The 144,179-nt window shown below is 38.1% G+C and overlaps 4 protein-coding genes across 5 annotated transcripts in view; all 4 read right to left on the reverse strand.

The window, feature by feature from the left end:
- Positions 1–20,713: 20,713 nt before the first annotated feature.
- Positions 20,714–28,235, reverse strand: Ttc32 (tetratricopeptide repeat domain 32). Its single transcript, XM_076833336.2, has 3 exons — positions 27,968–28,235; positions 24,272–24,438; positions 20,714–23,468 (listed from the first exon to the last, which is right to left on the reverse strand). Exons 1-3 carry the CDS (start codon positions 28,117–28,119, stop codon positions 23,329–23,331), a joined length of 459 nt encoding a protein of 152 aa, XP_076689451.1. The 5' UTR covers positions 28,120–28,235; the 3' UTR covers positions 20,714–23,328.
- A 3,361-nt stretch (positions 28,236–31,596) lies between these two features.
- Positions 31,597–91,941, reverse strand: Wdr35 (WD repeat domain 35). Of its 2 annotated transcripts, XM_076832638.2 has the most exons (27): positions 91,807–91,941; positions 91,015–91,132; positions 88,869–88,940; positions 87,541–87,633; positions 85,866–85,994; positions 84,319–84,452; positions 82,843–83,008; positions 82,566–82,711; positions 76,980–77,105; positions 74,381–74,566; positions 69,250–69,310; positions 62,758–62,902; positions 60,140–60,209; positions 57,017–57,070; positions 55,498–55,607; positions 54,704–54,914; positions 51,325–51,405; positions 46,882–47,018; positions 46,371–46,574; positions 45,507–45,653; positions 44,704–44,836; positions 42,142–42,252; positions 40,854–41,018; positions 39,844–39,984; positions 37,967–38,123; positions 33,476–33,716; positions 31,597–33,202 (listed from the first exon to the last, which is right to left on the reverse strand). In XM_076832638.2, exons 1-27 carry the CDS (start codon positions 91,828–91,830, stop codon positions 33,052–33,054), a joined length of 3,513 nt encoding a protein of 1,170 aa, XP_076688753.2. In that variant the 5' UTR covers positions 91,831–91,941; the 3' UTR covers positions 31,597–33,051. The 2 variants fall into 2 exon arrangements, with proteins under 2 accessions (XP_076688753.2, XP_076688754.2); XM_076832639.2 differs by lacking the exon at positions 76,980–77,105.
- A 3,381-nt stretch (positions 91,942–95,322) lies between these two features.
- Positions 95,323–114,243, reverse strand: Matn3 (matrilin 3). Its single transcript, XM_076833969.2, has 8 exons — positions 114,030–114,243; positions 109,133–109,699; positions 106,426–106,551; positions 105,645–105,770; positions 103,900–104,025; positions 101,509–101,634; positions 96,459–96,569; positions 95,323–95,378 (listed from the first exon to the last, which is right to left on the reverse strand). The coding sequence occupies exons 1-8, from the start codon at positions 114,241–114,243 to the stop codon at positions 95,323–95,325; spliced, it is 1,452 nt and encodes a 483-aa protein (XP_076690084.2).
- Positions 114,244–130,548: 16,305 nt separating this feature from the next.
- The window catches only part of Laptm4a (lysosomal protein transmembrane 4 alpha), a 15,865-nt gene continuing 2,234 nt past the window's right edge, over positions 130,549–144,179 (reverse strand). Inside the window, exons 2-7 of the mRNA XM_076833118.2 lie at positions 137,284–137,404; positions 134,693–134,769; positions 134,469–134,591; positions 132,409–132,504; positions 131,774–131,872; positions 130,549–130,783 (exon numbers count right to left, since the gene is read on the reverse strand). Coding sequence (XP_076689233.1) covers positions 130,709–130,783; positions 131,774–131,872; positions 132,409–132,504; positions 134,469–134,591; positions 134,693–134,769; positions 137,284–137,404 — 591 coding nt within the window. The 3' untranslated portion in view covers positions 130,549–130,708. The remainder of the gene's footprint in view (positions 130,784–131,773; positions 131,873–132,408; positions 132,505–134,468; positions 134,592–134,692; positions 134,770–137,283; positions 137,405–144,179) is intronic.

Here is a 144,179-nt window from a genome sequence, read left to right on the forward strand (position 1 = left end):
TCATGAGCAACCTGAGTGACCTCACCCCTCAGAAATGACAAGAACAGATCCACACAAGATGGATTGGTTCACCCTGCCCCTGCCCAGTTCCTGGCAGGAAGGGCAAATACCTTGAGACATTGGGACAGATTGCCACAGCCTCAGCAGAGACGCTGCTTCTCAGAGGGCCAGGAGGGAACTAATCTTGGGCCGTGCCTGTCCCTGGACTCCTGCAGGCCAGAGGTGTGGATCCCCATCACCCAGCACATTGGAGGCCCAGCCAATGTCTGCAGAGCAATGAGTGAGGATGGGGTCTTAATGGCTACAGTGGCCAAGGGAGGCCAAGAAGGAAGGTCTCCGTGTGGAAGGAAGATTGAGAGAAATGGAAGGTGTGACAGGCAAAGGGGGTTTGGGTCTGAATGCGTTGGTAGGATTTCACTAGCATCAAGCAGGTGGAAGGCACCAGGTGGGCCAGCAAAGCCCGGGGGTGGCGGGGCCTGGAGAACACAAGGAAAAGCAGAAAGCTCAGTTCCATGGGAGCTTTGGAGATGAGAGGGGGACACACAGTTGGGATAAATAGATGGCAGGTATGATATTATGATGTTTCCCTTGGCTGGAAGGTTCTAGAAGGGCCCTGGGATGGAGGGATGCTGGCCACCACACTCCCGACTCTTACTCCTCCCTAGAAGACTCTGCAGTCATCCTCGCCAGGATTGCCTCTCTGTTCCTTGCTGCCCCGCAAACCCATCCCGCCCTGCTCAAACCCTACCTCCACCAGGAAGCTCTCCTGGGATTCCTCCATAGGCATCAACCTTCTTCCTCTCCTGCCCCAATTTCTCTAGCACATAGTCTCTTTTGTCCCACCATAGCCATCAGCTCAGGCCACCACAAGGAGTGGACAGGCATTTCACAGGTCAGCAGCTTTTCTCGAAGTAGACTGCATGGAGGGCCACTAGAAATAGGCCCCGCCCTTCCTCTGTGAGCTCCCCCACAGCAAGCTTCCCCCCAGGCCTGGTGCACCAGGACTTGGAGAATGACCCTCCAATCCTGAAGGAGACCAGCCTGGGAGAGGCTGTCATGCCCAGCAGGCCCCAGGCCTAGCCCATCTCTGTCAAGCAGGACTCTGAGCCTCCCCAGCTCTTGGTTTGGGAACCACAGCTTCTAGCCCTTCCTTCAAGGCTCCTGGAGACAGGCACCAGCGACTCTGCTCAGAAAGTGACCTGCCTTCTGCGCCACCTCCCAGAGCCCCTCACCAGCCCTCCACAGCTCAAGGCCACAGGTCATGGCTCATTAAATCCAGACATGTGCCCTGCCCAGTGCCAACTCTTTCGTCACTTCCAGCCAGTCCCACTCCCAGGAGGCACACTGAGCCTGGCTGCCGGCACCATCCATCCCCGAGGCCAACCTGTCTGGTCAGGGAGGCTGAAAACAGCCTGACCCCAGCAAGCAGTCTCGCTCTGGCAAGGCCAGCACGTGGGCATGGGGGAAAGAGGCGGGAGAGCTGGGAGGTCCCCATCTCCGTCCTTCCTGACTGGGAGGCCTGGCCATACCTTCACTGGCTGGGACTCAGGATGGGCCTACACAGAGGCTTCCACCTGGAAAGAAGCCACCTCCAGTCTTGGGCCTCCAGGTCAGCAGCCTAGACACAAGCCTTCAGGAATCTGACCCTTGTCATAAGAAAAAACACGCTGACATGACCAACAAATCACTTAGTGGGACAAACACATTACAAAAGTATTGTTCATTGAACAAAGGGTCCTCTTGGAGAGTTAACAAACTCCTCTTTGAATGTGGGAGTGTCCCTGGGACAGCCAAGGGGGACATTCCCCAGAATCATACTACCTAGGTGTTAGTCATTCACCCCTTAGCATGAATCACTTTAATCAAATTGCTTTCCTGTTGTCTGCTGGTAGAATTCAATGGCCCAAAGAAAGGGATTCTGGTGGAGACTGATACAGGGTGGGTCAGGAGCACCACAAGAGACTTAGAAGAAGTGGGGAAAGAAAGTGCTGTTCAGCCAGAGGCCAAATAAGGAGACAAAGAAGAGCTGACTGATCACATCAAAGCCTGGGAGCGGGGCTGTGGCTCAGTGGTAGAGCACTTGCCTGGCATGTGTGAGGCACTGGGTTTGATTCTCAGCACTGCATATAAATAAATGATAAAATAAATAAATATCCATCAACAATGAATGCAATTTTTAAAAAGAAGAAGAAAAAAAGTCTGGGAGGGAGAGGGGGAGGGAAAGGCCTCTCAGACTCCAGCACGGAACTAGCTTGCCAGGACTGTTGTAACAGAGGTGGGGATCTGTTACAGGCCTGTCCTCTGGCCTCTGGTGGTCTGGAGCCATCTTTAGGAACACTGGCACGGAAGAAGATCCCCAGCCTCATCCTTGGTCTTCACATGGCCGTCTCCCTGGCTGCCTGTCTGTGTCCACACGTCCTCTTTTCACAAGGACACTCGCCATATTGGATTAGGAGACTGCCCTACTTCTGTACGAACTCATCTTAACCAATTACATCTTCAATGCTATTATTTCCAAAGGAGGTCATATTCTGGAGGTTAGAACTTCACCATGGGGATTTGGGGGGGACACAATTCAGCCTATAACAGAATCTTTTCTAGGAGGTAACTCAGAAGAAAAGAGACCAGCCCCGACTAGCTCGGAGACTCTGAAAATTCACTCACTGACTGACTTCAGAGACTCAGCTGCAGAGGAGTGTGGGTGAGAGGTGGATGATGGTCCCTTTCCACCTGCCTCCCGCACATTGGGAAGACCAGGGGCCACACCTGAGTCTTCGATGTATGGCATCCCAGCAGCTGACTTTTCCCAAGGTCTCAGCCACGCCTCCCTTGTCTAGACTAAGAGACTCTTCCAACCCTACTCAAATAAGGACATGAGGCCTAGTTACCAGCAATCCCACTCCCTGAGACTGGGAGCTAGGGCACTGCAGAGTGCAAAGGTATCACCTCAACCAGGAGCCCTAGAAATTTCTCAAGTGGGACAGTTTCAAAGATCAGCTGGTTGAGACCTCCACAGAGAAGCAGCCTATAGAACAGTCACTTGCAAATGGCTGTGCGTACAGGAAGCAGCCCCACCGCTGCTGGCTGAGGCAGTCACTCGCTTCAGAACAAAGCCTGGACAAGGGAACACATACCTGTCATAAACCAGCACACAGTAGGTCCCAAAGGAGCCTCAGGCCATGGCCAGGAAGCCCTCTCGTGGAGCTAGGGCGACACCCAGTGGCCACCTGGAAATGGCTCATGCAACCCTGTGGGCTGAGCTGTGAAAGGGAAGCAGTGAAATTGGCCAGCCTCAGTTTCATGCAAATGATTCTGTGCAAGTCATATCCTCTGGACTCCAAGTTAAGACTCCAGTCCCTAGGAGGGACAACAAGAGCTTCTCCCTTGTACAGGACCATCTAGCCACGTGCACAGCTAATTAAACAACAAAGGTCGCATAAGAGTGGGGTCACTGAGCCCTCGCCTGCAAACCCTTTAATTGGGCTTTCTGTCCCAGGGAACACGTGCCACTGCAGAACTCCAGGCTTCTCCAGCAGGTTCAGAACTGACATCAGGGAGTGGAGAGAACTCGGTGCTCTCTGGAGCCCTGGACCTTGCTCTGTCCCCGGACTGACTCTACAAGCCCCACCCCTGTCTGGACCCACTCTCCCCAACCCAGGTTCTGTTAAACCACTTCTGAGGGCATCTGCAATTCTGGGTCTTTGTGAGCAGCTTGTCTTCTGATTCTTGATAACAGAAAGAAAAAAAAAAATAGGTCAAATTCCGGCTCTGCCCACAACAGCTCTGTGACCTCAACCACTGCTCCCCAACTTCTCCCTTTCCCCTTCTTGAGTTACCTGAAGGTTCAATGACACACTGTACGCAAGTACCTCCACACAATGCTATTCTGTAACAGGTGTTCATGACATTAGAGCTGAAGAAAACAGTTGCCACAGATGTAAGGCAGCTGTGGATAATCAAGGAAGATCCAAATCACCTACCTCCTCTGTCCTTCCCCAGGTCCTCCATCACAGGCCTCACATAGCCCTGGTCATGCACACACACACACACACACACACACACACCCCTCAGCTGCCTAGGACCCTCACTGGCCTCCTCAAGGTCAAGGCCACATTGCCCCCCCTCCTTCCTTGAAGCTCCCACTCACAACCCCCACAGCTCCCTGGAGAAGTCTGGAGAGACCCGAAGATGGACAGAGCAGGTCCCCTCTGCTCCTTCCCCACCCAGGCTGGCCCAAAGTGAAGCTCTGGAGCTCAGATACAAGGTGGGTCCCAGCACTCAGCCAGAAGGAAGGGTTCCAGAAACTAAAGAGATGTGGTTGTCACCCCTTTAGACAGACCGTCAGGCCAAGAGCAAGGTCTACTTCTTAGGTATCTTGTGGCAAGCAAACACTAGTTCTGAGCCCTGAGAAGCCTCTGCTGAGCTTCCTACTAGTGGAGGACTTCCTGTTGGGTGGGGAAGGATTCCAGCCCCGACAGCCCCCCACACTATGTGACTTGAGACCTCCCTCCCACCAAGGTGTCCTCTTCAGACAGGCACAGGCTGCCATGAGCCCAGAGGGTCTTTCTACTCAGTGACTTTAGATAAAGGAAAGCAGAGACACAGAGGGCTTGGGGGAATTCCCTGAAACCACAGAGCCAGTAAGTGGCAGGAGCCAATGAATTTAAGTTCAATATGATTTTATTTGATCCAGTGTATCCAAAATATTATCATTTCAACACATAATCGATATAAAAATGTTAGAAATATTTTACATTCTTCTATTTGTATGAAGTCTTCAAAATCTGGTATCTATTTAACACTTACAGCACATCTCAATTGGGACAATAAATTTTCTTCCAAAATCCTTGACTTGCAGTTGCAGATTCACATGTTTTAAATGTTAATATGTTATTCCAAACATGCTTTAACATTTTCCAGTAACTGAATTAAATATTTTTTATTTTAAATTAATTCTAATAAAATTAGAAATACAGTCCCTCAGTGGCAGAAATGACAGTTCCAATGTTTAAGAGCCACATTTGCTGATGTCTGCCAAAGTGGACAGTTGTAGCTCTAGATCTTTTGCATAACTCTTAAGTAAGACCAGATCCAGATATCAAACACTTGGAACCCATGTCTATTCTTCCTGCCTTGTCCAAGAATCCTATTGGGCTGTCTGTCCCAAATCCCTCCAGCTGATTCATAGGTATGGGTAATGGAGCATCAAGAGGAATATCCACCCAAGAGAAATGGAAATAGGATCCAACTTCTGAGCAAATAGCCACTGTCTCCAAAGACCCAAAGGATCCATGGGGCAAAGCCAGTATGTGCATCTCAAAGAGTCAAGAGTATAAAAGGAGCTGTGGCAACAATGTATACAGCCTATAAGGGGAAACTAGTTTGTCTGAGACCAAAATTTAATCAGCAGCAAAGCCACAACCAGAGCCAAGTGCTCTCACTTAGCCTGAGTTTCACCAACTCCATCTACAACTGTAGGGTACTCAAGGAAAGCCAGGACATGCTTCCAGGTGCCTGGAGCAGAGGACAGCCCAGGGTTTAGAGCTCTACTCTGAACTAACAGATGGCCCCCTGGCAAGCCCTATACCAGACTCCCTTTTTGCTATAAAAAAAAAAAGGGCGGGGTATGTTTGTTTCCTAGGGATACTGTAACTTAGTATGGCAAACTTGACAGATTAAAACAAATATTGATTCTCTCCCAGTTCTAAAGGTCAGAAATTAGTTTCAGGTGTCACCTGGGCCACACTCCCACCAAAGGATCTAGAGGAAGATCTTTCCTGCCTCTTCCAGTATCTGGTGGCCCACAGCGGCGTCACTTCAATCTCTGCCTTCCTCTTCACGTGGCTGTCCACTCTCCTCTGTCTCAAATCTCCCCTGCCTTTCTCTCAAAAAGACACTCGCATTGGATTTAGTCCACCCAGATAATCCAGGTTAATCTCCTTATCTCAAGACCCTTATCTTAATTATATTTGCAAAGACTCTTTTTCCAAATACTGTCATTAGCGCAGGTTCTAGAGGTTAGGTCAAGGACATATGTGGGAGGAGGGGCACAGTCATTCAATCCACTACAAGGGGTTTGACCAAATGAAGCCCAGATCTCACTCAGCTTTACAAACCTCTGACAAGGCAAAAGACGATTATTCCTACTACAGAAAGAACGACATCCCAAGGGCACAGAGACAGCTCATACATACAATTAGAAGATCCTAGATTTGCTTAGACTAAGAAAACTAAAACCCAATGCTAGCCAGGATGGGGTGAAATTAGAATTTATGCCTGATGAAACTGATGTTTATTCCTGGGGACTGGCTCAGAGTGGGCATTTATTGAATCAAATTGCTGATGGGTGTGTAAATTGGCAAAAACTCCTTGGGAGAGGGGACACGTGTCAACATATTCCAAAAATCTTGAAAATAAAGGTGTCTCCTGGCTGCAAATGCCACTAAGGAAACCAAAGTATGTCTCAGCATCATTCAGAGCAGCTAAGTATTGCAAATGACCTATGCGTTCAAGAGAATGAGAACAATTTAGCACAGACATTCTGTAGCCACAAAAGTGACATTAAAACCAGGAAAGCAGATAAGGTCACATGAGTAAATCAGAACCACTGCAGGGAAGGAAGAGGAAGTTTTCTGGAACACTAGAAAAGCTTTGTTGGGAACAATATGACTGCTTCATAATAATTACCATAAACTGTGCATTTCTTGTACTTTTTTAATAATTAAATCATATTTTAAACAAATAAATACATAGACCATAGATCTTATTTTGCTTTTTAAGCAGCAGATCCAAGCATAAAGTCCTTCCAGCACAGAGCCTTGGAGGGCTCCAAACCAATGGTAAGATGAGTTTCAAGGTAGCGATTTTTGCCCTGGTTCTTCCTCGAGGTCCACAGGGGTAGACCTAACTAGTGAGGGCGAACAGCAGGAAATCCTAGATCTGGTTCCTAGAGGTGCAAAGGGTTTGCTTTCTGCTCTTCCCCAACCCCTGCCTCTGGCTCCCAGACATGCCTCCTCCCCTGCAAACAGACTGGAGAATCTTGGGCCCCCTGGGCCTGGGAACAGCCTCACAGTCCCAGCAGGTTCCATGGCACCTCCTCAGAGAGAGCCAGCAAGAGCTGTGGGGACACTCCTGGCTCTCTGGTCTGACCTCAGCTTCCGCACCTGGTGGGGCAATGCAACAGATCAACAAGATTAAAGCCCGGGGCAGCTGCTCTGCACCCTGCCCAGTACCAGGACCCAGGTTACTGCAGGCACCAAGATGGGGGTCTGTGGCCCCAGCCCCCTCCCATAGCCCTGCTCCTTCATCCTTCCTGCCCACACATTTCTCTACCCCGGGTTCTGGTTGCTACTCCTGCTCGTTATCTTATCTTGCCCTGGCCTCTGCTGCCCATGGTCTCTGCTTGCTCCAGATGAAGGATCCGAAGGAAGTGCCCTCGGAAACCTCTGTTTGTCCACATGGGTTCCCCCAGGAGTAGCAGGAAGGTACCTGCCTTTCCTAACAGACCCCCTAACCAATGGGGACTTCCCAGGTTGGGTGGAGACCAGCTGTGCCACCAGGAACTTCCAGAAGAGACAGTGGCAAGCTTTCAGCAAAACAAAACCTTCTGGCTGGAGTTAGTTGGTGAGGGGAAGACTCGTGGAATTTTGTGGCCCAGTGTTCCCAGGGCAGTTTCTCCCAACCAACCCAGCAAGACTGTCTGACCCGGGGAAGAGAAAAGGAGACAGAGAGAATTAAGGGGCTCCCCAGCTCAGGCTACTTCAGAGCCTCTGTTCCCCGCTCCATCTGCCCTGCAGCAGAAGGCCCTGGGCCTGCTGCCCTGAGCATTAGCATAGGTGCTGTTGGTGACAGGACTCTGAGAGCTGCCATGCTTTCTTACGCTGAAAAGTGACATTACTCCCACCATTTCAGATCTTCTTTGGGGTCTGCCAATTCCCTGGTAGCCTCTCTGGCCTTCCACTGTGTGAAAATACCTGGGGACCCTATTTAGGGACTCTGTTCTGGACTGTCATGACTGACCAGGTGAGCAAGCTTCTGAGATGCCCTGGTTGAACTGCCCTAAGAAACAAGAGTCTAAAACCCCAACAGCCAAGACAAATACCATGTAACAGCCAGAAAGAACACACACACACACACCCACACACACACACACACACACACTGCCTCCTAGGGCTGAGAACATTGGGAATCCAGCCTTTCTTCCCGGAGGTGTGCTGCCTCACCTTGGCACAAGCTTTCTTCATAGCCACAGAGACCACCACTCCATCTTTGCCTTCAGGGTTGATGAGCAAAGCCTTAGCAAGCGGAGCAGCTTTGTAGGGTGGACAAAGAAAGACACGTACCACTTGCACGTGGCTGTGACTTACTCAGCTTGGGGGAGACCAGAACTGGAGCAGCTGCTTCATTTCCTACTTGGTCCTTCCCCAGCCCCAGATGGCTGGCAGGAGGCTAAACATTGTAGAAGGTTAAGCGGAGCAGCCCACAGAAGCCTTGGGCTCAGGTGAGGCTCAGAGGAGACATGTTCCAGGGAAGGAGCCTCAGGGAGGATGGCAAGGCTTTCCCATATAATTTGTGGCTGGGCTTATCTCAGAAGGAGGTTCAAAACCACATCAGTCTTCAAATTTCCCTGTGGTCTATCAACAGCCTAGAGACAAGAGCCCTACCCATCTCCCCTGCCCACCTAGAAAGGTCCCCTGCCTTTTCCAGTCTTGCCTCCCACTGGGAGTCTCCCTCTTTGGCCTGAAGACAAAGTACAAAGAGTTCCCTTCTGCAGGCCTGTTTGGCTGGGCCTCTCCTCTCACCTCTGCTCATGCTGGGCTGGGAGCTGTAACGCAGTGCAGCCAAGCTGGGCTATGGCTTCACCAGCACTGGGGCCTGCGTTCCAGCACTCACCCTACTCCAGCAGCAAGGCTAAAGCCACCTGAGTACATTCTTCTACCTGGGTGTAATACTTGCCAGGTGAGGGGACAGATCAAGAAATGCTCTATAATTGGCCTTTGTGAACTCTGAGCACAAGGCACTGAGAAACCAACCCTGCCTGCAGGAGGATGCAGAGAATAGACATCAAGTGGTTATATTGTTCAGTGTCAAGGTGAGACTCCACTTGCACACCATGTGGGCCCTGCTGTATGGTAGGAAAGTTCTGGTCTCAGAAAGCAGAATGAGAGCCAGTGTTTTAGGTATCTGGGCATGGAGGGCAGAAAAAAAGTTCTTCATGAGAACACCAAGCACTTCCCCTCTTGAAATGAGTCATTCACCAAGTTCCACAATGGGAAAATGACCACTAGTGAATCAGCCATCAGGGCTGGCATCCTTTGAGGTAAATCTAATGAGCTCAGGTGCCTCTGCAGAATGACACCTAGATGAGTGTTGGATCAGCAGACTTTGATGGTAGCCTCCATGAAACATCATCAATAGGCAAGTACCCCAAGCTGAGAAGACAGGACCAGAACCCATCCTAACAGTAACAGCCCAAGAGTCTGCAAGTGCCTCATACTCTATCTCCAAATTCATATCTGCCATGCAAGATCCCCAAGTGAAGACCCATCTCCCAGGAAATCTTGTTGTTATCTGAGCCCATCAAGAGTTTCCCATCCCTCCTATTCATTTTCTCACCCAGGATCTTCCCCTGAATTCTTCCAGACTCAGTCCTGGTCACAGCCATGGCATTTACCCAAGCCTGTGAGATGCCTCCTCATGCTTGAGGAGCCAGCTGCTTCTCACCATTTCCTTCTATCAGGATGGACTGGAGACAGGTATAAATGGACACACGCTTTCTCCAGAGTTCCTCACATCCTGTTTCCAAATTCTTCTTGGCAACTGCAGAAAAGAAAATAATCTGCTAAAGATAGACTTTGACCTAACTCCAAAGTGAGAGAGTTTTGTACCCATGGTTGGTCAAGAGACTGATGGTGATACCAGTGGCATCCAAATCCCCAAAATAGTGAGTTATCAGAAACCAGAAAGAGCCATATGGAAATCTAGACTCCCTATTATACATTTTGGGGACACTGAGAAAAGTCCCTGGAGGTCCAGGTCCTAGAGCATTTCCCAGGCTCTCCGGAAGACATCTTCCTGGCCCACTCAGCTTGATGACTTAGCACCAATGTCCAGAGTCACATCTGACAAATGATTGCTGGTAACTGACAACAGACCAAGCAGAAAGAGGCAACCTGGCCTGAGTGGGACTTCTAGCCAGTCCTCTGCTTAGCCAGTCACTAGTTGTGTGATCTGGACAGTCTTTTTTTTTTGAACCTCACTTTATGAAAAATGGGGCATTAACTTCATTAAAGTCACCAGAGACTTTAGAAATGCTGATAAAGCATCTGCATGTAGACTTCTTCAGAAGGAAGGGAACTGTCTATTCCTGACACCCCCAAATGAACTCATTTCCTGCCTCGATGAAGTCTTCCTTCCCGTCCCTTCTCAGACTTTAGCTCCTCTCTCCTCTCCTCCCCCTCTCCTCTCCCTTCCCTTCCCTCTCCTACTTATCCCTTCCCTTCCCTCCTGTCCCCTCCCTCGTCTCTCCTAAGAAGAAGCTTTCCTTCTCACCAAAGCCAGTAGTGAGAAGGTGCTCCGAAGGCTTACGTCTTAGGACAAGTGGGGCTGGGAAGGAGGGGTATTGGATCACTCTTGACTTGCTGAGACTCCCACAAGGGAACCTCCACTCCTGCTAGAACAGAGGCGCCTCTGTCCATGGGAGCTTAGATGCTGGAGAGGGTCCCAAAACATTGGCCCCTCAAGGTCTCTTCTGCCAACATTCAGTCTCTGTCATGCACTCACTTCTGTTCTCAGCTCCATCTACATCGCTTGACCCAAGTCTGCCTAACTTGCATCTCCCGAAGAGAGAGGCGGAGGAAACAGCCCCTCACCACGCTGGACAGCAGTAACACTGAGCAGCCCTGCCCCACCAGCCCTGCCCAAGAACCTCTCTACCCATCTCTCTTCCACAGCTCCAACCTGAGTGCTGACCAAAGGGTACCTTGCCCTTCCTGCAGAGTGTCCTCAACGACATCTTAGCTGGGACCAGGAACTCTTGCTGGAGGAGGCCTTGCCTACAAAGCCGGGTGAGTTCAGAAATCTCCTTGGCCAAAAAAGCCTGGCTCTTACCCTGTCTGCTGTTTGGCTATGCTCATATCCAGGCATTTTATAAGTTTAACAAGTCTGGTTATCTTTCTAGAAGAAGGAAATCCATGTGAGTCCAGAAATATTGCTCTTCCTGCCTCAGTGACTCCCCTAACCCCTGTGCATCTTGAATTCAGTCCTGGGAAATGTGCTTGTTCATCTGACCTGGTTTTCAGTAGCTATGGGGGTTACACACCCACTACCTAGAAGATTGGGATCTTGGTGGAATTCTGAAGGAAGCATGTTGCTTCCCTCCACACACACTGTTATCCTGAAACCCTGTCATCTTCCTCCCTACAGAGCGGTACCCAAAGGTCCTATCTGTGGCCTTGGCTGATGATCTGCTTCCTGGTCACAGTGGTGGTTGCTATGATGGTTCTGTCCAAGATGACCTGTAAGTCATCCATGAATGACACCAGATTCCAGGTATAATAGGTCAAGGGTCAAAAACTTATTTAGAGTTGCTTCAAGGCAAAAGGGACTATAATTGAAGGACACAATTCTCACAGCAGCAAAGTCAGGTTTCATGAGCAGCTTGGAGAGTGGAGAGTGGAAACAGCCTCTCACCTGCTGGTCCTGTCCAGCTCAGCCTTGCTGGGGTTCTGAAGGACCAGTAGCAACAAGAGGTTTAACTAATTGCTAATGTGGACAGGCAGATCTGGAGGCAGACCCAAGCACACAGCACCCTGCTGTCCTTCCAGTAGTGCTCCACTTCAGAGATCTTGCCCTTTGCCAAATCAGGGAGAACTCTTAGCATTCCACAGAAGCCCTCGAGACCTTGACTTGGAATTTGTTTAGTAAAGTGAGATGATCAACTTCAGCAAAGTTGTCCAGCTCCTCAGGTACCAACAGACCTATGAGCAAGGAGGAAACAGGAACAAGAATAGTTATCACCCCTAGAGTCATTCAGTGGAAGCAAAACTGCCCTGGAGCCCCCTCAGGCCTGAGAACCAGAACTCCAGGGGCATTCAGTGTTCCTGCCTGTAACCTGGCTCCTCTTTCTTAGGAATTGGCCTGACTTCTCAGGAATACAGTTATGTCCTGCGTCATAGGACTGGTTAAACCCGCTTGTCCCTCTTCTCCACATGAGTGTTTTCCAGTGATGTCTGTAAGACCATCTTCACTTCCCAGGGTCAATGTTTAGCTCAATTCTGAGTTCACAAATCAGGATCTGAATTAGAGCTCATGGTTTAAATACAGGCCTCTTATTTGGGGCCCTTCCTGGCCAGGTCTTGAAGCAGTCTTGGAGGAGGGTGGTAAGAATGTTTCCCTTGAGCCCAGTTACTGAGCTGGCCTCCTTTCCAGATCATGCCGTAATGGATGGAGGCCTCAGCTCAGCCCACACTCTTTTCTGGTCCATGCAGCTGTCTCAAAAGGGCCATGTTTCTTACTGTAAAAATGGGTGGTCCATCTGTTAACCTAGCTAAGCATCAGGTGTGGGTTAGCTATAAGGGGGTGGGGCCTACTGGCCTTGGGGGGAAGAGCCCTGACTTCCTAAGCCCCTGATGGACTCTAAAGGCTTCAATGTGGTGAATTCTCCTCATTGAAGACCAGTTCATTATCAGGATTTTTAAAACACTAACAGCAAAACACAAAAGCAGAACATTTTAAGCACAAAATGTTGGCTCACATATAAGGGATGCTTCAATCCATCCCAACAGTCACCCCAGTATGCGGTGAGAAGGGGATAGATCCGCAGGGCTGTAGTGAGACTACAAGGCTGAGACTGGGATTTGCATGTTGTCATTTGTCATTGTCTAAAAGTTGAACTGCTCTAAAAAGTGAAAGTAGCAAATGCCTGGGAAGGAGGAGCACCCTGTGAAGTCCAAGAGCCAACAGTGGAACACCTGCCATCACCTGCGGTCTAGCTGAGCCCAGGCACTGCCACAGTGGGCTGTAATCCAGGGCTCGGACTACAGGTACCTCCTCACCTACTTTTCTCTCCACCCCTACCCACCATGGGCCAGTTACTTCTCCACTAGTGGGGATCAAGAACCAAGCTGCAGAGCTCAGCCTTTCCCCTTTTGTATTGTTCTGCCGCCAGCTAGGATCATGTCCTAATTCTGAAACTATTGCCAAGGAAGTGTCCCCTTCTCTCCTACCCAGTCCTTCTCCCAGAGAAGCCCAGCATGGCCTCCAGATCTGCCTGTCCACATTAGCAATTAGTTAAACCTCATGTTGCTACTGGTCCTTCAGAACCCCAGCAAGGCTGAGCTGGACAGGACCAGCAGGTGAGAGGCTGTTTCCACTCTCCACTCTCCAAGCTGCTCATGAAACCTGATCTTGTTGCTGTGAGAATTGTGTCCTTCAAATATAGTCCCTTTTGCTTTGAGGCAACTCTGAATAAGTTTTTGACCCTTGCAATTATATTTTTCCCCAGGCAGAAGAACTGGTCCCAGGGGCTGAGTCATTTGTCTTCCTGCTTGTCTCCCTCATGTCCCACTTCTTGTAGGTGTGACTTAAAGTAGAAAAAGACAGCCACAATCCTACCCATGACCAACCCTCCACAGGAACGTGCAGTGGGATGGCCTGGCGGCCGGCAGAGCCACAACCAGCCCCAGGGCTGTGGGCTCCATCCCACCTCCACCACTGGACTGCAGAGCCAGAAGCCTGCCCTGGTGCCAGGCGCCAGTCAGCTAAGCAGAGCAGGCCTAACTCAGTACCTTTGAGGCCAGGGTGGCTTTTGGCAAGAACTCCTGTCCTCTGTGGGACAAAAAGACAGAGGAGCAAGGCTTGCCCTGGGCTGAGGGAGTTCCTGGGATGCTGAATTTCCAATTTCAAAACAGAGAAAGTCCTGAGCAAGCCAGGACAAGTTAGTCATCCTGGAAGAAACTCGGGTGTAAAGAATAGAATCGGGGGCTGTCTCCTAATTTTGGCTACAGCCTCACTGATGGTCTCTTTTGGTAAAACAGATCTGCCTGTCTTGAAGGGATATTATGCAGCTTCCATGTTGACACATGGAAAATAGCGGACACTTGCCTTATTGGAAGGTGCTCTAATGGATCTCTCACCCTCCTTTTTCCCACCCCTACTTCCAATAGGTTGTCTTCCCCTGGACCTGGGGTTTAATCCTGTTTACTTTGGGGACTTGATTTGGGTGCCCATAACATTCTTCTCTGAGTTAGACTGCTGAACCTGTGCATAATTCCACACAGGACTGGGTCAAGGGCTCCAATCCTAGAGATGGTCCTGGGCAAAGAACTGAATACTGGTGTGGGTCTAAGGTTTGGTGTCAGAATTAATGAATATATGTGTAACTGAGGGGCTCCCCTAACTGGAAGTCACCACTACTCTTCCAAATTGAGAGAAGAACTGGCTTTGGTCATAATTCTATTGTTAACCAATCACATAAACTTTAATCCAGAAGTTCCTCTTCTGTTGGTCTACCTGTAAAATAAAGGAGCAGATGACTCCTCTGGTTCCTTCCAGCTCAAAAGTTCTATGACTGATGAAAATTGTATGCCCATGAAGCAAGTCCAAAGGAATTATGTCTGGCGATTTGAAAGTTAGCAGCCAGCCCAAGGAGGAAGAGCACAGGGGGCAAGGACGATCTGCTCTCCAGCCCAGAACTCTTGCTGCGGCGTTAATGGACGATGATGGAACACAGCAGCGATTTATGAGAGTTCATGAGCAGGAAGCCTGAGGAGGCTGTACATTAGTCATGTCTGAGATTCCTTCTCACTGATACTGCAAGCCTAAGGAGCCAGCACGGCCACTGCCCAGATGAAGGACTTATTGATCCAGAAAAAGGAAGACAGCCAGCCTGCTTTATTTTAATAGCAAATAAAAATGACTTTTTCCAGGGAGGAAACCCACATAAAACTATTGGAGACAGAATTCTGGATCAAGTCAGGCTGTGATGAGATAACAAAATTACATGGTATTGCCGGTCTCCAATTTGAAAGAGGAAGCATAACACCTCTCAAAAACGCAGTCCTTCGAGGCTATTACAAAGGGAGGTCTGCCTCCAGCTGCCCTGTACTGCTCCCAGCCCTCTCTGATTGTTCAGAGACGGCAGGGGGAACAAAAACTGTTCAATGACCCTTGGACATGTATGACCTGGGCTTAGAATAGGGCTAAGTGCCAAAAATATACACAACCAACGTGGCTCCTGCACCCAAATCCCCATTTTGAAGAAGGAGATGAATACCCATGAAATGAAAGAACATACTTAGAAGCTAGGCTAAATGTTATGGATGGGTGGTTCTCAAACCTGAGTGTGCATCAGAATCTCCAGAGGACTCATTAAATCAGAGATGGTTGGGCCTCCCTCCATGGAGTAAGACTCAGTTACTTTTCAGCAGGGCCCAAATCTTCATTTAGAGCAAGTTCCTGGTTCCTTCTGGTGCTGCTGGTCCAAAGACCACACTGAGAATGAATGCAACAGGCCAGTGCTTCCCATGCCTTAGTATACATGGGAACCACCTCAGGATCAGTTAGGTTGTAAAGTCTGATTCAGTAGGTCAGGCACAGGCCCAAGAGGCAGCATTTCCTTCTTGTTTCTGGCTTGCTGGGCATTGAACCCAGGGTTTCACACATGATAAGCATACACTCTACCACTGAGCTACACCTTTTTTGCATTTCTCACAAAGCCAGGTGATGCCAAGGCTGCCAGTCTGTGGACCACATTCAGCAGCCAGGGTGCTCTGTCTAGACCATCAGTGTCATAGAGATTGGAGAATGGGGGTGAGTGGGTTGATATTGGTGTAGAAGGTTTAATGGGAGTTGTTGGAACTTAGACTAGTCCTTGAAAAATGAGACGATTTAAATAAATGAGAAAAAGAAGGTGCTCCTGGAGAGAATACTTAGAAAGGCAGCAAAGGTAGAAAAGTGGACACCAGCCATTGTCACACACTGGTGGAAGTGACAGATCGAGGCTTGGGGCTCCACGTGCAGGCGCCTCACTCCATTTGTGTCCACCTCACCCTTCCCATTCAAGAAGCTGGTCCAATTCCAATAAGTCTACTGGCAGCTGGTCTTCATGATGGAAATAATTACTGTTCTGTGAGCTCCAGACTGACAGCTCCCATTCCTGTCTGCTCAGCCAACTTGGATATTTTTTCACCTGGCTTGCTAGTAATGGTTTGTTGTTTGGCAGCCTGAGTGACTCCCACTTTTCTCTTCCAATCTCAAGTCAGAGGAGCCTCAGTTCTCCAAAAGTTGAGTGCCTCGAAGCCACACAGGGTGGTAATGAATTTCTCAGCAGGCAGCCAGAGCAAACCAGCCTGTTTTGTATGGTGCTTAGTCATGGGTTCCTTTCCTGATTCAGTCAGGGTCATGACCAAATAAAGAAACACAGCCCTCTCTCTACCCTCCCTTGCCTTGGAAATCTTTAGCTTATAGGCTAAACCAACAAAAGACCCACCCTTTTCTCAATAGAGCTTCATTTGTGGGTGCAAAAACACAAAAATACACAAAAGGCTTGTCGCCTGAAAATTGGATTATTTATTGGGTACTGTTCTTGTTTCCAAGCCCTGCCCTAACAAAATATCACAAACTGGGTGGTTTATAACAACAGAGATTTGTTCTCTCACAGTTCTGGAATGCAGAAATCCAAAATGGAGACGTAGGTAGAACCATGCTCCTTCCAATGACAGGGAAAGAATCTCCTCAGCTCTTCCAGTTTCTGGCAGCCCTGGGTGTTCCTTGACTTGTGGCAGCATCACTCCAACTTCTCCTGCCATCTTCATAAGGCCTTCATGATGGAAGGCCCGTGACTGTGTTCAAATGTCCTTTTCCTTATAAGAACACCATTCACATAAGGACACTAGAAATGGTGGATGAAGGATCTGGCTTCCATCTACATCATCTTGACTAATCAGATCTGCAGTAATCTCATTCCTGAATAACATCTCATCAGAGGTATCTGTGGCTTTCACATATCTTTATTTTTAAATCAATTCAATTAAAGCCATCACAGGTACCTGTTACAATGCTATATTTTTGTTAAAGTCCCTGCTGAATTTGACCTCTTAAGAGACTTTCTTCCTCTAAGTTAAACCAGAAGTGTAAGCTGTTGTAAGAAAAATTAAAACTTAACTACAAATTGGGTCCTTTCTCAGGGTCTTGTCCACCTCATACCTATTAGCCAGTGAAGAATCCGCAAACTCTAGACAGCAAGTGCACAAGCAGATTCCAATTGAGTTGTTCCTTGAACCACTCCACACAGTTGAGGCTCTTCTGCCTGCCACACATAGTCGTAGGGGCTGAGGGTATAGGAGTGTACAAAGCAGACACAGACCCCTGCCCTACCTGCCAGTGGGAAGAAAACAGGCAGACAAAATACACAAAACGTGGTATGGGTAGATGGAAAAAAAAAAATACAAGGACATGAGTATGATCAGGATTTGCAATTTTAAGCAGAGTGGTCAGAAGAGGGCCAGAATAAGGCCAAGGGGCAAGCAATGCATGGCAGGAACAGCAAGAGCAAAGTTTCTGGGCACTAGCCTGAGATCTACCCCTCATTCTGGTGACTGTGTTGAAATATACTTTGCAGATGAGAGCAAAGCAGGAGACTTGTAAGGCACAGAGTCATATCCTGGGATGAGGATATGGAAGTTGCTGGAATCTAGGTCTGCTACTGGTACACTGAAATTGAAGTCAAGCCTGAAGATCTGGTGCAGTAGAGATGCCATCAGCTACAGGCACAAGACTGAAAGCTCAGTTTGGGATAAGGTGAGTTTTTGCCACATCAACTCTATAATCTTTTAAAGAGCTCTATAATTAAGTGGAAATAGGTTCAAAACAATAGATTGCCAAAAGAATATATTCAGAGGTATTCTTGGTAGTCAAAATTGCCTAGAAAAAACAGTCACTAAGGTGGCGAACAGAACTACAAGTAATTTTTAAAGAAGTAACTGGCAGGAATCGGAAAAGGAGCTTTTAACCCATGGCTTCCCACTGTGTTGGTTAAAAGTGATTACTTCTGGAGGGGAATGTGGGGCAGGGCCTTAATTCTCCATTTACACCTCCTTGACTGTTTTAATTGTCATTTCCATATCCATAAATATACTTTTTGACAAAAAATTGGCAATCATTTTTAAAGTGGTTTTTAAAATTATAGGCCTAAGAAAAATGAAGTAGATTTCTATGTTTTCATGGGGAATAATGGCCAAGATAAATTATTTAAGTTACGGAATAATGGTACATACAACATAATTCTTTGCATGTGTGTGCATACATGTGCGCATGTATATGTACAAAGAAAAAGGCCTGGAAGGGCAGATATGAACCATGGTGACCTAAGGGAGTCAGAAAGGGAGTAATGGGGGAACTTTCACTTTTTACATTATATTCCGCAGCTTTTGCTACTTCTTAAAGTAGTACTTTCACATGTGTTTTAATTTAAGATAAAGGTCTTCCCTATATTTTGCTTTACCCAGAACTCAATTAAATCTCCATACAATCCAAACAGGGCTGAATATTTTAAAGAAACAGGCAACACGAAAATAGAAACTTTCAGTTTTATACCTGATAAAAATAATGCGTACATAATAATAAGCTCTCCTTACGGTGTTTATGTCTTTCAATAGCAGTGCTAAAACTTTGAAAAGTTAGGCATGGCTCCTAAAAGAACACGGAATGAAAATATGATAAACGTTTAACTCATTAATGAAAGAACCACCCAGGTGATAAGACAGCATTTGAAAAGCTAAGTATTTATGGGGAATGAAGAACTGGGAATAAATTTGCCAGGTTAGATGCAAAACTGGTTAGCATTCTTTAGGGCAACAAAACCACAGCTTTTAGGGTTATCTTTTCTACCAGACAGCTCATTTGCATCTCCTCTGAACAAAAATTGACAAGTTACATGTAACCTCAGAGTCTGGCCCCCAATCAAGAGTAGAATTAAACAGTCCTCGGGTGGGTCTGTTAGACAGCTCGGTATGATCTTGAAAGAACATGCAATTCCTCCTTTTGCCTTTTTTCTAAGTGTTGGATGCTGTTTCTTAACATAAGATACAAATTTACATACTGGCAGCCACAGTTTTAAAGTTTCCAAATGGAGTTTGCTCATAATATTAATCTGCTTTTCACCATCCTTTGTGTCTGTTTTCAATCAGAAAGAAAAAAGACCAACAAGCAATTCTAGCATTGCAATAATGTTGCATTATAAAAATGAAATATATTTTAACATCATTTGGATACTTACCTTGATGAGTATTAAAACATTTTATGAGCAATTTAAATTTTTTATCAGGACCCAAAAAGTCTATATATCTGCTTTGAGTTGATGCCTGCCCAGCAACAACAACAAAAACATCAAATTGGTACAAACTGCAGTTTCAGATATTTGTAAGGATTTGGGGCAGACTCTGAGCAAGTTACTGAATTTCTTAGTTGCAGCTTCCTCCCCTGTGAAATAAGACCTTCTTCACTGCCCTGCTACACGCATGACTGTATGCTGATCCACAGTGCTATACCATGGTTATGTACATATTCACAGCCCATAATTTCTGCTTTTTTACTTCCTTACAGGGTTTTTAAATTGTCTTTTACTACATGGATCATTGTTTTTACCTATGAACTGTTTTTTAACCTAACAGTTTTTCCAAAAACTGTATTTATTATCTTCCTTTCCTTTTCAGAAAGAGTAAAATGGGGTCTTTCGAAGTCTCCTAACATTATATATGAAATGCAACAAGTCTCTCAGTCTCCCTTCAACCCCCGACCAAGTGCCATTTGGCCATTTGTGATTGGAATCCCCTTCCCCTAATTTACTGTCACATTTTTCGAGAAATATAGGAAATGTTAAAATCTGAATTTATGTAGAAGCAGTTAAAATTACACATTTAGCTCACATAGCAACAGCACAGTCTGCTTTTTACTAGGCACTTGAAAAGTTAGAACACATGTATGTCAACAATCAGTTTTTTTAAAAATAACAGTCTATTAGCCCAAACACCCTAAATAAATTCAACACCACAGCTGCAGGCAGAGACATACCTACTAATTTCCTTAACACAGCTTCTAGCCAAAGACTATCACATGAAACAAATTAGGATCATGCTGCATATTTGGACAAAACCAGAAGTGGCATCTTTGATCTGCTTTGAGCATGTGCTATTATGTTTCTGAAGCACATCCATGCTTGGTCTTTAATTTGCCTAAAGGTGCTTTTCTGTGTTATAACACTATTAAGTATAGTTTGCATGCAGGAAGAGCATGAAACCCAAAAAGCTTGAAAAAAAATGGTGCAGAAACTGAACATACTTTAAAACCATCTAACTGTATATTTCAAATAGATGAATTCTATCTCAATAAGGCTTTTTTAATGCATTAAAAAAAGTAAACATTCATGTTATAACAGTTTGTGTGAAAATTGCTCACTTTCCAATGGTTACACTTGTTTTCATTGTTGCAACAATTTGTTTTCCTGTGAAAAGTGAGTATTATGGAATAAAATGGAATTTTTCCAATTAAAAGTAATACAAATATTTTTGATTTAATGGCTTTTCAGTTAGAAAAAGCATTTTCAGGGACAAATGGAAGTTGTTAAGCAAGAGATAGGTTTAATTATTTGAAATCTCTTAAATTTAAATTTAAATTATCTGAAACCTCTTAAATTTTTAAGGGAACTAGACTCAGCAGAGATGGGCTGTTGAGGCCAGAATATATACTGAACTGATTTGCCCTGAGTGGTGAGGATAATTACATTATGCCCACTGAGAAAGACTTATGACCTACAAAATGGCAGAGGGCCAAGCTTATGTTTAGGATAGAGAAGTTAGTAAAAGACAGAAACCCAGCATAGATTCAGAAAAGAATAATCTGATGATGACTAAAAGCTGACTTGGAAATTTAAGCTTGCTTTCACCAGCTGTACCATAGTTTGCTATCGTAAAGTCAGACCAGGGTTTTGTTCAGTTCCAGACTTCCGAAAAAGACAAATAGCTTCATGCTTCTCAATTAGTGTTAAGAATAACTTTGTAATCTCAGAAGTAACATAAATCCATTTATTCTATTTTACTGTACTTTGAGAAAGACAATTCTTATAACAAACTATAATTCTCTTCTACTTTGTTTTTATAGAGGGAAAAAATGGAACAATTCAATTTAGGTACTTTTCTAGTAGGAAAATGAAAAGAACTGAACAAATTCTGAAGTATGGGAACAATAATGAACATAAGAATATCTTTAAGGTAAATATCAAAGGTATTATTTAGGCAACCAGATACTTAGAACCCAAATGTATAATGCCTCATTTTGAAGACCATAAATGAGGTAAATGTATTATTCCCTTGTTATTTCCAGTAACAAGAAAAAAAATAAGTCCATCCATTCCCAATAAGGAAGTGCTGATTCTGAACGTCACTGATATTTTTCCTTTAAAAGGATGAAGAAACTTTGAATAATAAAATCCAGACAACCAAATGAAATTTTTTAAACAATTTTTCTTTTTCATATTATATCTGATCCGAGGCGAGAGTAAAGTAAAGAGAATAGAAGCCAAGAAAAAAATACAGTTATATAAGTAGCATTTAAGTATTTGATTCTCTTGAACGGGGAATAGCTTTAAACTCTCCCAAGGTCTAGAGACTTTGCTTTAAAAAAAAAAAAAGTTTTCTTAAAAGGGATTTTTCTGTCTTCATGCAACTTTATAAGTTCTTTTAAAGACATTTCCAACAAACGAAAAGATAAATCTTATTGGAAAATGTGACTAATTCCAGAATATAGACTTTATTTCTGGCCATCTAACTTAATTTCCTCTTCATAGTCATTCACCTGCAGCCCAAATTCTCCATGTGTCTTGCCAGATATTATTTATGAACTACAAAAAAGGCAATTAGTTTGTCTGCTTCATGAGATCTCTTTTACTTAAAAATTAAGAAAATTATTAAGGCTGATGATGGTTATTGCATCTCAAATGGCCACCGAAGCTTGGCTGCGCCTTCCTCTGGAGACAACAGGCAAACACACTTTCCTTTCTCCCCAGGAGGGTAATTTCCATTCCAGAACAGCTTTCCTGCAGCAGCAATCAACTAGTTTGGTAGATCTCAAGATGAGGGTCTGTATCTTTGAAAGCCAAACCACAACAATAAAAATATTCCACTATAGATGGGACGTGCTGGCTTTGGCTTGTTTTCCCTTCAAGCTTGTCCCAGTTCTAGAGAGTCTCATCAGAACGCAATCGCTTGTTGGCAGCACATAACAAAATGGAACTTTCAAAGCTTTACATTTACCATGTGTTTCTGTCAAATCCTTACCTCTCTATCCACCCCACCCCACCAGCAAAATCATTAATTTGAACAGTGCTGCTTATATAGTAAGTATTCAGTAAAAGTTGATGACAATAATTATGGTCATTATCCAGAGACAGAAAGGTATGTACAATATTTAAAATTAATGTCTTATCAATGATTTCTAGAGAAAACTAAGTATAAGTTGAGTTCTTTCAAACTGCTCTCCTGCAGGATATATCTTTATTTTTAAGCCCAAAATGTCTGTGTATCCTGATCACATAAAAACAGCTTTACTCTCAAAGCAAGTGGAATGGGGAAAAAATGAGCAGGGGATGAATGATTCTAGATTAAAAGAAATCAGAGATACAACACAATGGAATGAAACCTGATTGGTTATAGACTCCGAAATAAAAATCTACACATTTTGGAAATAATTTGGTAAATCTAATTTGGACTGGATATGGAGGGCTTTGTGAAAACTTAATTCATATTAGGTATTATAATAATATTGTGTTATAACAAGGATGCTTTTTATTCGTGGAAGGAACAGGCTGAAACACTTAGGGGTGAAGTATTGTGATGTTTATCTTATTATAAAGTGGTTCAGCAAAATGTATTAATTTTAGACATAGAGGAGAAACAAATGTGGCACAATGTTAACAACTAATGAATCCAAGTGAAGAGCTTATAGGTGTTGACTATATTATACTTACAACTGTTCTATAGATGAAAATTTTTTAATTATAAGTTGGGAATTAAAAAATTTAAATGTTCCACTGAAGAAAATACCATACATTTCTTTAAATATTTTACTATAATTATATGCAATTATACATTAATATTACTTATTTACATTCAACAGTTTCTCGACCTGAAATTAACAACTTTAAAGACATGAACTCTCAGTACCAATGCATGAATCTTTTTATCTTAAATATAAATCAAAGTAGCTATTCTAAATTAGAGCCCCTAGATGCAGATGTAAAGATCATGAATTAACATTTCAACTGAGTTAAAAATTTCAATAATTTTTTTCAGTATTTCTTCTTTGTTTTTCTTCTTTGTCTAAAATAGTCTGTTTTAAGCTCAAAATAGCATCTTGAAATCCAGGATTTAAGTCTAGTACTTTCTTGAAATCTTTCAAAGCATCATCGAAATATCCTGTACCAGAACCCAAAAAATAAAAGAGAAAAAAAGCTTAGTATTTGTGAATGTTATTCATAGCAAAATCTGGATATAAACTTTTATGTTTATGAGCTTTTGACCACTTGTAGTATACCAAGTTTTTACTCTTAATATAGGGGTGTGTAAATTAATTTTGTGTGTTCTTATGGAATAATTACACCTAAAATTAACTGTGAAGGGCTGGGGGTAGAGTGCAAGGCCCTGGGTTTGATCCCCCTTCAGCAGGAAAAAAAAAAAAATGAAGTTGGCTATGTTTTATTTATAAGATTTAATAGGTTAAGGTTAAGTAGCGTAAGTCCTAAAATTTTAACAAAACTATACAATTGCAGTAAAATTGAGAAATAGGAAATTAGTTTTATTTTTAACTTTAAATGAGAAACAGTATCCACAGTCCCTTTAATAAAGGGATCTGAAACTTCTTCACTTTCTATTGTCTCAAGGGTCTTCAGAGATCTTAACTCAGAAAAGTGTCACAAGTGACCATCTCCATCACCCTCATTATGCAGTTGGGAATGCAGAGGCACAAAGTAATGGGGTGCCCCCAACTCCTGCACCCAGGTCCAATTCCCACCCCAGTGCTCTGCTGTGATCTACAATGGCCATCAAAAGCCTAAAATAAACTCAGGTACTCTTCTTCCTTCCATGCTCCAAACCTAAAGTTCCTGTTACCTTTAAAACTTGATGACTGCTACATTTGTTTCACATTTAATAGCTCTGAAATAACAATACAATCAATGAAGGAAAGCAAAAATAAAGAGATAAATTTAAAAATCTCTTACCCAGCCTATACAGTATCAACCCTCTGTTGTAATATGGAACTTCAAAACTGGGTTGAACTTCTATGGCAGATGTGTAGTCATCCATGGCTTCAAAAAAATCAACCCTCAAGTACTTGATTTGCCCTCTGTTGTTATACGCAGTAGCCAAATCCTCAGGGATGCATTTGCTTTAAACAAAAAGTTCACATTAAAAACACAGTGTTACCAAATTCCTCTCATTTCCATTTTCATACTCTTTTGGGCATTGTCAAACTTCATAACCTATGACATTCATTGTCTATCTACACTGAAAAATCATGCAAGTAAATAAGGAACTGAAATGAATTTTTGTCTAATCCCGTTAGTTTTGTAGGGCTACAGAACTAAGATGTCAAACTGAAAAGCACATGAATTTTATAGGGTGCTCAACACTTCTATTCACTGCCAACATGTTTTGCTGAATATAACATTAAAATGACTTCATTTTCTAAGCACACACCAGCAGGGCAAAGAAGACAGATCAAATCATGTTGAGCAAGAAGAGAAAGGCAGCCCAAAGTTCAAGTTTGCTACGGATGGATCACAAAGTGAACCACCAAATTTACTTTCAAAATTTGAAGTGACCTGAAAATAATGAGACTTGAAATCATTTTCCACCAAAGAAATAAATACAAGTTAACCCTAGATGAAAATTCAATACATTGATTCCAGAGAGTGATCTCCAGGATGGAGGTGCCCTCTCTTCAGCCTTAGCTGAAGAACACCAGGCTGGCTCCTGAAGGGAGGGTAGATTCCGGTTAAGTTGGGAGTTCTGTGTGCAGAATCAGTTCCGCCGGTGATAGGCTCCAGAGACTGCCCAAGAGCTTGAAGTGAACAGACTTTCCTATGGGGACTGGACATCCTGCAGTTCCAAGAAGCCACCGGTTCGACAGGTCTCAGTCCCCTCCCCATTACTTGAAACTCTCTCTGTACTGGACAACTATCTGCACAGAGAATATTAGGGATTCTTCTCCGAGTCAGAGATGATTCTGTTTCCTTTCTTTTTTTCAAAAGTGACTCTCAAATTCAAACCAAACAGAAGCTGCAGATTAAACTTATCTGTCATTTCTTCATTACACCCCATAGTGCAAAGTGTAGTCCTTAGAAAATATCTGTGACATTGGTCAGCTAGTAAACATATCAACTCTTTATCTTACATAACACTGTAACCACTGCTGTCAGCTGAGGTACTCAGTCTAAGTTTGCTAAAAATGGAGAGGAACTGCCACGATTTTAGAAAATCTCTGTTTTGTAAGCCCTTACAGATTGATACAAGATTACTTCTAGATGCCACTAACATCACTGTTAAAAGTTGGAGAACCAGAGGGTACCAGGCCCTACATATGTCTGTCAGAACACTAGTCAAACTGCTATCCAGTAGTTTGAAGAAAAAAAAGAAGTGTCAGGACTTCAGTAAAGTTTCAGTTATAAATTTGAAGGTTCAGAGTTTTGTTATAAATTCTTATATTCAAAGGATCACACAGAATGTTCAATTTAGTTAGATCTCACTACAACAAATTCTAAAAGCCTACTTTTTCATGCAGAAGTTTTGCTTCCAATTTTAAAGAAATGGGATAACAGTTGACACTAAAATTTTTTTTTTAACGTTAGGATTTTTGTGAAGATAGTAAAATTTCTTGTCATGAAATTTAGCCAAGTTACCTAACCCAAATGTGGATTTTTAGCATTTGCTAGCTTTGGCAAAGACAAAGTACTTGAAAATTAGATTACAGCTATGATTGCACCTTTGGATATTAAAAAGAAAATGTGATAAACCATTCAGAGTAAAAGGCATTTAAAGATTGCAAATGGGGGCTGTGGTTGTGGCTCAGCGTTAGAGAGCTCACCTACCATGTGCAAGGTCCTGGGTTTGATCCTCAGCACCACATAAAAATAAAATAAATATATTTTTTTTAAAAAGATTGCAAACAGTGTTTCAAAACAACTCAGAGCCCCAATATTTTAAAAACAAGTTTAAACTCTGAAGGACATAGTTAGAGGGGAGAGTTAACAGAATTTAATTTCAATTCATGACTTCCTAGAGGAATTTTAGAGCTGTTAGGAAAGTGGAGGCTTATTTTACAGATGAGAAACTGAGGCTGAGAAAAGTGCAGTCCTGCAGCAAAGCCAAGATGAGAATACACACATGATAAAGTCCCTTCAAATAAGCCACAGCAATTTTTTTTTTTTCCTGTGTTGGTAAAAGACCAAAATTACATTTGCTATGGACAATTGGGTTCTGGGCTGAGACATGCAATGGAGGAAGTCTAGATGGCATCCACATAATCTACTGCTGAATATATTTTCAAACCTACTAGACAGGTCTATTCTCAGAGATCAAAACAAGGATAGAAAACTAAGTTTCCTATGTTTACCTTTTTTTTTTTTCAAGTGGGGCAGTGTAAGGCAGAGATGGTGGCATCATCTCACTGTCCATTCAGAAACTTTATTAACTATCATTCTAATGTATTCTTGAGAGAACAATTTTATCTTGCTAGTTTAATTCTATATGAGTTTAACACGGTAAGAATCAAGTCTTCGGTTTTTTTATTAAACTTCAAGACTACGGGCATCTGAACAAGAAAAATCAAATCCTCCAGGGAAGAGGAGGAGGATGGTGCAGATCTCTCTCAATTGTCAAGGAAATCCAACCAGCCCCTTTCTGTTCTTTCCTCACCTTGGTCCACTCTACACCATCAACAAGTACGACAAAGGCAAAACTTGAAGCAACAACAAATGCTACATATCTAGGCATAAACCCCAAAGATGCTCTGGACAAGTGGATGTGGGCAGGTAAGGCCGCTAAAATCACAAAAAAAGAAAACAACCAGACTTTACATACTTCCTAGCAGAACCACACACATCTGCTTATAAAATGTTCTTGCCATAATGTTCAATTAAACCTCAAGATTTTACCACCAATTCACAGATGACCACATTAAATGACATCAGAGGGATGCATTCAACAGATCCAAAATATGGAAACTCTCAGGACACAAGATTCAGTTTTCTCAACAAATAAACTGCTGGGGGCGGGGGGGAGGAGAAAAAAAAAAAAAAAACACGGAGGAGGGCATTAAAGATTTGGAGTCCAGATATGCAACCTAACTAGAATCGATGGCTAATAACACACCAGGCAGTAACAGTAAAGTACTTTAATGGCCAATCAGGAAAGTCTCAATACTGACCGGTTATTTGGTATCAAGAATATCATGGTTACTTTTTAGAAATCCTTAATGTGAGGAAATGCCTTCCTAAACACCCAGGAACCGCGTGTCTGTGTTCACTGACAACGTTTAAGCGAGGCTGCGGCTGCGGCTGCGGCAAGGTGTTCCGACGAGCCACCTCCCCCCCCCACCCCCCCCCGGGTCTCGGATCTCCGCTAACTGCAGACGACAGTCCGCTACGCTCCCCACCTCGGGTTCGGGGAGAGACCGGGCGGCCGGACCAGGGGTGGGGGGCGGAGGAGGAGGCAGAGGCTGCGCTCGCGCGCGCTCCCGAAGCTTCTCGAGGCGGGCTCCTGCCTCGGGTTCTCCCGGCCAAGTCCTAAGCCTCGGCTCCGTCTTTCCGAAACACAAGCGGCCCCGGAACTCTGGTGAAGTAACGTGGGGACTAGACGATGCCACCCACACACCCTTAAGCCCGAGAAGCTGTCGCCCCACCTCTCGCGATAGTTACCTCCCCGGATGTGCGCCTTCGGGGGCTGCACAAGCGCCCTGGCGAATATAAGCGGAGTACAGCGCCTCGGCCTCCGCGTACTCGCCCTTGTCAAAATGAGCCTGGGCGAGTGCGAGGGTAGCATGGCTTCCTTGCCCTTGCTGTCCTTCCATAGCGGTCGAAGGCCTGGCTCTCGGAGGGGAATAGGGATTTACTTCTGAGGGATTAGAGGCGGCGCCACAGAGCTCCTATTGCACCCCGGAATTTAGTTTATCAACAGAACCTCGGCGTTACGGGGAGGAAGTTTGAGTCTTGTGAGGACCCTTCTTCTCGCGAGATAATTGGTCCGCTAACGAAACGCGCGGGAATTCAAGGGAAGCTTGAACAGGTCTTAATGAAGTATTTGCCTTGTTATCGTTGGTTCCACTTGTCTCCCTTCCTGGAAAAGTCGACAAGTCGTCCCAAAGGATTTCTAAATCCACGTCTGACGTCGCGAGGCACGTGCCCTCAGTCACTGTGCACTACAGTCCATTGTGCTAGAAGCGGAAACGGGAAGCCTGCGGTGGTTCTACGAGTGGCTCTTTGTTTTGCAGCTTGCTTCCGGTGCAGCGCACCGCTTCGCAGAACGCGGGGTTTGGGGTGTTAAGTAGACAGTGGTTACCCCGAGACATTTGGGTTGGAATCCTCTAGGCTTCGTGTCCCACGGCTCCCAGCCCGAATTCAAACCACACCCAAGGTTAGATCCAACAACGGAGGGCGAACTTTTCCACCTTAACCTCAGGACTTGTGTAGGGAAGGCTTAATTAGATCTCATACTGTGTCGAGAGTTTGCAGTCTCCGATATTTTGTTGTTTGTTTTAATGGCTTTTAACATATGCAAAAAGATAATATCATTTAAATGTATGCTATTGGGAGAATGAGTTAACCATTTGAGGAAAAATACTTTTAAGCATTTAAGTTACCAGTTCACAATAGTCTTATTCCAGGTGAGTTAGAAACTTAAAATATTTTTTAAAGTCTCCAAAAATAAAAAGTAGGATGAAAGATAATTATCTCAAATATAAACTGGTCTTTATACATTAAAAAAAAAAAAAAAGGAATGCTAGGTTTTATTGTGTCCACCAAAGTTTGTGTGTTGGAAGTTGAATCTCCAATGCAACAGTGTCTGGAGGTAGATCTAATAGCAGTTATCAAAAGGGTTCCACCCTCATGAATAGATTAATGCCAGTTATTTAAAGGGCTTGAAATTGAAGCAATTTCTCTTGTTCTCTTGCCATGCTATGCCTTCTACAATATTATGATGAAGCAAGAAGGCCTTAACCAGTTAAAAATCTTATGACATTGGACCAGGCTCCAGAGCTGTAAACCAAATAAACTCCTTTTCTTTACAAAATTACCTGGAGTGTGGTATCATTACCCCAACACAAAACTGATGAAGACAAGAAAGAAAAAACTACAAAGAATCTGGTACAATTAACTATAAAAATTAGGCAGAGAGGAAAGAAATTTTCATCTTACAAAATAATTATCATCTTTAACATATACAGAACTTAATGCTCAAAAATCACTTCTTGGGCATCTACTATGTGGGAGATTAAAAACTGGGAATAATGAACAAGATGAAGTCCCCTGCCCCTACTGAGCTTACAGCCTAGCAAAAAAGACACAATTTTAAAATCAGTGATTTAGTGACTTGGAAGAAAAATAGTATAGGGGATAGGGAAGAGATGATTTCTGTTTTATAAAAGTTGGGTGAAGACTTCATAGGAAAGGTGACTGAGTACAGACCTAAAGCAAGTGAAGGAGCAAGCCAAACTGAAATGGGTGAGGAAACCAAATAAAAAAGCCATGAAGTAGAAGATTTGCTCAAGGAGTAGCAAGAATATTCATGTGTCTCAACATCCAGTGATCTGAGAGGAAGAATAGCAAGATGTATACAAGATTAGAACAGAAATAAGCTAGTAGGAAACCAAATATTGGTTCTTTGAAAAGATCAACAAAAATTAATAAGCCTTTAGCTAGTTTAACTAAGTAGAAAAATTACATCAGAAGTGAAAGTGAAGACATTACTTTTAATTCTACAGAAATAAAAAGGATTATAAGAGCACTATGAAGAACTATATGCCAAAAAAAAAATTGATAACTAGATGGAATTGGAAGACTCCTACAAACAGAATACCAACCAAGATTGAATCCTGAAGAAATAGACATAACTAGTAAAATTGGATAATTTAAAAAAAAAAAAACAAAACTCATGCTTATACTGATGAATTCTACCAGTTGCGGCAATTCTTCTTAAATTCTTTCTAAAAATAAAACAGGAGGGAATACTTGTTAACTTTATAAAGCTATCTGTTCTCATATTAAAGCCAGACTAATATCACTTATAACACTGATGGGAAAAAAACAACAACAAAAGACTAGCAAATAAAATTCAACAGCACAATAAAAAGAATTATATACCATGACCAAGTAGGAATTATTCCTGGAATGCAAGGCTGATTCAATACATGAAAATCAATCACCATAAATACACCACAATAACAGAATAAGGAGAAACATTACATGATCGTCTCAGTTCATACAGAAGAGGCATTAGGCAAAATTAAAAACTCTTTCATGATAAAAACAAGATGGAAATAGAAGGAATCTACCTCAACATAGGAAAAGCCTATATGAAAAACCTGCAGTAAACATTAGATCATCAGGTTCAATAGTGACTGAAAGATTTTTCTCTAAAACCAGGAACAAGGCAACGATGCTCACTTCCATCACTTCTACTCAATGTAGCAATGAAGATCTAGCCAAAGCAATTTAAAAAGTAAAGTGAAAAGAAAGAAGAGTATCTCTGTTCACACACACATGTGCATACACATACATGCATAAGAATACATACATGTTTGTGTCCCTAAAGATACCACCAAAAGAAAACACTTAAAAACTAGCAAATGAATTCAAGGAGGTGAAAGACTTGTCCAATGAAAACTATAAAACACTGTTAAAGATACAGTTTCTTAAGTTTTGCCTGTTTATTCTCTTAAATCACACTAAAATATAAATTAATGCTTTTATTTTTCAAAAAGTTTTTTACTTTCTCATCTATATTCTTGTATATTTCTGAAATTTTCAACCATGAACATGTTACTTTTATATTTAAAGCAAATAAATATTAGTATCTAAAAGAAAAAATAATGAATTGAGAAAGTAATCATAAAAATAAACAGTAGGGGGCAACATAATATTACTATTTTCACTTTGGAAACCCAGAAGCAAGAGCTTGGAGCTGTGTCAGCAAATTTAGTACTCTTGATTTTTTTTCTCAAAAGTTTGGTAATGTGATGTTTCCCCTTATTTCTAAATGAGAATATGTGATCTTTAAGGAGTAATTCTCTGCAATGTCAATCATTGACATTTGCCCTGTACCTGTATAAGGGTTGGGTTTTTTTCCCCTTTGACAGCAAAAATGGTGCAATACATCTACTGTACCTGCCCTCTCCTTGCCTTCTCCATTGTGCAGCACAACTCCCTACTCAACAACCCCCACCAACATAGATAAATGAAGACACATAAAGAAAACCTAGGATAAACACAAGTCCTTTTTTCTTCAGTATTTATTATTTTCACATAATAATAAAAACCAAAAGTCTCAGCAATTTCAAAATATAAGCAAAGCAACTTAAAATGAAGTTAGCATTTTTTGAGTGTGGTAAGTCAACAATGCTACAGTGCTTATTAGGCACATTGCTTATAAGTACAGCTGCATCAGTTGGTTCTGTCACTTGAATACTTATGCCTACCATACCATTTTAAAACGTAACGTAATTCAGAATAAAGAATGACTCAGCATTGCTCAAAGTAAGTCCATGTTTATGATGGCCAAAAAAAAAAGAATAGCAATTTCATTATCCTGTCTCCAGTACACTACCTCTGTCCATCCAACTTCTCTTCAGGTATTTGTTTTATATAGCCACTTTTGCTTCTCTCTGTCCTTTTCATCAAGGGAGAGTTGAATAAAAACAATCAGATCAATTCATACTATAGGTTCTAGTACCATTTTTAAGTTGTACAAAAGTCCCAAGACATAGTGGCAGATCATTTAAAAACTTCCGCAGATTTAGATCCCCAAGAATCACACATTTTTACTATAGTAGAACAGATATATCTCGTGTGCACATACATAGTTATATATGTTTGGATGAATATACAGATACATATACATATATGAAAATTAGATCCACAAGGTATCAGAGTTTATCTGAATCAAAACTGAACATGAAGTTCAGCTTGGCAGCAACTCGGGATATATCTAAAATAATTAGTTGGAGGAAAAACCCAGGGCTTAGGCAGATGGAGCTAGATGGCTTCAAGAGAAAGTTCCTGAAAGGTTTATTAGGAGAGGCTTAGGAGTTAATGAGTTCTCAGTAGATTCCTGGGTAAGAACGGGATAGGGAAAGGAGACACCTAGGCATCAGACCATGGACCAAGACTCACAACTAAACAGAGTCTTGCAGGAGCTTCTCACAATGATGGAACTAGTGACAGGCACACTATCCCTACAACTCTGAAAATTTCTTTCATTGATAAAGCAGAGAATAGTCTCATCCCTAAAAAACAAAGTCCTGTGGAAAGATATAATTAAGTTCAACAGGAGATAAATTCTCTTGGGCAGATATCCTGTAATGCACAGATTATGTCAATCTCTAAATTCAGCTTTGCCCATTTCCATGCTTCCCCCATTGCCCATCTACCTCCCCAAGGTTGTATAATGAATTAGTAACCTTGGCATGGGGAGAAATAATATTTCTTATTTGGAATGTTGCCATAGGATCATGTAACCAACCATGAGATAAATAAATGATAGCAATAGAGATAGGAAAAAAATAAGACTGACTTGCATAAGTTTTATATGAAAGTTAACCTTATTATTTCACAGTTGTACCTCTGCATAAAAGCTATTTTATTACATAAATTTGGTACAAAAACCCAACTATAAAAAATGAAGCTTATTTTCATATAAAACTTATAGAAAAGAAACCTTATTATATACACAGTTAAAGCTTTATATGTTACATGTATTTTTAAAATTATATACATTTGTCTTTCTATTATCCCACTGAACTATGGCATAAGGGACAGAAGTTGTAGTTGCTGATTTCCTGAGCAAGAACACAGTGCTTGCACACAGCACACATCCAGAACTGATACTCAGTGATTGGGCTTCCTGTGGCAACGCATGTTGGCAATTTCCCTTCTCCCCTGGAGAAACAAGAGGAAAACAGTTAATTATACTGTAAAATTTCCAATGACTCTAATAATGCATTTAATAGCCTAAAAATTGAAGAATGAAAAACATTTCAAAATAATTCTTACAATGAGAAAAAGCATTAATATGCATATAGATTAAGTAAAAGAGTTTATTGTTAAGGTACAAATTGAGTGCTTTAATTATTGTATTACACACATCATACACCATAGAAATTCAAGCATCAAACAAGCGAGAATGGTAGCTATAAACAACAATTAGCCTACCCTTCAAGAAGGCTGTCCAATTCTGATTTTCTGTTATCTTTTGGATTATGTTTGGTGAAGATTTCTAGAGCGAGGTCTTCATATTGCTGTTTCTGTTCCGAACTGAGTGTCTCTAATGATTCAAGTTTAATGAAAGCTTTGGAACAAGTACCAAAAGCTCTACTGGCACACGCACAGAGTGCTAACAGAGAGTATATCTCAACTGCAGGGATGATGTCTTCATAGTCTCTCAGGTGAAGAGCTAGGAAAGAGAGAACAGTGTGAGTATTTAAAACTAATCATGATATCATGAACACGCATGGGAAAGAATGTAAATAAAGGTGCTGTCGTTTAATGCACATGAACTTGAATGGACTTAAAATAATGTTGAGAGAGAGGAGTACTAATAGAAAAAGTAGGGTCCATGATTCCTAGGTTCTGAGAAACCAACTGACAGCTCAGTCCAGTGAAGATTATAACCACCAAATGATGCACATGGCTGACCCACCCAGAAAGATACACAAGAGAAAAAAAAATGCCTTGATGTTGAAAGACACATCTTTTCTTCCATTTAAATTATAAATTTCTGGGGCATTCCATAGAAAATAGATTAATATTACACTATTAATATTAATCATAACTGTTAATCATAACTCTTAAAATATCATGTTTATTTTTGCAAAAATAAAGGCAAAGAAGTATGAAATCACATGTTCTCTCTTATTGTTTTTAAAAATAGATCGACCCATAAGGTCTCAAGTTTTCAATTCTGCAAATGTAAGTATTCAAATAGTATTTCAGAGTTACCATAGTGGTATATATGTTGCTCAATTTCAGTGTTCAGATGTTCCACATCTGGGATGAAAGGACAAAACTGGTTAATACTTTTTGTTTGTCTCATTGAAACAAGACTCAGAAAAAGGAATTGAAAATGAACCTCTAAATTGTCCATTTAGACCATTTATTTTAATAGCTATTACACCTTAATTTGCAATTCTTCTATGCTAAAGACATTGTAATCTTTCTTTAAAATGTACCATAGTACTAATATTAGATTTGTACCTAATTTGTATCTCTTTCTTCTCTAGATCTTGCAGTCTTAAAATATCCCTTTTATCATAATATACTGGAAATGTCACAAAACAAGTGTAAAATAATATACATGAGTATATATAATTAGATTCCTCAGACTGGTTCTGAGGTCAAGTGTTGACAACAAAATTTAGTGAAATGTATAAAAAAAGGTATAAAAATACATTCATTTAGTTACAATAAATAATACCTTCTAATATCATATCTGGCACATAATAGGTTCACAGGCAATTTACAGGACATATGTTGTTTCAAATCATTTTATAACTGAAAAAAAAAATTGGAAGTATATGGAAATCTCCACCCAATAGGTAAAAAAAATCTCAAGTTAAAGGTCTAATTTTTCTTTTGTCTACAAATGGTACAAAAATTATAAAAATATGACTTTACACAGTGCTTAATTTATATCAAACATTAATTAGAATTTAGATTAGTTATAAAATAAAGTATTAAAACTTATTTTATATTACTAATAACCAGTTAGACTTTTTCATAGACCCATTGCTAATGAAAACAAAAGTAGAAATAAACTACAAATATTTAGAGCATAAGGAAGAAAACTAAGAATCTTTGGAAAGATTGCCAGTAAATAGATGGAACCGGAGACTAACATGCTAAGTGAAAGAAGCTGATCCCAAAAAACCAAAGGTGGAATGTTCTCTCTGATATGTGAATACTGACACACAATGAGGGATGGGGTAGGAAAGAACTGAAGTACCTTGTATTAGACAAAGGGAAGTGAGAACTGATAGGAGTAGAGAAGACAGTAGAATGAATCAGATCAGACATGACTTTCCTCGTGTATGTGAACACACAACCAGTGAAACTCCATGTCATGTACAACCACAAAAATTGAATCTAATAAGAATAAATTATATTCCATGTATGTATAATATGTCAAAATACACTCTACTGTTATGTATACCTAAAAAGAACAAATTTAAATTTTTTTTAAATAAGGCCACAAAATAAAAGACATGCAGGACAACTGCAACCTTAAAAAAAAAAAAGAATCTTTGTAAAGAAAAACAGATACAGTGGAATGCAATAGGCATCATTACCTTAAGTACAAGTATGAAGACACTAATGGTGTGACTCTACTTTGTGTACAACCAGAGACTTGAAAAATTAGGCTCTATATGTGTGCTATGAATTGAAATGCATTCTGCTGTCATGTACAACAAATTAGAATAAATAAATAAATTTTTAAAAATACAGATACACCAATGGTTTTTAAAAACTGATTCTTCTGGATGAAAAAAGTCACAAATAAATTATCGATACCAATATTAATATATTAACTTAAAGCAATGCTAATACAAAGTCCAACAGGACTTCACCAAAACAACTCCTACCCTCAAAAAGATTATGAAGTTGATCTGGATGAACTAACATAAGAAAATACCCTTTAAAAAGAAGGGCATTAGCTTAAATCCCAGATATTGAAATTTAAAAATAAATACAAGCACAGTACCAGCATAGAAATATATAAATAGAAAATAATAGTCCAGGAAGGGATTAGATACATAAATTTAATTTCATAAAGGGAGAATTTCAAATCTGTGAGGGAAGAATACATGTTTAATAAGTGATTTTCGGTTAACTAAGAAGTTACAATAAAATATAATATGTAATAACTTTAGAGTGAAGGACTTATTAAGCATGACTCCTAAGTGAAAAATATGAAATCAGACTGACAGACATGACTGTATCAAAACTCACTATTAATATCATCATTATGCTGTCACTACTCATGAAGTCTAGGCACCATAACAAGTGATTTTTCTTTTCAGGAACTTCTCTCTTCATCATTAAAACAATGAGAGGAAGATACTATTACTTCCACTTTACATAAAAAAGAAACTACCGCCCAGTGGTGGCTCACACCTATAATCCCAGCAGCTCATAAGGCTGAGACAGAAGGATCATGAGTTCAAAGCCAGGCTCAGCAAAAAAGCGAGGCACTAAGCAACTTAGTGAGACCCCATCTCTAAATAAAATTCAAAATTAGGGCTGGGGATGTGGCTCAGTGGTTGAGTGCCCTTTAGTTCAAACCTGGGTACCAAAAGAAAAAAAAAAGAGAGAAGAGAGAAACTCTACAGCTGGAAAAGGCTAAATAATGAAGTTATAACCGCTGGGGAAATCAACATATATGATAGAGGCTTGTTATATATAATCTCTTAAGAGTTCTTACACAAATAGTGAAAACATGAAAATAGTGAAAACATGACTGCTGTCATGTCAAGCTAAAACAGCAATAATGTCACAGTAATATCACTATAGAATTATAGAAATATTCAAATAAGAGAATTTCTCTAAGATTTTTTAAAAATAATTCCACCAGAATGCAGACTAATGATTACTCAGGATTAGCAAGTGATATGTGCTTGGTGATAATATGAGCAGCAGATGAGTGATATCACAGTGGCCCACCCAATGCAGGGGGGAGGGCCCACGGGAGAAGTGTATTGAAGAACAATGTTTGCACTGCTGTCATGTCAAGCTAAAACAGCAGTAATGTCACAGTAATGTTTTAACCATTCATATGCTTTGGTTTATAACATAGATCTCATAATTAGTTCTTATGATTTAATATATTTAAACTCCAGCATACTGTTAAACCAAAATAAATTCTAGATTCAGATACTACATGTAAATAATTTTCTATAAATTATAATCCATAAGTAGCATGGAATATTAGATGACTATTAAAAGTGATACAGATCTCTGTTTACCAATGAGAAAAGATAATTACAACATACTGATTGCGGGGAAGTAAGCTCTGGTATGATAAAACATCTGAAAGGAAGTTTACCCAAAGGTCAGTGATGATCATCTCTGACTTACAACAATAATTTTATAAATTATTATTATTTACATTTATTATATTAATATATTAATATATGATATTATTTATTATTATGGTTTTTTGGTTGAAATTATTAAGAATCATTTTATAAAAGCAAGATAAATACCATAGAAATGTATACAACATGAAAATGTCTTATATCATTATTTTTTTAAAGTAAACAAAATTATGCCCTCTTTTATTCACAATATTATAAAAAGAATGTTTTTAAAAGTTTTATATAGATACAGATATCTCCAAAAGGATAGAGACTAGTCTATCAAGTGTCTGGCTTTGAATGGACAGTATATAAATACTACACACATTCTTTTGCTTATCTCAAACTTCTGATATTTCTATGCACTGTATGTGCTACCTTCGACATATTAAAAATATTTTTAAACTTCAAAAAGGGGAATGAACAAAATAATATATACAATAATCCAAACATATAAAAATAAATCCATAGCAAAAATGTTATCAAAACTAAAACAAAGACAAGCTGAAGGAATTGGCCCTTCACTCAATTTAAAATTTTTCAGACAAACTATATACACAGTTGAAATGCCCACCTGTCTTCAGTGCAGTGTCAACATAGCCCTCGTAGAGCTGCCTCTGCGCAAGGATAAAGAAGTGGTAAGCCTCAGCCCCTCTCCAGGCATTGTCTGTGAAGCGACTAGTTGTAGACAGAACTTCCTCTTCCAGCAAACCAGCCAAAGCAGAAGTGGCCTTCGAGAAAAGCAGATAGCAATCTGGGTCAGCTCAAACACACACAATGCCAGCTACCACACAACCTCGTCATTACAATGAAGGTAACCTCTGAAACTGGCAGGAGCATATCTAAAGGACCAGATTTATGATTATAAAACTTTTTTATGGATTTTTTCCATTATAATTCATATTTTGTTAACTGGTATGATCAAGTAGGATTGATTAAATTTAAGTTGATATGAGATCCATTTACACATTAAAATAATATACATATTCGAAAAAAGATTTCTGCATTTGTTGTTTTTGTCTCTGGTGCTAGGAATTGAACCCAGGGCCTTGCACATGCAAAGCAAGCACTCACAACTGAGCTACATCCCTAGCCCCTAAGAAAGTTTTTTAAATTCTCTGATTAGAAAGGAAGATTTACTAGGTAAGTAAAAAACTTAACACCAAAAAAAAAACAAATAATTCAATCAATAAATGGACTAAAGAACTGAACAGACACTTCACAGAAGAAGAAATACAATTGATCAACAAATATATGAAAGTGTTCAACATCTCTAGCAATTAGAGAAATGCAAATCAAGACTACCCTAAGATTTCATCTCATTCCTGTCAGAATGCAATCATCAAGAATACAGGCAACAATAAATGTTGGCAAGGATGTGGTGAAAAAGCTACATTCATACATTGCTGGTGGAACTGCAAATTGGTACATCCACTATGGAAAACAGTATGGAGATTCCTCAGAAAATTGGGAATGGAACCACCATTTGACCCAGCTATCCCACTCCTTGGTTTATACTCAAAGGACTATAGTGACGCAGCCACATCAATGTTTATAGCAGCTCAATTCACAATAGCTAGACTATGGAACCGACCTAGGTATCCCTCAATAGATGAATGGATAAAGAAAATGTGATATATATATTCAATGGAATATTACTCAGCTTTAAAGAAGAGTAAAATTATGGAATTTGCCAGTAAATGGTTGAGATGGAGTAAATCATGCTAAGCGAAATAAGCCAATCCCACAAAACCAAAGGCCAAATGTTTTCTCTAATATGTGGATGCTAATTCACAATAAGGGAGGGGCACTAGGGAAGAACAGCATTACCTTAGATTAGGTAGAGGGAAGTGATGGGAGGGAAGGGGAGGGAATACAGGGATAGGAAAGATAGTAGAATGAAATAGACATTATGAATCATGACTACATGATTCTGCAACATGTACACTCAGAAAAATGAGAAATTATATCCCATCTATGTATGATATATTGAAGTGCATAAATGCATTCTAATGTCATGTATAACTAATTTAAACAAATTTAAAATTTTTAAATAAAGCAAAGACTACATATTTTTCATGTTGAAAATAATTTTCAATATTTCTAAGTAGAAATTTCTAAATTTGAATACCAATTTTAAATCAGTCATACTGTACTTTGTGTCATTTAAAAGAAATAAATGCAGGGGGCTGGGACTGTGGCTCAGCAGTAGCTTGCTTGCCTAGCATGGGCGAGGCACTGGGTTTGATCCTCAGTACCACATTAAAAAAAATAAATTAAATAAAGGTATTGTGTCCAACTACAACTAAAAAATAAATATTTTAAAAACAAAAAGAAAGAAATTCAGTTGTACAAATTAAAGGACTTGTCTATAAAGAAAGGTTCGCTCTTTTTCCCTAAGCCCTTGAGAGGATCTGATGTCATTTCAGGTTACACAGTGCTCCACCTTACCTCTGAATTCTTCCCTTTCACTTTTCCTCGCTGGGCACTCTTCATCTGCTCATGGTACTGCTCTATAAGTAAGGCTGACAGTACATAGAGCTTCTTCACACGTAAAGGTTTACTTCCTTTCTTTGCCTCTTCATCAGCAATCTTTAAACAGAATTTGGGAAAGATACTTCTTAATCTGTATTTGTACAAATACAATCATTTTCAAAATTAACTGAAATTTGATTATCTAAAAAAGGAAAAAGATCAGTAGGATGGAATATAAATACCAAGTATCTGTGTTTGATATTTTAAAAGCCATTTTCCTTTCCTTATTACTAACATAAATACTCAGTTCTTTCCTTAGTATTCAGCCCATGGAGTTAAACCTATTAACAATCTTGAAATATCTGCTGTAAAATAGCTAAGTCAGACCAAAGAAAGTCATGATAGGATGGGTATCTTCCACAACACAGAGGTTTTATAAATAACATTCCAAATACACAGAGATACAATGGCATTAACATGGTACATCCTTCAGAAGTTTATTTAAATAATTTTGAGGGAAATTTTTCCTTTTTCATTAAATCAAACAGGAAAAAAATAGAATGTAAATTTTTCAGAGATTTATACTGTTCTAGTTAGTTATATTTCTTCCAAATGGATATTATCAGAAGTGTAACATTTGCAAGGACTCAAAAACTCTATTATCAATAGAATTCAATTCCCAATGCGTGGAATGTGTGCTTGGTTGTTCCAGCAAATTCTTTAAGTCTCTGTTAACCTGAGTAATAAATATATAATTGTTTAGGAATCAATAAGTTGCTAATAGTAATAAACACCCTTGTTAATAAAAGGTAATAATACCAAAACTACACAATTACCTTAAAATTATTACCTTTTACTTAGTCATAAAACCAGGAGTTTGCTATAACAAACATTTGTTTCCAAAGAAAATGGAAAATCTGTTCAAAACTATACAAAAACAATTATAACCTGGACAAACCAAATACTCACCAAAATTATTACATTACCTTAAACATCAGTTTAGCAGCATCAAAAAAGTAACTGGCTTTCCGATAGAGTTCTATAGCATCAAGAGTTTTATTCTTTTCCAGTAAGTGAGATGCATACCTAGCTAACAGAGATCCAATTTCTTTCATATTATGACTTTTAGCTAATTCAACAGCTTTGTTCCACTAGGAAAAAAATTATATCATTCGGTCACCCAAGTATTTATTTCACATGTCATGAAATTCACACAATAAGAATTTAAGTTTGTAATAACTGAAGATACTTCTTCAAAATAGAAAAAAATGGCATATGGTTTTAAAAATCACTTAAAATCAGAGAAACTATAAGTTCTACAAGCTAAATGTGTCAAAAGGATTAAATGATTTAAGACTAATTTAAGAAGTGCACCTGAAAGAATTTATGATCACATTAATCTTATAATTCTATTTTTGAACATAATGTGAACCAGAAAAAGATTCATTTTTTATTCTTTATAGTAAAATAAAATATCTAATTTCAGTTAAGAAAATATCATTTCAGATTTAACATTTAAAACTTATTTTTATACAGTAAATGCAGCTTTATAAAATAAGAAAAATACTAAAAGAACATACTAATAGTCAACAGTTTCTATAATAATTCTGTACTTTCATTTTAATTAAATTTCAGTTCTTAAAAATGTCAAATACATGTTTTATATAAAGGGAAAGCAAGGGCTGGGGCTGTAGCTCAATAGGAGAACGCTTGCCCTGCATATATGAAGCCCTGGATTCAATCCTGAGCACCACATAAAAATAAATAAATAAATAAATGTAAAGATATTGTATCCATCTACAACTAAGAAAAATTTTTTAAAGAAATAAATAAAGGGAAAGGAAAACTGATTTGCCAAAATAAATATTGATAAAGTAACCAGATTCCTTCCTCAGGCAATGATCAACCATTAATCGGTCCTTCTTTGGAAAGAAAACCTAACCCTAAAAAAATGCAGAAAATGGTGAAATTACTTCCAGATAAAAATTTGCCAGACTACAAGCACTGGTTTGTTCATGTTCCCTTATTGAGTTAGAGGGTCAATAATGAGTGGTTACCCTTCAAGGTAGCCCTTCAACAAACTCCAACTCTTTCTCCGGCTTCAAGTCTAAGGGAAACATATCTGGCCGCCTCCTTTCACAAAATTCCCTTCAAACCCTCCAACCCTTGCACTCGCCATAATCTCTACAGGATCATGACAGTGACTTTAATTTTACTTTAACTTAAAAATTCCTAAGACAACCAGCTGCACAGACATAAGTCTCAGCTCCTTACTTGGTTCAGATGTATGCAGGTATCTACAGCTGCCTTTGGTTGATTACATTTCAAAAACGCAGTCACTGCTTGTTCACACATTCCAACTCTCTGAAACATTTGTGCTATTTCCTGTAAGGACAAAACAGTACTATCAGATTTCACAGATAAAGGAAATAACTTATATTTTAATTTAGCAAAACTGTGCAGGGACATATGAAAATTAAATTGGTAGTTAAAGGAATTTTTCTTTTAAACAAACAGGGGCAGAGGCTACAAATCAGAACAGATGTTAAAGCACCTCCAACAAAACCAGTACTTTACTGGTTTAGGAAGGAGATCTTAATCAGTCTCTGAAAACACTGCACTCCTTTCCTCTCTCAGCTCAGTAACTAGTATATAGAAACGTCAAGCTCCAAAACATATCCCACATTAGCAGGTAAAAAGAAGACCTATAAGAGAACTGGTAGTATGTTTGATGGTAATCATTAATTAAAAGCATAAGAAAAACTCTCCCATTCACAAAGCTCTCAAATACCTCTCTAAAGAAATACCCTATGCCAGGCATGCTGGTATACATTTTGGTACATCTATGCATAAAGTCAAGGCTCTGAGGATCACTTGAGCCTAGGAGGCTAGAAGTTCAAGACCAGTTTGGAACTGGAATATTCCCCAAAGACTCATGTGTTGAAGACTTGGTCTCCAGAGCAGCAGTGTTCAGAGATGGGGTTTTAGGAGGCTACTGTACCCTGAGAGTGCTAATGTCATCAAAGACTGAATGGACTATGAGCAGGTGAGAGAAAGTGTAAGAGGTGGAACCTAGCTGAAGGAGGTGGGTCACTAGGAGAGTGCCCTGGATGGGTATATCTTGTCCCTGGACCCTTCCTGGCTGTCTCTGATTCCCAGCTGCCATGAAGTAAGCAGCTTTCTTCTGCCAGCCTGATGTTCTGCGTCACCTCAACCCCGAGCAAAGGAACTGAGACCTCTGAAAGTGGGAGTAAAAATCAATCTTTCCTTTGTTAAATTGTTCATGTCAGGTATTTTGGTCACAGCGATGAAAAGCTAACACAACAAGCCTGGTAACAAAGGGAGACCCCCCCCCCCATCTCAAAACAAAATGGGAAATGCCCTAGAGAAACATGTCATTCATCAGTTCATCAAGAAGCTAGACCCGAACCGCTCTTTTGGGAAGCTGTGACAGGCAAGGAGAACCACCACATCAAATCTGACCTGTTTGGCTATATTCCCCACTTTCAGAAAATCAATTTTTTGTTTGTTTCAGCATTTCTATTTAGCCAAATTGTTTCTCTCTCCACCGCGCCACCCCACTTCCAAAATACTTTTGGAAATATAAAAGTATGGGGTTTTTATCCAACTATCTCTTTAAAATAATGCTTCAATTTTTCTGATTAAAAATAATATATTTTAGGCTGGACACAGTGGTGAATGCCTATAATACCAGCAGCTCGGGAGGCGGAGGCAAGAGGATCACAAGTTCAAAGCCAGTCTCAGCAATTTAGCAAGGCACTAAGCAACTCAGTGAGAACCTGTCTCTAAATAAAATACAAAATAGGGCTGGGGATGTGGCTCAGTGGTTGAGTTCCCCTGAGTTCAATCCCCAGTACCTGCCCCCGCCCCCGCAAAAATAATAATAAAATAAAATAAAATACTTAAGATTGAGAATAAAGGTAAATGACAATGCCAATAAGAAAACTGAATTATCACAACTCTATACTTACCTATTAGTTAACAAACAAAAATTTTGAGGTGGAACTCACAACTGATACATGTCCAGACCCCACAATTTAGAGCTACAACTTCATAGGTATCATACAGCTCAGTGATTTACAAATAAAATACAAACATCTTAACAATATTCAATAATTAATTAAAAGAGGCTTAAAAGGAATATTCAAAATAAAGAGAACTCTACTTTCAGTTTCTCTCTTTTTTTTTTTGGTATGGGGGATTCAACTCAGGGGCACTCAACCACTGAACCACATCCCCTTCCCTATTTTCTATTTGATTTAGAGACAGGGTCTCACTGAGTTTCTTAGCACCTCATTTTTGCTGAGGTTGGCTTTGAACTCTTGATCCTCCTGCCTCAGCCTCCCAAGCTGCTGGGATTATAGGCGTGCGCCACCATGCCAAGCTCAGTTTCTCTAATTTGACATTAAATACTTTATTATTAATGTAACCTAATAAATGCTGAACTATCTTTTTAAACTTAAGTTGCAGCAAATTTCAAATTATTTTCAACCAAATACCTGACAACAGACATTTCATCTGTTAACAGTTCATGTATTCAGCTAACTTTTTAAAGCAATTTTATAAAACTGAGGAAACTATACAAGACTATGTTAAAGTATTAAGAATATAATTGATTTTCTCCTCTATTTTCAAACATTCTATAATACTGATATATTATTTCCTAATTAAAATAAAAGCACTACTCCATGTCTAAGAAACTATAAAATTATAGATTTTTAATTTTCTTTATTACAGAGGATATTTCCTGACTATAACATAAAAATTTAATAAAATAACCTAACAACTTCAACAACTAAAATTTGCAATACCTACTGGAAGCAACTTGTGGTTTTCCGGAAGTGAATTGACAAGATTCTCCAATCCCTCATAATCTTCTAACATAAAATAACATTCAGCTAAGCGTTCCTGGTTCCGGCCTTGTACATAATATTGTACAGCATTCAACCTACAAAAAGAAAGAAAGACAACTTTTTAAACTAATGTGAATCTTAATAAATAAGTCCTTCCACCAAAAATGTTCATTAGATTTACCAGTAGTGGTACTATCTAATTCATCATCTTCAGTCACACAATTGCTTTAAAGCATATAAATCAGAGAGGAAAATCTAGAGACTATGTAGCATATTCTAGTTGTAACAGTCTTTGAATACTCTTATGAAATGTTATTTTAATCTAATATACCACTACAGTATCTCCACTGACATTAAAAAGCACACTGATCAAGATAAAAACTTAAGAATAAAAGCAATGATTCCTGAAAACAATCTATAATAACAAAACAAGCAAATATAAAATACATTTTAACTTTGTTCAAAAATAAATCACATAATATCTTAGAATTACATACCATGATCTCAAACAGTGGAAAAATTCCTGGAGGTAAGTGTAAGTTTTTTGTTTGCTAACTCCAAAGTTTTACAATGCTCATCTCACAACTTCAAGGATCTCTTGCTCTCTAATGTCAATTGAGAGATATCTGAATTTTAAGACTCAGGAGAATGGTCCTCATTTCCCTAGCATTATTTCCAATTCTAGTGAAAATAATGGAAGTCTTCTTACAGTTCCAAAGCTAAGTGTTGTGTGAATGCATAAGGTGCTCCAGATAGGTTACGTACCACTTTTGTCGATCAGCAAAGTAGTCTCCAATGGCACTGTGGGCTTGTTCAAGGAGACTGTCATCTGCATCACCAGATCCAGTTTTCAAGAGCTGGAGTACTCTAAACCAATCTCCTAATTTCAGTCGGAGGCCAATAGCGAGATCTCTGCAACCAACGGCATTCAGTCACTCATCCATTCCACAAATATTGATCAAGTATCTACCTTTTGTTAGGTATACTTTTGGGAACAGAGAATAGGAACAGATAAGGTAACTCTCCGAACACTTTAGAAACAGCCTGACCAGGTAAGAGGCAATGAATGTGTGTCCCCTCCAAAATTCATGTGGAAATATAATCCCCTTTGTGGTGTCAATAAGAGATGGAGTCTTGTCTTTTCAGGGCTTAAGTTGTATTAAGGATCTTCTAGGAAGATAAATAACATTAAGAAAATATAGACATAATATTTACACCTGAAATTAAGTTTGTACATTATTTTATATGAATAAGAATGAAAATATAATAAAACTCAGTCCATAACACCTTTGATTTTTATTTTATGTTTCCTGACAATGGAAAATTAAATAATGGCCTAAACCAAAAAAAGAGGACCAAAATTATGAGCCATATGATAAGTGATAAAATCCCCTATTCTATAGTTCTATCAGTATTTTCCTGCCAAATGAAAAAGTCTCTATAGTGAATTATTAATAGTAAAAACATAGAAGCAAGCAACCCCCAAATTATAAAAGATAAATTAATGTGTAGAATATCTAGGTTGTATTCTAAACTAAAAATTATTTTTAAAAGAAATGATATGATACATTCACTTTTAAGCTATTATGAACAAAAGTACTTGGTGACACCTGATCCTTTGTCACCTACCTTCTGTCCATATCAAGATACATTCTTTCAGCCTCTTCAAACCTACCAAAGTAGGCCACCACTTCCGCCTGCTTCATTGATTCACTCTGCAGATTTCCCAGGCGCTTCACAAACTTAATGCCTTGGTAATCTTTGCAGCGCACAAATGCTTGCTCTGCAGTGGGCAAATCCAGTTTCTGAAGAGCTGCTTCAGCCAGTAATCGCCTTTATTAAAAAGAAGAAACAGAAAGGCTATTGAAAATTTCTGATAAACAAGCCTTGAACCAGAATTCAATGATTATGCCTATTGTTTCTGGTAAAGCGTGGTGGGAAGTATTTATTTTAGCACATGCAAACATTTTTCTTATAACACTGCTAATATTGAGGACTTCCACATCTAAAATGAATTTCTATATTTTCAAAAGAAGAGCAAGAAAAGTCTGTTCCCATCAGGAGGGAGCAGGAGATGACAGAGCTGGGACTTTAAAAGCATGCACCTGACATCTTGAGAGGTTTTAGGTTTTTAAAATACCAAAGTCGGGGGTGTGGATTGTCCTCTATGAACTGAGATGCATCTTCAATTCCAACCTTCTCAATTAATGCTCGACTATCTCGAAGAGACCGAATTTCAAAGTTAATTATATAATCCTTGTTTGGATGTTCTGGATTCTAAAAGTAAAAATTAAAACAAAGGATTCAAATAGCTGCTAATAGAACATGTTTCTTTTTTTACAATTAAAACAGACCAAAAAAAAAAAAAAAACCTACATCTTATGGTAAGCAAAATTGGGAAGAAAAGAAATCCCATTGTTATGGTTTAGTAATGAGGTATCCCCCAAAAGCTCACATGTGAGACAATGTAAGAAAGCCCAGAGAAGAAATGATTGGGTTATGAGAGCTTTAATCTAATCAATGCATTAATTGCCTGGTGGGGATTAACTGGTTGGTAACTGCAGGCAGGTAGAGTGTAGCTGGAGGAGGTAGGTCACTGGGGCCATTTCTTTGGGGGATATATTTTGTCCATGGTGATGGGAGTCTCTCTCTGCTTCCCTGTGCTGACCCCAGCTTCTTTCTTCTGCCATACAATTCTGCCATGATATTCTACCTCACCTCAAGCCCTGAGGAATGAAGCTGGCCGTCTATGAACTGAGACCTCTGAAAATGAGCCCCAAAATAAAATTTTCCTTCTCTAACTGTCAAGTCTTCTTGTCAGGACTTTTGGTCACAGCAGGAAAAAAGCTGACTAAAATACCCATGTTTGGATATTATGAGTTACTTGGAAAACCCCCAACACACAAGTCAAGTCCTTCCTGAGCAATCAGCTGCCTATGGAAGAAGTGCACAATGGTGGAAGGGTCCTTCCCAGATCTGCGTCCCTGTTTCTCTCTGCTTAATTTTTTTCCCCAGGCGATTCTTTTGTCCCCTCCAGAATGTTCCCTGCCCTCCACTGGAGCAGAAAACACACATGCAGCAGCCTCCACTCTGTCGCTCCTTCAGCAACTCTTTCCCTGCCAGAAGTAATAAACTGTTGCTACAGTACTTTCAGGCAGCCAAGAGATGAAAGAAAAAGGGCCAGTTGTCATCACTGCTTTCCTATCATAGTGAAGCTGGCTGACTAACACCACAAAACAACCAAAGGCCTGCCTTTCAGGAAAGAGCTAGCTAATGGCCAAAGACAGGAAAGGCAGCTATAATCAACTTACTGATATTACACATCCCAAGTAATGGAAGAATGGAGCACACAGGGCAATCAGACCATGAGTGCAAAACAGCAGAGGGTGATCTCAGACAGGAGAGTTCTTTCAGAAGGTAAACAGAGCCACAGGCACCAACCCCCAACCCTGCGATGAAAGCACCATAGCTAAAGCTGCAAAGGCCTCTGGGGAACTCCTGAGTACAAAGGAGGAACTGGTAAGGAAAAGGCAGACGATCTGGATTCAAACAGCTAAGCTCTAATCCAATCCCATCACTCACTGGCCATGTGACAACTCCTTCTACACCTCCCCACACACCAGCCCACCCACCCAGGAAGCCTGGGCCCCTCTTCTCCAAACAGAAACCCAATCGTGTCCCTCCACTGCTTCCCCACTGACTCCAGGATAAAGTGTAAACACAAGAACCAGGCTACAGGGTCCCTGAAGACCCACCCCAACCTCGCACTCCCAGCCTCATTTCTGCCAGTGCTACTAATTGTATATGCCAGCTTGGAAGCCACATCACTTGGAACCAAGTTATGCCTCTGCCAATTGCTAACTGGGTGACACTGGCAAATTAGATTCTCTCTCCAAGCTCCACCTTTCGTCCCCCCAAAAAACAGAGAAAATAATCAAATCTGCTTCCTAGAATTGTGAGGATTAAGAGAGAACACTCAAGGGGCTGGGGTTGTGGCTCAGCAGTAGAGCACTCACCTAGCACATGCGAGGACCTGGGTTCGATCCTCAGCACCACATAAAAATAAATAAAAATAAAGAATATTGTGTTCATAAAAAAATAAATAAATAAAGGTATTGTGCCAACTAAAATAAAATATAAATAATTTTAAAAAGAGAGAGAGAACACTCAGACCTTGTGCACAAGGCTGAGCCATGCTATTCACATTATTCCCAGTCTGAGAACTGACCCAATATTCTCTACATCAGAGCTTTGAACAGGAACACCCCCTGGATGAATCAGCACCACCAAACCTCTTCTGGTTGTTGAATTCCTGGTCTATCTCCCCTGAAGCCAGGAACTGTGTTTACTTACTGGCTCTTTATCAATATTTCCCAAATCAATGGATAGATGAACTTTGGATAAGCCATTTTACTCGCCAAGAGCCTTCCTCATCCAAAAAAGAGGTATATGTAATACCTACCAGGCACATTATAATGACAAATGACAAATTTAACACCTCATTTGAAGGTATACCATAGTAAACATTAACCCCTTCCTTTTTCTTTAATATTTCCTCTTCTCTCATCCTCCAAAAAACTTCTCTATTATTCTTAAAACTATGCTTGAATGAATCTGTGGTCCAGCTAATCCACAACCCTGGAAGAAAAAGAACCCAGAGAGATGACCATATTCTTTGGTAAGCTTTGCCTTAGTAAGCCAAGTAGGTAAGGAACTATCACAGAGAATTTGGTTGTGGTTACAAATTAACTCCCCACCCCACCCCTATTCTTTCTCAAAAAACTGGGCACCATTACTGCAGGCAGTCTATCCTAACACTAGTGTATCCACAATCTTGGAGTACACCTAATCAATTGAAATACATATTTTCTGAAACACTTCAGACAATCACTAGATACAGTGATGCATTTTCAAACATTGTAGAACTTAATACAATCAGCAGCTATGAGCCCTTCTTGAAAAACACTACTAATGATGAAATCCAGCCAACTAAAAGACTAATCAAAATTAAGAACTCATGTATAGAGAAAATATAGTAAAAAAAAAAAAAAAAAAGACTAGTACTGTGAATTCATTTAAATATAAGAATCAACAACTAAAAGTTAGGCTTACAAAACAAAATTAAAATGTTCTGAATTTTGACAATGTGAACATAATAATATGGCTAACAAAAAAGGGGAGAAAACAAAAGAATGTCATCTTTTAAAATGAAAAGTCAATCCATCCTATTAAAAATTAAAATATAGTTTAAACTGATAACTTAGTTTTCCACAAATTTTCTTCTTAAACTTGGGGAAATGATTTTGTTTGTAGTGAAAAAAAAAATTACCTAAAGGCCAGAATGACTTTATTAACTTTTAGATTACTTAATTAAAATTAAATTCAGCCAGGCATGTGGTAAACACCTGTAATCCTAGCGACTCCAGAGGATGAAGCAGAAGGATCTCAACTTCAAACCCAGCATCAGCAACTTAATGGGGCCCTAAGCAATTTAGCAAGACTCTATCTCAAAATTTAAAAAATAAAAAAAGCTGAGGATGTGGCTCAGTGGTTAACACCTCTGGATTCAATCTCCAGTACCTATCCCCAAAATTAAATTTGACACTAAAATTGTGGATTACATAATGATTTCATTTTTATAAAGTTACTTCTGTTCATCTATCTAACCTATCAAATCTGTCCCTCCACATACGGCTCATAGCTATATGGAATGGTAATGGTAATTATGAAAAAAGCTATCTGGTGGGATTTTAGGTGCTTTTTAAAGTCTTCCTCTTCGGCAATTTTCCATATTGCTTGAATTCTATATAATAATATCCACCACTTATTAGAAAGTGACAAAATCATTATTCATTTTTTAAAATTCAGTGTAACAAAGACTTCCTGAGAACCAAGTATGTAGCAGACCCTTGCTGGATGCTGGGTACTCAAGAAGCTTACTATCAAAGCATTAACACACAAAAACAGGTGAGACACTTCAGCTATCTTAGATGGACTTTACCCACCTATGTCTCTGTTTTTAAAGGATCCAGGCAAAATCGCATCTTCTAAAAAGAGTTCCCAAAACCTAAGTCTTTTGGAAAAGAGGTCAAGACAAACAAAAAGACTATTTCCCAGCACAAGTGAGGAAAGGGGGAATAGATATTCTCTGATGTTACTCACTTGTTTTACAGATTATATACCTTAAATAAGACGAGATCTCTCTCCTTATCTTTGCAGAAGTGCTATCCACACACAAAAGAGCCGGTCAACATGGAAAGCACACAATCCTAGGGTGCAACAGACTCAGACTCCTTCTGATGTTTGACTGCTGGCAGCTTCTTGAGCTTCATCCTTTTCTCCCTCCCCTTCTGCCTCACATGGGCAAGCTGAAACGCACAGGTACTCCCTCCTTTGGGACCAGCCAGAGTTTCAAACCATATTAGCCCCTACCCATGGGAATCAAAGCACAATGAACAGAGCAGGGTTGGACCCCAGATCTGTCTGACCTCCAAGTCCCCACTTTATGTGAGATATCTGACCACCTGTTCAAACACGAATCCCAGTTAAGCTGGCAAAAGAAATATAACTTTTTTAAAATTACCTTTAATATCTCATCCAACAGGACAGATTTGATTTCTAAATCCTCAAAGTTACAAATATATCCAGAGGTCTGAATGGGTTCCTTTAGAGACAAAAACAAATGTTAATGTTTCATCATGCAAAATGTCTCCTCCTTTAAGGAATCTGATTTTAAATTTTATCATCAAAACATTCAAACCAACAAAAAAAGTAGAGAGAATACCATTACCACCATATATCCATCACTTAAATAATTACTAACATTTTGCTAAATATACTTTGTTTAATCTTTTGGCAGAAGTATTGTAAAGTAAATTACAGATATCATGACATTTCACCCCTAAACACCCCTAAGTACATTTCTCTACAAGATGAGGACATTTAATTCTTAGTAAAACCAATAAATACTATATTTGTATCATAGTACATCCATGACAATAATACCATAACATACTGAAAAGTCTGTCTTCTGTAACGTAAGTCAGAGAATGTTCCTGACATATCTCCTACACAAGATTTTATTTGCATATATGTAAATACATCTGTTATATATCTATCTCTACCCTAATATTATGCAGGCTTATAGAAAGAAAGTATAAGAAATACATACTGTAATGTAAAGTAGCTGCCCTAAATCCTTAGTAGAAAAAAGTAGGTATCAATACCAAAATAAATAAACTGCTAATATACTTAATACCTTTATGAATAATATAAAAGAAATAGGATATGTTATAAATAATAGGAGATGTAAATAATATCAAAATATAATTTTTGAGAATATATCTGCAGGTATATAACATAATTATACTATACAGTACAATAATATGAAACTAAGAAGTAAAAATGGATTCACATTTAGTTTAGTATGTCTAAGTTTAAGAATGAGGTTGTTGTATGCAAAGTAGATGTGCCCAATCAACCAATTATCTTTTATTTTCCAAAATTCATTATTCATTCATTTATACCTCAATTGATTATAAAATTTCAGATCAATGGTCTATAAAGCTAAGCAGTATGCAAGATATTTCTATTTATCAAAATATCAAAAAGAGGGCTGGGGTTGTGGCTCAGTGGCAGAGCACTTGCCGCGCACATGTGAGGCGCTAGGTTCAATCCTCAGCACCACATAAAAACAAACAAAATAAAGAAATTAAAATATATATCAAAAAGACACTATCTAAAGTTTTCCATGCTGTTCCAAGAAACCTACTTCCCTTACCCAGCACCAACTCAGAAGGTCTCACAACTCATGTAATACCACAGGCATTCTCTACTTTTCAATCTTGCACATTGTAACATACTGGAGTTTGGATATACCTAATGAAGTGGCTTGAGGTATTATACAATCCACTTTTAGCTACCCCTCACAGATTGGACAAGTATAATAAAAGTTTCTTGGCAAAAATTTGTGAACTCAAGGTAATATTGGTAATGCAAGTGCAAGCGAATGGAAAGGCAGAATTGACTGCTCTGGCACACTCAGTACAAGCCTTAGGTCAGCCACACTACAGTGTGAAAACAGGGACATTCTCTCCTATCCTCACAGGGACAAAAATATATTTGGTTTTAACTGTTAAACAATAGCTCATCTCCTGAATGATAATACCAACTACTATGTCCTGAAGTTATATACTCTTCTATAGTTCTGCAGATCTGTTAAATTCTTTCCTGGACTGGGACTGTGGCTTAGTGGTAGAGCATTTGCCTGACATGCACAAGGACAATCCCCAGAACACTATGAACACACATACACACACACACAAAAAAAAAAAATCTGTTTTGAGAAGTATGTTTTTACATGATCAATAAGCATCTAGAGGATGATTACTTATAACTAAACAAGCAGGGACCAGAACAAGCCAGTGTCTTCATGAAAGAACAGAAGCACAAAACAGCATGGTTTATTTAAAAAAAAAAAATCTAGACAGAGAAGGTTGTTCAAAAAAATTCATCTAGCTTTAAATTTAATAGAAATTCAACTTCATGCAAAACCCCAAAATAAACTCAAATAACAAAAATAATATTTTTTTAAAAATAAAGGCTGTTCTGTTAGAACTACTTAAGAAACACTTTCCACCAGGCAAAAATTTCACTTGGTGCTAGATTTTTGCTCCACACATTAAGAGCAGCCAGCCATAACAAACACTCACTTCTCCAGGCATATGATTTCCAGCTTAATGTGAGTGGAGCCAAGGATAGAAAAAAGGACTCTAACATTCAAAAAGTATTCTACTCCCATCTTCAAGGTTATCCTGTGGTTACCTGTCAAATTTCTATAATCGTTTTGTGGCAAGGGTCAAATGCCCCTTAAGTCCTGGGAAAAAGCCCATGCTTGCAGGTCAAATGTGGCAGTCCCAAATGTCTCTCCTTTGAACAATTTCTCAGGGTCTAAGAATTACAAAGGCCCTCAGACTTCTTAAAGCTTTAACAGAGCCTTTCACATCAGGTTATTTGCCAAAGATCCTGAGTAGGGCTAAATGGGGAAATATAAAAATAATTTAGGATATTAAAGGGGCCAACAGCTTGACCACTAAACAAATCACCACACAAAATCTTTGGCAGCTCAAGGGCCAAACATACAATTTCTTCCAAAGGAAGCTTTCAATGCAAACAGAAATGAACAACGCAAAGCATTTATTAACTTGCTCTTCTTATTATTTCCCCCAGTGAAGTACAACAGAAAATTCCAAATTGAAAATCATTACTAATTTAAATATTGTTTAAAAGATTTATCTTCTTGATTAGGCCAGAAGTGGAAAATCAAAATATAAGCTTAAAAATCAGAGAAAAGGGCTTCCTGATACCAGGAGAGAAAAGAGAATCAGAATCCACCTAGCATATTTGCAAGAATACCTGGGTTAAGAAAGAGCCTGGATTAATGGGTGACATGGTGAATATATAAGAAAGATAAGGTCCCTGCGAAACTAGACTCAGGGAGAAGACAATGAAAGAACAAGGCAACTTTAAAGCTATATTTTTTGGGTTAGATTTTTAAAAGAAATTTTAGCAAATAAGGCTATTGATTTTCTTTTTTCTTTTCCTCTTTGAATTTTGATTAAGAAAAAGACCATCTAGTGACCATAATTCTGTCTTTTAAGAAAAGAACAGATGTGCCTCAGTGGTAGAGTGCCCCTGAGTTCAATCCCCCAGTACAAAAAAAAAAGAACAGATAAATGCTTAGGCAGTATCTTTCAGAGAAAGGGGAAGAGGAGAACATCTAAAAGATGAGTATTATTCCCACTTCAGATCAAATATTTTTAACCTCCACAGAAATGTGTTTACTTTCACAAATTTGCATAGCCAACACCAATGAACCTCTTAAAGAAACAAAGGAGAAATATCCAGATTTTGATCTTTGGCTCATTATTTCTGGACTGTTAGCACTCGTTTCTTGTTTTTACCTCAGGATCCAAGTTTCTGAAAACATACATTCTTGTCTTCTCCATCATTGCAAACAAATCAGGATTATCCTTGGCCCACTTCATATCCCAGACATCTTTCCTCTCCAATTTTAACAGCTCGCCGACTACTTGCTGTCCTGTACTGTCTGTTACCCGAGCATCCAAGTCAAAGAACACTAGAACTCCTGAGATGTCCATGATAGCAAGACGACTACAAAGGATGCCATCAGGGAAAGAGAAACAAATGTGAAATTACCATCTTGAATACAACCTACAACCATTCTTCAAAATCAGTTTATCAAAAACCTGAAACATGGGGCTAGGGTTGTGGCTGGGGCTGGGGTTGTGGCTCAGTGGTAGAGCGTTTGCCTGGCATGTGTGAGGCCCTGAGTACAATCCGCATATAAATAAATAAAAGATCCAATGACAACTAAAAAAAATATATCTATATATTTTTTTAAAACCTGAATCATAGTAAAAATGCCTTTAAATTTTTTTTATAAATTTGACAGGAGATATAGACTATTCTCCATTTTGCTTCCTTGTAAGGAAAATATATCCAGAGAGATTAAACCAACTGATAGGAAAATATAAAATACTCTCAAAACACTTAAGCTTTAAGAATAAAAACTACATAAGGATTTCCATATATATCTAATAAAAAGCATTTAGACAAAAAACTATATAATTTACAAGTTCATAACAAACACTCTTGTCTTCACATTTATTACATAAACCCAACAATCCCAACTGATAACTTCTAACACCCCCAGAAGGAGAGTTTTTATACTTACCTAGAGTTGCAATTTAAGGATAACTGGTAGGCTCGACAATTAAGGGAATATTTTTGAATCAAACCAACATTAGGAAGACTGTATCTCTGAATGGTGCCAGACTCACGACCCTATAGGAATTAGTTGTGATTACAAAAACATTTACCATAACAATATCAAACTACAACTGCAGATTTCTCTATACGTCTACACGTGTGTTTTAAAACTAAAATGACATTGTCCTGCAAGTTTCCAATTCTGATACTGAATTATATCATTAAGTATATACTTATCTCCTAATTTAATTTAAACCTTTTTAAAGTGGCTAAAGATGGAATGATTTTTTTTCACATAATGTTCAAGAAAGAAGTCAAAAACCTAGTTCTTTAATAATATGTAAATTCTTCCATCACAAGGAAGAAATATCTACAGTTGTTTCTACTTGCTATCTACATTAATATTCAAGATACATTAAGAGCTAAAGCATAAAGTGCTTGCTGATTTAAATTTCATATGAATGAAAAATTAATAAAAGATCATGGTATGAAACAGCTGTTTGCAAGTCTTGGATTTTTATCCTATAGCCACTTTTCTAACTCTAGTTTTGGTAAGGGAAAAAAATGACCTGAAAACAGTTATAATCTTGAGTATTTGTTTAAATATGTTTTTAAAAATAAAACTAAATATACATTTCTATGTAATTCTGGGAAAACATCAAGCCTGACAGATTGGCAGCAAGTATATCAGATAGGAGAGAGCTACGGTTTTCAAGCCCTGGCCAAAGGAAAGAGTGGAAGGTCCACACAGCCAGTCTTGACCTCTTTCTTCTAAACCAAGAGGAACCTGTCAAAAAGGTGGGGATACTATAGAATACAGGGCACTTTGGAGTTTTTTCCCCCATAAAATTAGCTAACAGCTAACAAATGTTAGTAAAACTGGAAATATATACTACTTAGTCTCTGTTTCTGTAATTCCAATGCAACTCCACCAGTATTACTATATTAAAGTAAGCACTTATTTCTAAAATTAATATTTTCAAATGTCAGAGCTCAGGAAAAAACACTATACCATTGATTCTATTTGCAAAGTTCAACAGACATTTGCCAGCAACCTCTCTACTTTACTGGCTGGCAAACACCACCTCTTCATTCTAAGTTGTATGAAAGTAGCTGAGCCAAAGCATTTTCTTCAATATAAAATAGTAGACAACAGAGAAAACTTTCTAAATCCCATTACCACCAAGCAATTGATCGCACATCTTTCAACCCTTTATAGGGCTCCTTCAACCTGGTGTCAAACTCTAAATGTACTTTATCTTCTCAGATAGCCATCATTTTACTGCCTTTATAAATAGCTTTTTTTGTACATGATTAATTTGTGAGGTTAGCTAGAAAACGTTCTCCTTTCTTACATTAAACTCAGTAAAACATGGGGTACTCACAAGATGCTATTCATATCCAAAAAACATATCCAAAAAACATTGCTTTAACCTACTTTTAAAATTTAAACAATTATTACTTATAAGTTTTTTCCAACTTACCACAATGAGTGTCTTATCAGATGCAGTTATGGCACAAATTGGATCTCTTGTGCCCTAAAACAAATAACCAATTATTATTATTCAATAAATACCTATTGCATGCTTAATCTGTAAAAGATAAATGCAATTCACTAAGAAGAATATGGCAGGTTGGGGGTACAGTAGAGTGTATGCATATCATGAGGGAGGCCTGGGGTTCAATCCCCAGGATCAAAAACAAAAGAAGGAGAAAAAGGACAAAGAAGAAGAAAAGAATATTGTCCATAAAGTATTTATTAACTTAAAAAGAAATTTACTTACTGAGCACTTATTATGTGCCAGCCACATACTCAAATTAAATCTTTACTCTCAGGTGTAACTCAAAAGTGTACTGGGAGAGATGCTTCATTGTAGACAGCATGATAGAAAAAGAGGCACAGACAGGGGTTATGAGAGCAGAGAGGGAGAAGCATCTAACCTACAGCAAGATGGGTGAAAGTCTAGCTCTAAAAGATGAACCAACAACAGCAGGGCCAGAACATGCCAGGAGGAAAAGTCAAATGGCATGGCACTGCAGCCACCTCCAGGGCATCATGTCTGGTGGGGGAAGCCCATCTCAACAGGTTACACACTGTGTGAATCCATTCACAAAACAGTCTCAAACTGATAAAATTATAGAGGTGGAAAACCGATTAGTGGTTGCCAGGCAACATGGATGGGCTGGGGAGTAGATGAAAACATGCATATGTAGCACTGAAAGGAGTACTTTTCTGATGATAAAATTCCATACACACAACTGTATGTAAACACTGGTGGAAACTGAATCAGGAATAAGGCCCCAGTCTAGTAATAGTATTGGATCAATGTAAATTTCCTAGTTTGGATGTCATTTTACAATTATATAAGATGTCACCATTGTGGGAAGTAGAGTAATGGAACTATTTCTTCAACTTCCTGGGAGCCTACAATAATTTCAAAATAATTTTTTTTAATAAATAAAAAAAAAAACATCAGCCCGGCATAGTCAGGAAACTGCAAGTTATTTAGCACAGCTGAGGAATGTTCAGGAGAAAAAGTGGATAGGAAGGGACAATCTGAGGGAGGGGAGAAGTTGGGGGTATCTATACTTTATTCCTAAAAATATAATAATCTGCTGAAGGTTAATATTTGGTGAGCAGGGGAAGGCAGCTGCAGTGCTGTCTTGCTCCACCATGCCCCACCCAGGTTTACATTTTATACAGCGCACTGGCCAGCAATATGACAAATGGGTTGGTGCTGGGAGGACGTGGAAGCCTGAAAGTAAGAGACTACGCTGTGCCATTAGACATCATAGCCACCCACCATATGTCACCATTTAAATGTAAAGTTTCATTAATTAAAGTGAAATAAAATTTTGGACTCAGTTCCTCAGCAGAACTAGCCATATTTTAAGTGCTCAGTAGCTATATATGGCTAGTGGTTACTGCACTGAGCAAAGATGAAATATTTCCATTGTCACAGAAAGTTCTCTTGGGTGATACTGAATGGAAATTTACTGCAGTGATCTAGACAGGAACTAATGATACTGAACTAATATATAAATGGGAAGGGGTACGCAAATTTGAGAGAAATCAAGGACTTGGCAATTTATTAGACACAAAGAGCAAGAGAAAAGGAGTTCTCATGATTTTTGCACAGATAGCAGAACCAGTCACTGACATGTATATGCATATGGAGGAATGGATTTGGAGCCAAGATGAATCATACTCAGGTTAAATCTGGGGTGCTTTCAAATCATCCAATTTATTATACCCAAACAGCAAGAAATATATTATTATAAACTAGAAATATTAGAAAGATATTATAGTCATTCACATATAGATAAAGGGTGGGTTTCCAAAAGAACACTGAGAAGAGAGTATTAAGAGATGGTCTAGGTCCTGACATGAGGGGACACAATAGTAACAGAGGGAAAAAAAGACATGGAAAAGACAGGTACAAAATCAAGAGTGTGGTTCCATGAAAGCCAAGCAGAAAAGAGTGATCAAACATATTAAATGTCACATACAGATCAAAGAATATAAAAAAAATTCCTATCAGAGTTGGCAATTCAGAGGCCTCTAGAAATCAAATGGCAATGAAGTGAAAATGGAATGTATAAGGGAAAGAAAATGAATATAAAATATTCTTTCAAGAAGTTTAGCTCTAAAGGGATAAAGAGATAAGGCAGTGATTAGAAGAATCCATGTGGCTGACAGTGGAACTTGTTTTTAAGATGGGAGAGATTTCAGTCTACTTTATGTGAGAGTAGGGGAAAGAATTGCTTGATGGTGAATTGATATGGAATTTCCCAAAAGTTTCCTAATGGAAGGGACTGTTTCTTATTCACCAGAAGATTCCAGCATCCAATGTATGACACATAATAGACACTCAGTGAATACCTGTTGAATAAATGGATGCACACTGTAGATGACCAGAGGGACTCCTGCATATTCTAGTGAACAGATCTAGATCTGCTGTCAAAAGATATAAATTTGAATCCTCACTTTGCTACTCTCAGTTTTCTTCTCTATAAGATAGAGAGAAGACTCCATACTATCTGGTTAGATACATCAGATAAGAAAATAGATAAGAAAGAGCTTTAAATACTCTAAGAAAAATCTTACCAAAAACAAAATTGCTTACTAAAATATTAAATTATATTAGCTTATAAACAAAAGTATACTTCCACAAAGATAGAATGAACTATGTTACCTACAAAAATTGGTATACTCACGAATATGCCAGAAATGACAGGCCAATCTATGGTCTGTAGACCAAGTGATAGATCCACAGACAATAAGATAGACAGAAGCTGAGAGAGGAGGGCAAGAAAGTGAGGAGAAAGTATATTCCTCAATGCTTTTAGATAATTAGTTTTTCTATTATCCTATTAGCTACTTATCACCACTTTCATTTCATTGAAGAGTTTTTAAGATTTAAAAAAAGTTTTTCAGAATAAAAAAAAAATTGAAGAAAAAAATTTTAAAAAATTAAATTAAAAAAAATTAAAATAACATCCCATTTCCTGGAAATGAATTCTTTTTTCAGTTCTCCAAATAAAATTATAATATTTCCAAATCTACAGATATAAATTTTTTGGGGGGGAAAAATAAAATCACCTACTTGAATGGCTTTGCTATAATCAAGGACCCCATCCACTGATCCAGAAGGAGTATCATCAACATGATAAATTCTGTTAAAAAATTAGAATTCAAAAAAAAATTTAATAAAGGTTATATTATTTCATAATCTTTACAACAATGAAAGGATTGGGTGACACCATTGAATATTGTTACTTAATAAAAATCCTGATTATTTTAAATAATTCTTGATATAGCTTAGTTTCATAAGGTATCTATCAGATATTTACAGTTAAGTAAGCTGCTTCTGATAGCTGTGCCCCAAATATATCTGACCATTCAATTACATATTCCCGTTGAATTTCATCAAGCTCTGAGGAAGAGGCTACTTTACTCTGTCAGGATTAACTCCTACTCCATGAACTTTTTCTGTTGTTTCTCCATAATTTCCCTTATGTCAGTGTGTTTAATAAAAATAAAGCTTAAATGGACTTGAGAAGCACTAATTAAAGAAGATACACCCCTTATGGACCCCTGCCATCTCCCTGGCACCATATTACAATACTTTTTCAAATTGCAGTGGAGTGTCATTGCTGGTTTACTCGTCCACTGACTCCCCACTAGGTGGTGAGATTCCTGGAGGCAAAGACTCTCCAGTCTCCAGCACAGTGCCACACACTCTCAAGTGCCATAATATCTGCTGAAAAATTATTTAAATGAATAAAAAAATTAAAGGATTACTAAAATACTATCCTAGCTCCAAAGCCTTGGGCAAATTACTTCACTTCCCTGAGCCTCAATTTCTCTCTCTGTAAAACAACAGTAAAGATCCTCCTCTAGCATTTCTGGAGGCAAAAATAAAGTGATGTTTATAAAGCACATAATAAATATAGAGCCTAACATAAACAGGGGCTCAGAAATTGCAGCTATAATATAATCACAGAAAAACCATGCCATTTTCTATTTTTAAAATACCATAAAATTTCATAATTATTCTGAAATCATGATTGTACATCATCAACATAATAAGTACATCGAATTTTAAAGAAATTTAATAGACAACTACTAAAATATAGAAACAGGGTATGTCTAAATTGGTTCATGTTTCTGCATTTTAACACATTTCTATTAAACATATCTAGGCCTACATAATTATTACAAAAGAAGTCAAAGATTAGAACAGCAGTTCCCTCAAGAGATCATGTAACCCAGTGCCTTCTCTTAAAACCAGAAAGACACAAGAAAGGTCTGTCCCAGGAAAAGGGTTCCAAGTCAGATTAACTACATCTACACTTAGCACCTGATGACCTTTGGCAAACAATTGAAGCTCAGTGTCTCAGTTTCCTCTATGAAACAGGAATAATACAAATACCTATTAGATTTACGAAAGGATCAGGCACATAAGAAGTGTTCAATAAATGTTGGCTATTACCACTGCCATCAACATATTTTACAGATGAGGAAACTGAGATCCAAGGAGAACCAGCTCCAAATACCAGTAAGCACATCCCAGATAGGAAGATAAGGAAGTGCTGTCTTCTTGATTGAAACAGAAACTAGAATTCCTACAACTGGCTAACAGAGGACAATGGCTACACAGAGATGCTGGGTCTTTCCCTCCCACCCTCTGCAACTATGTCCAAAGATCCAGCTTCTCTACAAAGACTAAAGATCACTGCTTATCATCACTATTACTGAAAATCCTCCAGAGGACTACTGCACTACCCTCACGGAAGCCAAAGACCCTCTCCAGCTAACCTTCTAGCACTGCTGAAAAGATATTTACTTTTCAACAGTTTCTACTTCCACATAATTCGCAAGTCCCAAATGCTTTTACTGGGGACAAACCTCCTATTTTGTAATTGAGTGAGTCATGAAGGGACAGGAAAATTTTATTAAGATATCAAGTGTATGTGAGGGCAGAAGATGGTTTGAAAAAGCAGCCTGGGATTTCTGAGCTGACTTCTGCAACCCAGTCCCACCAACACATGCCTGTACCCTCATTCAGAGCTGTCAGGTTAACACACATGACAAAATGCTTTATTTAAAGACTTAAGGTAACAACCATAGAACAGTAAACAGAGACAAAATAACTTAGAAAACACTGTAAATGCATCTTCACCTAGACTTACTATAAGAAGTCCCTCCTGCAGGCTCCTCACGTGGAACAGCTTACCCCCAATTACCACAGCCATTCCAACTCCAGACTCCCTGGAATCCAGAGCAAGGGAAAGAAGCCAAGTCCCCAGTGTACCACACTCAACACCTCTTCCATACCTGTGCCTCAGGACCTGCCTGTCCTCTGTACCACTAACTCAAAAGACTGAAGCTTCAGTTAGATCCTTGGACTACAAATGAATAATCATATTTCAGTAAACATAATAACCCTAGTATCTTGGGGGTAGGTGAGTGAAGACAGCAATTTCATTGCAAAAAACAAAGGTCTCTAGCCTTTATCTCCATATTTTATTACACCATATTATCTCTCTTTTATTTTGAGAAATTTGAAATGGATCAATCGGAAAAATATTCATATTAATGGAAAAATATTTTGTATTAATCAAGGCAACTGGCATTTCTCAAGCATGAAAATTTATAATTACTATATCTGGTTTTAATGTGATATGGTTAAACTATTAAAATATGTATCAAAAAAGATACCTTTCTCTTCCTTCTTTCCGAGATCGCGTTATCTGATTAATTTCCAGTGCTGTGAGCTTCTTTGCCACACGATATTGCCAAATATAAAATGCTTCTTTCGAAGCTGCTATCACATGAGTTTTGGTCATTGCAACAAATAAGGGCACTGTCAAAAAAAACATTAAGACAATTAAGTAATAGTTACACAGAATCACAGAATGTCCTCCTGAATGTAACTTCAGGAATCATAGAGTCCAACTCCTCATTTTATAGACAATATACTTGCAGTTCAAAATACCCACACACAGTCTCTCAAATCAGAAAATAATCTAAAGCTCATAGGACCATACCATACAAAAAGAATGGATCCAAGCACCCCAAAAATGCTTCTTTTTTAATTTTTTTTAGTCATACATGACAGTAGAATGCATTTTGATATATAATACATACATGGAATGTACATACTTCAGTCATATTGTCTATTCTATTCTGCTGCCCTTCCTATCCTCCCTACTCCTCCCCTCCTCTCCCATCCTTTCTCTCCATCCAATCTAATGTGACACACTCTTTTGTTTTTTCTTTTTCTCATTACAATATCATATATGTATCCTGTATAACAATGAGGTTTTCCTCCCATCTTCTGTGCAACTCCCCTTCTCCCTCTTTTTCCCCTCCCACCTCTCTTCCCTATTTAGTGGTAGTCTTCTTCTCATGCTTTTCCTTCCTATCTCACCCAAAAATGCTTCTTTTGAAGCTGCTGTCACATAGGTTTTGGTCACTGCAACAAATAATGGTACTACTGAAAAGAACATCAAGACAAATTAAGGAATGAATCAAAGGCCTAAATACAAGAGCAAAAACCATAACACTTAAAAGAAAAGGTAGGAGTAAATCTTTGTGACCTTGGGGTAAGCAATGGTTGGTATCTTAGATATAACACCAGAGCACAAGCAACAAAAGAAAAAGTAGATAAATTGGACTTCACCAAAATCAAAAACATTTGTGATTCAAAAAATACCATTAAGAAAGTGAAAAAGTCCACAGAATGTGAGAAAATATTTAATCTCATATTTAATAAGGAATTCTATCTAGAATATATCAAGAACACATAAAATTCAATAATAAAAGATGAATAACCCAATTTAAAAGCAATCAAAAAATCTGAATAGACAGTTATCCAATGAAGATTTTTTTAATGGCCATTAAGAAAATGAAAAGATGGTCAACATCATTAGGCATCAGAGAGATGATGTTTCACACCTACTACGGAGCTAGAATCAAAAAGATGATAATAAGTGTTGACAAGAATGTACAGAAATGGTAGAAATGTAAAATACACTTTGAAAAACGGTTTTTCAGTTCCTCAAAATGTTAAATACAGAGTTACTATATGCCCTAGCAAGTATTCTCTTAGATTATACCCAAGACAGATTAAAACATAAGTCCACACAAAAAGCCATACTCAAATGATCATAACAGCATTATTCATAATAGTCAAAAGGTAGAACCAACCCAGATGCCCATCAACTGATGGATGAATAAATAAAATCCACCCCCTGCTTTCTTTCCCTACAACCAGTCATGACTTGGTTCAGAATTTATCCTTTCTCCTGACCTCATATGTGTTAAATCCCCATTGTAACTTAGAAAAGAAAATTATCCCAAGTTCCTTCCTAATTTAGAAATATAGTTTTCTAAACAAATAACTTTTTCATCTGTTTTATCTCTTAAAAAAATGTTCAATCTCCTACTGTAGACCCTTTTATGAAGTATACAAGCTAATCAAATCCTTTTATAGATTTGAATTTTGAATATAGAATTTTTATACTAAGTAAGTCAGTAAAATTAAGTCATATTTTAAAATGTTATTTTCATAACTGTCAAGATTTTTCTGTTTAAAATATGTACTATTAACAACCACTAGAGGGCATTCCAAGCCTCTCCTGGGTGGGGAACAAAAGCTAGGCTGAAGAATGGCAACTGGCCTCCAGGGGGCGTTCAGGGCAGGTCCAGGCTCTCTCCTTCACTTTGTCGTTATTAAATTCTAAAACATTTACTAAATATTTAGTAAATTCCACCATGAATATGCGAATACTAGTAGCCCTTATGCTCTTAGAGTAATCTGAAGTAAGTTCACAAACCTTTACTGCTTTCTAATATAAATTTTCCTAAGCACATAAAAACATTTTTCCAACCAATTTTTATCATCATTATAAATTATACTCAAGTTATTTCTTTTTGTTAGCCTGACTGATTCAAAATTAGGATATCAGTGGTTCCAGGTAAGAGTCAAATTTCTTGGATTCAAATCACAGGCACTAACTGTGGCACTAGATGAAGTATTTCTTCTCTCAAAACCTCAGATTATTTATAGTAAATTAAAGATAATAATAATGCCAATCCTATTTATAAAAGTGAAATTAACTATAAAGCATAGCACAGTGCCTGGAATAGAGAAAATACTTAATAATTTTAAAGCCAATATTTATTGATTTTTAAAAATATATGCCAGGCCCTCTTCACACATTACAAATATTAACTCAAAATCACCCTTTAAGGTAGCCATTATTATCTCCATTTAGCATATGAAGAAACTGAGGCATGAAACAGTTATAATTTGTCTATGACATATGCTAGAAAGTGGTAGAGTTGGACATGAAACCAGTCAATCTGACACCAGGTTTCATGCTCATAATCACTCTTCAGTAAGGATTAGGAAGTATTAGGCATGGATGCTATTCTTATTCTCATTTTTACTATCTAGATAGGTTTTTAAAATACAACCATATAGGGCTGGGGGTGTGGCTCAGTGGTAAGTGTTCGCCTCGCATGTGCGAACATAAAAATAAAGGTATTGTTTACAACTACAACTAAAATATATATATATATATATATATATATATATATATATATATATATATATATATAACCATATACAAATTCTCTAGTCGATACAAAATTAAACACAAATATATTGGAAATGTGTTCTTTTGAGTCAATATAGTAGTGATTTCAGTAAATTTATATGAGTAGTAATGACATAAATATAAATTTTGATACATCTTTAAAAAATTCACTTCATCCAGATTAAGCTTCTAGGAAAAACAAGGCCAAATTTCAAGGGATCAAATGTTTTAGAAAAAGAACATTTTTCTGGACAAAAACACCTCATGTCCTCCTGAACTATTTAATACTTGGAAAGAAAAAATTCAAAACACCTAGAAAGATTATTGAAAAAATTTTTATGACAATAATTGTGCTTCCATTAATTGCACTTTGTAACACTAAAAGCAGTCATTTCTAGTCAAGCCAGGATGTAAAATGATTTAAAACAATTTAGGAATTCACATATAAGTAAAACCTGCTTGTAATATTTTCATGCTGAGTCCTGAAATAAATGCCTGCATTTTTAACAGTCCCTCCCCCACTTTCCTACTCATTCATTTCTTAGTCTTTTAAAAGAAGCTGGTAAACTGAAACTGCGCTGAAGAGTTTTCATCAAATTAACTTTCTCTGGAATACATGGAAAACACAGTGCATGTGTTAGAGACGACCATTAGAAACCTGCTGTGCTCCACCAAAATGGCTGCAACACGGGCAACCTGGCACTCTCTGGTCACTTTGCATGACTCCATGCCTCTGCAAATGCTATCTTCTCTCTTTAAAATATCACCTGAAGAAATACTTATCCCTCAAAACTCAGCTCAAATGCAACCTTTTCTACATAGAAAAGATGACTCTGAGGCCCTTATGCCCCAAGATTCATTTATCCAAATCTTTCATGATACCTGGCCCACAGCAGGGTGCGAGCAGTAAGTCATCTTTCAATGGACTGATTCAATCTTAATAACTTGTCTATAGACATCATGTAAGAAGAGTCATAATTAGCCAGGTGCAGTGGCACACACCTGTAATCCCAGCAGCTTGGGAGGCTGAGGCAGGAGGATCACAAGTTCAAAGCCAGCCTCAACAATGGCGAGATGCTAAGCAACTCAGTGAGATCCTGTCTCTAAATAAAATACAAAATAGGGCTGGGGATGTGGCTCAGTGGTCAAGAGCCTCTGAGCTCAATCTCTACTATCCCCCCCCCAAAAAAAAAGAAATGGCATAATTAATTTCTCATTATTCCCAGTTATCACTGAAGTATCCAAAACAATATATATTTATTAATGATTTGCTTTACTCTGTATTTACATGACAGAAAATATCTTCCACAAGTTCAATAAACATTTACTATAGGCCAAGCACAGTGTTATGTACTGGGGATACAAAAGTTTAACTAGAAAAAAGATTTTTAAGAATTTCAGAATCTAAAGGAGAAAACAGGCAAGAAGATCAATAACTGCAGCACAAACAAAGAAGTACTTTGGGGAATGGGGTTGTGGCTCAGAGGTAGAGCACTTGCCTAGTATGCGTGAGGCTCTGGGTTCGATCCTAAGCACTACATAAAAATAAAATAAAGGTATTGTGTTCACCTACAACTAAAGAATAAATATAAAAGAAAAGAAGTACTTTGAATAAAAGTATACCACAGATATCATAATAACCCCATGGAAGAGCACCAAAAGAGGGTGCCCTAACCCTAACATGTAGAGTACAACAGAGCTCCACAAACCATACTCCCAAATAATGTGTAAAATCCTTTTTTAAAGGTTTCCATAGAGACTGTTAAGAGCAAGAGTACACAGCAGAACAAGAACAATATGTTTCAGAATAGAACCAGTCACACGTGTTTTTTGTCATTTTAGTCTCCAGTCCTTGTGAAAATTTGGCATAGAAACTTTATAAAGAAATTTTATAGGATATGTATGAAAAAAAAGTTGAGACTTTGGCTATGTTTGCTGTAGTGCAATGAAAGAACTGTTTGTTAAAATGTCAGTCTGCAAGACTGCAAAAAATGCTTTGAGACTCAAAAATACGAATAATCATGCCCTCAAGTATTTGCCATTTTATGAAAGGGAAGGATTTGCATTTAGCTTTATTTCACAAACAGTCTAACCTGGTGCAGTCTTACATGCCTATAATCCCAGCTACTTGGGAGGTTGAGGCAGGAGGATAGCAAATTCAAGGCCTACGTGGGCAACTTAGCAAGATACTTGACCAAAAATGAAAAGTGAAAAAGGCTGGGGATGTAGCCCAGTCATACAGCACCTCTAGGTTCCATCAGAAACAAAAGAAGAAAAGTCAACCTGAGACAAAAATTACTTAGAGGCTAACCCTATCGTCATATGAGTCTATGTTAAAACTTTAGATCTTAAAAGAAAAAGAATATAATCTGAAGATTGATAGAAATTACCCCTTAAAAACTGCTATGCTTCCAATAAATTAGATATTTGTGACAAGAGTCAGTAATACTCTTAAGTCTTTCAACAAGGAACACTAACATATGTATACATACATATGAACATACCTATATAACAATGGACATAGATAGGCAGTCGAAATATTTCAATATATCAAGGTGAATGAGTTACCAATACCCTAACATTGGAGCATAAAATCTTAAGGCCAGTAAATATTTTTCACATTTGCTTGTTATCAACTGAAGAACTTAGCAAAATGCGAACATTTAGAAGGTGACATTATCATTTCATTGCTTAGATTGAATGTCCAATACAGAAAAGAAAAAAAAAAGAAGAAAGAGAAGAGTAGTTCTCAGAGTCAGAAAATAATTCAATGGAGGTTTTCAATTTTTTAGATTAAATGATTTTTTGGTCATATTATATCTAATATACTACCATAAACTTAAAAGAAAATCATTACTTTTCAAAGTTCTGTGAAAGGGCAACAAAATATTTGTTAGTGATTATAAACAAGCTTCTCTGAACAAAATTTAAAAATTTTTGGTGGATTATTTTTATAACTGTTGGATAGAGAAAAATGCAAAATTAAAGAAACAAATGCACTCTGAAAAAGGGGAATTTTTTAAAGCTGTCCCTATTAATAGACTAATTTCATTAGAAAACTCTGGAAAGAGCAAACTCAATTTTACAAGCAGCTAAAGTGTTTTTATGGAAGAGAGGTATTTACAAGCAGTTATAAAAGTGATTTAACAGCAAAATTCTTTCTATAATCCTCAGTTTATTACATTTAAGCATTATGTAGCATGCCAATTTCTGTACAATTATATTTCCCACTTAAAGCAAATAATGGCAATTATGAATAATCATGGATTTTAGATACAGTAACCTTTTAATTTATTATCTTAACTAGGATGCTTTTGAGAGTGAAGTGGTGTGTTAATAGGTCAACCATGAGAACGGGTATAATCTGGTACTGGACCTGACAACCAGAAAGTATGGTCATTCTAATTAATATCATAGGTTTCTGAATTAGTGTTACAAATAAAACCTGATTGTTGTTCTGGGGATATGGCTCAGTGGTAGAGTGCTTGCCTGGCATGCCTGAGGCCCTGAATTCAATCCCCAGCACAAAAAAGAAAAAAAAAAAAAAAATGAGGAAATAGATTATAGAGGAAAAGACTAAACAAAATAAATATTAACACTTCCTTACCAATATCAATGTATTTGGGATCCAAGGGTGTGCCGATAGAATTACAAAGAACTAGCACAAACTGTGAAAAACAAAACAAAAACAAATATCACAACTCTTACTTACAACTAATAAAGAAATATATATCATACTTATCTTTTTCAAGTATCATTAACTGAGAAATAATTGATAAAATTGTTAGGTGCAAAAATAGCAAATAAAAACAAGACAATCTAAGGCATTAACCATTTTAAAAATACAAATTAAAATTAAATGAAGGCTGATTTCTCAATATAACAGAATACCACAGTTTTTAAGAAGACATTTTAGAAATACTGATACACTGGGCTCCTTTTCATCATGTATACTTCTAAAATTCCTGACCAGCTATAATATCAAAATTCATTTTTATCTTATTATAACCAGCTATATAAGAACTAACTTAATTTGTTACCGTTGCACCAAATGTCTCCATTTCATTCTCCTCCTTTGAAGCAATATATAAACAACATGAGAAATTCAGAAAAATTCAGTTAATTCAGAAAAGACATAATCCAACCTAATAAAAATGACTTATATTCAAATAATTATCAATGACTAATATTAGGAAGATAATAAAGCATGCTTTAGATCATACTGTTCTAAAGTGATAATTTCATTTTTCTTTCACCGTATCCTGTACTAACAGTACTATTCTATTTAGATGTTTTCCTGATCAGAATAATAATTTTAAATAAATCAATTTTATATATATTTTTGATACATATTTTTCCTTTTTCAGCATCTCAATTAAAACCTGTTTAATTAATTTCATAAATATAAACCAAATGATAAAAGGTATACTAAAAATACTATAATTTACCCTTCCACCCTTTCAAAGCTTATTTACTGTCCAAAATACCACAAGTTGTATTTTTAATTTACTTTTCATTTTCATCAATTATATTTTCAAAAAATAATTCTACAGGACTTCTTGCTAAAACTGGCACAGCATTCCTTTTCTACTCCCTTTAACTCCTGCTCTTGCTATTTATCTCTACAAATCTAAGTAACATATTTCTAGAGCTATTTCTGGTTTGGTTTTGTTTCAATCCAGTGCATTATCTGTCACCTTCCCATTATGAAAGATAAGAATTTTGCTTTTTTTCATCCCCTTTCCCAAAACCTGCCACCCAGGGGCATACTTCTATCCCTTCATCTTTCCACTTTTCACATAATTTTGTTAGATCAGAATTAGGACTAAATATTATATGTCAATTAAAAGATTTTAATTTAAAAAATCAGTGATCACATTATTTTGACTGTGTAAATGCTACTCAGCTGAGACATCCATTATACCATGATTTATTTTCCTTTCAAGCATAGTTTGCTTTCCCTGTAGTTTATTATTATCTTTATTCTTTCCTTTGTTTAGCTTTCTAGGCAACCATTACTAACTTAAATCCCTGATTTTCCTCAGTTAAGTCTATCTCCTCCTCTCAAGGGTTCAAACATTCTAGGGAATCCTACAATTGCATATGTTTAAATTTCTTCTGGAACCTTCTGCCCTTCTCTCACTGGCCTCCCTGGGCATGCTGCAGAGCAGTCAATTGGTACCACTCTTCACCAGGGGCCCTGTGCTCTTGTTTCTTCTTTCTTCCTCTTTCTTGGTTTATTCCTCATTTTCATGGACATTATCATCAAGTAACTAACTCCCTAAGATGGGACACCATGGAAGGTAAAATTTTTATGACCTTGCACATCTGAAAAAGTCTGTATTCCATCCTCACACTTAAGTGGTTTTCTTAGGATGTGGAATTTTAGATAGGAAGTCAGTTTCCTTCAAAATTTTAAAAGCGATTCTCCAAAGCATTGCTTTTCATAAGTCAGATGTCATTATGACTCCTTATCCTATGAAATCTGTTTTTCCTCTCTGAAATCTTGTAAGACTCTTTTTTTTTTTTTAATCCCCAGTGTTCTGAAATTTCACAGTGATGTGTCTTGATGTGGAAACACATTTATTCAATCTAGAATCTCAAGGGAAATTTTCCTGGATTTTTTTTTTTTTTTTTTTTTTTAGATTCATTCCATGCTATTTGGCTTTTACAGTTTTCTTAGAACTATTGTTCAAATACTAAACTTCCAAGACTAAGTTTTCTAATTTTCTTCTTTTTCACTACTTTCCATTTCTTTGTCTTTTTTGCTGTACTTTGTAGGGTATTTTCATCCAATTTCCTAACCATTCTGCCAAATTTTTCAATGGGATTCTCATATTTGTAATTTCTAAAATTTTCCTTTTCTTTACTATTCTTATTTTATAGATGGAAACCTCTTAACTCTCTGAAGATAATAATGATGGTTCTTTGCAGAATACAGAATCTTTGAATTTTTCTTTTTGTCTAGTCTTTATTTCCTCCAAATTCTTTTCTACTTGTGGTTATACTGGTATCTGTCTGTTAAATTCAATGCTTTCTTCAAATGTCTGAGAATTCTAATCTATCTGCTGTATTTAAAAGTGGAGTGCCAATCAATAAATGGGCAAAAGAACTAAACACAAATTTCTCAAAAGAAAAAACACAAACAGTCAACAAACATATAAAAAAAATGTTCAACCTGTCTAGCAGCCAGGGAAATGCAAATAAAAATTACACTAAGATTTCATCTCACTTGGCAATTATCAAGAATACAAATAACAATAAATATGGCAAGGATGTGAGGGAACAGGTACACTTATACATTGTTGGTGGGAATGCAAATTAGTACAACTACTGTGGAAAGCAGTGTGGAGATTTCTCAAAAAACTAGTAATGGAATCACCACATGACCCAGCTATCCCACTCCTCTGTACTTATCCAAAAAAACTAAATCAGCATACTATCACAATGTAGCCACTGCAATTTTTATAGCAGCACAATTCATAATAGCCAAATTATGGAATCAACCCAGACACATGTCAATGGATCAAGAAAATGTGGTATATGTACACAATGGTGTTTTACCCAATCATAAAGAAGAAAGAAATAATATTTGCCAGTAAATGGATGGAAATGGAGAAAATCATGCTAAGTGAAATAAGCCAGACTCAGAAAATCAAGGGTTGAAAGTTTTCTCTTATATGTTGGAGCTAAAGCAAAATAAGGGAAAGAAGTCAATGGGGGAAGAGATCAGATATCATAAAATATAGGGAAGATCAGTGGAGTAGGAAAATGAGAGGGAGAGAGGAAGGAAGAAAAACGGAAACACATTAATCAACAAAATCATGTCATATATATATATATAAATGTACCAAAGGGAATTCCACCTTTATGTATATAGAGAAAGCACCAATCAAAAATAAATAAAGGAGGGGCTGAGGGTATAGCTCAGTGGTAGAACGCTTGCCTAGCACACGTGGGGTGCTGGGTTTGATTCTCAGCACCACATAAAAACAAACAAATAAAGGTATTGTGTCCATCTAGAATTAAAAATAAATAAAATAATAAATAAATAAATAAAGGAGCCAGGCACCGTGATGCATGCCTGTAATCCCAGCAGCTCCAGCTCGGGAGGCTGAGTCACAAGGATCTCAAGTTCAAAGCCAGCCTCAGCAACGGAGAGGTGCTAAGAAACTCAGTGAGACCCTGTCTCTAAATAAAATACAAAATAGGATTGAGGATGTGGCTCAGAAGTCAAGTGGCCCTGAGTTCAATGCCTGGTACCAAAATAAATAATGAGTAAAAGGAAGATCAGTAGAGGAGGGAGAAGGAGGGAGGAGGAATGGGGATTGAAATCAAATTCCTTGTATATATAATTTTATCCAAAGGAACCCAAATACTATGTATAATTATAATGTTCTAATAAAATTTTAAAAAGTGGGATACTAAAAGGCTACTTGGAATCTATTTGTCCATAAATAAGCCTTACTGAGAGCATGGCTTTTACTATGAAGTGATCAAGCAGGGTTATTTTCTTGGAGATTCCCAATCTTAATCTTTTCTCATGAGCTGATCAGATTCTTCAGGGAAGATTCTTTCAATCCACTACCTCAAAGCCTGATGCCTGGCTGCCAGTGCTCTGGGAACCAAGTAGGGATAGAGGACCAGGGGTAATGACAAGTCCTGAACTTCCCATTTAATTGGTTTTCAGCTGAGTTCTTCCACCCTTAGCTATGCGTGATGCCCTTCGGTGCAGAGATCCCCTTTGATCCTCCCTGGAGATCTAAGCCCAGTCTTAATAGATGTTAAGCAAGCAGCTGCCCGTGTTCTCTTTCTATGAGGATCTGAGAACTTTCTTTGTTATATCTTTTTTTATATGTTAGTTTCTTTCTTAGGCACTCCAAGTCCTGTTCCTCTTCAACATTCTGTAACTAGATGCTTCTTTGCTTTTTCCATGAAAAGTTTATGGTTCAGCTTTTTTAGGCCTGCTAAGGTAATTATCACTAATCCACCTATTCTCTAACCTCCAAATTTGTTACCATTTCCTCTCCATTTCTGGTCCCTATGGGCTTGTGACTTTAAAAAAAAAAAAAAAAAAACTTTACTGTTGTTCAGCAAGTTTCAGAAGAGAACAAAGCCAAATAAGGCTGTTCAAGTGGTTACCTTTAACCAAAAATGTAATAAGGAAATAAATTATAACCTAGATAAAGATATTGGTAGTCCTATTTTGGAATATTTACATTTTTCTACAAATACTTAAATTGTTAGTACACTTTTTAACAAGATATTATATGTACTATTTATTTTGTGCTCTGAGATGACTTTTAAACTAATATAATTTCAAATAAAAGATTTCTCAATGTCAAAAGCTTCCCAAACTGTTACAATTAGTCATTGTTTTATCAGTTCTTTAGTATTTATTGCAGATATCTGGATATTCATTGTTTGCTTGTGAAATTTTAACTTGGAAAAGGATTATGGTGTTTTAAATATATTTCTGAGAAAAAAGCTTCAGTACTGAAGCAGTCAATATGAACTGCCAATGATTAGCTGAATGGAGGGGAAAAAAATCAGAGAATACAGAAGCAATAGAGTCATATAGTTTTCCAGAACAGGTCTAGACTAACATGGCCAACAGACCCCGTGTTTCTGTACTTGCCGGTATCCAGGCCATGCTTGAGAATGTAGATAACTCTGGCCCGATTATGCCAACCAGTCTGTTCACCAGTCTGTGCTTTAAGATACCAAGGAATTCCTACCTGAGGATGACTTTCATCAGCTTTTGTAGCCAAAATGCAGAAATCGCCACAAGTGGTAATGGAAATGATACTCTTCACATATTTAACATATTTCTCATTGTTTTTAGTGTCCCAAAAGACAACACAGTACTCAGGACGATCTGGTCTGGTATATGCATACACCACAGTATTTGAACAATAGCCCCACTAGGAAGAAAGGAGCAGAAAAGGGAAAGAATGGGAGGAGGAAAGAGGGGAGGGAAGAGAGAGGAAGGAAAGAATATTAAGCTTTGGGAGAAAAAATGCAATTTATTTTATTTTTACTCTAGGAATAATGCAGATAAGTACTTTATCAGTACTGACAAAATACATTCTTCAGAAATGGTAGAATTTCTGAATTCTGAATCTTCAGCTTCATACCTACCTTTTTTGCACGAAAATAACCAAAAAGGTAATAATAATACATTTTAAAAACAAAAAAAATGTGATGCCAAAATAAATTCAGTGTGATTAACCCTCCTTATTTTTAATTTTTAAGACTTAAGCTTCAGTGGTACCATAGCTAGCTAGTGTGAACCATCAATAGTGTTATCCCTGTGAAAATCTTAGATTCTGAGTCCTCAAGTCAATATTTAAAAATAGGTGTTTTGCCTTTCCCCATCCACATATTTTATGAAATTTGTTCTTATATCAAATCTTTCTGCATGATTTATTTAAAACAATAACAAAATGCGAATCCCTCCCCAACTTCCTCTCATGAAGAGCCTATAACATCTTTAGCTGTAACTATTCTAGTATTTATCACCACACTGCATAGCTATTGATTATGAAACTTAGGCATTTACAGCTTTCCCTTCTAACTCTTATAGTATACTTACATGTAATTTTGAATAAATTAATTCTCATTGTCCACATTACTTTTACTATTAGTAGCTAATAATTGTGTTTACTTTTAATACCATGATTGTTTTCTACAATAAATGTTGACTTTAAAATAGTTATAGATTTGCAATAAAGTTGCAAAGATAATACAAAGTTCCCATATACCCCTCATCCATTTCCCTATTTACATTTTACATTGCCATAGCACATTTGTCACAATGAAGAAACCAATATTACTATTACAACTAACTAAACTTCACACTTTGAGTTTCTAGCTTTTCCCTAATGTCCTTTTTCTATCCCAGAATCCCATTTTAGACACATTATATTTAGATAACGTGTCTCCATGGACTCCTTTGGGCTGTGACAGTTTCTCAGTCTTTCTCTATTTTCAATAACCTTGGCAATATAGAGGAGTACTGCTCTGGTATTTTGTAAAGTGCCCCTCAATCATGGGGTTGTTGGTTTTTAGGAAGATCAACAGAGACGTAACACGATCTTGATTCGTCCTATTAGGAGGTACGTGGTATCCACATGACATCACTGTTGATGTGGTGTTCATGGGGATTTCCCACTGTTAAGCTACTTTCTCTTTCCTCTCTCCATCCTCTATTCTTTGGAAGTGAGTCACCAAGTGCGGCCCATACTCAAGCCAAGGAACTGGGACTATGTTCTTCCTTCTGGAGGGGGAGTACATAAGTGAGATGGTATACTTCTGTAAGGAAGATCTGTTTCTTCTCTCCCATTTGTTTTTTATTAAAGTAAGTTAATTTTATCAGTATTGGCTCACAGACATTAACTTCATAATTTGGGTTATAATGAATTTGCAACATTTGTTTTATTCCTCAAATTGCTACACCTTAAGCCAAAGAGAGCTCTTCCTAGTTGTCTGCCATGTGCCTTTGACGTGGCCACATTTTTTTTGTGTTAGAGTTCTTTATTACTGTCTGGCATTGTTAAGATGCTCCAGACTTATATTTTCCTTGCTCTAGTCCTAGAATCAGTCATTTCTCTGAGGGGCTTTGCCCTTTAAATGAAATATATAAGATTATTCATAACAAATAATTTATCAGATCATATTTCAAACTTGTTTTGGATCAAATACTAAGTTTAAGATAAAATAGCGATTAAATATCAAGTTGCTCTCTCATTTTTCCCCCTCCTAATCTATTCTCTGCCCTTCTCTATTCTGCTGAGCCCTGGAAACTGATTTCTATGAACTCCATCACCTGGGCTACCTTGCCAACTGGTGCCTAGTTGGATTTGACCAGTAAAAGGCACATGAAGTAGAAAGATGGAGTATCTACTCCCCTATCTGTCTCTGCCTGGCCAGTGGTGGTAGCCAAGCCCCTGCTGGGCAGCTTCTCTTACACAGCCAAAGCTCTCATGGAATGTTACTCCCTTGCCCCTTCCAACTGGGGGCACTGGTGATGGCATCTATTTGCTAAGCACTGGGTGCCTGCTTTATCTCCCTTGCTGTCCCTTAATGCTACCCACACATCTGTAACAAGCCCTTCAATTACTCTGGTGGGTGGGCCATCTGTTTCCCACTGAGACTCTGACTCATAGGGTCATTTTACTAATTATACACAGTATACTAGAAAAGCTAGTTTTAAAGTCCTCGTGGACAACAAAAGCCTCCTTTCTGTTAGTTTCTAAAACAAAACCACTATGAATATAATGAGTTATAACAAATTATTTAGTTAAAAACACTTTATTTTACAAATGTTCTTAATACCTTATAATCGGGCCGAATGTTCGCAAAATATATAAAGGAATCAACAGTTAGTGCAATTTTCAGTCCATCTCCTTCCCAAGATAGTGCAGACAACTGCTTTCCAGGAAGTTTCAAAGTGCCCAAATGCTGGGGGGGAAAAAGTATTCAATCTAAAGTATCACAATGAACAAATTACCATTGAACATTTCATGGAGATCAAAAGTGGTATGAAGACTCTCTTGTGAAAGTTTATCACTAATTTTAAGATCATTTTCCTTGCATTTTAATTACAAAAAAACATGAGTATGATTGGAGATATTTACAGGCTATATCCAAAGAATGTTAACAAATGTCATCAAATCTACCATGCCATAGATTAAAATATACATCTTTACTTTTATGTAAAACTAAGAAAAAACATGCTAATTAAAATATGATCACTTTGATTACATGATGTGTGCCAATTTTTTCTGTGTTCTCAGGATTGAACCCAGAGGCATTTGTTTACTGCTGAGCTACACCCCCCAATCCTTTTAATTTTCTTATTTTGAGACAGAGTCTTGAACTAAGTCGTGAAAACTGCTCTTGAACTTGATATCCTCCTGCCTCAGCCTCCTGAGTTTACAAGCACGTGTCATCACACCTGGCCAATGGATCCAAATTTTAGACTTGTAAAAAGCATACTTTTTAGAGTCCATGAAAGTTTATATTAGTAACTTCAATACTGAAGTCCTACCTTTCTCTTTCCTCCCCAACAAACAACCAATCACCAAGACCCATTGCCTTTGCTCCTTTCAATGGTCACAAAGAAACAATTGTGGAGAAAACTATGGGAATAGCCTCCCTTTCATCTCTTTCCTTATTTCTACCCTCTTTCCCCCAGATTCTCTCTCTACTCTGCTATTATAATTATCTTTCTGGAACAAAACTCTAATCATAACCTTCCCTGCTTTAAAAACATAATAATACTTTTTAAAAATCAATAGCTCCCCATTGGTCATAATTCTTGAGCATGGAATACAATACCTTTTTCCCATCTGCCCCAAAAGTACCTTCCTTGCTGAATGCCCTACCATACAGCCATAGTTAAGTGTGCCAACTTGTGAGAGAACTACTCTGCCACCATACCTTAGGCCCGTATTGCAGCTCTTCTGCCTGAAATCCTCCTCTTCTTTCCCCATGCCTCCTTATCCTTACTATTCCTTGTCCTCCTGGAGAATCCCTCTTCATCCTTCAAATATAACTCAAATAGTGCTTCCTCAATGAGCCTTGCCTTCTTCTCTCCATGGTTCCAGGGAATGCAACAGTAAGTTCCTCAAGAGCACTCACTTCATGGTCAAATTAGTTTGTTCATATACTAACATTTGATGAGTGACTCAATAAGCAAGTCAATGAACACAGCCCTTTTAATCTATGGTTCTCATTTGACAGGCCAGTATAATCCCCCAAATTTAAATTAATTGCACTGGCATCCCTTATTCTGAAGCAGATGTATCTAAAGTCAAATTTCATGTTGCTTACGGTCTGAATGTTTGTCCCTTCCAAAATTTATGTTGAAATTTGACCTGGAAACAGTACTAAATGGGGAGGCTTTTAAGAGCTGACTAGGAATAATGCCACTGGAAAAGGGTGATTCGGCCCCTATTGTCTCTTTCTTGCCCTTCCTCTTTCCTGTCCTACCCTCCTCCATGTGATGACACAATAAGAAGGCCCTCACCAGATGCTGCAGCTTGATATGGGACTTCTCAGCCTCTAAATCTGTGAGCAAATAAACTTCTGTTCACTATAAAATGTCATAACAATCTAAGACAAATGTACTGAACCCCATTTTGCCAAGGAAACCAATGGAAACAAAAAACTCAAGTTTTAACCTAGAAGGGTCCATCTTGCTGCCTACATGAAACCAAAAGAGAACTGAAAGTTTTTATGATCATACACTTGATATTGACCCATTCACAGAGAGAGAATAAAGCCATCTCCTAAATGTGCAAACCAATCAGGTGTTAGCCGCAGCAAGGGCAGAAACCAGATTTAGTAAGCATTGGTTATGTGCCAAGCACTGGCTATGTGCCAAGCCCCAGCTAGGTACTTCCTCATTATTATCTTCTTTCATCTTTATGATAGTACCAGGAGGTATTACCCTTCATTCACAAAACAAGTAAACTGGACTTCGATGATTAACTAACTTAATACAAACTACACTGTGGAAATGGGATTCAAAGCCAGTTCAACCTGACCTCAACCACATTATCCCAAGACTACAGTGCACAGCTAAGACCACAGTGCAAAACTCAGTGAGCCCTAACCTTCAGACTTGAAGCAGACTCTTCTCTGAGGTTTCTTTAAGTTTGAACCTTAGAGATCCTCTTTCCAAGTATCTTCCCAATTTTAACAATAAAATAGATCCAAAGATAAATCCCCCATATGTTCACTCATCCCAAAAATATCAAGTTACTAATATGCCCTGAAGAGCTACAACTGATACTGTTAAGTACAGCTGAACCAAAACCTTCTTATAGTTTTCAGGATATGCTTAACATACTGTTTTGCAAGATAAAATATATAGACCCTAGGACCCATGTTTTTCTACCTGGAAAAGGCTGAAGTAAAGGGGGAAAAAAAACAGATAAAATAACATAATGTTAAATCAATGGGGACCCACAAAAATAATCAACAAATATGAGTGAAGATTATAAGCATAGAAATTATTAGAATTCAGATTTTTATTTAGGTACCTTAAAAACTCTTGATTTTGTTTTTGTTCTTTGTTTTAGTTTTTACATCTACCAGAAATACTGCTAGCCAACAACACACAGAGAGTGCCTCCTCTCTGCAATACATTCACTGGTAACTCTGAGGTACTGATTGAAAAGCACCAGATAATACCATTTATTACCCTTACAGAAAAGTTCAAAATACATAAAAGTATTAATATTAAAATACAAAAACAATTAGTATGAACTTTTTTACCGCAATCTATAAATTATTGCAATCTATGGTGAATTTACAAAAACTAACAAGGTATCCAAAAGGACAAAAATAGAGTATAAGGTTGCCAAATAAGACAGGCAAATATATATTAAGCTCTCATTTTCTAAATTCACAATACATTAATTATCTTTTTTTTAAATATTTACTTTTTTTAGTTAGAGGTGGACACAATATCTTTATTTTTATGTGGTGCTGAGGATCAAACCCAGCGCCTCACGCATGCTAGGCAAGCACTCTATCTCTGAGCAACAACCCCAGCCCAATACATAAATTATCTTACCTGAATGTTCAATGCTACTTCAGAAAATTATCTTTAGAATTTAATTCATTTATAATATCATTGAAAGTAATAATATATGCCTATATTTTAATGTAGCATCATTTAAGAGTGATTGTTCTTGGGGCTGGGGCTGGGGCTCAGTGGTTGAGCGCTCACCTAGCATATGCAAGGCATTGGGTTCAATTCTCAGCACCACATAAAATAAATAAATAAAGGTATTGTGTCCGATTACAACTAAATATATATATATGTTTTTAAAAAAAGATTGACTGTTCTTGTATAATCTGGAGATTAATGCTCTGTCTGAGGTATGAGTGATAAAGATTTTTTCCCATTCTGTAGAAATGCTGTTCACATTCTTGATTGTTTCCTTTGCTGTGAAGAAGCTTTTCAGTTTGATACTATCCCATTTATAGATTTCTGATTTTATTTCTTGTGCTTTAGGAGTCTTATTGAGGAAATTGGTTCCTAAGCCAACATGATGGAGAGTTGGGCCTACTTTTTCTTCTAGTAAGCACAGGATCTCTGATCTAATGCCTAGGTCCTTGATCCCACTTTGAATTGAGTTTTGTGCAGGGTGAGAGATAGGCATTCAGTTTCAATCTATTAAACATGGATTTCCAGTTTTCCCAGCACCAGCTATCTTTTCTCCAATGTATGTGTACAGCACCTTTGTCTAGGATGAGATAAATGTATCTATATGGATGTGTACCATCTATACACCACTCAGACAGAACACTAAAATCCATTTATACAAAGAACTCAAAAAACTTAACACCAGAAAAACAAATAATCCAGTCAATAAATGGGCAAAGAAACTGAACAAGCACCTCACAAAAGAAGAAACACAAATGGTCAAAAAATATATGAAAAAATGTTCAATACCACTAGCAATTAAAGAAATGTAAATTAAAACTACACTGAGATTCCATCTTACTCCAGTCAGAATGGCAATTATAAAAAATACAAGTACAAAAAAATGTTAGCAAAAATGTGGGTAAAGGGGCTGGGGTTGTGGCTCAGCAGTAGAGCGCTCATCTAGCACATGCAAGACTCTGGGTACAATCCTCAGCACCACAATAAAAATAAATAAAGGTATTGTGTCCAACTACAACTAAAAAAGTATTAAAAAAAAAAAAAAAAAAAAGAATGTGGGTAAAAAAGTACACTCATACATTGCTGGTAGGATTGCAATTTGGTGCAACCACTATGGAAAGCAGTATGGAGATTCCTCAGAAAACCCAGAATGGAATCATCATTTGACCCAGTTTTCCCACTCCTCAGTCTATACCCAAAGGACTTAAAATCAGCATACTACATGACACAGCCACATCAATGTTTATAGCAGCTCAATTCATAATAGCTAAGCTATGGAACCAATCTAGGTGCCCTTCAGCAGATGAATGGAAAAAGAAATTGTGGTACATATACACAATTAAATATTACTCAGCCATAAAGGAGAATGGAATGATAGCATTTGCTGGTAAATGGATGGTACTGGAAAATATCATGCTAAGTGAAATAAGGCAACCCCAAAAAACCAAAGGCCAAATGGTCTCTCTGATATGTGGATACTAACCCAAAACAAGGGAGAGTGGGGAGGGAAAGAATAGAAATCCATTGGATTAGACAAAGGGGAATGAAGTAAAGGGAGTGGGGATGGGAAATAGGAAAGACAGTAGAATTAACTGGACATAACTTTCCTAGCCTGCACTTGAATACATGACCAGGGTAACTCCCATCAGGTATAACCACAAGAATAGGATCCTAAATAGAATAAGTAATACTTCATGTATGTACAATATGCCAAAATACAGTCTACTGTCATGAATAACTAAAAAGAACTTAAAAAAAATATTGACTGTTAAGACAGGTTTTATTAAAACAATTAATCACTGTAACAAATTAAAATTATTAGAAATTTGCCAGAAGGGCAGGCAGATATGTATGTTTAATACCTAATCATATTTAAAGTATTACATTAAAAAGGAAAAAAATGAACCTCAAACAGGTATATTATACTAAAATCTACTCAAAAACCAGCTGTGAAAAGAGCTATTCAGATTGTAGAGAAAATATTCTAAATAACTACTGCACAGTGATTTATATCAAACTTAAGGCTTTCTACATGTACAGATTATAAAATAAATTCCATGATAAAATAAAATGAAAACATGTAAAGTGAAGATATTAGTCAGAAATATACTTGATATATCAAGATTATTATTCAAAATGTCCTTAAAAGAAAATGTGACAAGTTTGTACCTTTCCTCCATTCTTTTTTCCCTGCTTGCCACTATACCATTAAATGAAAAGAAGATAACCAATACATTTACCTCACCAAATGGAGTATAAAACTGCACCCTGTTGACATCTTTATCCTGAGTGACTGCTTTCTGAGAGCCTGCCACGGCTAACACACTGCCAGTTTGGTTCCACTGGATACTGACCACATACATGCCAGTATCAATCAAAACTGGATCTAGTCAAAAAGGGAAGGAAAATGAAGTAACTGTGTTAGCAGCTTAGTTGAAAGGACTTGATATTAAGAACAATTTTCAAGTATGTTTTAAATTCTCCAATTAAAAAAAAAAAAACAGAAATTTTACTTACTTTGGTCATTCTCATGTTTCATTATTTGGCATCTCCCATTGTCAAAACAAATAGCAAGGCAAGGGCAATCGGGCTCCACATAGCCCTCTGTGCCATGGTACCAATGAATTCCCGCAATGCTGATTGCTCCAGTGACGTTTACCAAACATTTCAGCTTCATTTTCATCTAGATAGAATTGGCTAGATTTAATATTTACATTTTGAAACAGAGCAGTATGAATGACACCATAAATAGGATTTAAAAATCTGGATGTGAATGCAAGCTTAATCACTTACTGGTTTATCAACCCTGAACAAATCACTTATCCAACTCTATTTTCCCGGTGTGTAAAGTGAAGGTTAAAAAAAGGGGGGGAGCCAGGCATGGTGGTGCATGCCTGTAATCCCAGTGACTGGGGAGGATGAGGCAGGAGGATCATTAGTTCAAAGCCAGCCTCAGCAATGGCAAGGCACTAAGCAACTCAGTGAGACCCTGTCTCTAAATAAAATATAAAAAAAGGGCTGGGGATGTGGCCCAATGGTAGAGTGCCCCTGAGTTCAATCCCTGGTACCAAAAAAAAAATTTTTTTTTTTAAAGGAGGATGTGGGAGACTCAGATGACAAAAAGTATATGAAAGTACTTGGAAAATAGCAAAGTGTCATACAAACGATACCAATTTTATTTTCAGCTATCAGTGGATTTAAGAACTATCCCAATCCTCACTCAAAACAAAACTGCCCCATCAGTAATCAGAGACCTACCATAGCTAAATCTTGCAAAACCAAAACTTTTCTCCAGATTATGCTACCTAAGCCTCCTTTTTTTACCCTTTTTCTAAAAATTGATTTTTCTCCCCTATGGTTTAAGTTTTCCATACTTTTTACAAATAACCATTAGTTATTATTACAAAAATAACTTTGGTATCTGCATGTAAACTTTTGCTTCAAGCAGCAGAAGACATTCTCAAAACTTAAATTATACATTATTCTACTGTATCCCTCTACTTCAATGTACTAGCACCTTGTCCCATCCAACTACCAAAAAATCAAACTTAAAAGCTACACTCTAATATGTTGCATTAATTTGCCTTAAAGAAGCCAAGATTTGGTTTTTATATTTTTTTTAAGTTGGAAGATTATAAAAAAATTTAAAAGTCAAACTAAGGACTAATTAGAGGGGCTTGGTGGCACACGCCTGTAATCCCAGTGACTCTGGACACTGAGGTAGGAGGATCTTGAGTTTGAAGACAACCTCAGCAATGCAACAAGGCCCTCAGCAACTTGGTAAGATTCTGTCTCAAAATAAAAAAATAAAAAGGTCTGGGGATGTGACTCAGTAGTTAAAGCACCCCTGGGTTCAATTCCCAGCATCAATAAATAAATAAATAAAGACTAACTACATAAGCCATTATAATAAATAAATGTGTATGCATATGAATGATATATTAAAAATCATATAAAATTATATACATAAAAACAACAAATACATATGCTTACTATAAAATTTCCTTGATTATCATAAATGTGTATTTCACCATTTGCCATTCCAAAGAGTAAGATTTTACTATCTGATGACCATGCTACATGGCACAACTGTACACCCTTCAGGTCTTTTCCCCAAATACGATTGCCTAAAACAAAACATAAACATAATTATTAAAAGTTCAGATTCATGATCCTCCAACAGCTGCTTTCAACATTTTTGTTTCCCTAAAGAGTTCTCACATTCCTCTGAGCATTCATGCAGTCATTCAATTTATTTGGTCAATAAATATTTATTGAGCACTTATAGGAGCAAAATACCCAAGAGACATTTAAAATAGCAGCTGTTTCAAACTCTCCCATTTCTTCTAAACTGATGCGGGTTTTCACTCCCAATTAACAGATGAGCCCATCTTCTACTTTGGAAAAGAAATAAAAGCTCTCAAAAAAGAAATTCAGGACATTTAGAACATAACTAAATCCACACTTATCCACTCTGCTTAGCTCCCTGATACAAAGGAAGAGGTATCTCCCAACCAGACCTCTGTCTAAGGTTAATCCTTCCACCTAATCTATGATCTAATCCATACCATCTTTGCAAAAATCTCCCTTGGTAAATTATTCTCATTTTCTTTTTCTCATTAAACTTATCTTTCTAGGCTCTTTCTAATAAACAAATATATGCATATCTTCTAAATCATCACCTCAAATAAAAAACAAACAAAACAAAAAAAAAAAACACTTTCCTCAACTCTAAGCTCTCCATCTCGCTACCATTCTATTTTTACCATTCTCTCCCAACCAAACTTCAATAAGTTTTGAGGCTGACCTCAAACTTGCAATACTCCTGCCTCAGCGGCCTGAGTTGGTGGAACTATGGGAAAAAGCCACTGTACCCAGCTTACATTCTTAGTTTCTAAAACCATAGCTATTGCTCTATAAAGTTCTCAGAAATATTCACTGACTACAACATATATACACACACACACACACACACACACACACACACACACACACACATATACACACACAGATGTGAAAATGACTTTAAAATGTTATTTCTCTATCAACAATTTCATTCACATTAATTCAAAGGTGCTGACTTACAGAAGACCCAGTTTCATCTACATACTAGAATCTGAAAGACATAGGTTTTAAGGTTATAAAATACAACTAACAATGATATACTATCTTCTACTGAAAATACCATATATTATTATGATTTTATATACTTTTTGAAAATAAAATCTATGCATTTATATAGTCTAACCAATATAAAGATGAATTATATGATGGACATATTTAAAATAATGCTGAAAAATTAATTCATTTTTTCAGTGCCACTGTAGGAAATCAAAAAAGAATAGATTGTTTTCTCATGTAGACTTAATAAATGGTTAGGACCAAAAGGTGCTTCTTAGATTTCAGCAAAATGTATAGCGACTATTTTCTCTTTTTATGTCTATTTTTCAATCAGAATGCTAACAATTAACTTAAATCTCTAAAGATAAAAAAGTAAGCTAAATGTTGATCTTAGTCCTATATCCAATAAATGCAATTACCATCCACTGAACCCACTATCACAGCCCCATCTTCATACACAATGCAGATCTTCTGTCCATCAGCATTCCAACTCATACTTCGAACCACTGATTTATTCCGATTGTTGATCATTTCCTCATACCAAGAGCCTGATTTCACAAATTAAAAAATTACAAGTCAAAACTTTCACATCTATTAAATGGTACTTAAGAGTTGACAACACTTCATAAAGTACCCTGTGCAATAAATAATTGCAAAGTTTTATACAACCTGAGATATTAAACTAGAAAACCTTCAAATCAACATAAACAAAAGAAAAAATTAACATAGGCCTTGACTAATAATCTTTTCAAAGACTATCATAGAAAACACAACAAATGCCCAGCTCTTTTCTTTTTACTTTTTCTCTTTTTCTTGCTTGCTTCTTGTCAATTAAAAAAGAAAATTTCATTTGCTTTTGCAGGGCCAAAACAAGTTATTTTTCTGAAGGCCTAACTTTTCCCACTTGAAACCTTATCTTTTCAGATAATAGCTAAGCAGGGGGGAAAACAGAATAACAACAACCTTATATATATGCATAAACTCTCTGATGACTAGTTTAAGCATATGAGGTAAAAGCGCATTAAGTAAAACTCTTTAAAATATTCTTAAGCAATTCATGTTACATCAGTGGTACATTACATATGCCATCACTAATGCTGAAGAACAAAAACATTTGAGCTACACAGAGTTGGAGAGAGATGTGATTTCTTTCATAGTATAACCCAATTAGAAGCAAAAGAACAGGGAATGTTGTCTTATTTTTGTGTTTTTTAAAAACTTTACCACTTTCTGGCCTAGGGAACTCTGGCCATCAACCAAGCAAATGTCATGTGATTTGAAATAACTGGTCAGAGCAGGGTATTAATAGAATTAGGATTGAAGCCCAGAGAAAATTTATCTTGGAAACAAAGTTCACTCCCATCTACTTTACTTTCTACCCCACTCCACTTTTCAAATACACATACTTTAAAAATAATATTCAAGCACTACCACATATTTTTTAATTATAGGTTTGTAAACAATATACCCTGAACCTTTTGAAAACAACACACATGTACCTTTCCCTTTAGAAGACAATAGCTACAGGCTTCAAGAGAACATGTATCATGAGTTGCTTTTCTAGTAATAATGATGCACCTAAACTAATCCTTCTCTTTCCCTCTCTACCTTACTCTTATAGATAAGAGGCAAAAATTGTAGGTCAGTAGCCAGAGCCAAGATAAAATCTTCATCCATGAAAGAAAAGGAAGCTGACTGGTCCAATATAGGAAGTGAATTACTATTGCTGCTGAATTCTTCATAAATGTGCTTTCTTCTAGTGTACTAACTTCAACCACCAGCCACATAGGACCTAATTCTTGTTGGAAATCTGCAGGGGTTAGAGGAAGGAGAAGAAGAGCTATCTAAGAGTAGAAACTATTTTACCAAGTTAATAAGTTCACTTTGGAGTCACTTAATTTGCTTTCTTAATGCAAAGTTACAGCTCAAAGGAAATAAAATAAAAAGTAAGCTACAATAAATCCAGAAATATCATCACTATGCAGTCAGCTCTTCTGGTTACCAGGGGTCTATTTTAGAGATGTTATTTCTCCATCCAAACACTGTGATCCAGACTCCAATTTGTGAAAGATTAAAGCAGCTCTCCTAATGTACCTTTATATAACATCCAGACAATGATAAGCCCATTTTGATCACTGGTGGTCAATTTCTGATACTGTTCATTCCATGTTACAACTTGAACAGAACCTAGAACATTGGAAAATAAATTAGACACTTAAAAATGGCTACAATTCAAATTTGTACCTTTATATAAGCAAACATCAAGAACATGCTAAAATCAAGACTTCCTATGCAACTAACCAGTTTTTCAAATATTATGAATATCAAAAATATTCATAGAATATAATTACTGAGATCACTAATTTCCTACAACACTGCTTAATACTCTCACATCCATCCCTATTTCATGTCTGCAAAGGCACACTTCATGGAAAGCTGCCAGTAAATCAGATAGTGGAAACAAAAATAAGCATGATTTACCAAACTGGCTTGCCTCCCAAGGATAATGATGTCCAAAGGACACTAAGTTGTTCCCTTGAACTGTATGTTCATTTTTGGTTGAAAATGCCCATTATCTGTTTCCCCCTTTCCAACCTCCCGGGTTTTACATTCTATTTGTAACACACTTTAAGTGTATATTAAACCTGTGGGTGACATTAGTAATTGATTTCTTTTAATTCTTATATCTCTAAATACTTTGTATGTATTTTTAAGGATACTCTCTTTCATAACTAGCTTACAAATTTAAAAAACTAACTTGATAAAATATCATTACCTAACACACTGTCCACTTTCAAATTTCAATTGTCAAGGTGTCCTTTTTTATGTTTATTTTTATTTATTATTTATTTATTTATTGCCTTATTGGGGATTAAACTCTGGCCCTCATACATGCTAAGTAAGCTTTCTTTCACTGAGTTATATTTCTAATTCATTTTATTTTACTTTGAGCCAGGGTCTTGACAATCTTCCCAGGCTATCCTTGAACTTGGGATCCTCCTGCCTTAGCTTTCCCAGTAGCTGGGACCACAGCATGCACCACTGTACCCAGTTGTAATGTTCTTTATAGATACTTGTTTTTTCTCATTCCAGGATCCCATTTAGGATCATATTGTGCATTCAGTTGTTACATCTTTAGTATCCTTTAATCTGTAATTATCAAACAATCTTTAAAAGGAAAATAATATTTATGTACTATATATACATATAGACGTACATATGTATGTCATCCACAGAGAAATAATAGTATTTTTCACATATAACACCTACTTTTTTCAGGTTTATGGAAGAATGAATGACTCTGGACAATATTAATTATGACTCCATAAAAATAATATCATAATTATTTAAAATGTTGACATTTCTACATTAAGTAGTTGGTTTCTAAATTTACATATAATAAACAAAACTGCTAGACTCACCACTATGACCTTCAAGAGTCTGATTCATAGAAAGATTACTAGGGGCAGCAAGACCCTTCAATTTTGCATCATCTAAAAAAAAAAACAAAACAAAGAAAACTACCATGAACAATGAATAAAAGGAGAAACAACAATGGGAATTTTGATGAAGGGGATGTTAAAGAGAGGTAGGTCTAGGTTTCCAGCTTGAGCAAACGAGTGAATTTAACATACAAGTTGAAACAGAACTGAAAAAAGATTTGAGAGATCAAGAGTTCCATTTTGGACATAGTAAATACAAAATGCCTATGAAAGATTCCAGTGGAGATGCCCAAATCTGAAAATTCAGGACTGTTCTGGAGATGTAAATGAGGGATCATCACCCTACAGATAGCATTTATGGTCATGGGAATAAAATAACAAACCTAGAGAGCAAATTACAGAGAGGCCACACACAAGTCCTCAGGAATTTCAATTGTTAGAAAAGAAGAATCTAGCAAAATGACCAAGGACTGTTCAGTCATCAGACAGGAAGGTAGAGTGGGAATATATTTAAATATGTTTAAATAAGACAAAATTCAAAATGTTTGACTTCTTCTGTATTGAAAAATGGGTTTCAAAAAAAAAAAAAAAAAGAAAAGAAATGGTCAAACACATAGTGAGAAAGAACAGCATAGACCTTGTCTCAGAAAAACAGAAACTAACACTTTCAATGTTGAACAAAATACATTCATTTCTTTTTTTTTTTATTGGTTGTTCAAAACATTACAAAGCTCATGACATATCATCTTTCATACATTTGACTCAAGTGGGTTATGAACTCCCATTTTTACCCCAAATACAACATTCATTTCTTAATGTAACTAAAACTTTTACATATTTTAGACAAAATAAGTTGTATATATATATATAATATATATATATTATATATATACATCCATACACATTTAAAAAACATACCAGAGATATTTTTCTTTTAACACAGTTAAAAGATTAAACTACAAAACATCAGAAGCCAAACTTTGATACTTAAATATCTATCTTCCAATCTGTCTTTTATTTCACATAATTAGTGTAGCACATCAAAACAATTATTCTATTCTTTGCTTAGGATGCTCATGAGCCCTTTGTGTAGTGTTACTTATAGGCTGTGTGACCTTGGGTAAGTTATTAAATGATTATAGCCCCAGTTTTCTCACCTGGAATACCCACCTTTCAAGACTATTGTAAAGCCAAATGAGACAGCACAGGTTAACCATCCAATACATGGGAAATATTTAATAAACACTGTTCAAAGGGTAGTCGGAGCATTAGCAATACCAGCATCACTACAGATGCAAATTCTCAGGCCCTGTCCCAGATCTACTCTGGGAATGGATCCCAGAAATCCATTTTAACAACCTCTTCTGGTGATTCTTATGCCTGACAAATTTTGAGAGGTCATGCTATAAAGGAACCCAAAATGTAATATAGTTTACCTCATTTGACAAAATAATGAACTAAAGTCCAAAGATATTCAGCAACTTGCTGAAAGTCATTCAGTAATCTTGTGGCAGAATTGATTTCAATGTCAATCTCTTTATCTAGATCTCCAACCTAGATAGGGATTACCTAGATCCCTAATATAGAGTAATAGTATGGAAGTTAAATAAGAATAAAATTGTTCACTGTGATTCCAGAGAACTATAAAAAGAAAGAAAGAAAGCTACAAAGATAAGAGATCTATTAATAAAAGGGTAACATATTCTATTTTCTGTTTGGGGGCACTAGTTGTATAATCACAATACATCTGATAAGGAAAAAAAAGATGATATGGACCTGTAAAAAAATTGCCAAAATGTGAGATTTTGAAATGTTGATAGGCATGATTTTTATTAGACTCCTAATAACAGAGGGCAATAATTGGACCTGGCACAAGACAACATAGTGACTTGGTTTCATCTTTCATTCATTTTCATTTCTCATCAATAATTTCAGCAAAAGCTGAATGTTCACATTTGACATTCTCTGAACTTTTCTCTAGAAAAATGTCACAAGATGTTTAGGGGTTTTTGTTTTTAAAAGAATTAGAATTTCATATTGACAAATACCAAGAGCATATGGCACTGAATCAATGACACTTTTCCTTTTACTATAATTTCAGACATGTGAGCTTGCATTCATTTACCTGTCTGTGTCTCTAATTTCAAAACTTTCAGTAATCCATCTTCACCACCACAAGCTATGAACCCTTGGTCCTTGTTCCAGGATATGCATTTTAGCTTCACATTATTGGGAATGGAAATCTGTAAAAGCAATCACAGTCACCTTAGCAACTTTTCACGAAGGAGTTGGGAAGTACGTCTACAGGAGATGAAAAATGATGAAAGTCTTTCAAGAAGAAACACGAAAGCCTTGCAAAAAAAAAAAAAAAATGAGCTGTCATGAAAATGGGCATGTTCCTCTGAAATGTCCCGTGCTCTACAATTTGATAAAGAAGGAAAGAAGTGCACACAAGACAAAGGCGAAGGCTGCGGGGAAAGCCAGGAGGTAAGTCACCTGAGGTATTTTTAAAGGGTGGATGAGGGCTGGAGGGTTATTAACCCATTCCACCGGTCTGTATTCCCTTTCCCCGCCCCCAGAACACTTAGGCTACCTTTTGTTAATTTTTTTCTCTTGCGCCATGATGATCCAAAGTCATCTGGATCACCTAGTGATCTTCCCGCTGGCTACCCAAAAGGACCCGGTCGGGGACAAGTATGGCAGAGACGCGTGAGAGGGTTTCTGGCTTGGCTAAGGGGGACCAGGGGTTCCGGGACCCGCAGAAGGTCCGGGGCCCGACCAGGCGGGCAGGTGGGCAGCGGGGCAGCAGAGCCTCGATCAGGGCCCGGTGAAGCCGCTTGGCTTAGCGGGAAGGATGCGGGAATGGCCCATGGGCTGCGGGCACTGAGGAGGAGCGGGGCGGCCCCAGGAAACTCACTTTCTTGCTCAGGTAGAAGAACATCGTGGGAACCCAGAGCGAACGGCCGCAGCGGGCAAAGCCCGCCGCTGGTCACCGGTTCTCCGTCTCCAATTCCGAGTACCAGCGGCTCTGGATGGCTCCTGTCGCCCTGGCAACCGCCGCTACCCCGGCGCATCCGGGGCGCGAAGAGACACTTCCGGTGTCGTCCTAGCCCCGGACGTCGTGCGCCTGCGCAGGCTCTGAAGACTCGCCACGCCACACCTGGCATGGCTGTGCCTCAGGTGTCCTTAGTGTCAGTTCAAACAGGAAAGGTGCCCAAACCAGTGAGGTCACCAGGATCTGGTGTTTTTTAAGCTCCACTGTCCAATCATTCATAAAAGGAAAAGTCTTTTATTGCACTTGGTATCTAGTGCCATGGGACAGGCGGCGCAGATGTGCGTTTTGAGGATTGGTTGCCCTTTGCTTTGGGGCATTGCAAGGCCCTCTGGGGCAATCTGAAAATAGGAGACTCTGTTTATTTTGTTTGGGAATTTTTAAAAGAGCTCCTTATAAAAGGAAAACTATGAATTTGGGCTCATTACAGCTACAGTTGCCATTGAGGCATAGCCTCCCTTTTTAAAATATTTGAGCTGTTTAGTGTCTTCTCCCCTGGGATAGACTTTTCTATAGATACCATTTTTGATTTATATAATCTAGCGTGTACTTTATGCAGCAGCGTTAATTTCCCCACTTGGAGTTTTTCCCCTCCTAGGCAAATAATCTTTAAATCTTTTGATCCAGGTCTGTTGTCTCACCCAGCACATACTAGAATTAGCATGCACTAATTCTAAATTCTAAATTCCTAGTGTGTTTCCAATCAAATCTGAACTCCTGCTGGGGTTGTGGCTCAGTGGTAGAGTGCTCACCTAGCATGTGTGAGGCACTGGGTTCCATCCTCAGCACCATATAAAAATAAATGAATAAAATAAAGGTATTTTAAAAATCCTGAACTCCATCTAAAATCAGATCCCTGGCTCTGGGTGTAGCTCAGTGGTAGACTGTTTACCCAGCATTCAGGAGAACCTGGGTTCCAAGTCCAGCGAGACAAAAAGAAAAACAGATCTTTCCTCAGTCCTGAAATGTCTTACTGTGGTACCCCACTCTAAGTCAATCGCTTTCTGAATCAGCTTTCCATGGGCTCCGCTTTCCATGCTATTTTAGATATCCTATGATGTTCTTATTCTCTTTAAAAGAGTCCAGTTGTGTCCAAGCCATACCAAATCAGGCCTACTGAGGAAATCTTTTCAAACTTAATTCCTGTCCCATACAGATATTTGTTCTCAAATGTTTGGCTAGATTTCCAGCATTAAACAGTAAACCAGGAGCCTATGATATAAATCAGTCATAGAGTCATAGACTCATGACACAAATCAATATTATCTAAGCTAAGGATTTTCACTCAGGTGGTCAAGACATGATACACTGAAACTAGTTTCTGTGAAGCTATTTTTCCCTCTTGAAAACTCATTTCTCTCTTTAAATAAATACTTTTCCTCCCTTGCACATGAGTTCTAATTATTCCTTCCAGTATTTCTTTGTGATATATTATGATTTGTAACCAATTCTATGTTCAGATATATTTGAAAAATATGGTAGCTCTACATCATTTCCTTTCAAATATTTTGAAAAAATGCAATAGATAATACATATATGCTGCTTTGGTATTTTTCATTTCTTTAAATTTCATATGTTAGGTTTACATCTGTAGGTTATATTTGCTTTTCAGGAATTTATATCAATGTAAACTTCATCATTATTGTACCCAAATTTTGATATTTTCTATTATCCCTCTCCCACACCATAATGATTAAAGCTTTTCTATTCAATCTGAACTTAAATTTATAGACTCAAGAATGTGAGACTGCAATAGCCAAGTTATGGAACCAGCCCAGGTATTTGTCAACAGATGAATGGATAAAGAAAATGTGATATGTATACACAGTGGAGTTTTATTCAGTCAGAAGGAAGAATGAAACTGTGCCCCACTTGCAGGAAAATGGATGGAATTTGAGAGCATTATGTTAAGTGAAATAAGCCACATTTAGAAGTGAAGGGTCATGTTATCTCTCATCTGTGGAAGCTAGAGGGGAAAAAGGGTGAGAGTGTGTCATGAAAATAGAAGGGAGACAGTAGAGGAAGGGCACCAGGGGAATGAAGGAGGGAAGGGAAAGGGGAGATACGGAGGAATTAAATTGACCAAATTATGTTATGTATGAATGAAGGTATATATGAATATGTCACAATGAATCCCGATATTACGTACAATTGTAATGCACCAATAAGAAATTTTTTAAAAGAACTAAATGAACTAAAAAATTCTTAGGTATTAAAATATAGTTCATAAGAAAGAAGTTATATGGGATAAGTAGAATATATATAAATAATGCATTTGTAGAATAAATGGTATAAAATTTCAAAAAAAATTAAGTGTGAGATTAGATTATAGGAAGAATATTAATACTCTGTTCTTTGACAAGAAGCTGTTATATTTAAATAATTATTCAGTTCAACATAAAGAAATGTGTTCAATAGACAAAATTAATGTGAATTAACAAAAAAATGGTCATGACATCAACACATAAAGATAATAACTTTATTATTAAAAACAATTCAAACCAAGAAAGAATTGAGTGCTACACAACTTAAAGGACTGTTTTGTTCTAAAAGTTTAAGCTGTAGAGATAAAGTATATGTATCAAATATATAAGTGAAAAATGTTATGCTTATTACTAACATTCAAAAAGTCATTAGATATTGTTGCTTGTTATACCAATTCTACAAACATGTCATGTTATCAGTTGATCCTAAAGGAAAATGATAAAATAAATTTAGGACATTTTGCTCTTGGTAAAAAGTTTAGCACCCTAAATTCACAACTAATGCTCTTTAGTCATGCATTTCTAAGACCAGAATGAATTAAAAATTGCATGTAATATTTACTTAATTAACTACTTTTAAATATGTGTATTACAATCCCTTGATCAGAGTTTCAATAATACTCCTGCAAAAATTAGGAAAAAACAAGAAGTGTTTAACAGTTCTAAATTATATTAATTTCAATTTTAATTATAAGAGCTTTTCATGTGGCAATACTGCATACCATTTGCACTCTTGGTACTAAAATGGTTTATTTTATAAATATTATCAAGAGAAAATATATCTTAAGTTTCCATTGTGAATATGATTATCTTACTAATATAAACATTTAAAATTAAATGGCTCAATTAGTAGATAATTTTAAAAATTGAACTTTTCATTCTACTTCCTACCATTTCACAGTTAGAGCATAGAAACACTAAAATTTGCCCTTAATAAGAATATGCACATTTATTTCCTTGGAGAAATGATACCGATTCTCCAGAAAATTGTCATACTATTTATCTGGCAATATTCAAGCATTTATAATGGCAAATAATTAGCAAGAACATTGAAGATACCAGTGTGCAAAAGTATATTAATTGCACCAAGTTTTCTACATTTCCAATTTTGAGCAATCTAACGATGCAGTTGTCCATATTCATTTACTTGCAGCTTCTGCAAAATGTCATCAAGTAGCTAGTTGTTAAGGCCAACACCATTTATTTCTACACATTAGAAAACAAGCACACTTTTAAACACTTTTACACAAGATAAAAGAAAATTGTGTCCTAGTATAAGTGAGGAAAAAGAACTAGACTATTTTTCTCAGCAAAAGTCTCATCTAACACTCAGAAGTTCAATTCTTTTGAGATCTTGATAAAGTCAGACCACTGCAGTGGTCTTCAGATATTTTTGCTCATATGAAATTCAATTGGACAAATAATTATTAGTAAGATGGATAAAGGGAGCAACATTTATGAATTCTTGATTAAAGGAATTATTGGTCCTCTGGAAATTTTGCTTTTCTAGAAAATGCATCTTATTAGATTCAGGGGAAGAGAGAGGTGTGCTTTTCTTGTATAGTTAGGAAAATGGCAATCCTGAAATGGAAGATGAGAAACGAACACGCCAGCAGATTCCAAGTAGCATCTTGAGCAAGTGAAGTATTTGGAAATTGATTCAATTTGAACTGAAAAATCTGCATACTCTTAAGTTGTACCAAGATCTGAATTCCACTCCTCTAAGGTAGCAGAGACAGAGTAGTTAACTTGAGCTGGGCTGAGAAAAAGTACTTTTTCTGTTAGTATTTTGAAGTGTTGGTTTTGAAAGATCCTAAGACAGTATCATGTTACATTTTAAAATCTGTTTTTGAACACCTGGCTAGCCAAAGTGTGGAATCATGAAATCTGAGATATCACACCTCATCAGTCAGCTGATTTGTTCTGCACAGATGCAGATTCTGAACTAAGATGGCCATATAAAGGAAGCATAGGATAATTACCTCATCTGATGAGTAAGAGCTCAATTTGGAGCATACATGCCATGGAAAAGCACTAGGAAATGTAATAGTTATGCAGCTTTTACATGTAAATATAAATGGTCTATTAAAGTATTTTAAAGAACTCTAAATTGAAAAAAAAATGTATATTATTGCTTCTTATCTTAAAACAACAAATAAGGCCCTTGCCTTCGTAATGTCCTAAAACATTTGGCTCATTTGTAGTACTTCCACTGGCTTTAAGAAGAAGCAGAAAACCTTCTGGAAAGGATATGTTTGGTGTTCAGTCTCTGGAGATAGGAGCTGACCTTCTCCTGGTAAGCTAGTGTGGCCTCACACCCACATGCATCTTCAGTGGAAATGAGTCTCCGTGCCTCTTCAATGGCTACAATGATAGCACATAAAATGTTATGGATACCTAAAGTATAAAAAAATCAGGAAATATACAACTCAATGTTACCTTTTTTTTGGGGGGGGCGGGGGTTGGTAACAGTAATTGAACCCAGAGGAGTTCAATCCTGAGCCACATCTTCAGCCCTTTTTGTTGTTGTTCTGTTTTGTTTTGTTTTCTGAGACAGGGTCTTGCCAAGTTGCTTAGGGCTGGGCTGAGCTGCTAAGGCTGACTTTGAATTTGTGATCCTCCTGCCTCAGCTTCCTGAGCCACTGGAATTCAATATTACTATTTTTAAGACTTATTGAAATGCATTTTCCAGGAGGTAAAAGGATATAAAAACAAACGGAAGAGGAGAAACTACTTTGGAATACTGATGTCATGGAAATTTTTGTATTAGGAGATACAAAGGAAATGTTTATAATTGTCAAAGTCAGGTGATGATTATATGAGAGTTCATTAAATAATTCTTTATACTTTCATGATTATCAGAACTCATCAACAATATAAAGAAAATTTCTTTTAAAGATTATATAGGAGATACAGAGACAAGACAATCTTCTTCTGGTACTGTGTCCTCACTAATAAATGAAAAGAGAACAATAACTCTCCACTTGTATGGCCAAAGTACTTCAAAGGTTAAAACCAGGTTATACCTGATTTTCTATATAGGACTTTTAATTTATTAAATGGTTTGATGAGAGTTCTAGTTTTTACCCCAAAATACTTTAGTATTACAAATTCAGATATATATTGACATTTAAGTAAATGTGAGAGATTAATAAAGGTAACTCTATTTCTTTCTGTGATCCTGTGCGGCAAACATTCCTGTTAAATATTACAGCCCTTATAATTGCAAATAGAAATAAGCATAACTTCCCAAGCCTGAAGATTGCTGTCTAATCTTCCAAGTGAAACTATTGCCTTAGGACAGAAAATGCTCCTTGGCTCCCATATTTTCTCTCATCTTCTACAAAAATGCAACATAGGCCTGGGGGACCATAAATTCACTTAATTAAATGCAATCTATTTACCTGTCTGAATCCTATTAAAACCTTTTGGGACCATCCGGCCCAAATCCCATCTTAATCAGCCTATTAATCAATCAGTAAGCAGAATATATCTATGGAATATCACCAACATGCCTATCATCCCTGTGCAGAGTATAAAATGAGTACATATTATACATGTCCAATCTCTTGCCTAATAGACTCTAAGCTCTGGTGGGGGTTGAGGGTCTGTCTCAATGTGATATTCTAATTAAAATTCTCTATAGAAAATTGCAAAACAGTGATGTAGCAAATTTGAAACTTGAGAGATGGACTCATTTACAATAGCATCTAAAAGAATAAAATACATAAGCGTGTTTTTTTAAAGTAGAAGACATAAACTCCATGTTAATGGATTGGAAGATTGTTAAAATGGCAATACTTCCCAAATTTGATCTGTAAATTCAGTACAATGCCTATGAAATCCCTGCTGACATTTGTGGAGAAATTGACAAAATGATCCTAAAATGTATAGAGAAATGTAAGGGACCCAGAATAACCAAAACAATCCTAAAAAGAAGAAAAAAAAAACTGAAGAACTCATACTTCCTGGTTTCAAAATTCTCTACAAAGCTACAGTAATCAAGGCAGTGTGGTGTTGGCAAAAAGAAGGCATGAGGATCAATGGAATAGAACTGAGACTTCAGAAATAAACTGTTTCATTTATGGTCACTTGTTTTTCAACAGGGTACCAAGACAGGTTAATAAGGGAAAGAATACCTTTTGAACAAATTATGCTGGGAAACCTGCATAGCTATATGAAAAGAATAAAGTTGGACACTTACCTCACACCATATGTGTGTGTGTGCATGTATACACATGTATATATGTAGCTCAAAAAAAGACCATAGACCTAAACAATATAGAAGGAAGGAAGGAAGGAAGGAAGGAAGGAAGGAAGGAAGGAAGGAAGAGATAAAACTAAAAAACTCTTAGAAGAAAACACCAGAAGTAAATCTTCATGACTTTGACCTATCAAACAGTTTCTTAGGTACAATAACAAAAGCATAAGATGCAAAAGAATAAATAAATTGAATTTCATAAAATTAAAAGCTTCTGTGCATCAAAAGACACTTTCAAAAAACGAAAGGGCGGGCTTGAGTTATGGCTCAGCGATAGAGTGCTCGCCTAGCATGTGCAAGGCCCTGGGTTCCATCCTCAGCACCACATAAAAACAAACAAATAAAATAAAGGTATTTTAAAAAATGAAAGGGCAATCCATGATATAGGAGAAAAAATTTCAAATCACATCTCTGCAAAAATTGCAAGTTACACATTCCAACTCAATAAAAAGATAGAAAATTAACTTTTTAAAAATGGGAAAAGGGCTTTCAATAGACATTCTTCCAAACAATATATAAAAGTCGCCAACAAGCACATGAAAAGATGATCGAGATCATCAGTCACTAGGGAAATACAAATAAATACCAAAAAAATTGCCTTACCTCATAGGATGAATAAAATTTTTTAAAAAAAGATAGTAATAAGTATTGGCAAAGATATGAGAAATTAGAAGCCTCATTCACTACTGGTGAGATTCTTAAATGGTGTAACCACTTTGAAAAAGAGTCTGGCAGTTCTTTATTTTAAACATAGAGCTGGGGTTGTGGCTCAGTGATAGAGCACTTGCCTCACACGTGTGAGGCACTGGGTACATTTCTCAGCACCTCATCTAAATAAATAAACATCCATCAACAACTAAAAAAATATATATTAAAAATAAATATTAAATATAGAGTTCCATGTGACCTAGCAATTCTACTTCTAGGTATATAGTGCAAAGAAATTAAACCATATGTCCACACAAAGACTTGTATACTAATTACTGTTCATAGCAACATTAATCATACCAGCTGAAAAAGTGGAAATAAACTATTCATCAACTGAAAAGTGGATAAGCAAAAGGGGTATTTCTACGCAATAGAATATTATTCAGCAATGAAAAGGAATAAAGCACTAATGCATACTAGAAATATGGATGAATCTGGAAAATAGCACACTGAGTAAAAGAAGCCAGTCACAAAGACTGCAAAGCATACCATCCATTTATATGAAATGTCCAGAATAAACAAATTCATAGAGGTAGAATTAGTGCTTGCGGGTTGGGGCTGGGGCTCAGCGGTAGAGCGCTCGCCTAGCATGTGCAAGACCCTGGGTTCAATCCTCAGCACCACATAAAAATAAAGAAAAACAAAGGTATTGTGTACAACTAAAAAGAAATATTTAAAAAAAAAGAATTAGTGCTTGCTAAGGACAAGGGGCTGGGAGGAATGGGGGAGTGACTGATAATGGGTATAGGTTTCTTTTAAGGTTGACAAAATTTTCTATAATTAGATAGTGCCCAATTTTTGAAATACTGAAAATCAATGCACAGCAGTTTTTGTTTGGGCATGTAACTCAGTGGTAAAATGTGTGCTTAGCATGCATGCAGCCCAAAATTTGATTCCCAGAACCAAATACCAAAAAGGAAAAAAAAGAATAAATGTTGTGATAAGTGAGTTACCTCTCAATAAAAATTGTATAGGAAGGAAGGAGGAAAGAAAACGAAGGAAGGAAGGAAAGAGGGAAGGAGGGAGGGAGGGAGGAAGAAAGCTAGAGAAAAAAATGTAGGTATAAACATTAGAGCTCTACACCTAGAAAAAATGAACCAAGCCTGACTCAACTTTTCAAGCCCTCAATGGTCTCCTCTTTTTTCTAAATATACACACACACACAGAGTACTTACTGTGCCCTTTAGTTAACATTTGTGTTATGCTCTCTCACAAGGTTAAAATGCCCCTACTTGGAATTCCTACCTGAAATTTGTCTCCAGTTTCTTCCTCAGAATCTAATAGAGTACAATTTGTTTAACAGCAGCTCCATAAACACTGCTGATGGAATAAATACATGAACCTTAAAAAAATAAAATGAGGTGACAGCCTAAACCATTAAAAAAATCATGCTGAATTCTCAACTTTCCAGGAGGGGAAATTTAAAAAAAAAAAAAAAAAAAAAAGATTGATTTTTCTGAAAATTACCCACACTTACTCAAGTTCTAGCAACAAGCTGATCCTCATTATCCTTGCCCTTCACAAGAAATTGATTCATACTTTATTTCAAATGAAATAATACCTTCAATGAAGAAATGTCTGCTGAAAAACTACTTTGTGTACTGTGGTACAGGCCAAAAAGTACAGATAAGATCACCATCCTTGGGGTTGGGGATTACAATCTGCTAGAGGATGAAAACACACAGTTACCAGGGACTAGGGGAATAGGAATGGGCAGTTATTGTTTAATGAGAACAGGGTTTTAGTTTGAGATGATGGAAACATTCTGGAAATGGATAGTAGTAAGGGTTGCACAGCAATGTGAATGTGTTGAATGTCAGTTAACAGTACATTTAAAAATGGTTAGAATGGGCAGGGCACGGTGGAGCACACCTGTAATCCCAGTGGCTCAGGAGGCTGAGGCAGGAGGATCGCAAGTTCAAAGCCAGCCTCAGAAACAGTGAGGAGCTAAGCAACTCAGTGAGACTCTGTCTCTAAATAAAATACAAAATAGGGCTGGGGATGTGGCTCAGTGGTCATGTACCCCTGAGTTCAATCCCTGGTATCCCCCCCAAAATGGTTAGAATGGTAAATTTTGTGTTATGTGTGCTTTACCACAATTTTAAAAAATCAGACTTAGGTAGAGATAGTAATTAGAAAAAAGAAAGAGAAGAAGTTGGAATCAGATCGTGAAAGGCACACTGGCAGAGGAAGGTAGTGTTTCATGATGTAGGCAACTGGAAGCCAGTGGAAGATTCTGGCCAGGAGAATGGTTCAGAACTTCATATGGAGAGAGAACAGCTTCCTCCTAGATTTTCCTACCCAACAGATTGGGCTTGAAGGGCCAGTCTTCACCTGAACATGTCTTCTTGTCCTCGTTCAGTGTGTAGCCAGGAAAACAGTCGCAGTGGTAGGAGGCTGCCTCGTCACTCACACACACGTGCTGGCAGCCGTGCGTGCCCAGAACACACTTGTTTTGGACTAACCAGGAATGGGGCAGGAGAGAAACAGTCACACGTTAATTAAATATGCAACTGAAAACAAACACTGGGAGAAATGATCTTCAGTTTGGTCCCGACCAGTGCTGAGAATGAATCCTTCAGCAGTCAGCCACAAGCCCCACATTCAAGGAGAAAGCCCCCTTCCCTCTCCACCTCCCATCCCTGCGGCTCTCCTTGGATCACAGACATTCCTGCCAACCCCAACCGCTCCCCACCATCTTCTGCAGTCTAACGCTGCTTTCTTTTTTCTACCTGTATTACATTCCAGAACTTACCTTGGGCATTTCTGGTGACTGTCAACATCTCCAGTATCTCCAGCTTATCATGGATCATCACCAAAAAATAACCTATTAGGGACCTTATTGCACTTGGAACTAAGTGTGATGCTACACAAAAAGTACTGCATGGAACAAAGACCTGCTGTCTATAGCTTATAAAATGGGACAGAAAACACTGACCTGAAGACACATAGGAACACACACACACACACACACACACACACACACACACTTACAAACACGGAGAAAAGTGATAGCAACATTGTTAATAACAAACGTGATATATATGACTGAACAGTGAAGTATTTATTATCTATCAATAAGTAACATTTCAAGGATGAAGACAGTTTGCCCAAATTTAAGTGGAGAGCAGAGGAAAGTGCCACATCAGTCCCATGTCCAAACTGGCCCAGGACAAATGAAAATGAAAATGCAACTCCCCTTTAAAAACCAAGTAAGTTTTCCTGGAGACATGGGCTCTTCCTCTGCCATTACAGGGACCAAAGTGTTTTATTTGTTCCCTTCTAGCTCCCCTCTTAAATCCTCATTCCAAGCTCAGAAACCTTCCATGGCTTACTATTGCCTAGAAAATAACTTTGCATGAAATGCAAGGCCCTATGAAATGTATTCATAAAGTGCTTTTCCGGTCTTAACACGGATATTCCCGTCATCGATACAATTTAGATTTTTTTTTTTTTCCAGCAAAATGTGAAATAGGAGATGACTCTATTTTCCCCTTATCCCAGCTTGGCATTTACTCTACAGATGGATACTGGATCTGCTTCCTGCTCTGGCCCTGCCTTGGGACTCCACATCCAACCTACAAGCCTTCCTATCACCCGGTGCGGGGAAAGCAGGTCCGTGGAGCCATCTGACAGTCGTGTAGACAGCCTCATCATGGCACTATTCCCTATTACTTTAAAACACACGTACTAACTTGCTCACAATTCTTTATCCTCCACTCATCTTTGCTGTCAGGTTCTTTGTACAATGAGACAGTGGTCAAAGGCACAAGGAACCCTGGGAACATGCGATCAAACTCTGACTCTACTACTTACAAACCAGGTGACCTGAGCAAGTTTTTCAATCTGCCTATGCCTCAGTTTCCTCCCAAAGTTGCTATGAGGATTTAAGGCATGGCTTTGTGCATAAAATGCTTCAAATCATGTGCAGCCCACAGAAGGTACTGAAGAATGCTGCCCACCATTATCTGGGAGCATTACCTCAAGAGAGGGAAAGTTAAACAAGATCTAAAAAACATTCAATATGCCAAAACGGGCACTACCTCGAGAGCTTGGAATTTCTGTCCTTTAGGACTGTTCTGACATTTATGAATGCCACCCTGTTCTGCCAGTGAGCCTAAATCAAATTAATGAGGATTAGCAGTTGTGGTAGGGCTCATCAGCCAAGTCATAAGGCTCAGATTCACCGAAGATTGATCAACTAGACACTGTCAGGGAATGTCCAATTCAGACTTCCTGGAAGATCTGTGTGGGTCTAATTCAGGCATTTACAAAGTCTCCTTTACTAAAACGATCCAGCTTTAAGATTAAAGTTACAGAAAAGTTCCAGGCCAAGTTTTAACTGGAAAAAGATCAGTTCAGCCTATCACACTAAATAGTTACTGTCCAACCGGCTTCCTCTAAAGTCTCCTATTTGCTTAAAAGGTCCCCAGTGTACAGGGCTATAAAATTTTCCTGGATAAGGATCTAATATTTAATTAGCTTTTCTCATATCCCCCACTCCCTACGCCTTTCCAGTAATTTTCTGAAGTGATCTATGTTTGCAAAAACCAGTGAGCTCACCACCCTCTGAGCATGTGTGCCTTCATCCATAAGCACCACAGAATGCCTGAACCCGGTCATGCTTTAAGTTACCACTAAGAACTTCTCTCCCAGCAAATTGCAAGTCAATTTCACCACAATAGGAAGAGTCAAATACGAGAGAATTTGTTGAGTAGACGTTACCTGAACATGTTTTCTTATCCTCATTCAGAGTGTATCCCTCATAACATTCACAGTGATGGGACCCATCTCTGTCATTCACACAAATGTGCTGACAGCCATGGGCACCAACAGCACATTTGTCTTGAGCTGTCAGTGGAAAATCCAGGAAAAAAGGAAATAAAAAGTGAAAGAGTCTTTTATTACCCATAAATAGAAACCTTCTTATTTGCAGCTAGAAATATATAAGAGGAAAACTTACTGGAGGCTAGTCAAAGCTGTCAGTATTATTTGCTCTAACTAGAAGTTAGCCGAGTTAAATAAAATCCTGCACACATGATAATTATTCTCCAGTCTTCCCCAGTTCCTTTTCAAAAGTCATCATCATTGAGTTTTTATAATCTAAGATTCTCATAAATATATTCTAAAGGATTTCCTTTTAGGTTTACTATATTTACCCCATTCTGGAGAGATATGAACAGTTATGTGACTAATTACATTAGATATGGAAAGACAGAATTAGAATTTGAAAAAAATTGTAATTCAGTCCTTTCCTGTTTTATTTTCTTTTTTAATGTATCTTTTTGCAGTACTGGGGAATTGAGCCCAGGGATGCTCTATCACTGAGCCACACCCCCAGACCTATTTTTTATTTATTGTATTTTGAAACAGGATCTTCTAAACTGCTGGGGCTGGCCTAAAACTTGCAATCCTCCTGCCTCAGCTCCCCCAGTCTCTGGGATTACAGGCATATGCCACCACACCCAGTAAACCTTTTCTCTTTTATAAATGAGGCAAATAAATAACAAAGAGACCAGCTGATTCAGGGCAGTATAGAACTCAGGACTCAAATTTTCATTCAATGCACTTACCTCTATACTAGTAAGTTTTAAACTATTTTTTATTTTTAAACTTTTTATTTTGAGATAATATATATTTATGAAAAACTTACAAAATCCAAATAGTTGCTGTACTTTACCTTGCCTCCCCAAATGTTAACAATTTACATAACTCTAGCATGATTATCAAAAACATTGATATGATATGATTTACTAATATGTATAGTTTTTCAAATTTTGCCAATTGTTCTACTAAAACCCTTTTTATGATCCAGGACCCAATCTAGGATCCCACATTGCATTAAGTTGTCACATGGTTTTAGTGTCCTCCAATATGGGACATATCCCCAGTTTGCCTTTGTACCAGAAAATTATTTTTGTGAACTAAGAATGTCTTGATGTTTGATTTTGTGTGATGTTTTTTTCATGGTTCTAAATTTTTAAAAAGAATACCACAGACATGCTGCTGTATCCTTGGTACAGGATGTCAACTGATGCATGATGTCACCGTGGTCATCACTAATGATGCTGGCTTTGATAACTTTGATGACTTGAAGATGGTGTCTGCCAGGTTCTCCACTACAAGGTTACTATCTTTCCTTTTGAAAGCAATAAGTATCTTGTGAGATGTTATTTGGTGTTAAATTACTAAATTGTAGCATTTGGAAGGAGTGTGAGGGCTGGGTGGAGAAAAGAACTGAGTCTCACACTCACAGGTGACACATACACATTACTATTTCTAACTCTTCCAATAAGACTTGGAAATGGGAGCGGGAAAAAAAGCCCAAGGTGACAACAGAGAAAAACAGTCCAAGTGCAGGGGTGGGACTTGATGCACTCAGTCGCAGTGCCTGTGACCCAAGTTCCAACACTGGGTAGGCAGGTAGACTTGTAAGTATGTAGCAGCAGTACAGGCTCCTCCCCACTTACCTGAACAAGTCTTCCTGTCTTCATTCAAGATGTAGCCTTCGTGGCACTCACAGTGATAAGAGCCAGTCCTGTCATTCACACAGATGTGTTCACACCCATGAGTGCCCAGAGCACACTTATCAATAGCTGCCAAATGAGGAGCAGGACAAATGTAAACTCAGGGAGAGTAGGCAGCAAGACCTACTTTTACAGACCTCACTACACAAAGCTAACAAAGGGGGCGGGGCTCCAGGAAAGGAAGTGGCAGATCTGGAACTGACTGGTATTAGCTTTCAGTAACAGACCCCCAGGTGTGGGTTGTCTTTTCCCTTCTTTGTGTCTCAATTTCACATCCATAAAATAAGTAGGTTGAATTCAATGATCTGTTTTCTTACTCTCAAAAACTCTTTTCTAAGATTCAAAAGAAGAACCTAATTGCCCTTCTGCATTGACTTCGAATATTCATGCCCCAGGTACCTGAGACCCTCTCTAAATTTTCCTCTACTTCTAGAATTCATGAGCATCTATGGTCAGAGAGAGGAAGGGGGAGGCTGGTATCCAATTAGAAACAATCCGGGAAAAATGCCAAAGCCACAAAAGGACCAAGAGTTTAGGATCTTTATCATCTTTCCTGTCTCCCTTGTTCCTTTTCAAGGCAAATCATCCATGAGCAGCAGTAAACCAGCCAAAAGACAGTTAGGTAGAAAAGGTGTTGGAGTCAAAGCACAAGGCCCGTCCCACCCCAGAAGAAGAGATCCCCAAATAACAGGGTTGTCAGCCACTGTCCCCTGAGCAGTCTCACCTGTGCACGTTTTCTTATCCGCGTTCAAGGTGTACCCTTGGCTGCACTCGCAGTGGTGCCGGCCCTCCCCATCACTGACGCACACGTGCTGGCACTGGTGCGTGCCTAGTGCACACGGGTCCAGGGCTGTGCAGAGGAAGTTCGGGGCCGTCAGCGTCAAAAGGTAAAAACATTTCAGATACTTTCTCAAGTGTTAAGAAGGCATTGCTCGGGCTGGGATTGTGGCTCAGCGGTAGAGGGCACCCCTAGCACGGGCGAAGCTCTGGGTTCGATCCCCAACACCACATAAAAGTAAATAAATAAAGATATTGTGTCCAACTACAACTAAAAACTAAATATTAAAAAATATATATATTTCAAAAAAAAAGAAGGCATTGCTCTTTATTTCACTATCAAAATTGGTTATTTGTTGTCTGCCTCTGGCTTACTAGAAATACTCTTAAACTAGAAATGTTACTAATTTAAAATTACAGACCTTGCTAGAAACTCTCTCAAAGGAGAAAGATAATTTTGTAGCCCGAGCTGAAGCCAAGCACTTCCAGCAGTCAGCTGCCTTGATGTTTTACTCAGCTTATCCACATTCCTATGAAAAAGATGTTTGCTTCCCAGCCTCAAGAGATGGGGAGAACGGTAGTGAACAGTGCTGTGAGCAAGTTGACCCATCAAAGCCAGAACTTGGTTTGCAAGGGTTCCACATTTGGGGTCTAAACATAGTTCAATGCAGGCATCCCCCCCCCCCCAGCTGGGGACACACTCTCACTTGGATCAAAACACATATTTTGACCTGCACACGATGGGCGCAACCTGGGGTAACTGCTTTCTGGGTTCTTGAGATCAGGTATCTACGTAGGCAACTTGGAGACACTGAACTCACATGATAAATACAAACACGTAAAAGAAAAGACTAACTGAATGAGATCATATCAGCTTAATGGCCTCTCCAGCTTTTTGCTCCTAGAGCCATTTATATCTCATTGAATTTTTTTTTCCTAGCAACATGTTCTGAAAGACGAATCAATGGATTTAGTCACTTCTGAGGGATCAAGGAGGCCTGCTGGAGAAGGCTGGCACTCCTGTGGCAGGTAACCCAGCCTCCATTGCCCTTGGCAGCAGGACAAGGCTAATATTTTCCCAAAAAGGACCTTTTCATGGAATGATCTTTCCAACCCGTTGACTACAACAAGCTGCCCCTCAGTCTTTTTTCCATAGAGAGGACGTTCCCCCGACCCTAGAACAGCATGTCTTTTGTACCAGAGGAAAAGCTTGCCACTCACCACTTGTTACTTTATGGCCTTCAAGCCCAACCCCAGGTGCCAGCTCTGACACCCAACTGTGCCACAGAGCAGCATCCTGATGCGGCAACTCTTACCCACAAGCTTGGGGGTTCTCCTGGGAGAAAGAAAGCCACTTTCTTTATGAAACCCAATGAATACCAAGTAGATACCACCAAGGCCAATGACGGCCTGAGAAGGCACAGTGTCCCAGGACAGGAAAGAAGAGGAACCCAGCCAGGTCTGGTTGAGATGAGGCCAACCTTCCCCCAGACCAAGGCTGCTGCTCTCATTTCCCAGCTATCTGGTGATTGCTGGGCTTCACGTCAATTTAGATATAAATCTCCTCAAGATTTACAATTGCAATTATTGGCTCACTTGCTTTTCTCACCCACAACCCCAGAATGTTAATTGATGGTTGGGAGAACTATATTTTTTGTCATCAGTTATCAATAAATGCATGCTGGATAAACAAATGTGGAATAAATTATATAGCAAAAAAAAAAAGTATGTATGTTTAGAAATTCACCTGAACTAGAAATCTGTACCCACTTTCTTGGGTGATTTCATAGAGGGTTTCAAAGAATATTCTCCAAATAATAATAAATAAAACACAAGCCCCACAAATCATCATTCTGATCAGATCAGTGACTAAAAATAAACCCCAGTCCCAGATGATTCATGCTGACGCATCTGGCTATATCATGCTAAAAATCCCAATGAAATTAGCATGTTCATATTCAAACTACATCCTAAAGGAACAAAGAAATAGAAAAATAAAAGAATGTTGTTGTTGTTGTTGTTGTTGTTGTTTTAATCTCTTCTTTCGTCTCTCAACTGAACCAAAACCCCAATCTTCCTGGTCCCTAATCCTCTTACACCACACAGAATAGCCAAAGAAAGAGCCCAATCTGAAAACAAGTGTTCCCTAACACTGTGCACACTGACAGTAACAGTGGGATATAGTCCACTGACCCTACCAGGACAGACACTATTCCCTGTTTTTCTACAGAACAAGCAGAGTTCTGTTAAATCTGGAGATGGTAAAACTGAAGAAAGTACCTGGGAAAACAGTGTACTGGGGGATGGAGACAAGACAGGCATCTTGAGGTTTCCTCCACCCCACCCATCAGGGAACAGCAGGATTATTTATCTTGGGTATTTCTAGACCTTCGCATTTCTAATGCAAACATGAAGATTTTATGAGCAAACCAAATATATAATGCAGCTCTATATTTCTAAACCAACACCGTGTGTTTAAGTTGGTAAAAAAACACCAAAAATGCACTGCGTGCATTTAAGTTTTTCATAAATGTCCACCACCACCGCCACCACCACCCCTCAAAAAAAGGGGTGAAAAATCTCTTTTTCTCTGGAAACACAATGTCTGAAATATAACATCCTTACTAGCTGGAAGCAAAGACTTACCAACTTACCACAAAAGGTTTCCTGGAATCTAGAGGAGAGTTTCTCAATGACCCCGTAGGTCTCCACATAAAACACATGCTCTTCCAGGGGCTCACTGGCCATCATCTTGAGGGACTCCATATCTGCCCTGTCCACACCCACAGCATAGAGCTCGATGCCAGATGCCCGGGCCCGGGCAGCCACCTCATTCACCTGGTCCTGGGGCCTCCCATCTGTCACGATGATGGCCACCTTAGGGATGTTGGAAGTGGGCCCCCGAGCCCCTGCCTGCACTGTGAAGGCTTCATCCATTGCTGTCTGAATGGCCAGCCCCGACATGGTGCCAGTGGACAAGGGGGTGATTCGTGCTACAGCTTGTTTCAGGGACTGCTTATCTGAGTAGGTCTGCAGCTGGAACTCAATCTTCACTGTACTGGCATAGTTCACTAGGGCCACCCGTGTGTCAGTTGCCCCAATGTCCAGAGTGTCAATGATCCGGGAGACAAAGGTTTTCACTTTGGTGAATTCCAAGGGCCGTACGCTTCGAGAACTGTCGATGATAAACACCAAATCCAAGGGCATGCTCTTGCAAACACCTGCAAAGAAGAACATGGGTAGCAGAAGAGACCAAACAATGATCAGATCTCAACCAGAAATAGGACAATACTCACTCCCAGACAAACAACTCTGGGATTCCAGGAGGCCAGACAGAGTAGCACCCCTTAACCACAAAGCCACCACTGCCTGCTACTTTCCCCAAGTTCATGCTCTCATGGGTGTTTAAAGCATGACAGCTTTCAGAGTCCCATAGTGAGAATTCACATGAAGATGTGAAGTGTCCCCAGACATCTACCTATAAGCTGACTGAGCTCTGAAATTTTGCTTAGAAATCTGATTAAGGTTTTGCTCTCAAGGTTTCTTGTGACCCCTAGGAATTAGTAGATCCCAACCATGTCCTGGGCACCATGGCTATCTGAGGCAATGGGAGTTGGCTGTTCCCAAACTGTGTAAAAGGCCCTCAGATCCAGCCTTACTGCACAGTTCTCTGCCCAGGATTGAAGCAATGGCAGAATTTGAGGCAAGGCACTCTAACAATCTTCTAGTAGCTTCCTTCTTCTATTCCATTTCTAGGGGATGAAAACTGCCCCACAGTAGCCCTAAAGTCACCCTCCATCTGGTCACCCATTCATTCTTGTTTTGGTGAGCTTTGAGTTAGTTGAAGATAGTGGAATGACAACTTAATGTGATATATGCCTCTTACACTCCCTAATTTGAGCATGTCTTATTGTTTTAAGGAGCAGAGACTGTGACCTGGCATCTATTCTAGTACCTACATCACACTCACATAGTCACCTCTCATTCACTTATTCATTCACCATTTTTTTTTTTTTTTTTTGCAGTTCTATACAAAAAAGTCCTATGCAGTCCTATGAAGCCCTGGGGCTAAAAAGGCAAATAAGCCAGGTTTCTCGATCCTCACTGTTTACTGTATTTTTTCTACACAAAAGTACCTGGCACACTGTAGTGACACAAATTTTAGTTTTCTTCTTTTCTTTCCTAGTTTTTTCTACTTCCTTCAACCCTATTTGGACATCCCTCTCCCAGTCAGCAAAATCAAGTTCACAACTCAGGACTAGATAAGAAAGAAGCCAGTTATTACACTTCTTTTTCAAGCCAACACCAACACATGCTCATGCATATACAACACACACATGTAGTCCTAAGTGGAAATAAAATCTTTGGGCATGAAGTGTAAATCAAGGTTCTTTACTTTTCTAACAAAAAAAAAAGAGATGATGCTTCTCTAAGAAGGCAATTTATTACTCAATGATTGGAAAGAAAGGTGGACTCAAAATAAACTCTTAGGCCAAGCTGTTTATGGAAGAAAAAAACCTTGTCTAGAACAAGGATCAAGTCTATGTAGTTTTCATTCAAGAGCTAAAAATTATCCTCTTGGCTTTCCCCTCTGCCTGGAGGTATTCAATTAAGAAAGCAGCACCTGACTTTCAATTATAATCTAGAGATCACAGGGCACCAAGACAATAACACTGTGAAGTTGTTCAGAGGTTGTTTATATTGTATACATCTAACAGGTGAGATGCTGAGGTTCAGGGAGGAGTGAGAACTAGACAGCGGTGGAGTCTGATTGGACCCAGGTTTCCTGACTTCCAGCCACGGGGCCTTTCTGCTGCTCCCTCTGAGGCAACATTTTCCACCATTTAAAAAAATCAACATTATCTCATATACCTAGAAACATCCTGCATGTTGACTTTGAGCCACCACCCTGAAATATGTTGTGCGTCATGTATTTGGTTAAGTCAAAAGGAATTAAAAATCTCCTTTTTTCAAACTCCTCCAGAATTTCACTTCATCCCTTCAGATTCCCATGGATTAGGGGCAAGGAAGAAGAGCTGTGTTGCAAATCCTGCCTGAACAGGGGTCAGGTACTTTTACACTATTAGAGTAAAAAGAAAAAAAAAAAAAAAAAACATGATGATAGAACCCTGTAATTACCACGCAGTGGTGTCACTTGGATAAATCATGGTTCATTCTTGTAACCAGCATACTTGATTCCTTTCTTCTCCACTGAATCCTTATTGGGGGGAGTTATGGGGGTGTTGTAGGCAGAATAATGCATCCCCTGCAAAGAAGTCTAGGTCCTTATCACAGGAACTTGTACATATGCTACTTTTCCTGGCCACGGGGACTTTCCAGGTATGATGAAAGAGCTTGGGATGGAGAGCTTATCCTGTATAATGCAGGTGGGTCCAATATAATTACAAAGTCCTCTAAAGACGGAAGATGATGGCAGGACAGGGGGTGCAAGTGATAGAATGTGAGAAGGATTCAACCTACCATTGCTGGCTTTGAAGAGGGAGGAAGAAGGTCATGAGCCAAGGAACATAGCAACCTCTAAGAAGCTGGAGACAGCTGACAGATTCTTCTCCCCTAGAACCTCCCAAGGGATAGGGATGCAACCCTATTGGCATTTTGCCTTTGGCCCAGGGAGATCTGTCAGACTGACATACAGAACTCTAAGATAATAGTGTGGGTCACTGGGTTGGTAGCTTAGTGGTAGGATAGCTTGGTGGTAGAGTGCTTGCCTCACATGCATGAGGCACTGGCTCTACACACACACACACACACACACACACACACACACACACACACACACACGTGTGCCCTGCCAGCATAAACAGAGTGTTGTTTTAAGTCAATAAAATCATGGTTATTTGTTGCAATAGCAATAGAAAACTAATAAAGGAGTCTTTGGCCAGGTAGCAGGCAATTCTGTGACCAGGTTCCTTCCTGATTTGAACCCCGTCAGCAAGGGGCACTAATTGTTTTTTGAGTCTCCCTCCCAATGACTAAATAGCAGCAATTTGATTCTCAGGGAGAAAGTGAATATTTGAGTCTCCTAAAATGTTTTCATATTCAAAATATCACCAATTTTTGACAATTTTTGTTAGAAATAAAAGCCCATAGCAAAGTCATGGCAATTCTTGGTTGCTAAAAGGAGAGAATCTGGAAGAGGTGTAGAATATGGTGTTTATTCAAGAATTACGCTTCAAGATCAGGTTTGAATTACAGACAGGAAAGATTCAAGGCAGCTTAGTGGGGAAATGGTCACCCAGTGCAGGATCTCACTGTCCCCTCCAGTCCCATCCGAGAGGGAGGTGAGCTCTAGAAGCAACTCCACTTCTAGAAAAAAGGCTTTGCCAGCAGCCCCACCTGGAGCAACCAGCTGGCTACCAACCGAATTTAAACCCTATGAGCCCCGGCCTCTCTTTTGCCACTTCAAACATGAGAGTAATGCAAGAAAGAGTCCTCTGAATTCCTTCTCAACATATCCAGAAAGGAGGGGATGGGCAAGGCAAATGAGCCTGATAGGCAGCATTGCTGGCCAGATGAGACAGGACACAGAGAAAATGGTTTAAACAGCCTCTTTCAAAGAAGACTGATGCTGGACTTCTTGGTAATGAAGCTAAAATCTTATGTAAACCATATGAAGAGCTTGATAGGTTGGAGCAGTGGAAAGAACCCTCACTTGGGATTTCAGGGACCTGAGTTTTATTCTGAGCTTTGACACTGATTTGCTGGGTCCCTTCGCTTTGATAGGGGTTACCCTGTATCTGTCAGGGGCTGTGTCAGATGATCTGCCAGCTTGGCTGAGCTAGGAACTTTGCTCTGTTTCAGGAATCAATTACTGACCAAAAAGAGAAATAGAAGTGATCGCTAAGACTCAGTGTCTTGAGGATCTAAGAGAGCTCAGGTTGGGCCCAGTCAGTTTGAGAACACCTGGTCACGGACGGGAGAACAGGGTTGAGAGCAGAATGGATTCAGGCATTCAGGTGGCTTCTCTGGGTCCCTTATTGGCCTCACAGGGCACCCCAAGACTTCCCCTCTGCTAAATCCCGGATTCCAATGAGGCAGCTTTAGGGCTGTAGGATAGAATCATCCACAATCCTGGAATAGAAGCAGAGGAATTTCAAGAGAACTAAAAGTAGAATTCCTGGAAGGCTTGGTTCCACTGAAGGGTCGCCTTAAACCGAAGTGGGAGGCAGTCCCAGCGCTGCCTTAGCTGCTACCCGATGCTCCCTGCCCAAATCACAGGGGGAGTTTGAGCTTCAGGAAACCCAAATTCTAGCCCAGACACACGAGTAACCTTGAGTGTCTCCCCTCCTTTTTCTGCATCTCAGTTTTTAGGCACAGGATTCTCTGGGACCGGAATTCTTTCTCCCGCACCACTGTCCGTCTGAGGCTGAGATGCAAGACACTTGCCAGATGTCCGAAGCTCTCCTTCGATGCCCGGCTCTGCTGCCCACCCCCGTCCTCCCATCCGCGGCCCAGGCTCTCGTCGTTCCTTCTGTCCTGCAGACTTTCCCTCTGAAGCTGTGGGCCGTCTCCCACCCCGCCCCTCTGTACCTGCGCCGCGATTCCTACCTGGCTCGATGGCTCTGGAATAGGGCGCGCGGGTGGGAGCGGGTCGGCGCCCGGGGCTGCCGGCGGGGCCACGAGTCCCCAGCCTCCGGACGCCCGGGCGGTCCAGGGGACCAGGGCTGGCGGGGGGCGGCAGCAGCAGCACCAACCAGATCAGCAGGAATCCTGAGAGGTGGCGCGCGGGGGTCAGGAGCGGCATGGTGGGCTCGGCGGGCCTGCAGGTGCGTGTCTGCCGAGTGAGATCCGAGCCCTCTGGGTCAGTCGGGGTCCTGGGACCCGCGCAAAAGCCGCCAATTTAAAGATCCCGCGCTTGCGGCCCCGCCCCATCCCTCCCCCGGCCGCGACGCCAGGCGAGTTGGGCCACCCCTCCCAGGGCCAACAAGGAGCCTTGTCTGCGCATTCCAGTGGCCGAAGCGGAATGTCTGGGGCGAGGCGGCCAGCGGTGCGGTGGTCACCGCCCGCCCGGGTCCGGCTCTGCGCCGTGAGCCGCCTGCGGCTGGGTGGGTTCGGCTGGATGCCTTCTGGCTTCCTTGTAAAACTTGGAGCGGAGGCAATCTGTGCAGGAGCGCAAGCTGCTCGACCCTCCTAGCCCAGAGCCCTGCGCCCCAGGGTCCCAGCTGAGGAGCCCTTGGGCGCTGCCCGCCCTCTCGCTCAGGTGTGCCTGCCTGCGGGTTCTTGCAGGATGAAACCTTGGTCCTCGCACTACCTACCTTTCCCTAGCCAAATAAACTGAATTTTACTAGGAACTCTTGGGTTTTTTTTGTTTGTTTGTTTGGTTTTTTTTTGGGGGGGGGGGGAAGAAAGAAAGAAAGGGCCTCACAGATTCTAACAGCATGAATAGAAACGCTTTCATTCGCTTCAAACATCTATAAACATTTGAACTTATATTTCCAGGAGTAGAAAGTCAAACATGCATTCGCCCAAAGAGCCCGGTTAGCTGGAAGGACAGGCTGTACCCGCAGAGGCTTCAAAAAGCCTTCCCTATATCTCATTTCCTCTCCTAAAGAGTTACCTGCAGCACAGGGCTGGAAACTGCTCAGGAAACCCTCAAGAACTCAGTCTACTGGGAGGGGAATATGCATGAACGGTGTATCTCTCCAAGGGCACATAGTGGATTTAGGAAGAGAAAGGCCTGGGCAGGCTAAGAAGACTTCTAAAATCAGAGGACATTTCAGGTGCAACTTGAAAGATGGCATGAACATGAGTTCCAACAGATCCTATCTGGTCTTCCCGCCTCTGCTATGGCCCTTCTACAACCCATCTAGGCAGTTACCTGAAAATCTCTTCTCATATTTATTATACACCATGTTCTTTGTAGATTTTATGCTATACCCAAGAGGTAGAAACAACGCAAGTATCCCTCTTTGGATGAATGGATAAGCAAAGTGTGATATCTGCATATCACAAGGGAATATCATTCAGCCTTTTCAAAGGAAGGAAATTCAAACATATTATAACATAAGTGAACCTTGAGGATATGATGGGAAGTGAAATAAATCAGTCACAAAAAGACAGATACTGTATGATTCCATTTATATGAGGTATCTAGGGTAGTCAGATTCATTTAAAAAAAAAAACACACACACACACACAAGTAGAATAGTGGTTCCCAGTGAATTTAGGAGGTAGGAATAGGGAGTCATAGCTTAATGATACGAGTTTCAGTTTTACAAGATGAGAAAGTTTTGGAGATGAGTTGTATAACAATACGATTAAAATGATTACATGTGAATGGGTTGCCTCAAAGTTCAAGGGTTGGATATGTAATTTTCAAAGTCATAGATGACAGTCGGATTTAGAGGTAGAATTTTGGAGGCAGTCAGGATTAGATGGAGTCACAGAAGGGTCCCTGTGTAATGATGGCATTGGTAGCTTTGAAAGAAGAGGGGGAGAGACCCAAGCTAGCATACTTTCTGTGCCTTGCCATGTGATACCCACTACAGAGTAGGCTCCAGGAGCACAGAGAGGATGGTTCACTGCCAGTTCCCAGAAAGTCTACCTTACCACATGCAGGTTCACAGCCAATGATGGGACTGAGACTTTAGGAAAAGGAAGATCCCTGAACAGGGCAGATTTTGAGCCTTACCATTGCAGGGTGGTCAGACACAATGGATTGTTTGTAGAAGAAACAACCTGGCACTTCTTTTTCCAAGAGCTCTGCTCAGGAAAGGGTTTGCTCTGTTTCACTTCACTGACTGGCAACAGACTGCCCTGTGCTGGGCATTGGCTCCACACAGTGGCCTTTCTTTGGCCTTCTCTAACAGGCAGGTTGGGTCTTCCTCCACCACCAGGCTTCTTGGTTACCAATTTGGACCCCCAACTGGGTCCTTTTTCCTTGTTGGAATTGCAGAACCAATAAACAAGACTGAGCCCCAAATGAGCAAAAAAAGGAAGGCTTATTCTTGGCTAAGAACAGGAGAAACAGGGAGAAAAGCTCTCAAATTAACTTCTCAACCCTTTGGGGGTAGGGAAGTCGAGATATAGAATAAAAGAAATGAGGGGGAGAGATAGGCAAATAAAAGGAGGGATTGTCGTATCTTCTGAGCATGTGGAGATTTTTCCAGAACGTAGGCACCACCTCTTTTTGCTCTTTTTGTGGTTCTTTCTGATTGTCATTATGGGAGTTGTCAACTGTCATGGAACTGGGGATGGCATTGTCATTGAGTATACAGATGGGATTTTAATGAAATTCAGGTTTGTCTGGCCCTTGTTCTGACAGCCATCTTAAATCTGACTGGTTTGGGCCAGCCCACCTGCCAAGGGACTTCTGGCCTTCAGATATCATGTTCTCAAAGATAAACAAGACTAGGGAGGGTAGAAAATCAGCTGAGCCACTCGGTAACCCTTCAGGGGAAGGAGGTCAGGGGAGAAAGGGCATCCAGTGTCATGGTTTTCTTTCAGCATATTGACCTGTGAGCATCTGCAAACCTCAAAACTAACCAAGGATAAGAAATTGCGCTGGGGATGTAGCTCAGTGGTAGAGTGCTTGCCTAGCATGCAAGAGGTCCTAGTACTGAAAAAAAAATAAAAATAAAAAAGAAAGAAAGAAATTATTATGGGTAGTTTTTCTTTTTTAAAAAACACTAATATCATTATGGTTTTTCTTTATTGTTTATTTTAGTTATTCATTGACAGTACAACTTCCCATTTTTGTGGTTATACGTGATGTGGAGTTACACTGGCCAAGTATTTATATATGAACATAGGAAAGTTATGTCCAGTTAATTCTACTGATTTCCCATTCCCATCCCCCTCTCCTTCCCCGACTCCACCAGGTCCAATCTAATAAACCACCCCTTCTCCCTGTACCCACCACTGCCTATTGTGAGTTAGCATCCACAAGTCAGAGAGAACGATCAGCCTTTGGTTATTTGGCACTGGCTTATTTCACTTAGCATGATATTTTCCAGTTCCATCCATTTATTGGCAGATGCTATGATTCCATTCTTCTTTATGGCTGAGTAATATTTATTGTGTGTATATACCACATTGACTTTACCCATTCATTTGTTGAAGGGCACCTAGGTTGGTTCCATAGCTTAACTATTGTGAATTGAGCTACTATAAACATTGATGTGGCTGCATCACTATAATATGCTGATTTTAAATCCTTTGGGTACATAAGTAGGATAATTGGGTCAAATGGTGGTTCTATTCCAAGTTTTCTAAGAAATCACCGTACTGCTTTTTAGAGAGGTTGCACCAATTTGCAGTCCCCCCCAGCAATAAATAAGTGTACCTTTTCCCCCACATTCTCACCAACATTTATTGTTACTTGTGTTCTTGATAAAGCCATTCTGACTGGAGTGAAATGGAATCTCAATGTAGTTTTAATTTCATTTCTCTAATTGCTTGAGTTGTTGAATATTTTTTCATATTTTTGACCATTTGTATTTCTTCTGTTGAAGTGTCTGTTGAGTCTTTAGTTAGCTCATTTATTGACTGGGTTATTTGGTTTTTTGGTGTTAAGTTTTTTGAGCTCTTTATATATCCTGGAGATTAATTCTCAATCTGAGGTGTAGGTGGTAAAGATTTTCTCCCGTTCTGTGGGCTGTCTCTTCACGTTATTGTTTCCTTTGCTGTGAAAAAGCTTTTTAATTTGATTCCATCCAGTTTATTGATTCTTGATTTTACTTCTTGTACTTTAGAAGTCTTGTTAAGGAATTCAATTCCTATGGTAAAATGATGGAGACTTGGGCCTACGTTTTCTTCTAGTAGGCACAGGGTCTCTGGTCTAATGCCTAGATCCTTGATCCACTTTGAGTTGAGTTTTGTGCATAGTGAGAGATAGAGATCTAATTTCATTTTTTTCCCCAATACCATCTGTTGAAGAGGTTATCTTTTCTCCAATGTAATTTATGGTGTCTTTCTCTAGTATAAGGTAACTGTATTTATGTGAGTTTGTCTCTGTGTCTTCTATTCTGTACTACTGGTCTTCATGTCTGTTTTGGTGCCAATACCATACTGTTTTTGTTTCTATAGTTATGTAGTATAATTTAAGGTCTGGTATTGTGATGCCTCCTGCTTCACTTTTCTTGCTGAGAATTGCTTTGGCTATTTTGGACCTCTAATTTTTCCAATTCAATGACTGCGTTTTCTATTTCTATGAAGAACATCATTGGAACCTTAATAGGAAATTTAAATCTGTATAGCACTTTTGGTAGTCTGGCCATTTTAACAATACTAATTCTGCCTATCCAAGAGTATGGGAGATCTTTCCATCTTCTAAGGTCTTCTTTAACTTCTTTCTGTAGAGTTCTGTAGTTTTCATGGTAGGGGTCTTTCACCTCTTTTGTTTTATTTTATTTTATTTTTGAGGTTAATATTTTATTTTTTTGAGGCTATTGTGAATGGGGTAGTTTTCCTAATTTTTCTTTCAGTTGATTTATCACTGATGTGTAAGAACACAACTTATGGATGTTAGTTTTATATACTGCTAGTTTGCTGAATTCACTTAAGAATTCTAGAAGTTTTCTGGTGGAGTTTTTTGGGTCTTCTAAATATAGAATCATGTCATCAGCAAATAGGGATATATTGAGTTCTTCTTTTCCTATTCATATTCCTTTAATTTCATTCTTCTGTCTAATTGCTCTGGCTAGAGTTGCCAGGATTATGTTAAATAGAAGTGGTAAAAGAGGGCACCCTTCTTGTCCCAGTTTTTAGAGGGAATTATTTAAATTTTTCTCCATTTAGAATGATGTTGGCCTGGGGATTAGCATAGATAATGTTGAGATATGTTCCTTTATCCCTAGTGTTTTGTACATGAAGGGATGCTGTATTTTGTGAAATGCTTTTTCTGCATCTATTGAGATAATCATGTGATTCTTGCCTTTGACTCTATTGAAGTGTGATGAATTACATTTATCGATTTCTTTATGTTGAACCAACTTTGCATCTCAAGGATGAACCCCACTTGATTGTGGTGCATGATCTTTTTTATATGTTTTTGTATTCGATTTGCCAGAATTTTATTAAGGATTTTTGCATCTATGTTCATTAGAGATATTGGTCTGAAGTTTTATTTCTTTGATGTGTCTTTATCTAGTTTTGAAATCAGGGTGATATTGGCCTCATAGAATGTGTTTGGAAGTGTTCCCTCTTTTTCTATTTCACGAAATAATTTGAGGAGTATTGGTACTAGTTCTTCCTTAAAGGTCTTGTAGAACCCAGCTATGTATACATCCGGTCCTGGGCTTTTCTTGGTTGGTAGGTTTCTGATGGCATCTTCTCTTTCATTGCTTGAAATTGATCAGTTTAAATTGTATATATCATCCTGATTCAGTTTGGGCAAATCATATGACTCTAGAAATTTGTTGATGCCTTCAATACTTTCTATTTTATTGGAGTACAAATATTCAAAATAATTTCTAATTATCTTCTGTATTTCTGTAGTGTCTGTCATGATATTTCCTTATTCATTATGGATGTTATTAATTTGAGTTTACTCTCTCCTTCTCTTCATTAGCATGAATAAGGGTTTATCAATTTTATTTATTTTTTGAAAGAACCAACTTTTTGTTTTGTCAATTTTTTCATTGTTTCCTTTGTTTCAATTTCATTGATCTCAGCTCTGATTTTAATTATTTCCTGTCTTTTATTGCTTTTGGTCTCTTAACATCTTTTGGTGTTGATTTGTTCTTATTTTTCTAGGGCTTTGAGATGCAATGTTAGGTCATTTATTTGTTGACTTCTTCTTTTAAGGAATGAACTCCATGCAATGAACTTTCCTCTTAGTACTAGCCTTCATAGTGTCCCAGAGATTTGAATATGCTGTATAAGTGTTCTCATTTACCTCTAAGAACTTTTAAATCTCCTCTTTGGTGTCTTTTGCAACCCATTGTTCATTCAATAACATATTATTTATTCTCCAGGCTCGAAGTCCTCTTTCTCAGATATGAGGATAGAAACCCCTGCTTGTTTATTAGATCCAGGTGAATGATATAATGTTTCCCATCTTTGTCCCATAGGCAAAGACATCCACAGACTACCCTTAGTCTGTGGATGTCTTTGCCTATGAGGTGAGTATCTTGGAGACAGCATATTTTTGGGGTTTTATTTTTTAATCCAATCTGCCAGTCTATGTCTTTTGATTGATGAATTTAAGCCAATTACATTCAGTGTTATTATTGAAATATGATTTTTATTCCCTGTCATTTTTATTTATTTCTGGTTTTCAATTTGAATTATTTTCTCCTTTGATTGACTATTGTTTTAGTGTAGTTTCTCCCTTTACTTGTTTTTATTTTTATTTTTTATTTCTTTTTCATGAAATATTTTATTGAGTATTATAGTGCAGGCTTTCTAGTTGTAAATTCTTTTAACTTTTGTTTATCATGGAAGGTTTTTATTTCATCTTCAATTCTGAAGCTTAATTTTTCTGGTTATTGTATTCTTGGGTGGCATCCATTTTCTTTCAGAGCTTGGAATATATTATTCCAAGACCTCCTAACTTTGAAAGTCTGGATTGAGAAATCATCTGAGATCTGGTTTGGTTTCCTTCTAAATGTGACTTTTTGTTTTTCTCTGGCAGCCTTTAAAATTCTATCCTCATTCTGTATGTTAGGTATTTGCATAATATTGTGCCTTGGTGTGGATTTGTTGTACTTTTGTATATTTAGTTTCCTGTAATCCTCCCATATCTAATTTTTTATTTTGTTCTTTAGGTTTGAGAAATTTTCTGATATGTTTCATTGAAAAGATCATGCATTCCTTTGATTTGTATCTCTGAGCCTTCATGTATCCCAATAAATCTTAAATTTGTTCTTTTCAGTTTATCCCATATTTCTTGGAATTTCTGTTCATGGTCTCTTAATGTCTTTTCTCAATGGTTAACCTTATTTTCAAGATTACGTATTTTTTTCTTCATTGCATGAAACTCTCTTTCAAGTGGTCTAGTCTCTTGGTGATGCTTTTCATTGAATTTTTAATGTGGTTTATTGATTTCTTCATTTTGAGGATTTCTGCTTGATTTTTTTCAGAATCTGTCTTTTTTGAAATGATCTTTAATTTCCTGTACTTTCTCTCTGAGGTGATTGGTGTTTCAGCTGGAGAGAGACAGCAGTGATCAAGGGACTACGTTGCTCTCTGAACAAAAGGAGATTCAAACCTTAATCATGTGCTGTGGTGGGCTACAGTCCGATAATTTTTCATTGGTCAAGGCCATGGTTCCAAAATATATGACCACCAGTAAATCATGGAAAATTTGTTCTGGGGACCATTGAGTTACTCATGTAACTGGAGCTATCATCCTGACCTTCTGGTTCAATCTGGACCCATGTTACTGTGAAGAATTTTGGGTGCTTGGGGTGATATCACTGCTGAAAAAGTACAAGGGTAGCATTGAAGAAACCACACACCAGCTCCAATTTAATCAACATGTCTACATTCAGAGATGAGTGGAATCTGACCCAAAAGTTCAGGCAGTAAAGGTAAAAACATAATATGAAAAGAGAGATCCCATTCATCACCCATCAGACATCTACCAGCCCATGTGAAGTGTATGTGTTCTTCAGCAAAAGCAGTCTTCAAGTCCCTGAAAAGTAACCTAGCACATGGTGATCCTAACTCCTACATCAGAGGTGTGATCTAGTGGGAAACTAATAATATATTTCCCAGCTAGGTGACCTCCAATATTGGTGGTTTTTAAGTGGACTAAAAATAAATGAAGCTGAAGGGTTCAAGTTTTTCCCCTGGTGACAGTTTCATCCTGTGTAAACACTCTGTTTCTGTGGCTTTATCAGGGTCTCATGTTGGGTGTGCTGGAAAGAGCACCAAGGTAGAAAAGTAACATGCCGTGCCAGAGAGGGCAACAGTTCACTGTGCCAGGGCTTTACTTCATTGTCCAACTCTTCCGAAGCATCCAGGGGTTCCTAAGCTCAGTGGACTGATTCTTTGCTCTTGTCACCTGGCCTCCTGGGAATGGGGCAGCTGCATGAGCTCTCAGTTTAAGCTGAACAGCAAACACCCTGATGTTCTCTTCCTTTCCTTCCTCCAAGTTGTATACTTGGCTCCTGGCTCCAGAATCTTCCAGGACACAGACAAGGCCATGTTCGTATCCAAAGGTGTGTTTTCTCCATATCCTGGTCTTCCTGATTTGTGACAAACACATTTAGTTGGGTAATTTACAGAATCTCCCAATAGAAGCCTGTGTTCTCAACTCTGCAAAGGAAGCCTAAGAGGAAGGAGGCCCATTGTAGGCATGCTCCAATGCAGTGCTCATGAAACAGTGTGAGAGACCCTGGGAGGCTTTCTCAAGGGCAGATTCCTAAGTCCTCTCTTCAGATATTCTGGTTCACATGGGTCTTGATCCAGGAATCTGTGTTGAACAATCTCTGGAGGCAACTGCCACACTGAGGGCATTTGTGTCAGGGGCTGCCCTAGCTGGTCTTGGGAACAGGCCTAGATGTGAGCACAGGTGTTAGAAATGGCCACACAGCTAGGACAGAGTGTGATGCTGCCTGCAAACAGGCCTTGCTGAAGGGCTGGATCTGAAGGGGCCAGGGAGTGTCCACCTTCTCCCTCCTTCTCTTCAGAGCTGTCACTTCTTAACCCAGTCCTCTCTGCCTCACTTCCTGCCCCCACCCCACCCTCTTCCCATTCCCGGGGAAAGTACACACCTAAGTGTCTTAATGAGTAAAATTAAAGAATTCGAAGGACCTATTGGGAGAGTCAGACCACTGTGCTTTGGCAGGGGCCAAAGCCTGGCTGTTGAAGTCCTGATTCTATAGTAACTGTCCATCTACTGAAGTACTTCCTTTTTCTCCACACTTCACACAGTGTGGAAATCCACAGGCTTTTCTATAGGTCAGCTTTTGAAAAATTATAATCAATTTTTTTCCCTTAGGGTAAAAGTAATATATACTCTGTAGAAAATTTAGAAAATGAACTAGATGCAGTGGCACCTGCCTATGATCCAGCTGCTTGGGAGGCTGAGGCAGGAGGATTGCAAGTTCAAAGCCAGCCTCAGCAACTTAGTGAGACCCTGTCTGAAAATTTTTGAAAAATAAATAAATAAAGTAAAAAAAGGTGTGTGTGGGGGGGGGACTTGGGATGTGGCTCAGTGGTTAAATGTGCACACAAACACACACACACACACAAGATTAGAAAAGGTAGATAAGCAAAAATTAAAAACAGAGAGACCAATGATATACTACCACCCAAATGGAAGCTGCATAATATTATCTGGTCTTTGCTTATATGTTCATATATTTTTGTTAAAGTCAATATTTATATATAGTGGTCTTATAACTTGCTTCCCATACTTAATGTATAATGAAAATTACTGCATTTAAATATTCTTCTAATATAGCATTTTAATAGTTGTACTACATATTCCATTTCATATTCCTTTTATTTAACCAGTTCTCTATTGTGGGACATTTAGTTTCACCTTGTTTTTAATTGTAAACAGTGCTTTGGTGACTCCTTTTTTAAAACATTGTGAATTCCTATTTCCCTAGAAGAACTTGCTAGAAGTAGGTCTGAATGACTAGGTCTTCTTTGATCCCTGTGTACCATCTATGTTAGCAATTTCCTCTATTAGTGCAGTTTCAGCTACCACCTGTAAACTTCTAAATCTTGTCCCAACTCTGCTCCTGAGCAATTCAGCTACATCTGTAGCTGTGCCTTTTGGATTTTCTACTTGAAGGTCACATAAGTACCTCCAGCTTAATCATATCCAAGAACAAACTCAACATCTTCTTTTCAATGAACTCTCTCTCCTTTATTCCCTATTTTTGTCATTATTCTCCTGGCCACTCAGGCAGGAAACAAATCTTGACATCCGTCTTCCTCTCTTGTTTCCCTTATATCAAATAAGTTGCCAACATCTGTCCACATCTCCACTAGTTCAAATCTCAAGGTTTATCTCAAATAACCTCCTCGTAGGAAGTTTATTCTTCTCTTTCCTGTCTAACAGGACCCCCAAAGGAGAAAGAGAAGAAGACAGAGGAATTATTTATTTGAAGAAATAATGGCTTTAAAGAATTTCCAAACATGATGAAATTTACAAACCTACAGATCTAAGAATATCAGTGAACCCAAAGCACAAGAAAGCACATGGAAAAAGCAAAGCAAAAAAAAAAAAAAAAAAGCCTGCCTGCCTCAAGGAACATCATAGACAAATTATACAAAATCAATGCTTTAAAAGTATTTAAAATTGCCTGAAGGAAAAAAAAGTCTAATAAAGAGTGACAGCAAATATCTCATAGAAACAATGCATGCAAGACTGGAGGGAAAAAGAAATGTTGACCCTAGAATTCTATACCCTGAAAAAATATCTTTTTAAAACAAAGGTCAAATAAAGACATGTCAGACATATAAAAGCCAAAAGAATTCATCCTAGCAGTACCACACGGTAAAAAAGTTTTAAGGAAGTCTCTCTGACAGAATAAAAATGCTACCAGATGGGACCACAAATCTACATAAAGGAATGAAAAGCACTGGAAATGGTCCTTAAATGAGTACATATGTCATTAAAAAAAAATATTCCTCACTTTGCAAGAGAATTAACTGCTTAACCTAAAATAAGAGTCACAGATCAGAGTCTTCAGAGAAAGAATCTGCAATCTCACTTGAAATTTGGGTTACTTGTAAAAGTTATAATTGGTGAGAGGGCCAGGAATATAAATCAGGTGTTCGATGCCACATAACTGAATGATGACAGATACAAAGCTCCTTTCTAACAGATGAGGAACAAAGCGACTCTTTCTCTGGTTTCCAGGTCAAATACTTTTCTTCTTCTCAGCCCTTCCTGTAGGCATGGCTTGCTCTCACACACCTCATGATAATATTTGCACAGTGATTTATAGCTTGCCAACCTTCCATGTCGGTTACCTCACTTGATCCTAAAAACAACTAAAAGAGGCACATCAATCAGGGAATTGCATCTTCCTGATTTTACAAATGCAACAACTGAAGCTCAAGTCCCAGATAAATTTCACAGGGTTAGAGAGTAAGTAGCCTGCTGAAGACAAGAACTGAATTTCAGTCTTCTGACTCCAGACCTTGGACTCATTCCACCATCCCTGTGCTGGAATTTCACACTTTTGGGCAGCATTCATCTTGATTTTAAATTATTTGATCATAACCAAAATCATGACTATTCCAAGAAACACAGCAACCTCAGGAAAGCAATGGTATAGTTCTTCCAGTCCACTCTTGGGCACATTCCTTCTTTGAAAGAAGAAAAAAAAAAGTCCTGAAAATGTCATACCTATCCTTTGCCTACAATGCACATTGGAACAATTAGAGTCACCAAAGTCAGTTCCATTAAAACTGTGAACAAATTAGTCAAAGTGGGAAAACAGAGGGATTACTGCATCACCAAACAGAGGGAAGAAAACACAATTTATCCATGAATGGATTCTTGGTTTCATAGTGCAAGAACTTTAAATGTGAGGATAGTAAAAGTGCTGGTTATTCCTAATTTATATTGAAAATGATCTAACCACAGTGCTTAGTTTGTAGAGGCAAATTCTTTCATTCAGTGAATATTTATTTCCTTCTCCTCTCAGCTTTGTGTGGTCACTGTGCTAAGTGTTGTGGCTGGAAGAGAGAAAGAAGGAGATGCAGGCTCCAAGTTGCTCACCACCAGGGAACCAGGAACCTGATGTACCATGAACTGTAATGGAGATGCATCCTAGGTTCTAGAGTAACTAAGAGATGAGGAAACAGGCCCATTCACTAAAGAATCATTCTCCAAAAGCTAATTCACTGAAAGCCCGCCTGCCAAATGATCAAAGGAGAGAATGCCCAATTTACAGTATTTGCCTCATTTGCCAGAAACTACTTTTAAGCAATAATTTCTTAACATTTCAATATATACATAGATGCATTCTTTTTGGTACTCACTACATCTGCCATTTTGCTAAGCACTTTACACACTGTCTCATCTTATGGAGTCATTGTGCATAGAAGTAATTTGGCCATGTACAGTCACTGGGTAGACCTGAGATTTAAAACCAAGTTTGTCAGTGTCCAACATCTGCTATCTCAACAGCTTCTCTATACAACCTACCTTATAGTATCTACTGGTTTGGGGGAGCTGGAGATGTAGCTCAGTGGTAGGATGCTTGCCGGCATGTAAGTAGCTCTGGGTTCAACCCACAGCACCACTAAATACATAAATACCTACTGAGTTTTGGTTATGTGCTATATACACCATACCAGGGACTCTATGCACATGAGTTATAACACTCATTATTTACAACTCTGTTAGGTTTTACCTAACATTTTTCAGATAAGAAAACAGATTCAGAGAGGAAGTACTATAAGTCATTTCAGGATTCTTACCTGTTTAGGATCCTCCTGTTAACTTCCTTGCCATTCCACTAAAGAATAACAGTCACAGCAATGTCATACAAAGCCCAACCCAATGCGTCTCTGAGCTCAACTCCCACCTTCCTCACATTATACAAACTCACTGTTTCTGAACATACCAAGCGTGCTCCCACAGGTCCTCTGCCCAGGATTTCTCCCTTCATCTCCTTCAGGTCTTGCATGTCCCTTTAATAAAGCCTTTTGGTGGTGTTTAAAATGACACCTTGCGCCATCCCCACCAATCATCTATTTCCCTCTGCTAAAATGAGATCAGGGGTCTTTCTCTTTTTAGTATTTTATCTATACAACATTTCTTGCACTTGGAACAAAACACATGCTCCAAATACATTGCTTGAATTAAACTTTTGCTCCAGATTATAGAGAATTGTGAAGTGGATATTGGACACTAAACTAGATATCCTTGAGGCCACACTCTCCATTACATAACATTGCCAACGATGCCTGGGAGAAGGTGCGTGCTGGTGAACTCAAATTTGGGAACATAGACTTCTTAGGACTCTTGAGGTGACAGGGTGGACACACTTGCAACTTTTCTGTAGAGTTTAAAACCACATTTTTATCAGTAAGTGCAAATTGAGAAAATGAGGCAAGAGGGCCCAAGCCAGGACACAGGATGGGATGGAAACAAAAAGAGGATGTGGGTGAAAGAGCTGTAGGAAGAAATGAAATGGACGGAAAAGACGTGAACAGTAAAATGTCTTGAAAGCCATATATGTGCACATAGATATATCTATATCTATCTATCTATCTATCTATCTATCTATATATATATATATATATATATATATATAAAATTTGCTTATAGTTGTTTAAATTTTACTTTATTGCATTAAGAACACTTCATGAGATCTGCTCTAACAGATTTCTAATTGTACATTACCATTGACTATGTACTATAAACTAATTGCCTTATTCATCTTAATCAAAACTTTATGTCCACTGATTAGTAACTACCCATCATTGCCCTCTCCCACAAACCCCTGGAAGCCAACATTTCACTCTTGAATTTTATAAATCTATTTTAGATACCACTTGTAAGTGGAATCATGCAATATTTATCTCTGGCTTTTTTCACTTAACCATAATATCTTCAATATTCATTCGTGTTATATTACAGAACTTTTTTTTTAAGGGCTGAATAGTATCCCACTTTATGTATATATTACCTTTACTTTATTGATTGACCTATCAATAAACACTTTGCTTTCACTGGTTATTTCCATGTTGGTTACTGTGAATGGTGCTATGATAAATTGGGAGTCCTTCTCTATTTGGGATACTGATTTCAACTGTTTTGGTGTAACATCCAGAAGTGGGATTGCTAGGCCATATGGTCATTCTGTTGTTAATTTTTTGAGGAATCTCCCCACTTTTTTCATAGCTGCTGTATCACTTTGCATTTCCACCAACAGCATATATTCAGATATTTAATATACTCTTAACACTAACAAAACTCTAGCAGGAGTTTGACTACTGTTTGAGTCAGCCTTTTTTGCTGCTGTAACCAAAAGACCTGAAAAGAACAATTAGAAGAGGGAAAGTTTATTTGGGGGCTCACAGTTTCAGAGATTTCAGTCCAGAGATGGCCAACCCCATTGCTCAGGGTCAGCAGTGAGGAATAATATCATGGCCAAAGTGTGTGGCAGATGATAGCAACTGGGAACAAGGCACCCAGGAAGCAGAGTGAGAGTTCTTCCACTCTACAAGGAGAAAATATACCCAAAGTCATGCCCCCAGGGACCCACCTCCTCCAGCCACATCCTACCTGCCTCAATTATCACCCAGTTAATCCCTAACAGGGATTAATGCACTGATTAGTTAAAAAACTACCCAATCATTTCTATTCTAAGCTTTTTTGCATTCACACTTGGAACTTTTGGGGGACAACTCATATCTAAACCGTAGCTAACATTTATTTATTGCTTAGTGTGGTCCTTAACACAGAATTTAATCACTACAAAAATTTGGTAGATCTCATGAGGCTTCCATTTCCGTTTTTATGCAGATACAAGTGAGTCCAGCAGAAGACTCATCCTTGATTCTTAAATATTCTACCACTATAGATATCAGAAAAAAGTCTTGCACTATGGGAAACTGGGTATATTCCCAGATATTTCCCTTCTAAAATAAGCTGGTTTTCTGTTTGGTATTGAGTTTACAATTCTACTCTCCCTTTCAAAGATGTGCACTTCACCATATGTTCATATGGTGTGTATAAAGTCACTACTGCTGGATTCTTAGCAAAATTTAAATTGTGGTACCCATAAATTGCAGTTTGCTTTCTCTTTGGTTCCCCAACCTCTTTTTAAAAGCTGTATATATTCAAGATGTACAACATGCTCTTTTCATATACATAACAAAGTGATTATTACTCCATCACTTTCTATTGCTACCTGTGTTGTGGTAAGAGAATACCCACTTAGAAATTCACATACATATAAACTATAGACCTTGCATTAGATCTTGCATCAGATCTCTAGGTTTATTCACTGGATGTCTAGACTTATCGGTTTCCCTCTGATCTGATCAATCAACTGATGCGTTTTAATTTGAATTATTCTTCTTGAAGTAATTCATCACCTAGTGAAAGGATTATAACACAAAACCACAGGTTGGTACAGTAATCACATTTTTTTAGCAAACCATCAACATTAGATATTTCTGGCCTGATTCAAGAAATATCTTCACTTTAACTTCAAGCAGTAGTCCTCCACTATTGGATTAAAAATGCTTCCAAAATAAACCTAGCTTTGTATCCATACATTACAGGAGTCTGAGTACAGTCACACACCACATGCTTCTTTCAAGCAGACTACGTAAGATTCGAATGGAAGTGAAAAACGATCACCTGGTGACATGCTGTAGCTCTTGAAACATCCAGGGCAATGCAGTGTGCATTCATCTGCAGCCAATGCTGGTGTAAACAAATCCACCAATTTGCCAATTATGTAAAATAGCACAATTATGTACAATAACCCTCGATAATGACTAGATTACTGGTTTATGTATTTACTACACTTGTTATTTTAGAATGTATTCCAACTTTAAAAAAATTTATGCTGACAGCAGCTTTGTATCTTGACTGTAATCAAGAGGCACACTGAGTGACTGGCCTATACCACCAAGGTTTGTGGGAGCACACTCTGATGTTCATACAAGGAAATCACCTCCCTAATCACTTCTAAGAATGTATCTGTCATTAAGCTCAGGTATGACTGTATATTATAACAGAAAATTTGGATTTTATCTACAAAAAAAGTTTTGAAAAATGACAATAGTAAATATTTAAGAGATTTATTAAAGCATCTTATCACAAAGATGGAAACATACAAATTAGAAACATGCAATCATCATCTTCCACGGTCCAGTCAAATGTTATATATCTTTCCTGTTTTTACAGCTAGCTGAAAACTTCAGATCTTATACCCAATTCACTCATCCTGAATACTGAATTCAATCTTCCTGAAATTATCCAGGGCAGCAAATAACCAAGATACAAACCATTATATAAAGAAAGTGCAAAGTTAAAAAAGAAAATATGTGGAGAATACTCCCTCCCCACCCCCAGTTAAAGGCATACAATGGCACTTTGTTCTTTTTATGCTAGATTGTCTTTGAAAAGTATTAAATTGTAATAGACTTAACAAAAAACAAAAAGACTTAATGAATGTCCAAAAAGCTTCTTAGTGTTTGAAAATAAATGCTTAGACAAAAGACAATGTATTTTATATCAAACAAGTTTGAAGAGCCCTGTAATGCAGCACTCTGTAAAATAAACAAGACAAGAAGCTGGTATAGGGTTTATTGACAGAGGCAGAGCGTCTTCAGGCAGGTAAGTAAGGAGGCGGTGGTTCCTTCTCAGGCATCTTCACTGCCATTTCGTAGGTTGGCAAAACATACTAAAAAGACAGAAAAAAACTACATGAAACTTGAAATTCTTTCTGAAATGATTTTCAGCTTTCATACTATCTCCTAATAAAGGTACACAAACCTACAGAGAAGAGCAGAAGAAACTGTTAGCTCAACAATTCCCAGGAATAGAGATGCCTGAAAAACAGGCAACTTTCCATGCAACTGAGATCTGACCTATGTTTGCTAGACATGATGGATTAAGGCTGGAAACAACAAGAATTTTAACTCTAATTCTGACCAACTCTAAGGCAACAAGGATTTCTTGACAGGCAGTAGTTGTCCCTGCTCTCCCCTTGTTCCAATAAAGTATCAGTGCCAATGACACCTCAGGAATTGAGGATTTGGGTGACAGGGCCCCACTGAACCACACTATAGGAAGCCTCCAGTAAGACACTGGAGTCTGTTTCATCAGAATCTGTTTGTAGTCAAAGGAGCATGAACCTCCACCATATCCTCCTCTAGGGTGCCAGGCATATCTTTATAGGGGAGGTGGCATTCTAACCTTGTGTTGAAAATCTGGAAAGATAGTCTGGTAGCAATTAGAGGGCTCTGAGACACAGTCCTCCTCAGACTCCAAATCCCACCAGTCATTGCCCCACAGACAGATTAGCTCCTCCTCGTATCACAGGGTTTTTTTTTTTTTTTTTTAAACAATGTAAAATTCAGTTAACAGTATTCTAATCCATCCACAGAAGCCCCACAGGCTAAACAAGCTTAGCACAGTTGTTTCTCTCTTATGCTGCCCACGGGGACCACTAATAAATAAACTTAACAGACAACTAGACACAATGGGCAGTGTAGGGACTGTCTAGCCTGTGTACCCAGGATTCCAACTGGGAAATGCTAAATACTATGGTATTTAAGCTATTCATGCCCCAAACCAGAGTCAGGGCACAGAAAAGAAAGTTAAACTTCACGTTCTTTTGGAACCATTAATAATGGCTACCATTATTTAAACAAAAGAAACAGCAGTTAACCTGTGGAGGTGCTTCAAAGGCAGGGTACACGGCAATCTCTGGCACATTTCTGTTGTTGATATATTTGTAGCAGTTCCAAACACAGTTAATTAGATAAGCCTGAAAAGATAGACACAAAATTTACCAGAAACTCAACAGATTACATTTTAAGAATACAAACAAAAGCTGGGTGTGGTGACATGGCTTTTAAATGCAGGTGACATCCAACACTGTCCCACCATGTTCTCCATCAGAACCTAGCACCAGATAGGCCCTTTTCAACTCCTGGTCCTCATTTAAATGTCAGAAGTTTCCTAAAGAAACTAGAGTTGGGGTTTCAACTTAGGTCTATTAACCCCTGTGTTGCAAAGGAAATTATGGGGTTGTGAATGCTGGAAATTGTAACAAATTTCCAATACAAATCATGAACCACTTTCAAAAACAGAAAAGTTTCTTCACTTGTGGAATTATCTTGACACTTTCAACCCTTCTCTGGCAACAAGACAGAGGATGCTTCTGGAAGCTACCTCTACTACTTTTAAACATTGTCACCATAAGTCCTCAAGCCTCTGTATCCTCTGAGGAGATAAGGCAATGAAAAGGTTATGATAGGCAGTGTTAAGTCTCACCAGCTACCTACAGATTTAGCAACTTACCTTAAAAATTATAAATACCACAAAGAACACAAGAACAATGAATAGCAGGCAGCTGGAGTCCAATGCCAGGAGGTCATCTTTGTAGGGAAAATCAGGCTATTAAAAAACAGACACACACAAGCAATTTACAATTCAGTCAGGGCACCTGGACTCTGTAATAATCTAGGGAGCATTTTAAGAAAACAAACAAAAGCTGGGTGTGGTGATGCATGGCTTGGGAGGCTAAGGTGGGAGGATCTCAGTCTCAGCAACCTAGCAAGTCCCTGAGTAATTCAGGATTACTGTCTCTAAATAAAAAATTCAGGATGTGGCTCAGTGCTCAGTGCTGGTGAATCCCCAGTACCAAATAAAATAAAATAAAAGGCACCAAAGTCAGAAGTGATAGTCTAATAAAACTTTATAAACAGGCTTCAACTCAAAAGTGCTTTTAAGTCCCATTATCTTTAATTACTTTAAAATACACTTGTTTAAATATCCAGAATATTCCTTAAATAGTCCAAACTAAGCTTATTTTCTCCTAACTTTCTATAAAGTAATATGAAGATGTTGTCTGGGATAATGAATTAAAGCTGTCACACAATCACAATAAGAACTTAGACTGATACTGTATAGTGGGGCAGGTGACACTGGGCTGAAGTGGCTAAGCAGGACTTTCCTAAAAGAGTTTTGAAAGGAGGTGTGGAATCTGTTTTTATAGCTAAAAACTATAAATGCCTATAAAGACAAAACACCATTGTGCTGGTATTTGGTAAAATACAACCTCCTATGTGGAACCCAGGATTTGTCCCTAGGTCAGTAAATCAGTAGGTACTGAGATATACCTAACTCCATTAGGCAGTTAGTCCCGGAGAAAATAACTTTTCTGAAAGTAGTTTGTCTCAACTCTTCATCAGGCAAAAAGACGGCACTCCACAGGTCAAAGAGCCAGGCACAGCTATACAATTTACTGTAAACATACTATGTTCTACTGAGAAGGATCAGCTATATTCATTCAAATACTCAACCTTGGCTGTGAGCAAAGCAATGAGCTCTAAGTGTGGGGAGAAAGCATTAGAAAAGAAGTCAGGATTTATAAGCTGGCCAACAAAGGCAGTACATGAGATTAAGTGAATCAAAATAGAGGAGGGGAAATGGTAGATAAAAGGAAGAGCAAATTCATTTTGTACCTTGCATGTATTGCATGTAGCCAGTGCGTGGGAGAAGGCTATGCTAAGGTTGTTAGAGTAAAAGGCAGGGGCCCCACTTGTGATTTTTTTAGCCAGAGATGAATGACCAGAGAACAGTTCTTAAGAAGCTTCTAACTACAGGTGATCAAGCCACAGGCCTTGTCCTTAGCTACTCTCTTCTGCTTCAACAGCTGCTGCTTTCTCACCTGCCATCTGTGTGCCGGCCACCATGGCCATCTCTCAGTTCCTTGACTGTATCATGTTCCTTCTTGCCTCAAGGACTCATATTTCTCTAGAACATTTTCATCATCTCTCTGGACTCCGCACCTCCTTTCAAAACTCTTTCAGGAAAGTCCTACTTGGCTACTTCAGCCCAGTGTTACCTGCCCCACTATACAGCATTAATCTAAGTTCTTATTGTGACTGTGTGACAGCTCTAATTCATTATCCCAGACAACATCTTCATATATCTTAATACCCCAAACACATCGTATGTTTCCTAAAGTGAGGGAAGTCAACTTTGTGTTCACACCATTCACCAATGGTGTCTGGCATAGAGCTAAGAACATCCTAGGCACTCAGCTGTTTGCTATGAATGTCTATAAAGACAAAACACCATCATTTAATGAGCGCCAAATACGGTCAAATTATTATACCTGTAGTATATAGTTAAAAAAAAAAAAACCACTGAATTACTTCTTCCGCATGACCCACCTTTAAGAATTTGCAATACTGTACTGTATTTTCATCTTATCAGGTTTTAACATAATACTTACTTTAAGACACTTGAAAAAACATGGGGGTACTTAAAAACAGAACCTAAGGATATCTCAGAATAGCAATTAAAATATTTTACTTAAAATAAAAAAAATAGTTTAATTAGCACACACTTACTAATTGATCCAGATATTCTTTGATTCTTGGCAAATAAGTGAGAGAACTGATAGCAACCAGGCAACTGAGAACAAAGTCAAAAAGCCGGTAACAGAAGAATGGAATCAGCCAACCCACTTGATACTGCAGAAGAAAATGAACACAGATTTTTAGCAAATGTATGAAATAACTAAGCAGATTCAGTAAAGTTCAAACTCTAAAAGCTGAAAAGACGACATACTTACAGAAATTGCTCCATACACCAGCATTGAACTGATGATAAACATAAGAACAGAGACGGCAAAAAGGACACAGGCATTATCTAAGAAAACAAAAACAAGTATCAATTAAGCTACTTATACAACAAAACAAAATACTTTATTAAAATTAAAAAATAAATCTTGAGAAACTCATTCAAGCTCTTATTTGTTAATTGCTGCAATAATCTCTAATATTTGTTTAGGGTGCACAAGAACTACGTGGTCTGCTAGGAAGACAGGTGCCTATGCCTTTACAAGTTCAAAAATCTGAAGATGTGCAAACAGGAAAATACAATACAACATGGCAAGTGCTGTACCAGAAGCAGGAATGATGAGCTCGACCTCGAGAATCATGAAAACATGAAAGAAATGATTAAGTTTGGTCTTGTGACATGAATAGGGTTTAACTGGAAAGAAAACCTGGTATTTGCTGTATTGAACAGAAAACTATAGCTGCTACCTCTTGCCTCAGGTAAAATGTCACCTGAAATTCAGGTTTCCATTAATTCCTCCTCCCAAACATATAAATTCATTACTCCTGCACTCTGGCTTTTCTGTACATGCAGATCTATTTTCTTCTTGGTGCCTCAATTCTTTCTCCAGACTGTTCCAACCCTCCCTCTATTAACCCATGTTCACTAATTTTTTCAGAAAGGACTCAAACCACACTTGATTTTTCATTTTTCTGGCACACATCTATAATTAATTTTGTAACTACAGAGAGATATTAAGAAACTGAAGGACATTAGTAATGATGATTAAAATTACTACTTAAATAAATAAATAAATGTAAAATCTCACCACTGAGCAGTACAAACATCCTCAGTATTTGGCACTAAATATCAGATCTCTTATCTTTTCTTGAGGAATATTGAATAGCTGAATACTAAGGATTTAAAGGACTTTTTTGCTGTGGGACACAGAATGTCACTTATAAGAATTCAGTTATAAACAAAATGTGAAGTTTAACAGGATATTGGTATTAACAAACTTCAAAGTTTAGAATTCAAATAATCCATTTTTAAGAATCTGTTATGGGAAACTGCATGCTTATTTTGATTTCTGAAGTTCTGAAACAGTGATGTTCAGAATCCTTCACTGGATTAATAAATAACAAGGCATCTATTGCCTGCAATGACAGACACTCCAGTACTTGTGAATCAATAAAACAAACAAAACATAAGGGTTAAACAAAAACTTCAGGATTCCAACCACTATGACATTCAGGGTCTCCCCGTAGCTAACACATTTCCAAATTGAAAGTGGATGAGGTTAGATGCATATTTGAAAAAGAGCTTGCATATGTTGTGAAAGTGATTTATATATATTGACTGCCAATCCTGTTTAGCTGAGTAGAAATAATCACAAAAATCATTATTTAAAATTGTCATCAAGTTAATGATCATTAATTTATTGGGTTTGTGGAAAAGTCATCCAAAGAAACAAAAACTATCATGCAACTAAGAACTATAAATTTTTATTCTCTTAAAAATAGGGGCTTTAGTACAATTATAATCAACAAAAATATAATAACGAATACCATCTGATTTCCTTTAAAGCAGTTAGAATATTCACGCAATATGCAGTAAACCCACGACTTTACAGATATAGCCCAGTAAGCATTTCAATAAACATTAAATCCCTTTTCTATATCTCATTTTTAGAGAAACATACATGCGAGGGTAAATGATGACATTGGCGGGTTAATTAAAATTTTATGACCTAGAGTAAAATTCTGAAATTATAAAAAATAGCTGAAATTTTTTACTGTTCTTTTGGGTTTTCAAATAAAACAGACTATTAGGAAAAAATAAATGCCAAAAAGGACTATTTATAATATGCTCTTATTATTTCTCCTACCACAGTTGACAAAACAATTAAAGAATTTAATCTAAGAAGAATCACTTTTTAAAAAACCATTGAAAAATCATTTCTTAAAAAATCACTTTCAAAAGCCAACAATGGTTAGCTGCTTTCGTACTACGTTATATGACAGTCACAAAATTCTTCTTGGCTCCTGGAAAATGAAGTTAGCCCTGTAACAATACAAACCTTCATTAATGGATCATTGAAGGCCATAAATGTAATGTAGCTCAGAACTTCACATTAAGAGGTAATACAACTAAAAATCTGAGAATTAAGATCCTATAACATATACATATGAATGGGAAATAATTTGTATTATATGAATTTTGTAATAGTACATTTGCTCCATGGGCAAATCTCCCATACCAACTACATTTGTTGGCTAGACCTCAAAGATTTACAGTTCACTTTTATTTCTCTCTTCCTCCTGTAAAGGTACACAACTACACAACTCACAAAAATGTAGTAGTCCATTAAATCTTCTGACATAAATGCTTACCAAAAATCTTTGAAAAAAACTCACCAAAATACTTTCCTATGTCAGTGAGTAGTTTAAACATCAATGAGCTTAAGTTAACCTTATTATGCAACTTATTTAACCTTTTGAAGCATTATTTAATCAATCTTCCTCTAAATAACATATACATACAAATTAAACTCGCTTTATAGATTTTTAGAAGGAAATATTTTGTTTTCAACTAAATACCTACCGGCCATTCTCTCAGATGAATAGTAATTTCCAATGACTTCATACTGAATGTTGACAGATGGCATTGAGTTTGGATGAGTCACCTCTACAGTCAGCAAAATTGCCATCAACAGGTTTACCACCTGTGAAAGATAACATTTTATCAAATACATTACTATTGAAAAAGTCTTTAGCAAAATTTCTAGATGTTGTTCCACATTGAAAATTGTTTAAAGTAACAAAGACAAAAAATGGTAGGGGCCAACCTGAGAAAAAGGATATGCAATTACCACTATGAAAATAATTTAAAAATAAATTATTTTATCAAGTGCAGATTTAATATTAAAAGATACGATGCTAAACCCTATGTTAATATCAATACACCGGAATAAAATGGCAAAAAATTAAAACTAGGGAATTATTACAAACTTTTCCTGTTCAGAGGCACATATTCATTCCTATATGAATCTCAGAATTTCTATGTCTGAAGAAGCTACAGTTGATTTAGACGCCTGAAACCACTCCACAGCATCCCTAGCCACTGCCAAGAGAGCTCATTTCCTCTGGAGATCAACATTCTTTTGGAGTTGCATAATAAGGCTTTCACTATGCCACCTAACTTTCACCTACTGGTCTTAATTCTATGATTTTTGAGTCAATGTGCTCCCCCAAATACTGTCTTTTCTAGAATAAACATTTAGGTCCTTTAATGATTCCTCTACCTGGCATGTTTTTCTGCTACTCCACTATTTCTCTTTTGCAGTCCTCCTTTCATAAGCTCTAGTTTGAGGCACACACTATCAAAATGAGCTAAGATCAAGCATCATCAGAATACAAATCTCAGCTCCCCATTCTTGCTAACAAATTTCAATTAATGCAACATGAAATTGCACTGGCTTTATAAATTTACTGAATATCAGGTAAGAGTTAACTCCCTAAAATATCTAGCTTTTTTCCACACTTGACCCTGCTAAGCTACCAGCTGCTAACTGATACGTACAGATGGATTCAGAGGACCAAGTACAGGTTTTAATGTTATTTGTAAGTGAATTTCATTTTATTACATTCTTGTCCATCATGATTTTCTGGATTTGGATTTTGACATTCTAAACATTTACTTTCTCAGCTTTCTGCATTTGATTATATGATCAGCACTGCCTTTAAGTGCTCAGAATCAGTCCTGTTAATGATTCAATATAAAAATCTTATGAGGATGAGAATTAGCCTTCTCTAAACTTTATGGGCTTTACCACTGAGCTACATCCCCAGTCCTTCTTAATTTTTTATTTTGAGACAGGGTTTCATGAAGTTGCCCAGGATGACCTTGAACCTGCCATCCTCCTGCCTCCCCTCGAGCTGCTGAGATTTCTGATTAGAACCATTATAATTGAGCTGAGATGATAATCTCACTGTGGTTTTGATTAGCATTTCCCTGATGATTAGTAAGGAAGAACTTTTTTTTCATATTTCTTGGCCATTTCTATATCTTCTGAGAAATAACTATTCAGATCCTTTTTCCATTTTTAGATTATTTGCTTTTGCTGTTGTCTGAGTTCCTTATGTATTTTGGATATTAAATCTTTTATCAGTTTGCAATTATTTTCTCCATTCTGAATGCTGTCTCTTCACTCTGTTGATATTTCTTTTATTGTAGTTTTTATTTGATGTAATTCCATTTGCTTATTTTTTCTTTTGTTGCCTGATTACATTCTTGTCCAAAACATTGTCCAGACTGTCAGTGTTTTCCCGTATTTTCTTCTAGTACTTTTACAGTTTAGGGTTTTACATTTAAGCCTCTAATCCATTTTAAGGGTTTTTTTGTTTGTTGGTTCATGGTGAGAGTTAGGTGTGTAATCTTATTCTTTTATATGTGGACATCCAGTTTTCCTAGTATCATTTATTGAAGGTTGTGTTACCCAGATGTGTTCTTAGCTCACTGGTTAAAAATCACTTGGCTGTTAAGTGTATGCACTTATTTGGGGGTTTTATTCTATCAGTCTGTTTTTATTTTTATACAGTACCACCATGTTTTGGTTACTACTGCTTTGAAGTATATTTTGAAGTTGAGTAGTATCATGCCTCCAGCTTTGTTCATTTTTGCTCAAGACTGCTATATGATCTTTTGTAGTTCCATGTAAATTTTAGGATTTTTCCATTTCAGCGAAAGATGACATTATTTTAATAAGGGTTGCATTAAATCTGTAATGGCTTTGGCAGTTTAGACATTTTAACAATACTAATTCTTCCAATCCATAAACACAGGGAGTCTTTCTATTTGTTTTCTCTTCAATTTCTTCCATCAGCATCTTATAGTTTTCACTGTTGAGGTCTTTCACCTTGGCTTTTTGTTTTGTGTAGCTACTGTAAATAGGTAGTTCACTACTGGCATATAGGAACGCTACTGATTTTTCTAAATTGATTTATATCATGAAGCTCTAATTTAATTCTAAAAAGTTTTCTCAAGGTATTTATGATTTTCTACATATATGACCCTGTCATCTGCAAATAGGGACAATTTAACTTCCTCCTTCCCAATTTGTATGTTCTTTATTCCTTTCTCTTACTTGACTGCTCTAGCTAAGACTCTTCCTACTTCACTGAACTAAAGGATTAAAGCAGGCATCCCCATCTGGCTGCAGATCTTACCATCCAGCATGTATTAGCTGTTGGTTTATCACATGTGGCCCTCACTATGTTGAGGTATTTTTCCTCCTATACCTAATTTGTTGAATTTTTATAATGAAAAGATAATGAATTTTATCAAATGTTTCTGTATCTATTAAAACACTCATCATGGGTTTTGTCCTTGATTCTGTTGATATATCACACTTAACTGATCTATCTGCATGCTGAACCATCCTTCATCCATAGGATGAATCCACTTGATCACAGTGAATTAATTATCTTTTAATGTGCTGATGAATTTGGTTTGTGTTTTGTTAAGAATTTTTGCAATGTTTATCAAGAACAGACTCTAGTTTTTTTGTGAGTATCTCTATCTCATTTTGATCAAGGTGATCCTGACCATGTAGACTGAGTTTGGCGGAATTCCTTTCAATTTTCTAAAATAATTTGCAAAGAATTGGTATTAATTCTTCTTCAAGCATTCTACAAAATTCAGCAGTGGAACTATACAGGTCCTAGACTTTGTTGAGTCTTCTTATTACTGATTTAATGTCATTAATTGTTAATCATCTCTTCAAGCTCTATTTTCATGGTTCAACTTTGGTAGGTCATATGTTCAAAAAATTATTCATTTCTAGGTTTTCCAATTGGCATACAGTTGTAAGAGTCTCTTGTGATCCTTTGTATTTCTGTAATATCAATTGTAATGTTTCCCTTTTCATCTCTGATTGAGTCTTTTTTTCTTAGACTAACTAAGGCTTTGCCAATTTTGTTTACCTTTTCAAAAAAAATCAACTCCTTTTTTTGGTCAATTTTTGTCTCTATTTCTTCTCTGATCTTTACTATTCTGTTTTTCCACTGGCTTTGGGTTTAGTTTGTTCTTGTTCCTTGAGAGGTATTGTTAGTTTTTTTGAGAATGTCCTACTATCTTGATATAAGCATTTACTGCTATAAATGTACCTCTCAGCACTGCTTTTGCTGCATTCTATAGGTTTTGGTAGTTTTCATTTTCGTTTGTTAAGAAATGTTTTCATTTCCTCACCACCCAGGTTGTTCCAGGAGAATGGTGTTTAGTTCTCATGGCTTCCATTGTTCCTCCTATTATTATCTCTAGTTTTATGGACTGTTAACAGGAAAGGTTTTTTTAAAATTTTGTTTTAATTAGTTACACATGACAGTACAATGATCTTGACATATCATACATTTGAAACAGATGGGGTATAATTTCTCATTTTTCTGAGTGTACAGGTAGCAGAATCACATTGGGCATGCGGTCACTTAGATACATACAGCAATAATAATGTCTATTCTATTCTGCTGTCCTTCCTTTCCCCCCTTCCCCTCCCCTCCCAACACTTCTCTCTACTCAATCACATACTTCTTTTTTTTTTCCCCTCACTTTGTCATACATGTATTCTGTATAACAATGAGGCACTCCTTCAATCTTCCATGCAATTCCCTTTCTCCCTCCCTTTCCCTCCCACCTCTCTTCCCTATTTAGTGATAATCTTCTTCTTATGCTCTTCCTCCCTACCCCATTTTCAGTCACCCCACCCCCTTTAAATCAGAGAAGACATTCAGGGAAAGTTTTTTGATAGGATTTACTTTTAAAAAATTTGTTAGGACTTTATTTGTGGCCCAACATATCCTGGAGAATGGGGTACTTTTAAAAAAATCATTATTTTAAACAATATACTGCTTCAGAGCACCATGATAAGGGTTTTACAGGCAGAGAGCACCTCTAGGAGAACAGTCTACAAAACTAAGCAAAGAAGTGCTCTTTAATAGAGACAAACTATCTTTAGAAGAAAATTTTAATGTATACAAAAAAGTATTATTGTGGGGCTGGAGTTTGGCTCAGTGGTAGAGCACTTGCCTGACATGTGTGAGGCCCTTGGTTCGATCCTCAGTACCACATATAAATAATTTTAAAAAAAGATTCATTAGCAACTAAAAAAAATATTAAAAAAGTATTGTTGTTTATTACTATGTGCAGTTACAACTGAGTTAATCCTGTTTTTTTTTTTTTTGGCAAAGATAGTTTATTTCATGAATGTTTAATGGGTACCACAAAGTTCTAAATAATAAGTTAGCTAGTACACACATTTTCCCCCTCCTCCCTTCAAAGAGGACTTTGTTTTTTCTTTTTTTGTGGTGCTGGGACTCAGCACCATAGGCATGCTAGGGAAGTGTTCTACCACATGATATATCCTAGTCCTGGAGGACATCTGATGTGAGAAATAAGAAAAAAGATACTAATGTTTAATAATTATATACAGTAGGTATTTAGAAACTTTGCCAAGTACACAGTGAGGAAACCAGATCCCCTCTAGCTAGGAAGTACAGAAAGTTTTACCATAAAAATATTTGAGCTAACCATTAAAAAATTATCTGGAATTAGCAAATGTTGTCAATAGTTGAGGTGGGTGATGAGTAAACAGAGACTTCTATTTCTCTACCTTTGCATGTCTGAAAACTTCCTAAATAAAGTCTTTAAAAAGCGATTTGGGGAAGAGCAGTTCAGGGGAAGAAAGAGCATATTCAATGGCACTGAAGCACAAAACAGCAGGTGCAAGGGAAGACACTAGCTTCAAGCTCTACTTATTTAGAGGAGTTGGGTGAGGACTGGAGAGGACACTGCTTGAGGCAATCTGTCTTCACTTCTCTCCCAAGTACCTAAAATTAGATTATTTATAGAGATCCTCATGAAAAATTAGCTACATATTAAGTCTTCCCAAGACTTAACATTACAAATGGATTTAATATTCCAAGACTTAACATTACAAGTTCTCAAAACATGTACTTGTAGTATACTATTAACTGTAAAGAAGGAAACTTTCTGCAGCTGATTTTTAAGCCCTTTTAAAATCATTCAATAAAAATTTGAGCCTATACCTCATTAGAAACTTGTTTAAAATAATCTGGTTTCAAATTATTTTATAATCAATAGAAAAATATTATTTATTATATATTTATATTATATTATGTATTATATATTTATTATATATTATATATATTATAATATTATTTATTATAAACAATAGAAAAAACAATTTTAGAACTGCAAGAATTTAAACTTGCACTCATTCTGAAATTTCTTCTTAACCAGGCATTAAGCCAGGCATGCTTTTTAAATCTGAAACACTTAACGTTAACACTTTAGGACCAGTACCTCTGGCACACATAATTGGTCCTGGCTTTCTCTATGTCCCACAGAACTATTAAAAAACCATACAATTAATATCTTAGTAAACAGAGTTATAGTCGCCTTAATACTACATTAGTAGAAGCTATAGCTAGAAAGCAATGATACTGGGTCAGACAGAGCCATTGACATAGTATCTAGTCCGGGCAGAAGGGGGATGCAGTTTCAAGTTCGAAAAGCTTGAAAGGAATCATAACCTCAAAAGCCTTGGCCCAGGTAAACTGAAAAGATTCATAAATATTCTTATAGTGCCTCACCTGGAATGAAAAAAGAGCTACCAAGGACACTAAGGAGTTAGGGAGGGAGGGAGGGAAGGAAGTAGTAAGGGAAGGAAGTGACATCCTACCTCACTAGGCCCCATCTTATTTTTCAGTCTTAGTAAAGTGTGGCAAAAAAATGCAGTTTGGACAAATCTTCTTTGTTTAGAGGTATGGGACTACATCTAAATGTTATTTGTGACCCAACTGGGTAGAAATTATCTTAAATGGCTATGGTACTGAAGTTACACTTTTGAAAGTCATCTGCAGTACTATAATAAACCACCAATGATCTTTCTCCAGTTCTTAATCTGATTACAATCTGATATCACTGATCATTATCTCCTTCTCCTTTGTAATAACAAAGTGCTCTAAAGTGATTTGAAATAACAAAAACATCTTAAGGGCAGATGTTCAAGACAACATTTAGCAAGTAACAGAAATACACAAGATAACACAGGGCTCCTGACTTACTCCTGTGTATCTACCAAAACTTTCACACTGAAAATGGTCAATAAATCTTTTATTACTTCAAGGCAGATTAAGTGGTTTACAACTGCTACTAACCTGAAAAGGTCCATGCAAAATAAGAACACCTAGGGCAAGTTTTAAAAATTGTGAAAATAAAGCATGGAACAAGATCTTCAATTGGGGGAACAGATTTAAATTCGCTCCCTATTTTATTAAGAATAAATGCCCTTACTAAAGTTTTACTCTCTGCACCTTGAGTTTCCTATTTACAACTTCTACTTTATCCTGCTCTTCTTTTCAATTGTATAAGCTAAAGTCAGTGTAAAAAAATCTGCCTGGAAGAGAGTGGAAAGAAATACA

The sequence above is a fragment of the Callospermophilus lateralis genome, chromosome 14, assembly GCF_048772815.1.
Source record: "Callospermophilus lateralis isolate mCalLat2 chromosome 14, mCalLat2.hap1, whole genome shotgun sequence".
Taxonomy (NCBI): domain Eukaryota; kingdom Metazoa; phylum Chordata; class Mammalia; order Rodentia; family Sciuridae; genus Callospermophilus; species Callospermophilus lateralis.

What these genes read in the sequence shown, in the direction of transcription:
- Ttc32 (XM_076833336.2), bottom strand. Translation starts at nt 28,119, where the DNA reads ATGGAAGGACAGCAAGGGCAAGGAAGCCATGCTACCCTCGCACTCGCC. An exon ending in GAAGGCGCACATCCGGGGAG is followed by an intron (nt 24,439 to 27,967) that starts GTAACTATCGCG and finishes TTTTGTTTAAAG; the next exon opens with CAAATGCATCCCTGAGGATT. An exon ending in GTTGATACTGTATAGGCTGG is followed by an intron (nt 23,469 to 24,271) that starts GTAAGAGATTTT and finishes GTTCTGGTACAG; the next exon opens with GATATTTCGATGATGCTTTG.
- Wdr35 (XM_076832638.2), bottom strand. Translation starts at nt 91,830, where the DNA reads ATGTTCTTCTACCTGAGCAAGAAA. An exon ending in TCCCAAATACATTGATATTG is followed by an intron (nt 62,903 to 69,249) that starts GTAAGGAAGTGT and finishes TTTTTTTGACAG; the next exon opens with TGCCCTTATTTGTTGCAATG. An exon ending in ATTATAGCAAAGCCATTCAA is followed by an intron (nt 57,071 to 60,139) that starts GTAGGTGATTTT and finishes TATTTGTTTTAG; the next exon opens with GGCACAAGAGATCCAATTTG.
- Matn3 (XM_076833969.2), bottom strand. Translation starts at nt 114,243, where the DNA reads ATGCCGCTCCTGACCCCCGCGCGCCACCTCTCAGGATTCCTGCTGATC. An exon ending in GGATAAGAAAACGTGCACAG is followed by an intron (nt 105,771 to 106,425) that starts GTGAGACTGCTC and finishes CTCATTTGGCAG; the next exon opens with CTATTGATAAGTGTGCTCTG. An exon ending in AGACAGGAAGACTTGTTCAG is followed by an intron (nt 104,026 to 105,644) that starts GTAAGTGGGGAG and finishes TTCCACTGACAG; the next exon opens with CTCAAGACAAATGTGCTGTT.